The sequence below is a fragment of the Larus michahellis genome, chromosome 1 (genome assembly GCF_964199755.1).
Source record: "Larus michahellis chromosome 1, bLarMic1.1, whole genome shotgun sequence".
In the NCBI taxonomy this organism is placed as follows: Eukaryota; Metazoa; Chordata; class Aves; order Charadriiformes; family Laridae; genus Larus; species Larus michahellis.
In genome coordinates, this window is record NC_133896.1 from 190,450,238 (window position 1) to 190,594,416 (window position 144,179).

Below are 144,179 nucleotides of genomic sequence, written 5' to 3' on the forward strand. Positions count from 1 at the left end.
CTGCTCACAGATAAGAGCAAGCCCTTCCCTCTGCCCCGTCTCTCACCCAGGGTGGTGGGATGTCTCATCCCTGGGGAAAGTCTGCATGTGAGCTATATGGGCAGCTGGGGAATTGGGCGTTCCGTGAAAGCGAGTGCCCTGGGCTAACCTGGAGCTGCCAGGTGGGTTTCAGGAAAGCTGACCAAGCTGAGGACAGGGAGCTCCCAGCTGTACCTGCAATGGAGGACAGGCTGCATCATGCGTGTCCTCCCGGGGGACAGCCTGGGAAAAGGCTGTGACGATACAGAAATGTCCTGGGCTTGCAGAAATGTGCAGCTGGAGCTCGCAGTCCATCTCTTGCACAAGCCATGTGTTTAAGCTTTGGGCTGGAATGAAAAAAAAGGGGTGTAGATACTTCTGCTCCCAGTACCTACAAATCATGGAAACTCAAAGTTCTTCTGTGTAAAAAACATCCCAACTCCCCAACTTGGGCTGTGCAGAAATCCACCTGAAATGTGATGAAATTGCTCTCTCTGACCCACTTTGTTTGCTGATCACATGTGAGCAGTCTCAGGAAAAATAAAGCAACTCTTGCTTCTAGTTGTTTTCTCCTTTGTCCATTTAACATTTCATTTTCGTAAGATTAAGGAGAAAAAATTGAAGTCCCAAACAGCCTTGTGTTTCTGAACATTTTGCAGCAGCAGAAAGGAACAAAATGAAACCACCCCTTAAATTATTGCATTTTCAAAAAGAATCAACATCTTTTCGTACAGACGGCGTGCGCCAGGCCCTCATTAGCATCCTGCGCTATTTTTAGCCCCTGTTCTTGCTGCGCATGAAATTTGCCTGGATTAAAGGAAGTACCACACTGCCTTCCCCAAACATCACTTCAGTCCGCAAAAAGCACTCTGCCCCTTCCTGCCTTGGGTTTTAAGGCACAACTGCCTTCTTGGCAAACCAGCGACTGCTCTGCGACCAGTAATACACAAATACACAGCGACTAGTGTATTTGTTCACGGGGAAGCCGAGGAAAATCACCTCCAGATCTCCCTCCTCCCATCATCAGCTTTTCTTTTCTTGTCTGCCACGAAGAAACTTGTTAATCCCGCACGAGGTGGAGTCCTCCTCTTTAGACCTGGTTGAAACAGTCTAGGATTGTGCTGGCAGGTCGGAGAAAGTGAGGACAACGGAAATTAAACTCTCTTTGCTGCTGAACTGGAGACCAATGCTAACCCACAGCTCAGGATGCTCCTTTGGTAACCTTTTGTTAATGCCAGCTGATAGATGAATGAACTCCCTGGGGAATTTTAGCGTAAGGCAGGAGTGGAGGCGTAAGGCACCCTTCACTTCTGGCCTGCAGTGTCTGGGGTAGGTTTCGCTGTAGTTTTCCTGGAGATTTGAGCCCCCAACAAAGAGCAGAGGTTGCTGTGAGGAATGTAATGACTTTATTCCGTTCCTCCCAAAGTAGGTGTCTAAATAGCTGAAATGGGTCGCATCCTCAAAGTGCCCTACCTTCACCCTTTACAAGGGAAACTAGGGGTGACCTGTGCAGACGCACTTATCTTCCAGATGCCTAAAATCCGAGGGGACAACATCCATGCTTCATGTCTGAGGGGAGAAGCTGGTTCTTGTAGTGCCTTCAAGTCCATCTGCATTTGCAGGTATGGCAGGGAATTTCAGGTGCCTCCACTCTGTATCAGATACTGTTTTCTTTCACTGTGTATCTGAATTATTTAACACGAGCTCGATGTCCCTCGCAGCTAGTTTCCAGAGGAATGAGTGTTAATGAGGCAGTAATTTGTATGAGAGACAACAGGTCAGCTAAAGGTACCCTGCTCTGAGAAGAGGGTAGAGGTTGCTCCAATAAACCATGAATATTCATCTTGCACATCTGGTCAGTTTTGATCACTCAGCTCTTTTCAAGGCAATTTCTATCAAGCTCCATGAGTGCCTGAAACAGGTTTTGGCAATAAGAAAGCAAAGAAAAAGATTGACGTTAAAAGGAATTGACAGGCAATAGGGTTAGAGATCCTGCCCAATTCTGATCTTGCAAATAACCAACCTGAGACTGAAGAATTAATCTGTGAAGGTCCTTGACAATTTATGGGGTAGTACTAAAGTCTATTCCCTGTTAATTGTCCAGAAGAAAAGAAAGCAAACAAACAAAAAACAACTCCCAAAGCCTGCAAGTAATGAGGAGCAGCCTCGTGTTGTTTCCATTTGGTCAAACGACAGGAAGATTAGAAAACACCAAGAACCCCCTTCTTTGTTTCTCCACATGACCAGCTTTGGGCTAGACACAGGACCAAAGCTCTGATCCCACGTGGGTTTTCAAGCTCCCACCACCAAACGCAGGCGGTGCTGAATCCAGCTCAAGAGACCAACCGGGGACAGCCCAAGCTGGGAGTATTGGGACCTCTGTTTTGCCTTTGGTGATGGTGACGCTTTTCTTTTCAAACTGGTTGTGACTGTAGAAGATTAAAGGTAGGCAATAACGAATTGCAAGGCAAGCTTTTACAGGCAGTGCAACTGGCAATGGTTCTTTTCTCCCTAATATTTCATTTCTACTCTCTCGTGATGCACTACCCTCTTCATAAAAGTAGCCCTCCAACACAAGCTGAGAATGCCAAATAGGATTTAATGGCATTTTTCATGGCAGACATTGTGAAATGTTTTACAGATACCAATAGAAAGGTTTATTGCTGCTCTTTCATGTAATACATCATCATAAGGTTTTCCAGAAAATTATATACATTGGTTCAGATTAAGAAATTCTCTCCGAGGCACCACTACAAGTTAAAGCACAGCACTTCATGCAATGTAATATGTTGAGTTGATGTCAAATATTTGGGGGGACAGTGGAATATGAATGCTAACAAATACAAGTATATGTCAAAAAATGTATGGAAGAAAACATTGCTTAGGATTTGTACAGTAAATTTCTTTCCTATTCCTATGCCATTTTCTTCACTGAAATTCTGTGCTTATCTTCAAGCCTGTGCTTAACCCTTCCCTGTCCATTGAAATGCTTAAGCATATGCATAGATGTCCTGACTGAAGTCCTAGGAAAAATTTGCTATGCGTTTGTCCTTAAATGAAGCAGCTGCTATAGGAGGTTCGCCGTCATAAGGCTCTCAAGTGGCACAGCCACGTACTGCTCACCCCAAAAGGAACAGTTTCAGTTTCTCAAAGGATTAATTTTCTGGAGGCATTAGCAGAGTAATACTGCTTGAATTTTAAAAGAAAAAATGGGCTTTTGAAGATACTGTCATTGATGCTCACAGATGGATACACTTCAGCATCTCGGAGGTTAAACTAAACATTTGGATTAAGTGGCCTGAACTGTAACTAAATCATGGATTAGTTGCGTTCCAGAAACCCCCCCTTCTTCTCAGTAGTCCTCTCCTGGACTTCAGGGATGCCCACCTAGCCAGCCCAGCTCCAAGCACTCCATATTGCACTCCTTGATGCTTCTTTCTAACTAAATGAAAGTGGAAGCCTGTCTGTCTCACAGTCTTTTGCTGGTTTTCTGCCTGCTGTGCATTTTGCAATGCCTTGTGCTAGTTTGCCTTGGGGTTAAATGTGTCTGTCCTGGGAAATGACACTGTGTTATGACATGTGGCATCTAACACAAGGCTGAAGGGATAGCCAGGATCCCCTAACCCTTTGGGAATATGAAGTCTTGTGCAATTATGTTGACATAACGTAGAGGTGGTTTGGGTTCAGTTTTTCATCTGGAAAGTTTTCTCTTTAGAAAAATTAAAGTGAGGGCCTTTGAGCACTGCAAGGAGATAAACTGCTACTTGTGGAGGAATAAGGATAGTTTTGTGGGGTGTTTGGGCTGAAGGCAAATCTGCTTACCAGGGGAGGAGACTGCTCTGGGGTGGGATGATGAGGGGACAACCAGCTCTTCTGCTTTGGGGGTGGTGACCTGATACGCCATGATGGTGTTTCAGCTGGAGCTGCAGCCTGAAGGCTGTGGTCCAAGGACCGTTCTCAGGGTTATGTGTCACCGTGACTACAGTCAAAATCTTCCCCACATGAAGTGATTTGCATGTCATCATCACCACTGGATGAGAAGAGACCGGTAAGCCACAGGCATTTTAGTGACAATGAAAATGCTTCCCAGCATCACCAGTGTTATTTCTGCCTTTCCCTAGAGGACCTGAGACCAAACATTTGTGTAGCGGAGGAGTCAGGAGGACCTCTCCTGATCACAGTGTCACGCGAGAGCTAGCCAAAAGCAGCCTTTAACAACACAGCCCTTTTCCGACGCATTTCTGCTTGGCAACAAATAAGTCCCCAGGCCAGCCCTGTTAGTTCTTCTCTGATCAAAGATGACTGCCATTGAGTCTTTTAACATGCAATTATACTTTGAAAGGTCACTCTGTGAAAATGGTGTCGTGAGACTCCATGTTTATTGACTCCCTTCCCTAGGCAATTTGCTCAGTTTACATGTAATGAATAAATGCTGCTCTTGGCTGCTGCCCAGCCCAACGGGTCTGAAAGCCAAGCTGTGTCAGCTTTCTGCCAGGACATTACCACCAAAACTAAAGGTTGCTGTAGAAAAACCTCTTGACCTGTAGCCTAGGAGTGTCTTTTTCCTGTCACATTTGCATCTGGGCACTTTGCCATAATCCTCCTTGTCAGCATCCCCCATTTCTTCTTGTTTTCAGCTGCTGATGAACCCACCACGCCTTGTATCCAAGTTAGATTTTAGTGCCATTTTGTCCCACCGTCTAAGTAGCTCCTAACTTACTGGTGATGGTTCAGACCTGTCTCTAGAACTGGCTGTTGTGTCTGCTCAGGGCAATCAGGAGAGGAAAATGGGGTTAGACAGTGTGCCAGCCTTGTAGATGACTGCAATCTGTAGGGTTAATTTATCTCCGGGATGGGCAGCTGACCCACCATGGGCTGAGCAAGTGACTTAACCTGGTAAAATGGTGTGACTATTACGGCAGGATGGTTTCTGATGCTTGTGCTGGCTCACTTGCAGTTGGATCACGGACCTCACAGCAATGCAGCATGAATGCAACTGCTTTACAGATCTAGGGCTGGAAGGGCTCACTCTGATCTTGTCTCTGAATGGTGCAGATGGGGTTTCTGCAGCAAGCCTGCACCTGGGGAGCATCATCAAGTATGGAGAAGAGCTACACTGTGCCTACACTGAAAAGCAGTCATGTCAGTCACTGAGGATCTGAGAGGCCAAAGTGTGGCCCATTTGACCTGATGATAGCCATCGAGTCTGAATGGGAAGTACAACCACCGCTGCATAGCGAAACTTCCTAAGTCATGGTAGGGCTTTCACTTAGTTGCAATTTGAGTGAAGATGATTGTGTTTTGCAGGAAGAAATCATCTGTTTCTCTCTGAATGGGAGGATCTCTGAAGTTAAGGCTTATATTCAAATATTTCTCAGCGTTTGGGTCTGTGCTGTTTTGGAGTTTCTCTCTATGCACAGCGATGGACCCTCCAGGATGGACACCCCTTGTGTTCTTCTGTGTTGGCCTCAGTGGCCTGGACACCTGCATGGCTGGTGACTCAGCCCTGGTTCCTCCAGGTTTCTAGCTGAGAGAAGAGTGATCAGGAGGCATGGGTGAGATATGATCCAGCACAGACAGTATGATTAAGTGCTCGTCCTCAGTACACTAAGGACGTATCTCATGAAGGAATGTTTTTTCAACATGACTTCCCAGTATATACGTAAGCGCCAGTCAACATTTGTCAGTCTTGCGTAACAGGCTGTAGGACCAGTGAGTCTGCCATAACCCACGGCCTGTCTGTCAACATCAGCCAGTACAGACATACACTGCTGGAGGGCCCAGGTTTAATCTCCGCCAGTTTTCAATGCAGGAGTTATCACACGCAATCACTGTACAACAGCAACAACAATTTACAGGCTGTCAGGAATGCAGCCAGTCCTCCTCAGACCCGGGGCTGTCCCTATCTTCTGCCAATCCAGCAGAGGAGCCCTGTGGAGGCTTACCCAGAGGAGGCTGGATAAATCTTCTCGGCAGCTCTCACACCGGTCACATCGTTCAGTGGATATTTATGATCTTTTTTCGCAGTCCTGGTTAAGTATTTCTTTGCGAAAACTCTGGAAGTGACAGAGCAGGGCCTGTGACATGCCGAAGTTCAGCCCTCTCTGCCTACTGGAAATCCTTTTCCAAGGTCACATGTCACAAGAAACTGCTGCCCAGAGGCAACAGAAATATATTTCAGCTTCACTGAGGACTCTCTTAGCTAATATTTTTTCAGTTCAGCATTTCTTTGAGTAATCAGGGTAGCCCTGAGACTGTTACTCTTCTGGATATCTTCTTCCACATCTCAATAAGGCAAAAGCACAGGCATCACCCGAAGCTCATTTTGAGTAATGATCCCTTTCAGTATCAGCTGCTACTTAAAAAGATGTTATCAGCCCTAAAAGGCCTCACTGCATTATTATTTTATGTTGGTATACTATGCTGTTATTCATTCATATTGCTGTAGTTCCCAGAGACCTTTCTGGGGATCAGGACCCTATTGTGGAAGGTGCGGTAGCCTACTGTCATTGTCAGAAGCTGGAGAGGAACCCGTATCCGAAATAGGAGCCATCTGATGGAGATACGAAATGGCCTAATGTTTCTGTGCAAGATCCTGTTTTAATTCTCAAAGCTAAGGGAGGGACTCCCATTGATTTTGGCTGCTGTTGGACTCAACATCTCTAGAACTGGTGGTATCCAGTCCTGTGATCCAGTGATTTGGCACAGTTTGTTAGGAGAGACCCAAACTGATCCCTGCGGGTGTATCTAATGCTCCTGCTGTGAAAGGCAGAGGCAAAGACGTTGAGTTTGCATGCAGCCCCCCATGCATGTACACCAATGAGCCTAGCAGAGCCTCAGTGGAGCCTCGCTCCCTTGTGCCTTAAAACCATCTTGGCCCCAAAGTTGACATTAGTAGGTTTTAGAGAACAGTCCTAAAATCATCAAAGGCTTCAAGCCAGCTGGCTGACAGCGGTTATCTTCAATAGTAGAAATAGGGATTGTAACACGAAGAAAGTGTCTACGTAGGTTGTGTATCTGAGTTTCTCTTGAACTCAAGCCAATAGGACCTGACTGGCAGCGAAGCGACTCTTGCTATGCAGACATCCAGTCTGCGGCAATAAGGAAAGTGCCTTTAAGATTACGTGAAAACTCTGCCCCACATCTCATGTTTGCATTTGAATAAGTTTATTTCTTTGTCTAAAAGCTCTCATTTTTCAGCCTGCACCACATGGATGTTGAAGCAGTTCATCACTGTTGCCATGAAAGTTCAAAGCCATTTATCTTCAATAAGGTTACTTGATGCAATTTCTAACAGCAAGAACCCCTCTGTCCTGGGGCTTTCTACAAGATTAAATGATGTATTCAGATAGGCAACGTCTCATGAGGATTTTCAGTACCTGGAAGATATAAAGCTCATTCTAATCGAAGGACAGCAGGCTTTGCAATTGGTGTTTCCCATTTGCCTCCCATTAAGGTTTGTTAGACTCTTTTTTGGAGCCTGGCACCCCTTTGTGAAAGTACTGTGAGAACAGCCATCTTTGCAATGAATGTTAGTCCTCATCCTTCTCTTGAAGATGATCACTGCTTACTAATCCTTCACAGTCATGTTCTGGAGGGGCAGAGCCCAAAAGGGGTTAAAAACTATTGCCTTTGTGGAGAGGGAAAGAATGAGTGATCATAGTCCTAGCCAAGGGTATAGGTTTAATTTGATATTCTGCCAAAGATTTTTTGGGTGGTTTTCAGCAAATACTTTCCTACCTTGGTGGGAGCTATGTAGGCGAAAGACAACAAAGCTGTCGGGTGTCAGGGTTTGGAGGAACCACTAGCAGCTGCAGGTAGCTGGGTACCCACCAAAACCAGAGCAGCTGTGGGGCAGGATTGGAGCTGGGTGTCTGCACTCATTGTGCAGTGTCAGGGCCATCCGCATGCAGGACCACAGTGCCGAGGACTGGTCCTCTCATCTGCACTGCAACCAAGACAAGGCTTCCAGCAGACGAGAGAGCTTTTTGCCGGGTGGAAGGTGCTGATGTGAAGAGACACGTCTCCGCACAGAGCCTTGGCTCCCCACTGGTTTGCTACTCTCGGGGTGTGTGATCATTCTCCTGACAGCCCCTGCTGTGACCTCACTCCGAGTGGTTTCTGTTGAGTAATGTTTCTGTCCAGAGGTTGAGCTCTGCCCTCAGTTGTATGTGTACGCCTCCGGAGCTTGCAGGTGCTGCCCTGTGCTACCCTGCTGTGAAACCCCCTCGTTTTCTGCAGGGTCAGCTCCACAGAAGATGAATCATCCTTTTGTGTGAATAGTTCTGTGGATGATACATGTGGCAATCTCTGTTTTCCGCCCTTCACTCAGATGATGTGAGGATGCAGAGCTAATTGGATTAAAAAAAAAAAAAAAAAAAAGGGATTCAGAACTTACACTCGTGTCTGAACAGTTCATAAGCTGCAGCTCCTCCATGTGAGAAGGTGTTTCTGATCCATTTGGAGCAGAAGTGCATCTCTGAGTCTGTTCTGGCAGACTTTTCTCTGATTAAAGTGTTTTTCAGGTGTGGTACGGGCTAGAAAAGCAGATAAATCATGTACACTACAGTACTGTCAATCGTGTTTCATTCCTCTGATGCCCAAAAGAGAGAGCCAGGCAGCAGTATCTGGAAATTTATTGCAAACCATTCATTTTGTTATAACCCTTCCAATGTCCAGAATTTACCATCCCTCCTTTCTTCAGTAGCTTACTGGCCTGTGTTCATGGATGGTATGAAACGGAGGATGGGATATCAGAGTGCAGTGGGAAGAGCACTACTGCCCTACTTCTCAGCAAGCCCCCTGGCTGGCACTGGCACAGCGAGATCCTTTGTCATCTTCAAGATGATGAGAGTCGGGATGCTTCAGCTGATTTATAAGGAGTCATGGATATATGATGTGAGCTTAATTCATAATGGGAGTGAGCTGAAAGCACTAATGCTGTTTTACTGCAGATCTGACATTAACATTCACACTGTGTCTGATGGATAGCGCAGGAGAACCGAAGTAGGTTTTCTAGTGGGTCTAGTAGCAATCCATCTGGCTCAGCCTGATGAAATTATTGTTGCAATTTACTAATCTAGGCGCAAGAAAATCCATCCATGAACACAGATATGTAAAAACTCTAAAAAAAACCCACCATTTTTTCTTTGTAAAGAAAATTAAAACAAAACAAAGAGAGAACACTGCTCTCAGGTAGGTAGGAAAACAGAATTTTGCAACACATGCATAGCAATTTTGCAAGACCTGACTTTCTCCTGCACCAAATGAAGGGGTACTTCCTTGCTTCAAAGAGATATAAAGCTGTGCTGTTCCCATTTTTGAAGGAATTTGGAGTGACTGGGTATAATACGGTATAGAGATGCAAAATATTAGAGTATGAAATGAACTCTACAAGCCCCAATTTCAGCCCAAATTTAGGAAGCCGAGCTATGGCTGCCTTTCAATCATGAGTAGAGCTGTAAAAAGTGCTATATTATGGACACTGAAAGAGTGCATGTAAACTGAATTTCATTGTTGATCCTACTTGCCAGCTTTTTGTGATTTATGTCTCACCATGAAGAATATTTGCTTCACTTTTGCTTTATGGCAGTGAAGGGTTGCTCATAGGCTTTGAATTATGGCAGAATTAGAATGTCTTCCATGGTAGAAAATCCTTAAATATTACCTTAAACATTTGAGTTTTATGTTGAGATGCTTATGAAGGCTGGATTTAGGCACCCTTATCTCCTTTCTCCTCAAAATGTGTCCTCCTGTCCTGTACTAGGATTCTTACCAGGCAGATTTTCATCAGTTTTCCAACGTATCTGGATTTCTGAAATCCCTGCCAAAGCTGGGGCTTTGCAGCTGTGGAGAGCGCCAAGCAAGGAGGTTACTCGGTTGGCTGCAAAGAGCAGAGAGAACAATTCAAGCAACAGCACCCAAGAGGCAAAAGCAGGAGAAGGCAAGAAGCTCCATGGTCTCTGCAAGCCAGAGGGTGAAACCCAGGTTGAGAGCTTGAGAGCAGGCTGAGAAGGGTGGCCACCAAATGAGGGGGGCGGCTGGGAAAGAAATGGAAAGGCTGCACTGTTTGCATCGTCACGAGAAAGCTTTGGGAGAAGGACACACGGGAAGTGAGGAGGTCTGTGTTGGAGAGGTCACATTTCCACTGTGCCTCCTGCCCCATCAAAACCAGAAAACCGGGATGCTGGCAAGGGATGGAGATGCCCACCCCAGAGAACTGTTGCTATTACACTCATCCTACCAGGAATTCACTGGTCCTTTGGCGAGGGGCATGCCCCAAAATGCTAACAGCGCATTCTTCATTTCCGTAGATATTTCAAGAACAAAAGGTGACAACTAGCAAGAAGTAAACAGTCTCGAACAAGCAAATACCTGAAGAATATCCATCCCTGTAGAACTGGTTGTGATCAGGCAACAAAAGCAGCATGATATTAGGTTTCTACCATGGTGTAAAAAAACTCCAGAAGTTTAAGCTAAAGGAACCATTTTTATGGGGTTTTATTGCTTTTGTTTTGTTTTAATTCAGCAGCAGAATATTTGTCGGATGAGCTGGGGAAGTCAGTTTCAGTCCACAAAAACGCCAATGATTTATTTATTGCTGTCATTTAGGGAAAGGGCAGCAGTTGTTGCTTCTGAATATTTAACATTGCAGGGAAAAACGCAAGCCACTCAGAAGCCTGCGTCTTCCAGTGAAGCACTGCAAACCAGCATGCCTCCCTGGCCCCCCAAATTCAGAGGTGGGACAGCTGTGAAGGTATGCCCCAGTATACTCTTGGAGGGACTGAGACTTCTTCTTCAGACCTTAGCTTGTGTGGTCATGAGCAGCCCGTTGAAGAGACTCTAACTCTTCTCTGAGAGGTGACCTGCTATGAAAGCCCAGGTAAGGAGGTGAGGTGCATCTGCAACTCAGAAGGCATTACCTGTGTAGCTTTCATCTCAGGGAAACTGCAATTTGTTTTACTTCACGTGTCAGTTAGAATTATTCCCAGGAGAGCAGCAGGTGGGAGAGATTAGCATCAGTGTTTTTTCCTGCCCAAAGCTAGCTATAGTGAGACGACTTTTGAAATACTTGTTTGTTCTTGACTTCTTACATTCTTACCTCTCTTCCCACCCTTCCTTTGTTTTCCACGGGACTCAAGCAACGAGCCTCAGTCCCTCTAGCTACTAACTGACCCAACCCACCAGATGTTTCTCAAAAACGCGTTCAGGAGCAGCCAGGCCGCAGCCACGCATGGGAAGAAGGGAAAACAGGAAAAGACAATTTCTCATGCTTCTCATGTGTCACATTCACTGTAGAGCTCCCTCCTTCAACACATCGTCTACTGTGGTGGGATTTCGCTGCTGTTGTTGGCTATGGAGGAAACATGCCTGACTGCAGATGGGACTGAGTGTCAGGAGATGGCCAGCACCTGCCTCTGACTCTCCCCAAGGAGTCATCCAAGGGAGAAGCTCTTGGAGAAGGCTGTACCTTCTTGTGACCATCACCGTCTGTGAAACACCCTCAGCAGAAGAAAGGGACCATCACCACTCTCCAAGTGCATGGAAGATTAAAAAAACCGTTATTTTTAAAGGAGAGCATTTCAGATCTCATAGCCAATTTGCAAACAGGTATTCCAGCTGCATTGTTTTAAAACAATATTTAGCAGCACACACTGTGAGTCTAAGGGGCACAGAATTCAATAGCGAGATCAGTGCCCAATTTAGGACTTTATTTTCTGAAAATCTCTTTTTGAATGCTTAAGGAAATAGCAGCTATAAAGGTGAATGCCCCGATGGCTGGCTATAGTTATATCTATCCTGGAGCCAGACCATCTAGCAAGCCTTTCACTGCCCATCATGATATAAGAGTGAGATTTAACCACGCTCACAGCGACCATCCATTATCTGTCATCCCCAATTTAATTCAGGATGAGGGTTCCCAGACCCCAGATCAGCGGAGGTGGTGACTTTTTCTTCTGAAGGTTTCACTATCTGGGTGGTGAAGGTTGCTTTTACAGAAGCTGAAGGGAGCTCTGAAATTGCAGACTCCCTGGGGTTTGGTCGTGACCACAGCATGAGACTTAAATCACCATTGCTAGTATGGAAACCTGAGTGCTCTTGTCCCTTAGTGGAATACTTTCCCTTTTACCAGGCATAGGGGCCTCCTTAATACCATGCAATTAGGCAAACTACGAGGGAAACACATTTGCATAGCATGGTCAGACCAAAGGCTTCTGTAAGTCACCCTGGGTGGTGTTTCCAGGAGAAAGACATTGTTTCCAGTGTTGCTGAAAGGCAACAATAAATTGATTAGCCTCTTTAAAATTTCTCATAAAATTGTATTAACAAAATGGTAAATACATTACATAGAGACCGTAACCACAGAATGTTTACATAATGCCCACTGTGGATGAGTACTAAATACCATAAAAGACCTGAGACCCCCCCAAAAAGTCCACAAGTTCTGGCTCTCACAAGGCAGCTAGAGCACCATTGTATCTCCTCCTTCTGCTCTTCTTCCTCTTCCCCCTCACATTTCGTCTTCAGCGTTGTGAACTTTGCTGGTGGTTATTGCAATTCCTATCGCTAGGCTTCCGTTGTCGGAAAAGAGCTGAGCCAGGGAAGTGTTCAGCACAAGGCAATCCCCGTCAGAAATGACAGAGTCAACACACTCCAGTACCGACCTGGGGGTCGCCTCCCACTTAAGGCGCCTCTGGTTCCTGTTGAGCTCGAGCCGGTAGGTGAAGTTGTCGGCTTGGGTCGGCGTACCAATCAGCATCATCGTAGCGAAGAACTGGGGATGGCCTTCATACTTCTCCTGCTTCCTGAGGACCAGCAAAAACTGATGGCCAAGGCAAGAGTGCATGATGATCCAGTCTGTGGGGGCAGGCAGGTGCATGTCCGTGGCCAGGAAGACAATCTCTGCCCCCTGAAGGATGTTGATGCGGTGGGTCTGCCTCAGGTGGGACACCACCACCTCCAAGTGCCCTTCCCACGGGCAGGAGAAGAGCGGGCACGTGCAGGGAACCAGCTGGGGGTCATGTACTGCTTCGTGGTGATGGCAGGGAGGAAGGATGCTTTGCTCCACGGATGTCTGGGCAGCTGCACAGCGGGTCGGTGCATACTATGAGAAGAGAGAAATTACAACGTGATAGCAGGTGGACAAGGAATTGGTGCAGATACAAAAGTGCAGACCCAGCAAACAACAGCCACCTAATACCCCACCCAAAACATCAGCAGTGGGAACGCCAGGAGCACAGCACTGTTGACACCAGGTTGAGATCAGGGGCAATCCAGGCCTGGATCTGCACAGTAAAAGGTGCTGGCAGTTGCCGTGTTCTACACGAGAAGAGAGAAACCACTTGAGCCATGATAAGTCACTTCAAATGAAAGTGATGTATGTGTTTAAAGAGCGATTTCATTAGTTTTCGGGGGGGAAATCTGATTAAAAAAAAAAAAAAAGCCCAACAAAGCAAGGGCAGCATGGGGCATTTTATATAGTTAGGCTCTTGCAGCTCAGAACAAGGAAATGAAATATGTATGGCTTTATTATTCTTTAATGAAACACACTGACAAATACAGGCATTTCTCCTGAAACAATATGCTTTATAACACCCATAATTTGTGAAATGAAAGTCAGTTTTTATTGTATATGATACCTTCATTTTATTATTTTTTTTTTGTCAATGTATTTGTGTTTAATTGATGCATTTACCTCCGTAAATCTTAAATGGCTTTCAAAGGTGGATGGATGGCAAATTTAGGGCATTTTTATACTAAAATATATATACAAGTAAATTTGGATTAAGATAGGGCAGCTAGCTGAAAAGGCAGCAGCTCTTGCAGAAGGATTCCACGTGAGGACTAGGCAGCAAACCACTCTACCTAGGTCAAGCGGATGTTGCTGAAGAGAAACGAGTGAGTCTTATTCAACCAAAAGCGTATCCACACGTAATCCTATTCAGGAAGAGTAATGGTTCTCTGCAATAACTCTGTGCGTAGACAAACCCTAAGGCACAGGCCGTGATTCATCCTACCCAATTTCAAGCATTTGCTTCAGCCACCCGAGGTGGAAACCTGGTTACCTTGGACTGCCTCTGCAGTCAATAGAGGGAGGCAGCCCTTCCCAGTGGTGGATTCTGATCTTAGCTGGAGTAATTCACCTCCTAAAGGTGGCACTGGCTGCTGCCGGAGTGACTAAGGCAATCTGTCTGTGACAGATACAATCTGTCTAGTTGTATCTGAATTTTATGTGCTTAAATGTAGGAGGACAATGTCCCCCTCTGAATTCCTTTGGAGATGCTTATAAGGAGTATAAGAATTAAGAGCACACACACACACACATATATATGTGTACATTTTGCTTTAACATAGGTTTTAGGAAGATTGATGTAATTCCCCAGATACTGCCCTATGTCTGCTTTGTTTAATGTATGTATGTACTCAAAATTACTGAAACAGCAGTACGGTTCTATCATCTAACAGTTGTTCTCCTCCATGCCCCATCAAAGTCATAGCAGGTATGGGCTTTATTCAGCTATTTTTGAGCAGAGATTTGTTTTAACCAGGGACAAGTATAAACACAGAATCATAGAATCAAAGACTCATAGAATCACAGAATCATAGAATAGTTTGCGTTGGAAGGGACCTCTAAAGGTCATCTAGTCCAACCTCCCCTGCAGTAAGCAGGCACATCTTCAACTAGATCAGGTTTCTCAGAGCCCCGTCCAACCTGACCTTGAATGTTTCCAGGGATGGGGCATCTACCACCTCCCTGGGCAACCTGTGCCAGTGTTTCACCACCCTCATTGTAAAAAATTTCTTCCTTATATCTAGTCTAAATCTTCCCTCTATTAGTTTAAAGCCATTACCCCTTGTCCTATGGCAACAGGCCCTACTAAAAAGTTTGTCTCCATCTTTCCTGTAGGCCCCCTTTAAATTCAGAAAGGCTGCTACAATGTCTCCCTGGAGCCTTCTCTTCTCCAGGCTGAACAACCCCCACTCTCTCAGCCTGTCCTCATAGAAGAGGTGCTCCAGCCCTCGGATCATCTTGGTGGCCCTCTTCTGGACCTGCTCCAACAGCTCCACGTCTTTCCTGTGCTGAAGGTTCCAGTATAATAGTTGCCAGATATGTTGCAAATGGTGAGTTGTCTCATCTCTCTATGGATACCATGATGTCTTTCATTATAGCCTTGACGTGAGGGTACGTGTTCTTACTGCAAGCAGTTTTTCCCACCAGAACTTGCACTTTTGCTTTCCAGGATGTTTTGGAAGGCAGTCTCTTGGGCCAGGTCTCTCAACTCTCAGATGACCCAGGCTTCCTTGCCAACAAGGATGACAAAATCCTGGATTTCCATTCTCATTTTGTTAGCAGCTGCCAAGGGATGTGATGGGCAGTGCAGGGTTGTGACTGCTGCTGCTGCGAAATTCATAGTTCTTCCCAAGGCACTGGGTGTCAAAGGGAGCTGTTTCTTCTTCCTCTGACATTTAGTGTGAAGAATAATTGACTATTTAAGTCCCGTTATTGAACCTTGAAGCTTTTTCTTCGGAGAGTTATTACTTCCATAGTACTGTTCTACTTTTTCCTTCCTCATATTTTATTTGTTTTGCTGTACAAAATTCAAGAATATAAACTTTCCAGGAAGATAATGAATTGAGGACAGATAAATGACTACCATTGTCTGGGAAATAAAACAGGTCATTATATACTAATCGAGGTTTGTGGCTTTAGCTGCTTGCTTATCGCAGTGGGATTGCTGGTTCACACTTAATTCTACATTAATTTTTGCATCCCATTAGGATGAAAGCTATGGTTAATTTAAACTCTTTTTGGTGACGGAGGCTACTGCAATGGCAGATCATAAAAGCCTTTTAAAAAATCCCTGAAATGCTAATTGCCTCATAAAATGAATTCTAATCTCCCAATCTAATACAGTGGGTGTGAGCAATTACTTTCTCTCACCAAACTGTTAATGCAACATTAGTGATTATACTAATTAAAACTAATGAACTCATACTCACATGCTGATAAACCTCTCAACCACTCGACAAGTTCCACCCTTCTATCAGTTTTATTTAACTCCTCTTTAGGAAGATGAATCTTAAATTAACCTCTTGAATAACATTCAAAATTAGGTTTTGAAATGTGAAGCTTTATAGACTGTGTATAATTCCTCTCCAAAGACTACCAGAGTCAGAGAAACCATTTCCACTGAGGATGTAATTGAATTTAGAAATGCATTCTCCTAATTCGATAAGCATGGAGAGCGATGGTAGCTCATCCACCTAAACTGTATGCAAGGTAAGAAAATATAAGTATCTTCAAAAATCACTTTATGACAAGCATGTTTCCATGGCTCAGGAACTGGAAATGACGATGAGCCGTTTATTCAATGTATCTTTCTTTTTTCCTTCATTTGTGATTTGTTTTGTGTGTGTGCAAATAATTGAGATTTCCCTTTTACATTTCGCATTTTTGAAACTTTTCCATGAATCACTTAAGCAAAGGATTTTTGGTCTGACTTTGCTCAGTTCAGGTTTATTGAAAATTCTGGAAATCCAGCACAAACACATGATCTATTTTTATTCTCTGACTAGGTGAGAATCATGTTCAAAATCTGGTTTCTGAATTATTCAACATTCCTGTTTCTAAATTCTAAATTTTGTAATATTCTGAAGGAAATGTTTAAAAATTCTCTGTCTCTGAAAAAAAGTGTCACAGAAAACTTGGTTTACATTTACTTTTGAGGTATGAGTGTATCTACTGGGGTGCCTGTTCCCTTGTTGGTCTTTCATTTGGATGTGAATCAAACCTCTAAAACTGAAATGCAAAACGGGCATAAAATGGTCAGCTTGGGTGCATTTAAATGCTTGAATAAATATTTATGAACATTTTTTCCGTGTTCAATCTGCTCCGGTATTTACTTTCCATCATTTATTGCCCAATTACCTAATAAAATTAGGTTTATTATATTGTTGTGTCAGCCCAGTAATATTCTCAATTATCTTTTAGCCTGTTGGCCAATTTCAGTCACATTTACCTGTGTGATACAAGTCTCATAGGTTTTAATTTTAAACCACTTTTGTGAGAAGAGGCAGCAGGGTAGAGAAGTATGACCCTTTTGCGTCTCCAGGGAGGAACAGCTTGCCACGTGGGCAATATTACGTTGTCAGATAGGAGCGAACCTAAACAACAGCAGTTTGATCCCAGAGTATTATAGACACCAGAGAACTCGCATGAGACAGCGTCTTTATGAACGGGAGAAAAGGCTTCAGCCAGAGTGCTCCTCATTAGATGTGAGATAATCCCACCACGAGACACCAAACCGCAGGAAACCAGGCTCTGCCACTCACAAGAAAATTTCTTTTTAATGATGCAGCTTATTATAGTGTAATTCTTTTCAAGAACAAGTCATTTGGCAAAGATTGATTTATAAACACATGCTACTTGTAAAAATAAAAAAAAAAGAAAAAGGTTATATTTGGTGACCCGGGACACAGGGTTTCTGAGTCCTGCCCCAGCCTTTCTATAGACTTTCTGCTAAAAATGCAACAAACGGCTCTAGGTGTGACTCATCTGTTCTAACTTTGACATCTGACAAGTAGGTGGCTAACTCTGAAGAACATCAGCTCCTTTTACAGCCCATGCAGAGCCCGGGAGTGGAATTCACTTCATCTCAAGAGATGCTGCCCAGACACTGGTCTTTACATGCAGACAGGACCAAACCCATCCTCGGAGCAGACTCACAGAGGTTTTACTGGTTTCTAGACAAGGAGCAGACGGGAACCCCTATTTCTGTCACGAGAGAGTTGTACCACTGTGGGCTTCTCCTGTGTCACTGGAGACAACACAGTCCGTGGAGGGAGAAATGGATGCCTGTTCGCACGAGGGTGTAAATCCGTGGCTCCCTACCACCATTACACCTCCAGTCATCAGTGACTTGATAGAAAATCCAGGGGAAGGTTGAAGGGTAGATCCAAGAGGCAAGAGATCTCCAAGAGGGAGAGAAGACACAAGCATATCTCTGAGTGTGCAGATGGAAAGCTGAGGCGCCCACCCAGGAGAGAGGTCTTTGGTATTGCTCCTCACGCTCTGGAGGACCTTTTGTGTTTTAAGTAGCAAAGACTTTAGGTCAACTGTGGTAAAAATAATGGAAACAGAGGCAGCAACCCACACCGCACCCCTGCTGGCTGAGCTCCCAGCCCTGTGGGGCGCAGGCACTGGCTACACCATGATCCCTCAAGCCCTGCTTCTCTGCTGCACATCCGCACAGCTTCAAACCACAGAGCAAAGGCGGCTGCTGCCCTGAGCAGCCAAACCCCTTGCAATTGAAGTCCTGACTTGCAAACGGGGGATTTGCTCGCTGCAAACTCCTCAGGGTGAGGAGAAGGTTGAATGCAGTCCTCCCACCCCATGGGAGAGGACCAAGACCCCGATGATCTGGAATAAAGGGAGGGTGAGTAGTACCACCACATTGTAGAAGAAAAAATGCTGCTCACGCCTTCAGAGTGAAGGTTAAATGTCACCTTTCTGCACTTTCCCATGTTCCCAGTGTAATACTAGGAGCCTAGATACCCCATTCATACTTTTACTTACAGTGATGCACATAAATATGCGAAAAATCAGTCTTTTACGTGCCCACGAACAGTGCAGATGTGCCAAGGAGACCGTGCCAAGGAGAACATCCCAAGGAGAACATCCCAAGGAGTGAGGACAGGGACTCATTTGGTGCCCAGTCAATAAGGGTTTCTGACAGCAAAGCAGGTGCTGTGAATAATTATCCTTTTCTATACACTTCACACCTGTGCAGCTGCATTTCATCCAGTGATCACACACAATTTTGCAGACACTCGTTAATTCACCCATGGGCCAGGCTATTTGCTTGGAGAAGTCCATGGAGTAGTCTGGTGGCCATCACAGCAGAGCTTCTAAGCAGGGTCACACAAAAAATGGCAGAGATGAAAATAAAGCCATCGGACACACCAGCCAGCCTGAACTAGCAGAGAGTGCACCCTCCTTGCCCTGGTCCAGCTTTAGCACGCCCTGAGACACTGCCACCTAATTCTCCTCCCAAGAGGGAATTTGTATCTGCTCCTTCTGTGGATCCAAACTCTTTCCTCCTCAGCCACAGCTTTCTTGGCTGGGTTACGGGACACTTGGTAGGAGCCGTGCACGTTCAGAGCAGCACAACAGCTCCTTCGGCGGGAGCCAGGGGTTAAGAGGGGTTGTGCTTGCACCCCCCGTTACAAACCCACCACCTGTGCTAACGCTGCCTCCTGCTACAGCCAGCCCCACTCCAAAATCCAGTTTGCTATGGTGTACAACTTGTAAAACTTACGTGATTTGGGATAACACCTGATTCAGGCTGACTTTAAAATATATATTTAATTAAATACACAAGTGAACACACATGCACATATTTATATATAGACTCATAACACTTACAGGTTTGTTTCAAATGTTTCTAAGAATAATGTGGTGGGGAAAAACACATTGTTTTGCCCAGGTTCAACTATTCTGGTACCGTTTTTATTTAAAAAATAGTGGGACCTAGCGGGGTGGAAGCCCATGCATCTTGATGATGAACTTATTTTGCTGTCCCTGTGAAAATAGTCCCAAACTTGAGACTGCATATTTTTTAAAAAAAACTGCCTCTAAGAAGAGTTCTTTTTGTCATGTATTTTTTCTTCTATGAGGCTCATTGCTGTGGCTGTCTCTGTGCATCACAGGCATCTGTCAGCTGATAGCTATGATGTTGAGCTGAAGCGCAGCGGCAGTATTATTTCCCAGTTTAGGGTCAAGGAATTTAGGCATGGAGAGATTAAAGATCCAAGTGTGTTGACCATATTTTGTTGCCCAGCCTGTATCACACAGCTCCTGATTTTTCATAGGAGAGTTGCCTCCCAGAGCACTTGATATTTTCAAAAGCCAGCCTCCGTTAACCTCAGATGAAGCTACAAGTGACTAAATTATCCACAAATCAGGTTTAAGACTTTGAGTTGCGCAACTCGGGAGCAGAGATCGATTGACTAGAAGCCATCCATGAACAGCTTGCTGTAAATGACCCTCCAGTACCATACAGGGCTTTCCAGGCAGAGGCGTGAGTGGAGTCCGGCTCTCCAGGGCAACATCGTCTTCTTCCCAGCTACAGGACCTCCTTGCTAACCTGCCATCACTTATCTCATCTCCTCCACCACCCTATGTGTGACAAGGGACAACAAGGGATGCAGTCAGTCTGTAGGTAGGTGAGCAACCCAGAAACGTGCCATGGGAACTTGGTGAACCTTTGGCTTTGACTTAAAGATCTCTGCAGGCAAGAAGGGACGCGGGCCTGCAGCTTTGGAATGCTTTGGGTGAGAGCTCCACGGTGACTTTCAGGGTTTCTGTTGAAACAAATCGACATTTTCTTTGCCAGTGAAAAGTGCCATTTATTCAGGTTTCTTAACGTCTTCCTCCTCTTCCCTGGCTTCTCAGGGTCTTTTTGCTTCTTCTCATCTGTATGGAAACTGCCTCCAATAATTTTCTAATTTTCAGCTTCTTTCTGCTTCATAAAAGCTTTGCCACCCGCTAACATCCACCTCCACGTTACTTACACCCACCACACAGGGACAGATGCTCAAAAGAACTATAAAGGTGACATGAAGAAACCGGCGAGTCTTTTAATCCTGGTTTTCATTTAATTTCTCTTCTGCTATTTTTTAGTATGCTAATGAGATTTTGTAAATCTCTCGGATGAAAGAGAAGGATGGAAAAAAAACCCCAACCCTCAACCTATTTTGTTAAAAGCCGTACTTCTGTATCCGAAATTAGGAAGTCCAGGCCAGGACTCATGTTGGGGATTCATTTAAAATTTTAATTACACAAAATCCTATTCATTATGAATGCATCAGTTGAATTTCTTAAGTACTGAATATTAGTTGCAGCTTTGGCAGTGAAGGGATTTGTTTTCCCTACTATCAAATGGCAGCAAGAGGACAACTTCAAGCTCATTTTGCTAATCTCACTTTGCAACATAATCAGGCATGACTCGGTGACACAGTGCACAGGATGTGTTAATGGCTGTCCTCGTGCTAATTACACACCTCTGAGTATGCAGAGAAAATGCTGCTTTAGTACATGTCCACACTGCATGACCACACTTCTCTGTATCAGAGGACCCTGAATTTTAGATGAGGCCACGTATTTTTAGAGGTATTTTGGAAAAAAGAAAATTGGGTTTTTTTGTGGTAGTTGTAGCAAAAATACGTTACAGAATTTTAAATGTATCCCAGCTGGAAAGAAAGACATTATTCTCAAATTAAAATCCCTTGCTTGCTTTTCAAAAATCAGGGTTTTCAGCATAAACTGTCATGCAGTCTTGAAGAGTAAGAAAAAAATATCAAGAAGCTTGACATTCTTCAATATACTGAAAACAATTAATTATAATGAAATATAAACAGGATCCACACTAAAGCATGTCAGTCTCGTAGGTGTTTTCTGAGAGACACCCAGGAACAGACAGAGGCAGGGTGGAGCAGGGTCATGGTCTCCAGATCTCTTGCTTTAAAACCAAGTTTAATGGACCATTCCCAGCCCAGGTGGGAAGACACCGAAACTCCATGTGTTTCAGAGTGAAGGGAGACGCACCGCCAAAGCTGGTGGGTCATGGACACCCAGGCAAATGATCCCAGTTTAGTTGCTGTGTTTGCTGTATCCTACCTGAGATCCCTTTCTGTGCTTTCTTTGAGGAATAAAATACATTAAGTAGATACAAGCAAAACCATGGACATGGGCAATTCCTGTGGAGCATCTGGCACAGTATTTGCTAGCCAAAATAAATGAAAAGCATGGAGATGAAATAGACAAAATGGAAGCATCTGGGTCTGTGGAGGCATGGCAGGTTGACAAGTTGATGTAATTCATCTGCTCTGGGGTAATTTCCCTGTGCCTAATCCAAGGGTTTAACCAAGGATGAATCTTAGCTTTAAGACCAAGAAGGCACTTCGAATACTGTATTCAGTTTTGGGCCCCTCACTACAAGAAAGACATTGAGATTCTGGAGACTGTTCAGAAAAGGGCAGCGAAGCTGGTGAGGGGTCTGGAGAACAAGTCTTATGAGGAGCGGCTGAGGGAGCTGGGGGTGTTTAAGCTGGAGAAAAGGAGGCTGAGAGGAGACCTTGTTGCTCTCTACAACTACCTGAAAGGAGGGTGTAGAGAGGTGGGGGTTGGTCTCTTCTGCCAAGTAACAAGTGATAGGACAAGAGGAAATGGCTTCAAGTTGCACCAGGGGAGATTTAGGATGGATATTAGGAAATATTTATTCACTGAAAGGGTTATTAAGCACTGGAACAGGCTGCCCAGGGAAGAGGCTGAGTCATCCTCCCTGGAGGGATTTAAAAGACAGGTAGATGTGGTGCTTAGGTACATGGTATAGCGGTGGTTTTGGAAGTCTTAGGTTAATGCTTGGACTCAATGATCTTAAAGGTCCCTTCCAACCTAGATGATTCTATGATGAATCTTAGTTTTAAGATCTGTAACAACAGAAAAAAGGCATCCTGGCTTTGAATAAAGACAGTATGAGACCATGACTGTGGGAATGCATAGGACCAGATAGTGTCCAGAGCATTCTTGCTCAGTGAAGGTTTATCGTGCACCCATGCTCACTACCATAACCCACGTTGCCTTTCTGCTCTCTGTTACTTGGGTTTGGGAACTCCTGACAGAAACATTGGCTTCCTGGAAATTTTGAAGGGCTTTTATAACTAACAGGAACAATAGAAGACAATAAACTGCTCCTGTTCGTCAAAGAGAATCCCACAAGGGTGCTCTTGCCAGTACCATTTAAGCCCTTTGCAGAGGCACTGAAGGAAGGAGCTGAAATGAGGCTGTTTGGCTGTGCAGGAGCTGGTGTCCCCACCGTGACTGTGGAGGGAAAAGAGATGGACTGTGCCTCTACCGCGGGACCTTCCCTGAAATGTAGGTGGCTACTGGGGACAGATCCAGATCCCACATCCTGAGTTACAGCTGCCATCAGCAACAGAGGTGGAAAGCGTGGGTAGCTGCAGGTCAGAAACAAGGGCTTCCTCCTCTGCTGGCAGTTTAGAGATAATCTGACCGTTTTCCTTTCCATTTCGGTTCCGGGGGACCCTGAACCTCCTCCTGGAAGACAGTCCAGCCTTGCAGAGGGGCTGTAGCCACTATGGATACAGACGAAGCTAGGCTGGAGAGCGGGATGTGCCCTCAGGACCTGATTTGCTACTTGAATCCCCTTTGCTGCGTTTTAGGACTGGGCATGATGCTGTGACAAGAAACCATAGTACAGAGTATTTCATGTTACATTGCAACTGCTGAGGCACTGGGGCATGGAGAAGTTTACCTTCTTCTCCTTGGACTAGAAGAAGATTTTATACCTTGTTTAAGCAAGGGTGATGCCTCTAAACATCATCCCCTTGGCCACACAGGGAAAGTATCCAAAGCCAAGGCACATGCTGTCAGCTCTTGCTCCAGAAGGGCAGGGTGTAACCCCTGTTTATCACCAGATTGCTCATGAGGCAATGCTGGTTGTGTCTCCGGATGATGTAGTGAATGGCCTGCATATGTAAAAGGGGATAATCCAAAATGTAGAATTATCTGAAGATTCACTTCATCCTTTATCCACTTTGTACTTCGTATAAAGCCTGTTAACAAAGTGCAAAACCATTATAGGCTTTCATTAAAAGCAAAGTGATAAAGCAGTTCCAGGCTGCATCTGCTCTGTCTGATAGGAGAGGCAGAGTTCACAAGAGCCCTATATCTGACCTGTTGATTTTGTGTTTTACATTCACACTGAGGAAGAAATTAATATGGAAAAGAAAAAAGTAAAAAGAAGAAATTATTGCCCACTATGCTCATAAACTTTCCAGTTCAGACTGGCTTTAATAACTCATCATCCAATATTCATTTACAAGTTACTACAATAACAGCATGTCTCCAAGAGGAGCAGATTTGCTGCTATCATCTGAGATAATTAGACCAAATCCACCCTGAGACAACCAAAATGCTTCCCTTCCATCAGGCAACCTCCAGCTATCACAATTATATGACATTTAAATTTACTAACTGCTCTTTCAGGAATGCTCCCCGGGAGTGCCACAGGACAGCACAAACATTAATGGTCTGCTGGAAGGACAGAAGGGATGAGGTGATGATTGTTGAGCAAGCCCGCAGCCCCTCTTGGTGGGACTCATGTCTCCAATCGCATCCACACACACCTCCTGGCCAAGGATTTGCTTTATGGTCTATACGACATTGCTCTTGCAACTGGCATAGGATAAAGAGCAATTAAGCCTATGCCGGGTAGGTCACGGCTGAGGTCAGATCCTAGGCTGGGGCTATGTATGTGGAGCAGGGAGGGAGCACAAGGCACCCAATGCTACTGACATTGGCTCCCTCTCCTGTTTCATAGGCTGTGCCCACGCCTACACCTCTGTAACAATCACTGAGCAACGTATCAGCCATAAGACACCCTTCATTTTTGGTTAGTACTTTCTCCTGAGAACTGTGTTTGGAGGAATGCAAGAATGGCTTAAAATCACATCCACCTCCCTCCTGCTGAGGCACCGCTGGTACCGTTGAGCGACGGGCTTCTCAAACCCACTCACAGCGACCAAGTATGGTGGAGGTCATCCTCAGGTTTCAGGAGCATTAGGAAGTGAAGAGGGGAAAACAAATTGTGCTGGGCTCAGAGTAACTCTCCTTTCCCTCCATGTCCCTGCCCCTTCTCCATTATTGACCCAGCCTTGAGTTTTCAGCTTGCACTTGCTCTGTGTACCTGCAGTGTAAATGTGGTGGCGAATGAAAAAAGTGTCCCTGTTACAAGACAACTCAAAATTCGTCATTATTCCACTGTCAGATGAAAGTGTGGCTTGAGTTTGTGCAGTCTTAAGGAAGGGGAAAAACACAAAGCAACCCAGAAAACCAAAGTGAGCCATTAGCTTTGGGCATGAAAACCAAACTGCAAGTCTGGGGAATTTTTTTTAGTTTTTGTAAGGTATGCCGATGTTTCATTGATATATTCTTTGCAGTAAGGAAAGGGACATTTCTGTGGGAACATTTGGCTTGTGTCACAAATACTTCTTCTTTTAATTTTGTGCAAATCATAGCCTGTTCCTTCTTATTCCTCCCCCTCAAATTCTCAAAGAATAGTTCTTCTAGAAGTTTTCTTCACATGGGGAGGGTGCAGGTGGAAAGAAAGAACAGAAAGGGAGGCTCAGCTTAGCCAGAGAAGACAATGTTCCACCTACAGCAAGAAAATTATATCTATTAATAGAGTGAAAGTTTAAAGGGTTTTGTTGAAGAAAAAAGCCACAACCCAACAACCTTCTAACTTAACATTCATGTTTACGGAAAGGTGCTGTATTGACAGCCTCTGAGTTTGCAGTGCTCTGCCTGCAGAAGAAGCAGAGCACAGAGAACAACAGTGTTCGTTTTCTTTCCAGCTTATCCTGTCAAAATGCCTCAGATCTGCAACAAAATGTTCTCCCCTAGCCAGGAGAGGTTGAGTGAGTCTCCATGCTGCCCCTCCTGCAGCACTGTTTTTTTTGGGGAGGGAATCCCCTGGTATCCCCTAGCCCACTGGCACCTCCACTCTGACCTCGTGTGCCACCAGCAAGAGAGAGCACAGAATCACAGAATCACAGAATGATTGGGGTTGGAAGGGACCTTTGAAGATCATCTAGTCCTACCACCCTGGTAGGTGCCAGGGCAGGGACATCTTTCCACTAGATCAGGTTGCTCAAAGTCCCATCCAACCTGACCTCAAATGCTTCCAGGCATGGGGCATCCACAGCTTCTCTGGGCAACCTGTTCCCATGTCTTGCCACCCTCACCATAAAAAATTTCTTCCTTATGTCCAATCTAGACCTACCCTGTTTCAGTTTAAAACTGTTGCTCCTTGTCATGTTACTACAGGACCTGGTAAAAAGTGTCTGTCTTTTTTATCAGCCCCCTTTATGTATATTGAAAGGCCATAATAAGGTCTCCCCAGAGCCTTCTCTTCTCCAGGATAAACAACCCTAACTCTCTCAGCCTTTCTTCATAGGAGAGGTGTCCCAACCCTCTGACCATTTTCATGGTCCTCCTCTGGATCCGCTCCAACAGGTCCATGTCTTTACTGTGCTGTGGACCCCAGGGCTGGAAGCGGTACTTCAGATGAGGTCTCATGAGAGCAGAGTAGAGGGGGAGAATAACCTCCCTCAACCTGTTGGCCATGCTTCTTTTTATATAGCCCAGGATGTGATTGGCTTTCTGGGCTGCAAGTGCACACTGCTGAGTCACCTGATTTTTCATCCACTGGTATTACCAAGTCCACGGGACTTCTTCCCAATCCATTCACCACCCAGCCTGTATTGATACCAGGGGCTGTCCCAACCCAGGTGCGCTTGGCCTTGTTGAACTTCATGAGATTCACAAGGTTCCACTCCTCAAGCTTGCCAAGGTCCCTTTGGATGGCATCCTTTCCCTCAAACAAAACAACGGCACTGCTCAGCTTGCTGTCATCTGCAAACACACTGAGGGTTCGCTTGATTCCACTATCTGTGGAGATATTAAATAGTATTGGTACCAGTACAGACTCTTGTGGGACACCGCTCATTACTGGTTTCCACTTGGATATTGAGACATTGACTGTAACTCATTGGATGCTGCCATTCAGTCAATTCCTTATCCATCTAACAGTCCATCCATCAAACCCATCTCTCTCCAATTTAGAGGTAAGAATGTTGTGGGGAACCGTATCAAAGGCCTTACAGAAGTCCAGATAGAGGACATCCATAGTTCTTCCTTCATCCACCGATGCAGTCACTCCATTGCAGAAGGCCACAAAGATTAGTCAGGCATGATTTGTGCTTGGTGAATCCATGCTGGCTGTCTCTAGTCACAGCCCTGTCTTCCGTATGTTTTGACAGCTTTCAGGAGGATCTGCTACATCATCTTACCAGGCACTGAGGTGAGGCTGACTGATTGGAAGTCACAAGGGTATCACAGTGTTGTTCATGGGGAAACCATGAACAATCCAGAGGTGAGAGATCTGTCACCCGGCAGAGCTGCAGCTCCTGAAGTCTAGTTATTTTTAAAGTTGGAGAGGGTCTTGCAGGAAATCCATTGGTGTAGGCACCATAGGCTCTTTCTATTGGCTCTGGTCTCTCTGGCTCTCCATCCTAAAATTTCCTATTTCAGTGCAAGTGTAGCATTGAAGAAAGGCAGCAGAGGTGCTACATTTCTTATTCAAAGCTGTTCTTGCACTTTAATGTCCCCCCTCACACCCTCGCTTGTCTTGTGGGAAGTTTTTATGTTTTAATTTCAGCCAGGTCCTCCCCATGCAGGTAGCTTAATGCATGATCTTATAAACTTGCCTGGCTTTACAATATGCTGTACCTTGCACATCATAAAAGTAAATAATTGTACAACTATTCTGATACACTTCTGGGTTTTGAGGATTTGAGAGTGGGGTGGATTTTTTATTTATTTATTTTTAGCTTTCTATAGAGAGATTTTTATAGAGCCTTCTGTACAACATGTTATTGAACAAGATGACAGATCACTCATTTCTTCACATCGAAGGCATTTCAGCCTCTTTCCCAGGACAAATCTCTTTCCTTCTTCCCAAAGGGCCACCAGGGCTGGAGGGAGGAGGCTCAGGGATGGGACACTGAGGGAAGATCTGCTCCCTGTCTCTCACACTGCAGTGTTGCCTTTCTGCTCCCTGGGCCAGGGAGCATGTGTGCAAGAGAGGGCACGGCTCCACCACCCAGGGCTCAGGCTGCTCTGCTCCTGTCTGCAGTCCCTGATCCCTGTTGGGTCGTCACCTGGGGTGAACAGCATGGTGTTGCTGTAACAAACTGCACGCCCCTGTGACAACTTATTCGGGACAGCTACTACATCCCCTTCTCATTTTGTATAGGGTTAGGAGAGCTCTGGGCAGACCTCTGTGACCAAGCTCAGCAAGAAGATGGGGTTTTGTGCAATCTGTCAGGCCAAAGGCATGAATCACTTGTGTAGCTGCTTCAGGAGACAGGCCCACACTCCCAAGAGGAGCCACTCAAGTGTTTCCAAGACTTCGCCAGCAGCCACCTGCTCAATGAAGGCTGTTAGGTTACCTTCAAGTCTTCATGCTTCTATCAACATAGCTTCCAACTGTCTTTAAACCCTTCATTTGCCTCCTTTCCACTCCATGACCATGCAGCAGCGATGGCTCACCCTGCAATTTCCAAATCCACAGCAAGTCCACATTAACTGAGAATAACATCTTTTAGACACACGGAGCTTGCAAAGCCTTCAAGGAGAAGGACAGCATTACTTAGCAGAAGGAACACCTGTAACAAGCAACTGGATAAATTTTGGGTGGGACTTGTCTCACCTAAATAGTTATGTCTAAAAGATAGACATGTTCAAATCTGAGCTACTCACTTGAAGCTCCCTTAATAACGGAGATAAGGTGTACCTCCACAGAGCAATCCATCATCTCTATCTTGAACATCCCCATCTTGAGGGAAAGATGAAATTAGTGTGCAGCACCTATGGGAGATGTCCACTTCTCTTCCATGGCTAGAAGTGGAGCTGGGGTCACTGGTCCAGAATTGGACATCAGACCTGAAAAGTTCCACCATGTTCAGTGCAGCAGGAGAGTCATGACTCGGAGTAGCAAAGGATGTCAGTAGACAGCTGCTGTGACTCTTTAATGGGTGATTACGCGCTGCCTTTTTGCCTAATGCAGAAAATCCCTTGAGCTGACACATTTTCTTCCCAGCTAAGGGCTGGTCATCCTAATTTTCAGGCCTCTAGATTTAACAGTGAAATAAAGCTAATTTACAGCTCTTGCCATTAGGAGGACAAATTTTCATCTCCATCTTTCGTGTGAGAGGCACTATAACAAATGAATAATTACTGACCCATGATACCTATTAGAGATTGCAGTTGGGTCATCTCATTTGTTGTTTTAACAGAAGAAATTAAGAGCCCTAGCAGGGCTGTCACAAAAATTGAATTGATAATGAGACGAACACTGCCTTTACCAGACACTCTTTCTAGAATTACATGTGGGGAAAGCCCAGTGATGAGAGGACCTTGAGCCATGGACCTGAATCATGGAGCCCAGCAGGATTTTCAGCTTGCACTGCTTTCCTCCCACTGTTAGCTGGAAGCGTGATCGAGATGCTGCACGTCAGACTGCATACAGAGAAAGGAGCAGTTTGCCATGTACTTGCTTGGCCTTTTTCCCTCCATCACTGCCCATAGCTAAATTGCCCAGCAAAGAGTTTTGAATCAAAAAAGGGGGTCAGTGTTGGGACAGTTTGCTCCCACAGCAGCTGCTGTGGCAGGCTCCTGCGCGCTTAGCCTGGTGCTGATTGCAGACCGGTCCTTGCTGCCAGGTGACAAGGCTCGTCTCCTTCAAGCTGGGAAACAAATAGTTTGTTTCAAGTTGTAGGGGAAATACTCAAGAACGTGATGGATAACCTGACTCTGAAGGCTTTGAGTCTTTTGAAGGCAAACTTAGTCCCTAGCTGTCCTGCAGAGTCTCAAGCTCAACACATACATATTTGGCTCCTGCTCAAACCCTCCTGCCCCAAGAGCGAGGGGGCTGTACATCATGCACATCTAGCTCAGCACCACAGCGCCTGTCCCAGTCTGAAACTGTGCTCCAGCTGCACCCTGGACCCTTGTATGTGACAACGATCTCTGATCTGGCAGTGTTGCTCCTTCCTGCATGTGGTCTTGTCGAACGTCATACCACAGCCCATCCATCCAGCCTGTCCAGGTCCCTCTACCCTCAGCAAACTTACTGAGGGTGCACTTGATCCCCTCATCCAGATCATTGATAAAGATATTAAACAGAACTGTCCCCGTTACTGAGCCCTGGGGAAGGCCAATTGTGATCGGCCACCAACTGGATTTAACTCCATTCACCACCACCCTTTGGGCCCTGCCTTCCAGCCAGTATTTTACCCAGTGAAGAGTACATCCATCCAAGCCATGAGCAGCTAATTTCTCTAGGATAATGCTGAGGTAAATGGTTTTACTAAAGTCTAGGTAGACAACATACACAGCCTTTCCCTTGTCAACTAAGCAGGTCACCTTGTCATGGAAGGAGATCGGGTTTGTCAAGCAGGACCTGCCTTTCATAAACCCATGCTGACTGGGCCTGATCACCTGGTTGTCCTGTATGTGCCACATAATGGCACTCAAGATGATCTGCTCCATAACCTTCCCCGGCACCGAGGTCAAACTCACAGGGCTGTAGTTCCCCAAATCCTCCTTCTGGCCCCTCTTGTAGATGGGTGTCACATTTGCTAACTTCCAGTCAACTGTGACCTCCTCGGTTAGCCAGGACTGCTGATAAATGATGGAGAGTGGCTTGGTGAACACTTCTGCCAGCTCCCTCAGTACCCTTGCGTAGATCCCATCTGGCTCCACAGACCTGTGTGTGTCTAAGGGGTGAAGCAGGTCACTCACAATTTCCCCTTGGATTACGGGCGCTTCATTTTACTCCCCATCCCTGACTTGCAGCTCAGGGGGCTGGGTACCCTGAGAACAACTGGTCTTGCTGTTAAAGACCGAGGCAAAGAAGTCATTAAGTACCTCAGCCTTTTCCTCATCCTTGGTCATTATGTTTCCCCCTGCATCCAATAAATAATGGAGGTTCTCCTTATCCCTCCTTTTGTTGCTAATGTATTTATAGAAACATTTTTTTTAATTGTCTTTAATGGCCAGATTAAGTTCTAGTTGGGCTTTGGCACTTCTAATTTTCTCCCTGCATAACCTCACAATGTCCTTGTAGTCCTCCTGAGTTGCCTGCCCCTTATTCCAAGGATCGTAAACTTCCTTTTTTTCACCGAGTTCCAGCCAAATCTCTCTGTTCAGCCAGGCCAGATCATTAACTTCATCCCTGCCTGAGGTCTTGTCAGCACTGGTGAAAACAGCTAACTTCAGGGCAGGCAGTGGAGAACCCATTTCCACAGAAAATGCTGATGCAGTTACAATAGGAATCCTCCCACTCCCTTTCCATTGCTGCAGTCCCAACTCATTCATCAGAAATGCTCTTTCCCCAGAATTGTTTTGTCTTTCTGGTGGACCTGAGGTTGTGAGGTCAGCATTGCAAAGTTGGACCAGCAAGTCACATCTCCATTTTGCTTCCCACATGAGCTTTCTCCTCATTTATTTTTTCACACGGCCTGTTTTACACGAAGATCTGCTTTAGCTTTTGGGCTTGGTCCAGCACCCCTCGCTAAAATTATATCAAGTATTGATTGGTAACAGATATATTACAGGGGCAATGCTATTGAGGGTACATTAAGTAAATGGAGGAGCAGGCCCATGCTGCTTTCTTCCCTTCACCCTATTTCTGTTTATCAGAATGGCATTCAGTAGCAGCAGAGAGGTACAGGATCTGAATCAGCCGTGGCTTAAACTGGCCAGAGATCATCCAAATTCATATGTTATAGAAAAGAATCGGTGTTGCATTAAATGCCTGTGGGCCTGGTAATACCCATGGTTACACAGTAGTTACATGGATGATCTTGTGAAATGAGAATGGTTCAAGGAAAAAAACTTTGTGATTCAAGAACCTCAGCATTTTGGTTGTCTGCCATGCTGCTCCATGTTTCATTTTCACTTATTGTCACGCAATATTTTATTTCTTTCTGTACTTAGAAATGTGCCAAGCACTGGTGACAGTGGTGGCTGGCTACTGTTTTTCAGGCCATGCAACCTGGGTGGTGAAGTAGAAGAGACAGTAAGAGAACAGGAATGGGGAGACACAGTTGCAACTGCAGGTGATGGACATCAAGGTGACACTGGCAGAACACAAGAGGAAAGTGAAGGTTTCAGGTTGAGAAACTGAGGTGAAACATTGTTTTAAGCAGCCAATTTACACTAAGATATGGAACAAAGTAAACTACAACTCTTTTTTAACAATCAAATGTGAAAATGAGCGTCAGTGACACTGGTATCAACCTAAACTGACTTGCAAATGCCCTTTTGCTGGAGTTCCTTGCCACTGATGTTACACAGGGGACTGTAGTTAAAGGAATGCAGGCTAAAAATTAGACAAGCCTGTATATGAAATAACATCAGGAATGAGTTAAACCATCTGAAGCTGCAGAGTGGCAGTTATAAACTTTCTTTCCAGTTCAGTCCTGATTCTACCATCACTTGGCTATTTTTCTCCACTGCCTGTAAGAGGAGTTGAGGGTGAATAAGCCAAACTCAGATACAGACATCTGGTTTTCAGCTCCTACATTCAGCTGAGATGAAACTCACCCTGCTCCTGCCTTGGCTCCTGAGCTTCCGGGTCACCTTCAGCCCTTTGATTCTGTCTGTTCCTGATCCATCTGCCTGTCCCTGAACTGGCTTGTCCCCATGTTGCTTCAAACATGGCCCCCTTGTTGTCCCCATGTCCTTCTCTAGATTAGTACCTTTATGAAGTTAGGCTCTCCTAATAACATCTCTGCTCTTCCCTGAATTCTGCTCTAACTGAGTCATGAGACGGGACTGTCCAAATCTCAGTCTAACCCTAGACTGCTTTCAGGATCTCAGCCAGTCAGCTGGAGTACCTCCATGCCCTCTCTTTGCTGTGTGGAGACATAACTTGACACTGACCCTCTAACTGATAAACTCTATAACACCTGTTCCCTCATGTGAAAGACTCCTTGTGACAAAGAAAGCATCGCTGTTTTCACCATGGAGTGCAGCCTTTAAAGGACAATGATACGAAGGACAACGTGCAAGGCCTAAACTGCCAAATAAAGGAGGTCTAGGGACAGATCTCTGGTCCCAAGCTCAGGTGACACAATCTGGCTTGGAGACAGCTCTTTGTCGAAGGGAGACAGCGCAGCCTGAAGCCATGTCAAGGAATAAGCGGTGCAGATGGTCAAGGTCCAGACCTCATCTCTAATTTATCAGCCTTTACAAGGTCAATGAAACAGGCCAGGAGTCATTCCCTAGCCCTGAAGACAAGTGGCACAGCTTGTGACCAACTCGCCTCTCACACGAGGTGGCCTCTGCGTTGTGCCTGGTGGGAACAGTCCCTGTTGTCTCCAAGCCCATCACTGGCTTGAGAGCGCTGGCCATCACACAGCATGGATGATTGCAAGTTGGCGCTGTGGCCACGGCACGCTGCAGCTTTGGTAGGTACAGCCATACCTGAATTTCGTACGTCCAGAGGTGGCTCAGCTTGAGCAGACGAGAGGCAGAAATTCACTTCAGGGGAGTTCATGTGCTGCTTCCCAAGCCCTTGAAGGTTAATGGTTGCGCAGAAACTGTCAGCCTTCAGGGACATCTTTTGGCACCTTTACTAAGCACTCGGTCATTTGGAAGAGAAAATAATAAGCGCTTTCCTGTGGAAGGCTTTTTCTTTTGCCATCTTGTGTCAAGATTCAGTTACATGTCAGGTACGTGTTTGTTTTCATAAGGCACTATGTAAAAAACATCTCTTCCTTCAAATACACATTGTGTCAGCAGCTCTTTTGGACCGATTTCAACTCCTCAGCCATACCGCAGCTCTTCTATGGCTAGAAGAGGGCATTCAGGCTTTACCTTCCCTGTCAGCTGAAGAGTCACACTGCTCTGCAAACTGCCCTTGAAATCAATGTGGTTGCTATATTAGAGATACTTAGCACATAAATTGTAGGACATGGAGGCAGTGCGTGTTACAAGACGTGATAAGTGTGCAGTGAACTGCTGTACAAGCTCATTTCAAAACCTAACACAGACTCCTTGCTCTCCCGCCTGCTCGGTTCAGAGCTTTAAGGGAGGAGGGTGTGCTTGTGAGGGTGCACGGCTAACCCCATCCAAAATCCAGCCAGCCAGAAACGGGGCTGAGCTTTCTCACACATTATATTTGTTTACGCTGATATGCCCACGCTGCAGGTTTGATGGTAAAATGAGCTTTCCCACCTCATTTGTGCACTTTTGCCTGAAGCTGAGGATGTTACTGGGTGGGTAGTGGTTAAAGAACAATAAAACAGAAATGGAAGTGGCATATCCACATTTCAGTAGGTGGATCCACAGGGCTTGATTGTGTACACACTGATAAATAATTATAAATGGGCACCTTATCCTGCAACAGTGAGAGAGCAAGGGAAAGAATGGGAACTACCTGTGCAAGTTTTCATGTGCCTGGGCACTTGAAAGACAAGGAGACCACAGTAAGGATGAATCCAGAAGGTGTTTTTGTTTCCAAGCCCACCAAGGAGAGCTATATCTATGTATGTAACCATTAAAGGCATATATTCCATATTCACAAACCCGAGCCTATAAAAAGACAAGCTCATTTACCAGGGAAAGTCTTTCTCTGTGAAAAACCTAAAGGCTCTTTAGATGTGCCAAATTGATTTCTTTGTCTTAAAGCACGAATATCAATTAAGCTGAGGTTATGTCCTAGCTTAAAAGCAGGGTGAGATTTATGTGAACAATCAGTTTCAGTTACAGGGAATTAATCTTAAGTGTATAGTACGGGCACGGGAGTGCATTACTTTCCTTTTATGTCATTTGTTTCCTGATATTGGCACTCTGGAGCAAGGGTATCTCAAGTAAATTTGGCTTCTCATTATACATCCAAATCCCATCAGCACAACTACAGACACCTGGTGAAGGGTCACATTCAGTTGAACATGCTCAGCTGCGCGCAGGTGACATCGCTTTTCAGTGGAGGCACCTCAAGGTTTCAGAGATGTTGCTGGTAGAGGAGCCGTGGCTCCAGGGAGAAGAGCAGATGCTGAGCAGCCAGAACGGGTCTCATTCACGCTGGAGCGGTGCATTGCTCACTTGGATGCTTTACCATTGTGCCACCCTCATTATTTCTGCTATTGTTATTTCTCCAGCACTGAGCATAACAGGTACCTTGAAAAAGGACTGTACAGAAAGGGTGAACTGCTGTAAAGACAAATCCTTAGCTGAACAAAGCCAATAAGGCTCCACTACAGCCATTGGTCCTTCTCTACGAAGCTGCGCTGCTCGGAGCAGGGAGACATGGAGACAGCAGAGGCTTTCACAGTGCTGACGTGAGGGAAGATAAATTTAGGATCCAGTCCTAGTTTTTGTGGATTGTGTTTACCGTAAAAGAGCCAGTAGCTAAAAGAAACCAGGCTGCAGTTCACTGTTTCTACAAGAGATGTGGGTATGAAGTCATACTTCTTGTAGCCCAAGATGCTTGTGGTTTTGACTGCATGATGACCTCACTTCAACAGAAACAGCAGAGGGTGATCCTTGCCTTGGTCCCTTCCACCATTACGGCACTCCTGTGGGAAGTAGGAGTTGTGGCTCCCACCCCATGGGAGAGACTTCTTGCTTCCAGTTTGCTCTGCAAGCACTGAATGAAACATAAACTGAAAGCTGATGCCAGGGAGTTGTGTCTTCTCCTGCCCTCCATGCTGTCACTCTGTGTTGGGTACACTCACAAATTAAATACAGGCTCTAGTCCCTAGGGAGCATGGGAGTGCCTGATTTTGCACCCAGAGACGTACAAGAGGGAGACGCTGAGCTGAGCAAGGTGGTGTCCTAAGATGGCAGCCCTCTGGGGACAAGAAGCCACACTAGGCACATTAGCACATCTTCAGTACCAGCTTTGGCATACAGGGGCTTTTTCAAAGTGATCAGGCGAGTCTTTTGGAGTTAGAGACCAAAAAACATCTAACTGTATTTTAGGAGCCGGATCTTTCCCTGAGTCCCCCACGAGTTGTGTTCATGGACAGGTAAAGGAAATACCACAGTTTGCCCCTACACTGGCTAAAGCACCATCCACCATGGGAACTTACCCATCCCTTGTATACTGGAGGATCACTGAAGACCTTGGGTATCTCAGTCTATTGACTGCAGAAGAGTTACTCTGCTCTATGATACCACACTCAAACTTGCACCAGATGGGTCTCATACAACCAGCAGAGGAAAAGGAGACACCTTCAATGAAGATACTGGGAAATTACATTCAAAAGGAGGGGCCGGGTACTGGAGGTCTTTGCTCTGCCTATGGGGGCTGAGGCTGGTGGTGGTTGTGGCTGCAGAAGAGGGTGGGAAAAATGAAACTGGGCTCAACCAGACTAGAAATTCAGTCTGAAATGCTAGTATGGGGGTTCCCTTTGATGTAGGGCATGCAATACTGATGACATGCAAGCCTGGCATGGTGCCAGAACCTATCAGTTGTCATATGCATATGCATCCTCGCCAGCACTGCTGATCTTGGTGCCCAGCAAAAAATCGCTTGCGGATCTGCACATCCATAAATCGCTTATGCCCGGACACCCTTGCAACCTCTTCTCTTCCTAGAAATGTAGCTCTCTGTGATCCAGGGATCCAGCACCTGGCTCTGGTTCAGCCCAACTACATTGCCTTGGCTCAGACTGCTGAGGAAGAGCTGGGAGAAAGTCTGTAGAGCAGTGACTCAAAAGATGAGAAAGGTGAAAAGGCAAACAGAGGTAGCACAGCTGAGATGGGAATAGGGAGCAAATCAAGAATTCAAGACGAAAAGCAGCAGCATGGAAAGATATGAAGTCCTAGATGGCAACACAGAGAGCTGGAAACCGTAAACTCATCAGCACTGAGGACCGGTCACAAGTGTGGCAGAAATCTACACTTCCCCACATGATGGCTGACTGACTGGCCAGCAAGGAATCCTCAGGTGTCTTATCGGGGACATTGAGCATACTAATGCTTAGTTGGTAGCATGTTAAATCCCAGCTATCTCTTGTTTGTGTCAACCGGTAAATAACCGTGTTATACTTCAAAGTTGTGTATATCCTGCTTACAGAGTCTCTTTGTGCATAGCAAAAGGTGCCTGAACAAAGTGACCTAGAAAAGGAGGGTTACATTTTCCTCTCTCCGGCACAGAAAGCCAGCATGACCAATAGAAGAAAACCTGGTTTCTTTGTTCTTGTTCTCCCTTTTATTCTTCATCCTCCCCTCTGCTGGTGTGGGGGGTTACCACAAAAGCAAAGGGGTTAAAAAATGCATTTCCACTTATACACAGGTGGAAAGTGATGCATGTAGTATGTCATGGTATTGACTCTTTTTAAGGACAAAAATTCAGATTTTAGTAAGAGTCACAGAACAAAATACCTTTGAAGATCTGGACCATTTAGGTAGTGGAAGGTGGCAGTCTGCTGGGCTAGAGTATCTACCATCTCAAAAAGAGAAACCTGGTTAAAGTTTTATGCTCTGCGTTCCAAAGCTTTGAGATCACAGAAAGGTTTCAAAAACCAAAGAAAAAGTGTGATTCATCTTACCGAACATCACAAGTTCACAGGCACCTGCATGTGATCTAGTCAATACGGGCTCTCCTAACAAAGTAAATAGCGTAGTCCTCTGGGCTCACCTCCTGATCTGCTTTTGCATCTAACCTAAGCATGCCTATTTCCCTCCACTGGGCAAAATGGGACCCTGCATTTAGTCAGGCATCTGCTGTATTTGGCACCAGAAAGGGAGCACTGTGCACGAAGGGAGGAATCACTGAGGGCGTGGAGTGAAATTAAAATCGGGAGCCCTGGGTCTGGCTGGGGTGGAGTTAGCTTTCTTCACAGCAGCCCTTACAGTGCTGGACTTTGGATTTGTGACTAGAACAGCGTTGATAACACACAGATGTTTTAGTTATTCCTGCGAAGTGCTCGCACAGCATCAAGGTCTTTTCTGTTTCTCACTCTGCCCCTCGCAGCGAGTTGGCTGGGGGTAGGCGAGAGGTTTGGAGGGGACACACCTGAGGAAAGGCTGAGAGAGCTGGGACTCTTTAGCCTGGAGAAGAGAAGGCTGAGGGGAGACCTTATTAATGTTTACGAGTATCTGAAGGGTGGGTTTAAGGAGGATGGAGCCAGACTCTTTTCAGTGGTTCCCAGTAACAGGATGAGGGATAACGGGCACAAGCTGGGACATAGGAAGTTCCGATCAAATATGAGAAAAAACTTCTTTACGGTGAAGGTGGCAGAGCACTGGAACAGGCTGCCCAGGGAGGTTGTGGAGTCCCCTTCTCTGGAGACTTTCAAGACCCGTCTGGATGCAGTCCTGAGTGATGTGCTCTAGGCAATCCTGCTCTAGCAGGGGAGTTGGACTAGATGACCTCTAGAGGTCCCTTCCAACTCTGAAGAATTCTGTGATTCAGTGATTCCATGAACCCAACTGATCAAAGGGATATTCCATACCATATAATGCCATGTTCAGCAATAAAAACGGTGGGTAGTCTTTCCAAGGTAGTCTTTGCTTGGAGACCAGCTGGACATTGGTTTGCTGGTGGGAGGTGGCAAGTGACTGCATTTGCATCACTTGTTCTTTGTTTTCTCTCTTTCCTTCACTTAATAAACTGTTTCTATCTTGACCCATGAGTTTTTCTCTCTGTTGCTCCTCTGATTCTCTCCCCCATCCTGCTGGGGGGGAATGAGCGAGTGGCTGGTGGGTGCTTAGTTGCTGGCCAGGGTCAACGCACCACAAAGGGCAAACAGGGCAAGAAACATTAGAGAAAATCAAAAGGAAAGGAAACCTGAAAATGGACATTTGTATGAAATAAATCAAACTCTGTTGTTCCCTGGCAGCACTGCTGAAATACAAAGGAAATGGGAATGGCATTTCCAGGGCTCTGGTGCCACAGAACAGGCAAAGAGCCACAGCCTGAAAACAGCCATTTTACTAGTTTATAACATCTGGTTGCATCAGACGTGAAAAAAGCCTTCCCACTTTGTCTAAGGTCTCAGCAATACTACTATTGCAATCCTGAAAATCCTGTTTGAGCAGTGCCAGCTGCGGGGGCACCTGCACTTAATGAAAGAGCAGTTTGGCAAACAAAGCTGAAACATGACCCAAAGCTAAGACCAAAACCACAGGAAGTGAAAAAATTTGAAATCCTCAGAACAACACATTTGGAAACGAACTCCTGTTTGTACCAATGATGGAAAAGACAGTCCTGAGGGCTGAGCCATCTCTGCATGTAGCCTAGCAGTGGGGAAAGACCTTGCAATACAATGCTGATACAAGGCAGAAGTGACAAACATCAAACAAGCTGGTCCCTGGCATCCACTACTACTATATGGAGAAAATGCGGGGTGTACAATTAGCCTGAATGACAGCAGCAACCTCAGACCTGCACTAGAATCACCTGTAGGGAGAACATAGTAGGAAACACTTGCCTGCACAGTTTGGAGGGATGAAATGGAAATTCCATCTCAAGATGAGGAAAAACTTCTTCACTTTCAAGGTAACAGAGCACTGGAACAGGCTGCCCAGAGAGGTGGTGGATTCTCCATCTCTGGAGACGTTCAAAACTCACCTGGATGCGTTCCTGTCCAGCCTGCTCTAGGGGAACCTGCTTTGGGGGGGTGTTGGAGTAGATGATCTCCAAAAGTCCCTTCCAACCCCTACCATTCTGTGATTCTGTGATGCACACCACGCACTACTTGTCTGCAGTGGAGGAACCACATGAAGAGCAAGGAGTCTGGAGCACTGGCAACTGGAATTGCCAGGGTAATTTTGTGACTTGCATCAGGACAAGCAGAAAATAAGTGCATAAGAAAGAAGAGGTCAGGGCAGCACGTTGGCATGAGGCTAAGACCATCATGTTAGCTTTGTCAGAGGTGTCCCTGAAGGAAATGGACTGACCCGGTAGCAAAGACTGGATGCGTGGTCTTCAGATGAAAGTTAATTTGAACTGTGGTAGCCTGTTCACGTTCCAGGTGTGATGGTGAAGGCAATGGCTATGCAGCTGCCTACTGCTAGGGGTGAAGAAGGGGGCTGTAGGCATAGTGTAACACCATCTTTTTAAAATTAGTTCATTTGCTACCTCTGATGGAGAGGTACAGTGGAGGGAAGTGGTAATTTACACCCCGTGGCCAGACGAAAGTGCCCACACAAGAGCTTGTCAGTGTTTCTCTCCACCCAGGCCTGCTCTAGGTGAGTGTAGAAGAGAAGTGATCTTCTCTTCAACCTTTCCATACACCTTCTTGGTGTGGGGTCATCCCAAAATGCAGTGAGACGTGGCCCAGCCACAGGCACATTCAGCATCCTTTGTATCAAGTGTCTCTCCTCTGATGGGCTTCATCCTGCACCTCTGACCTTCCTTCCCTGCTGCTCCTACCCGACTCTGGTCGCATGTAGCTCTGAAACCAGCATGACCTCCACAGCCCACCCTGACCCTCCGGTCTGCAACTTGCTGACCATGATGCTTCCTGTGCTGATGGCCAAATCTTGGCCCACTGGCCAACACAGCAGCAACGTGTCTTCAGGGCTTCCTCCCTGTCTCGGATACTATTATTATTTCACAAAAGCTCCTGATGGTTTCGGAGCATCCTGGTATTTTCTGACCTTAAGCTGAACTTCTTTATGACTGCATTAACTTCTCCTTGTGTATGATATGGAATGCTTAGCAGATCTGGCAGCCAAACATATTGTGTCAACACTTTGGCAGCTTGCTGCCCAATGCAGTGGGTTTCTTGTGGTCCTCCAGCGCACTGGGGTGAAGCTGTGTAATAAATCAGATGTGACAAACACAGCCCGATCTGGTGCAACTGCAGCAACCAGGTTTGGGAGAATTTTTTTCTATGAAGCGCCCTTGTGGAAACATGGCAACCCGTTGCTTCCAGATAAGTGCAAACCAAGAAGAAATGACTGAAGTGGGTCACTCTCCCCTGCCTTTGGATATGAAGAAGGACACCGGATTAACAAGTCTCCTAGCTGCCAGGATAACATTTCTGAGCATGAAGCCAGCACTGGCACCCTCAGCATCCCCTTTCCCTACCTCCACTGAGACAAATTGACCCTGCTAAAGTAAAAAAGGACTTTCCTAATCACATTAGGATCAGCTTAGATGGCAGAAAGGGTAACAAAATTAGAGCTCTTAAACCATTATCTCTTCTTCATGAACATCTGCGTTGATATAAGCCTGTGGAGAGTTAAGGAAAGAAAGCTGAGCTATGGCTGATCTCATTATAGCTTTAAAAAACAATGTGATGGAGAGCTGGTCCATGGCTGTAAGGAAACCATCGGTCTTTTTGTAAGAGGCAAGAAAGAGCTCTGCTCAAGCCCAGAGTGGTTATATTCTGATCTTGATTTAAAAAATAAAATGATCTCCAATTCATCAAATATTTTCCTAGGCCCCGTATGCAAACTAATATATACACATATACCCAGTCAGGTAGTGTGCCTATAATTTCATATTGTATATGTCATGCCATAGTGTTTTAATCCTGTTGTCTGCATCCTGTTTGATGCAATAATTTATTGTAATATTTTGCATAACCGGAGTTGATATATTGTATGGAGAAGCCAGGGAGCGTGTCTGATCTCCTTGCTATGACAGCAATAACTGAAGTGATATGGTTATTGTACTCGGAGAGAAACATGGACTCCGCAGAAAAACTGGCCTGGATGAAATAGGGAATAGGACTGGATTTTGGCTAATGCAAAGTAGGCACCTATCTGGCAGGTGATACAGTGGTCAGGAGTTTTACTGTGCGACATGTTTTTCTTAAAAGCACCAAATAGGGTCTATTTGTATATTTCTTAACATAAATCAGGAAAAAATAGGACTTCCTATTAGAAGTATAATTTACTGTAAAAAAAAGGGTCTCCCTTTATTTATATATTTACATACATAAATAAAACTAAGAAGGTCAAAAATCAAACCAAATTATTCTGAATCTGATTACATCAGATAGATGGGCTCAAAGCACAAAGCCAGTGTCTGGAGTTGGGTACGTTCAGTGCAAAGGGATATTATGGCTATGTCCAGCGAAAGAGGACCAGGTAGTGAACCCAAGCTCTGGACTCCTGATCATCCACGTACCCAAATTATCAGCTCACTCCCTGGCTCTGTTTGCACCACCCCAGCTCCATCTCTCCCACGTGAAATTGCTGTAGTGAGAGCTAACCCTAACCAGTTGAAGAAGCCATTGGTGACTTCAGGCAAGAGGTTGCTTCCCCTCCCTCTTTCATTCAGTGGAATAGAAATAACCCACCAGTCTTGGACTTTGATACTGTACTTTCTCTGTGCAAACATCACTTCTGCAGTGCTTTTATATTGATGTGCATAAATACACAAGTGCATGCACACTCACATGTTGCTCCAGTTTGGCAGGAACCTGAGCCTAATTTTGAAATGTCACAGCTCAAATATAATCCCCCAAAAGAGTTTGAAATGCAGATCACTTCAGCAATCTGGTTCACAGCACAGCCCCCAAAATGGTACTATTGGTAACAGACTGAGATGAGAGTGCAGAAACTTTTTAAGCCAGCCTCACCACTGAGGTCTATTACGAAACTACCCCCTCCATCTACAGACATTTAATTGCTACCTGGCTTTTGGCCTCATTAAATTCCAGATAATTAATCCCCAAGTACTAGATTTTCACTCTGCCCCAAGACACTTCAACAGGTTTTCTTAGCAGTGGCCCTGAAATGATCATTTCCTGCTCTCAGTGCTGAACATGCTGTGCCAAGCAGTTTAACCCGTGTCCATTAATAGCGGACCACTCTGCTATATTAAGGGGGGGAAAAAGACAGGAGAAAAGTACAAGCCCTGCACTATCGTCAGTTTCGCTGTGAATTCGAGTGATCAGAAAAAATGCAGATTCGACCATTCGCAGGACAATTACCCTGTTGCTCTCCAAGGAGCTCGGTTTGCAGAACGGCCAAAGATCCAGGCCAAGCTTCAGACATGCTGCTGCCAGAGCGCCATCACGCGCCTCTCCTGCTCCGGGGTTGTCACTCGCCCCGCAGGCAGATGACCGTACCCATCCAAAGGGAAGGGGCCAAAACCCAGTCCCCCTTTTTGGCATTGAAACCACCTCCCACTTCCACTTTCCATCCTCCAGTTCTGGTGCAAAGGTGGGTAAAATCTCAAGGAAACGAGCGCAATGAACCCCCTTGGGGGGGGGTTCCCCTAGGGTTATGCCCTAGGGACATAAAACTCAGCTGTAATTTAGTCCTAAGTAAATTCTACCACAGATTTAATTCAATCAAAACTTCCCTCTTCCTTTTAAGTAATCAGCAGAAGGCAATCGCTGTAGGTCTACGCTCTATGGCCATCACCAGCGTATCTGAAAGGCAGCATCCCATGGGTGATGCCCAGGTGCTGCCCTCAGGGACAAACAGAAGGCATCTTGCATGAAATTTGCACTTCTGCCCCTGGAGACCCAGCAGCATCTTTGTATTTTCTATGATTTGGATAACAAGTTTAATGTAATCTTGAGACGGTGCAGCACAGACTTGAAAGTAACTTTCCTAATTTATTTTCTAGACCGTTGAGTCTGGCACAACAGACCTGTCAGGAGCTGAAATGTCCTCACAAAGCTCCCGGTTTATGTACTTTGAGGTGAGATAGGAAATAGTGTCTGTCCTTCAACAGGCACCTTTTCTGGACTATAAATGCTATCAGCTTACATATTTTATTTTATTTTTACACTGTATTTCTGTTTGTTGTATGTCACAGGTGCCTAGACTGATTATCTCTGAGAACAGCATAATTAACGGCTTTCTGTGACTTCTAAATCAAATGAATTTTGATCAACTTCAAAATCAAATGTATTTTGATCAACTTCAAAAAGAGCCCCTTCTTTCGGCTGATAGGAGGTGTGAACCTCTAAGTGCTGAGCCCCTGGGACTTTCCCTGACTTCAGAAGAGGTTTCATCTCTTGTTCCATGGAATTACTGAGAATGAACGCCTCCTTAATGAAAAGACAGGAGACTGGGGCTTTCTCCTTTCCGCATTGCAGACCTCGCTTTAACCTCAGGCAGGCCTTCTGTTTTCCACCTCTATAACACAGGTAACAGTATTTATAAGCAGACTGGGAGTTTGTACTTGAGGAACATTTTATGAAAACCTGGCTATTTGCCAAAGACAAGCATGATATTTTCCAGGCCAATGAGCCATGGCCTCTCTATGACAGGGGGGGAAAAAAAAAAAAACGTACAAGAAGAGCCAGTCCCCTGAAACAGGAGTTTCAATATTTATTTAGAACAGAAGTGGGGCATTAAGGCACTCTAACACTACCAGGCTGGTACCCCCAAGGCTGAGGGAGCAGAAAGCTTGATCTCCCTGATGTGGGATGACCAGGGCTGCTTCAGGGGCCCGCAGGAGCAGATGCGCTGCCGGGAGAGTGCTCTCTGCCCGCTCCTGCATGGGGAAGCCCAGCTGGATGGATCAGGATGTGACTAGGGGAAAAGTATAGGAGCAATCCGGCAAAATGGGGCAGGGGGAGGATGCTGCAGCTACCATGGGAAAGCAGTGGAGAGAGCCAGGACTCTGCTGCCGGGGTAAGCGTTGTGCACAGGCATCGCTGGCTTTTACAGGGTGCTGAAGCACCGGTCAGTGGTTTTGCAAGCTGGGGTGACTTTCACAAAGCCTCAGAGGGCAAGAAGTGCTGATCCAGCAGTTGAGATGAGCTGTAGACGCACCTGCGAAGGCTGGGAGAGAGAGGAGTCCTCAAAACAGGCTGACGCGGTGAGCGCCGAGGGAATGTAAAGCTATTGCAAAACTATCCCAAGGAAGGGGAGTCTCGCCGAATCGATACAAACCTCTGTTGTCAATCAGCTGTAATTGATTTTTCTGGGGTTATTTCATTGCCTTCCCCCCTGCCCCCTAGCAAACTCTCTTTGGTTTTTACAACAGACGCAGTGTTTCTGTGGGGATATCAAAGTTCTCCAGAGCAGCAGGGAGGGGATACTTAATCTCCAGGCTTTTCTGTTGGATCTCAAGTTGCTGCTATTTCATGAACATTCAGGAAAATGAAAACACTGAACAGACCCTTCCCAGCTTCCCCAAAGCCCTTCTGAAGTAATAAAACGTAGCCCTTTTTTTTCTGCTGACAGTACCATTTCTAAAAATACCCTATTTTGCCCATAGACATGCGATCTCTATCAACGAAAGTCATTGTGTCCAAGCTGGAGGTCTTTCTAAAAGACGTCAGGGAGCTGAAGTGATGGACGTAAGCTCCTGAGAAAGGATCTTGGCTTTGGATTTGTGCAGCTGACCTAGTTAGGTTATCAGAAGAGCCTCTTCTAGCTTTAAAGGATGTGAATTTCTATCTGGGGAGGCAAGCAAATGTCACTGTACCCTCATCAAACCCTGTGTTATGTCAGTGAAGCTTCAAAACAGGACCCCTTCTTTTGCCTGCCCCTGCTGACAGCTTCGCAGGCTCCCTCCAGATGCTTGTCCTCTGTGATGGATGGACGTGCTGCAAGTACACAAAGTCAGTGACAAGTAGTGGAAAATCCTCAGCCTTGTGACTCGCATTTCATTTAGACCAAAGAAGACACAAACATGATGCCCTGTGGTTCCTGGGGTTGGTGGGGTTGCAGCTCAGCAATCCCAGGGGATGATGGTATGATCTTTGTTTGAGGGACCAGCGTCGCACTTCCCAGGAGGACTATATCCCTGAGCAAGATGCAGAAACGGAGGAGCCATTAACTTGTGTGATTTCCGTCTTGTCCAGGGAGTTACAGCAGAAGGAACTCTTGGAGGACCACACTGTTACAAGGTCCTGACAGATATAGATTCCCTTACCAATTAATATTTGTTCACATGTATATATCATTTAACCCAGATCTGATGCACAGAAATATGTTGTTCATGGTAACAGTCTCCTCTCCTTTGATCACGACGGGCCAGGAATTTTATGAAAGTCTTTGTTACCTACTGTGTCTACAGAAGGGTTGATTTATGGTTCACTTAATTAACGTTGTTCTATTGCATATTGATTTTCTGTGTGGTTAATAGTTTAACTTTAAAATGATGTGAAGGCCATAACTACGTTAAGCCTGTATGAACAGCAAAATACCCCGACATAATAAAGCAAAAAATTGTTGCTGACCTGCAGCTGGTGCATCCTGTCTCAGAACCTGCTTAAGCATCATAGTTAACATATTCTCTGAAATAATTTTTCTCAGAGGTGAGCTCATAAGCAAGCTAATTAAATACCAAATTGGTTATTGCGTGTGCTTTTACTGGGCGTGAAAATGTGATGCATCTCTGACATTTCCCTCTGTAAATATGTTTTAAATAAGTCATTGGTAGTTAATTACCATACCGTAAAATTAAGGCAAATAGATGTATTTTGGATGCTATAAGGCAGCTGCTTTATGGTAATTAAATAACATCAGTGGATTACGCTTAGATAAAAATTCTGGAAAGTCAGGAGCATCGCATCATGGTATGGCGTTTACTGCCTCCCCAGGCATAGCTTCTGGATTAGAGGAGGTGCAGAGGATGCGTCCACATTAGCGACAAGGGCAGCACAGAGCGGGGAGGAGGGGGATGATTTACAGCAAGCGGTAATATTTTGAGAATGACCTTTCCACACCCCCCTGTTGCCTGGTCGTGAAGTTTGGGGCAGCTGCCAATAATGCATGTACACCACAGGTTCCTTCCCACCAGGGTAGCACCCACACGTGAGCTATGGGACACAGCTGCAGGTTTGGGACCTCAGGGGGCATGGGACTCCTGTCGCTCTCGTCTGGAGAAGGATTTACCGCCTTGAATATACGCATTTCTTCCCTTCTTCAGCTTTGGGACTGGGTTTGAGAGGCAAGCCCTCCAGAAAGGCAGGCTGCCTGCTCTTGCTCCTCTCTTTGCTTTGCAACTAAAGCAGCCGCCCAGGGTTGATGGGTTTTGAGCCTTTTTGGAGACTTGGCTGTGACACTGTATTGCCTCTGAGACGCAATTCAGCAAGTCCCATAGACTAGCCAGCCCATGAGTGGCCTCAGACTTATCTCATGCACTGGAAGTGAAGATAATACATGACAAAATATCATTTGGGACTGTGACAGCCTCAGTACTCCTTTCCTATGGTGACAGCTATCTGGAAAATGAAGTTCTCTGGCAGGACAAAGGAAGATCTTGCCTTTGACCATGCAGTACTTGTACATCTACTGTTGCCTGATAAACCCCTCCGTTCTTGTTTTACCCTGTCCAACGGCAGAAAAATGTACCCTCTTTGAATTTTCTGCCAGCTAAGAACCTGCTGAAGGACACTGAGCAGACAAGTTCTTTTATTTGTTGCTTGCCATTAGGAGATTTTCTACGAAAATTACTTCCCCCGGAATTAAAGCCCAGAGATTGGCTGGCTGTACTGCAGACACTGCGATTTCTGCCTCTGCTTCAATGATGGGAACTCATCGTGCTTGGGACGAAATGAAGCACAGTCTGATTGCTGTTGTGCAGGGGGAACCACCAAGAAAGTTCAAAGTGGTGGAGAAGATTTTTTTTTTATCAATGAAGATAAGGCAGGTGATGGAGAAGATTTTTGTTTATCAATGAAGATAAGGCAGGTGAATTCTCCCCACCATATTTTTTTGTGAAACCCAGGCGAATTACAATTGACCTCCCAGGGGTTTTGCCTTTGTTAGGGAAAAGCACAGAGGTTGCTGCACTGACACATGCCTTTCCAAAGCACTGCCTTCAGCCTTGACCCAGGTGGCTGAATTTTACTCTGGTTGGAAGCTGAAAGTAAGAGGCGCCAACTTTGTTGTCTCTCTTAAGGAAGAAGTCAAGATGTTGGTGCAGATCTGCCTCAAAACCCCAATGACGAGGGAGGTTGCACGTGCCTTGTGGTGTCTACCTCAGACCATCGTTTTCTGTCCACCTCCTCCGGCAGCCCCAGGTGGAGTGGGCATCCTCCGCTTCCCTCCTGAAGGCAGGCGGGGACAGCACGCTGCGTAATGCTGGCGCGGCATGATTGCTTCATTCCCTCTCAGTGGTGGCTGCATATTAACTGTGGATTAACGATCCCTCTAAGTATTACTTAATGCTCCTGAAATGCTTTATATTTTCTACTTACAGTATAATCATCATTAAGGGATTAAGGTAAAAAAATTATAAACATAGGTGGCTACAATTAAGCTTCAGCATCCTAATTTTGCGTCTTAGGTATTCACAGCCTGACTGTGAGATTGGAAGAGCATATCCCCCCCAGTCTCATTGACACCAAAAGGATCGGTGGCTTCACAGTATTTATGGCAGATGGGTCCCTCACACATACAGCAGCTTAACCTACGGCAGGAGATTTGGCTATTTCGGCCTCAGTCCCAAACCACCGAACTGATGTCAGGGAACATTGTCCCCCACCTCATTTACGGAGGGAGAAACCAGAGGTACAGGTGCCTGCAGAGCATCCCGGCTAGCTGATGGACCGCTGCGGCACGGGGATGTGCCCGTCAGGTTTGGAGGCCAATAAACCCCAACGCCCTCGGCAGGATGCTGCAGTGAGCAGATCCTGTCTCCTGCAGGGCTTATTAGTTCAGGCACAGCACCCGCCTAATGCAGCTCTTTAGCTGCTGGGCTCAGACTGGCTCGTATCCAGCCCCTGCTGCGTCTCTGCTCCATCCTTTCTCACCCCCCAGCTTCTGGGGCCAACGGGGCAGGAGACTGGCAGCCTGCCGGTGAGCTCAAAGGTCGTGTTTGTACATGGAGGGGAAAAGCAGTTTTGGGTACAGAAAACTCCCTGTCAACATTAGCTGCAGCCTGGGCTCAGAGCACTGGGTCAGCCATCACTGAGTGCTCTCCAGGGAGCTCAGTCGAATTTTGCCCATGAACTCAGGAACAGATGCTTGCTGGGGAAGTCTGGTGATACCCACCAAGAGGTTGTTCACCACCATGGAAACAAATCATCCCCCAAACTGGACTTAGGCTGCAGGACTTCTCGACTGCAGAGGGCTAGACTAGATTCCTGCTCGTCTTTCAACGCTCAGCTATTTGCAAACGCCAGGTGGCACAGGGTCTTACTGAGTGGCTGAGCTGTAATTATGGGTCAACCAGGACCGTATCTGGCAGCAACCCACTGTGTGACTTGCCTGTAGAGACCATCAAGGTCCTTTTTTCACAAAAAACAACTCAGAAGCTACTTGATCTGCAGGTTTCTTCCGTGTTTTAAAAGTCAAAAGGCAAAACTTACTATCACAAAAAAATGCTAAAAGGCTGCTTTTGGCATCAATTAATTTTCCCTATGAGTGAGTAAAGAAAAGGTCTTCCGTTCCCTAACATCTGCTTCATCAGACCGAGTTCTCTTGCTGTAGGCTGTTGATTGGCCTCTGGCAAATTAAAGTTGCTTTAGTTAAAGCAGCAAATAGGCAAAATACCCAGACACAGCCTGGATTTATCTGTGAACTGGGATGTTGTTTTCTAATCACTGGCTTATTATTAAAAAATCATTAAAAGCTTAAAAATTATTAAGAGGTACCTCACCAGTAAGCCCATGCTTAGCTGCAACACTAAATTATCTCCAGTTGCCTTGTGAAGCTCCCGGAGATTAAGCCAGCTTCAGATCTGTTTTCTGATAATGCCTTCATCTTTTACCAACAGCCTAAAAGAAAATTCAGTCTTTATAATCAGTTATTTACAAACCAGTGGTTATGTTTGAGCAACCTGGCGTGACCTTAACATTTTTGAGTCTCTTTTGTGAAATATTTTCTGTGGCAGAAGAAACCCAGTAAAAGTTTTGTTTTATTTTTAAAGCTGTATTATTTCCCATATGATTTAGACCCTTGAGGTTCCAGGCAGGAATTGTAATTGGACGAAAGATTCCAATTTGGCTGCAAGGGGGAAACCAGATGAAGCAATGGTGAATTACTGCAAGCACTTTTGTCTGTTTTCCTGCACACTTTAAAATCTTGATCTGGGTGTAGCCACTAATTGCCTGCAAGTAAACACACCCCTATTTGTAAGGAACATGCTCCTGCTGCATTCCTGCCTTCTTTGAATTTGCATTCTGCTGAGGTTGGCACGTGGCTGTGGAAAACATGTCTTGGCACCCACTCACAAAAGCACCCGCATGCATTTCTTGAGGGAAATATTTGTATGGGATGCTCCTTGACTCAACAGTGGTAAAGAGGTCCCCAAAAAACATTTGCCAGAGCAACTGCAGAGAGGAAACTAGATGAGCCAGACCATGCCCCTGACCACATCACATCTATTTCGTAGGAATATGAGCAGAGAAAACGAAATGCAAACATTGCCCCCAAGCCAACAAACCTTAAACACTAGCATAACACTTTTCAAGGACTGATGCCTCAGGCTCCTGTCAGATGTCTTCTGGTGACACTTGCTACAGTGGCCCAGGACATTCCTGATCCCGCTGCCTGCACGGCCACTGCTGGGAGTCGTGTTGCCGCAGCCTAGGCAGCAAGGGGGAACATGTGCCTGCCTTTCAGCTGCCTCTTCAGTCTGACACAGTAATGCAAACCCTTTTAATAAACCCACCAAGGCCTGTGAAATGGGTTGGAGGGGGCGTAAGGACCAAGCTCTAGCTCCCCCTCTGCTGCCCCTGCACCAGGGCAATGACAGCTTTTAGGGGACCAGCAAAAAAGTCATGTGTGATGGCAATATTTTAAGTTCCCCCCCAAGAATGCAGGTCACCTGCAGACTTCCATACTGCAAACCAAGAGGTGGCCTAAAAAAGTCAGGTAAATCAGCATTTCCTCACCTCTAGCAATGATATCTCATCCTAAATCACCAAAATCTGTGTAGCACCTCTGGCTTTCACTGCTCCAAGATAAACAGAAACAAAGTCCATCGAGCCTGGGATCAGACCCAGAATCCAGCCAGGGAACAGAAATGACACTACCTAAGGAGCCTCTCTGCTTTGTACCTCTTTGCACAGCTAATTAACACAGCTCACACACCAAAAAGCAGGTCTGATGCATTAGGGATCTTGCCTTAGGGGGAAAGCAATCATGAAGCAGTTAATTGAATAAACCCAGGGAAAGTTTGTTCTGCTGGCAGCCATCCCATAAGGAGAACGAAAGGCAGATTTGTCCGAGTGGATTATTTGCTCCACATGGTTTGCTCCACATTATTTGCTCCACTCAGAGCTCTTTAGGAATATGTTTACCCTTGTGCCACGGTGCAAAGTCTTTTCCTATAAATGTTGAACGATCTATTCTCTGCCCTTCAGAGTTTATTTCATATTGTTTGCAATTACCAATAAGGGGGCTTATCCCAAAGCATATTTTGAAGTATGTCTTGCTCTGTTTGTCCATCCCTCATCTGCCCCAGTGAATTCCTTTCTAATCCAGACTGATTTCACTACCTGGTAATATCCCAGGTCTTTGGACTACCATAAGGATTTGCATGGGCAGGGGGATTGGAACTAGATGATCTTTAAGGTCCCTTCCAACCCAAACCATTCTATGATTCTATGATTCTATGATTTCTGATGAGTTTAAATTACCAGATACTTGTCTAACTGGTATAGCTCCATACTTTTCCACTGGTGTCAGTCTCCTGTGCTGATCCTTGGATTCCTGAGTGTATCCCACGTGTCTGTCTGTCTGCCTGCCTTCTTCACTCTTTTCAGATATGACTTTGGCTTGGTCATTGTTGATGCAAACACTTGATGATTGCTCTTGAGACCCTTATACTGCTGCACCCCTCCTTGCTCACCAAGCTCCGTTTTTATGTAGGATTGCAGGGTCAGAACAATTCAGGAGAGAAAAGACCCTGGGCATTGCATTGCCCAACCTCTGCTCAAAGAACAGTCAACTGCAAAGGAAGGTCAGGGTGCTCAGGGTCCCATCAAGTTTTTAAAGTCTCCGAGGACGCAGATGGCAGAGCCTCTCTGGGCAGTCTGTGCTAGTGCCTCACCACTCCCATGGGAAGGACTTTTTGCCTCGTATATAGTCAAAATATCCTTTGGTTTGGCTTATGACTGGTCCTTCCTATTCTTCCAGTGTGCATCTCTGAGAAGATTCTGGGAAGAGTTCTCTCTATACAGTCCCATTAGTTAATTGTAGGCGGCAATTCCCTTCTCCAGGCTGAGGAAGCACAGCCCTCCACCTCTTCTCCTCCATCCTCTGCTCCAGCATCCTGACCAGCCCCTCACTGGGCTCACTCCTCTCTGTCAATGTCTTTCTTGTGGTGGGGAGCCCCAAATGGGACTCGGTACTCTGGATGTGGTCTCACAAGTGCCAAGCAGAGGGTAATAACCATTCACCTGGACCTGCCAGTCACAATCTGGTGAACACAGCCCAGGATGAGGTTGTCCTTTGCTGGCTCACTTTCAGCTTGTCCACCAGGACCCCCAAGGCCTCTTCTGCAAAGCTTCTTGCTGTCCACTCAGCCTCCAGCCTGCACTGTTGCATGGTGTTATTCTGTCCCTGATACATCACCCTACATTTACCTTTGTCCCTCTGTCTTGCCTGGCAATGGTGACAGCATCCATGGTCTATCAGCTTGCTTTGCCTGAGATTCTCTGTTTTCAATTAGTCCAAAAAGTTATTCCCTACTTTTTTCTTGATGGGAAGTCCCTTCTAGTACAAAAATTGCAAGCTCTCACCTTGCAGTTATGTTGCCAGACCTTATTTGTTATATCTGAATTCTCCCTCAAAACTTGCTTTTGGGGAGTGAAAAGAAGACAGTCTTACCTGAACCTGTATAAAATAGTAATGAATATAATAGCTGGTGTTACTGTGCCCAAACTTTCTGGATTTATCTTAAGGAAACAATTATCCTGATTAAGTTTTCCTTTGCATAAGTCAAAGGAACTGTAGAGTATCGCTGGGTTCATTTCATCTCACTTCAGCTAGATAAAAATGCCATATCCATCCCAAGCTAGTTTTCTGGCATCCTTGATCATCAGTGTCAAGAAAAACAGTGTTCCTTTGAGGACAATTCATCTCACTGACCCTAGACTCCAAAAGATGTTACACCTCAGAGATGCCCTCAGCTCTCAGGCAGTACAAGTAGGGAACTCACAGCACTGCCCCACAAGCAAAGCCTGGCCCCACTGGTCTGTAATGTGCCTTTTCATACCGTGGGGGTCCAACCAGCAGAGATAACACATCCCCGTGGGCAACGAAGTATCCTCCTCTGAGCAGACGTTGCAATGCATCAGCGAGACATCCAGGATCACAGATGTTGATCTACATGAGTGTAGATCAACTCTCTGATCCAGAGCGTTGATCTACATGAGGATAGGTAGGCTCTACAGAGAGACTTGGATAGATTGGACTGATGGGCCAATGCTAATGGAATGAGCTTCAACAAGGCCAAGTGCCAGGTCCTGCACTTGGGCCACAACAACCCCATGCATCGCTACAGGCTTGGGGAAGTGTGGCTGGAGAGCTGCCTGGCAGAAAAGGACCTAGGGGTTCTAATCAACAAGCGGCTGAACATGAGCCAACAGTGTGCCCAGGTGGCCAAGAAAGCCGATGGCATCCTGGCTTGTATTAGAAATAGTGTGACCAGCAGAAGGAGGGAGGTGATTGTCCCCCTGTACTCAGCACTGGTGAGGCCACACCTTGAGTATTGTATCCAGTTCTGGGCTCCTCAATATGAGAGAGATCTCGAGGTGCTGGAGTGAGTGCAGAGGAGGGCAACGAAGCTGGTGAAGGGCCTGGAGAATAAATCTTATGAGGAGCGATTGAAGGAGCTGGGACTGTTTAGTTGGAGGAAGAGGAGGCTGAGGGGAGACTCATCACTCTCTACAACTACTTGAAAGGATATTGTAGAGGTTGGTGCTGGTCTCTTCTCACAGGTAATTAGTGATAGAACAAGAGGGAATGGGTTCAAGCTGCAGCAGGGTAGGGTTAGGCTGGACATTCGGAAAAAATTCTTCACAGAAAGAGTGGTCAGACACTGGAATAGGCTGCCCAGGGAGGTGGTGGAGTCACCATCTCTGAATGTGTTTAAGAGTCGTTTAGATGTGGTGTTAAGGGATATGGTGTAAGGGAGAACTTTCTAGAGTGGAGTTGATGGTTGAACTTGATGATCCCAAGGGTCTTTTCCAACCTAAATGATTCTATGATTCTATGATAACGTCCCTATTAAAGAGGAAAATGTCTTCGATCTGCCCTGCGCTCCTCAAAAGAGATGAGTAAGTTTGCTGGACTCTAGAAGGTTTTTCGTACAGTCTTTCCTGGATCACATTTGATAGTATTTTGAATAAGTATGTCCAAATAAGTCTGTGATCCTGCAAAACATACATATTTTTGAAACTCTGCACATGGTTGACACTGAACCCCTGAGTGGTCTTGCCGAGTTCAGGGCACCACCGTGATACACGGTTGAGCGCACACGTGTTGGTGGGAGAGGGCTTGCAGAGCTGCACCCTCTGACAGCACCCGTGCTGCCATCCTGCCGTTTCCACTTCAGCCTCTCATTTCCGCAAAGCCTGAAGGTGACCTTAACCATCCCCTTACCCCAGCTGCCCTACGTAATCCCTGAGTGGTGGTGATTTACTCCATTTCCACACTTATTACTTTGCTTATTTTCCACATGGCAGTCCCTAACAGTGGAAGAACATTTTCATCCTCTGCTGATGTGGTTTTCTGCTCTGTAGCAGTCGCCTCCTTGCTCATCTATAGTGTTTGTTTTCTGCACAAGGGGATGTTACTGATTTAATCTTTTCCTGTCTCATTTATGCTTCATTTCTCTGTTTCTCTTTCTATTTCAGCTGTCACTTGATGTGAGACAGTGTGTGATTTTGTGTTTAAGATATTCACAAGGACCTGTATCTTTTCCTTACCACACATTTCCCAGGGGCTGATGGACAATAAGCCAACAACTCTGGAGCTTAATATTTCTGTGTGTAAAATACTGGTAACATCACTAAAGCTGTGCCAATGATTTATTTTTTACTGGGAAGGCCATTCTGGAAGGAAAACAATTTCAGTTTGGATCAGGTCAGAACTAAATTGCTCTAGAAGAAAAGACTAGAACCGAAAACACTACATTTGGTATGGAAATAACTGATTAATTCCTTTCCAAAGTTGTTTCATACATTTCTACCTTTTAAAAAAAGTACAAGAAAATAAACACACAAAGTACTTGGAGGTCTCTGCCGTTCTCCCCTGGTGACACTTTCAAGTTTTTGCTGAGACTAAAGAGGAGAGATAAAGATAAATCCATTAATGTTATATAAGATGCTCAGAAATGCCTCTAAATAAATAAAAGTGCTTCAAATTGTACACTGCGTGTGTGTCAGGCAATTCACCTGCAGTGCCAGGATGCTCTTCCCTCTTTGGAGGAGAACGCTGTGGGAAAGCTGAGCAGGAGTACTGCAGGTGGCTATTAGCAGCAGGTCACCCAGAGCAATTTTCAGGAGATCTCCATGCACCGCTGAAATTTTCCCATTCAGCACAGCCCTCAATAATCCCTCGGGGTAAGGGCTTCGAGGGAGGTTGTGAAAACCAGCTGAGGCCACTGCCCTGCCCAGCTGCTTGCTCCTGCAGTGTGGAAGTAGAAGGGACGTGTGCCTACTCCGGCAGCGCACACACCGGACCACCAGCTTAAATCCCTGCTGAAAGTGGATTTGCGCCGCCACACCGAAGCGGAGGGAAGATATTCACTTTTTGCAGGGCTGGTGAATGGATCGTGATTACGGCTCACTGTGCTGGGTGGACAACAGGTGGACGTGGCACCTCCAGTTGAACCTGCTCAAGGCTTGATGCGGTGCCTGATGGCAATAAAGTTTTGCAGGCATATAAGACACTTGGCTTCCTCGCCAGCTGCATCAGCAGGTGGTGCCAGCAACGTTTTGCTGCTTTTTGTAGCTCTCCTCATCTTGCTGGCAATCATTTTAAAGTGGGACTTCATCTGTCAATCAGTAAATTGGTGGCACCGAACAAGCTGAGGATGGAATGATTGTGATTTCTTCTAAAGGAGCTTAGAGGAAAATAAGAGATCCAAAGTTGCAGTGAAATTAGTGATGCTTTCCTTTCAGCGGGAGCGAAAAAAGGCCAAAATTAGGTTATTGAACGAAAGATGAGGAGAATCTTCTCCTTTAAGACTTTGGTATAGTGGGGAATGGGTACGATGAGGAGGAACAATAGCGCAGAAGAAAAGGTACTTAATGAAAAGAGACAAGCTATGGAAAGAAAGAAAAATATTGCAGTCTGATAAGGCGCTTAATGTCTCAACATCCGTGCTTTTCATTTCCAAATACAGCACGTGCATAGAGGCAGACGGGGAAGTTGCTGCCATGTTCAGCCAGAGAGTGGAGAGTTCAGGCCCAGGCCCTCCAGGCTCCAACAGAAGCTGGACCCAGATCGGCTGAACGTGGCGACCCAGCTCTGCTCACCTCTGTTGCAAAAATCACACCAAAAGCAAGACCAGCGTATTACCTAAATCTCGTTCAGCTCTCCAAAGGAATTCTTTCCTTTTTGGTGGCACGTGTTGGCACCCACCTCCAGCAGCTCCAAGGAGGATCATGGCTCTTCATCATGCTGTGCCTTGCCATGCCATGTGTACCAGTGCCAACACCACCAAGAGGTGCTGAGGCCAGCCCATCACGGTTATCGTTCTCATGGTCATGTCTCAGCAGTCCTCGCCACCCCGTCCTTGTGCAACCAGAAGAGCGTGGATGCATCCTCCCATGCTCCTCACTATCTTGCTCCGTCCCCAGTAAAGCTGGGTAAAGACTATCCTCTCCCCCCCGCCACTGTGAAATTATTGCAAGATTCACAGTTTTTCCCTCTTCTGCACCAGGCTGAGAGATGTTGGTTGCCTGTTGTGATGGGAAGGTTTTGAGGGTGCTGGGGGGGACCCAAACTCTCATCTCTGAGCCAGGCAGGACAAGGATTATGTTTTTATTACGGTGTAGGAAGTGCTGAAGGCCTGGGGAGACAGCACAGCTACAGCAGCTCCTTTCCCTCGCTTTACAGGAGCTCTCGGGATCTGCTGTGCTTCCTTTACATTTTTTTTTTGGGGGGGGGTTACTTAAGAACCTCAGATTGTCTCTGAGGAAAAAAGGAAGTTTCTAAGAAGTGCCCCCCAGCTGAGTGTGCTGGGAGGTCTTTGATACCGGGACAGCATCTTAATGATTAAACATGAATTTATGCTCTCTGCATACTCTGTAAATTCTGACTTTGAGGCAAAATTCATTATGCTTGGGAACCTGGCCTGGGTCTTTTTAACATCTGAGCCTTGCAGGGCCATATTTAGTGCTTGGCTTCTCTACTGAGGCAGCCAGCAACGTGTGCTAATTAATGCCAGTTGTGGGAATGTCCAGGGGTGACTTACATCTGCTGGGAAGCAGACTGAGACCTCACCACTCCTTTCATGTAATCAAGGCTTGTACTAAAACTCCCCTCTTTCCTCCGCACCCCGTGTGCTAGCCACAGCAATTGCTTTGGGAAAGTGTTTCGCCTGAGGGAGGTATCTGGGCTGTTTTGTCTAACCCAGGGGGCTGCACCGAGAAATTCTTGATACACTGAGCCGTATCGGAGTGGGAGGATTACAAAACGATATGCGACGGTGTCTGACGGCTACTCCTCATCCTGCTGTCAAACACCCTCTTGAGGGGAGAGGCATTTCTCTAATATTATAATAACGGCACTGTCTCCCATTATTAACATCTGACTTGAAATGTCCTGCGACCAGGTTGGGTTTATTATTGAAATTCACCCTCAAAATCAAACATGGGTAGGAAAGGACTTGATGCTTACCCACTCTATCCCATCTCTGGAGCTGTAGCATGACAGGCATCACCAGTTAACAATGATAATTAATTTTCTGCAGCGGTTTTGGGGCAGGAGAGGGGGAGAAGGAAGCCGGAGCATATTATCACAGAAACTTTTGAGACGGCGGCTCTTCCTCTCCCTCTCCCTCTGCCAAGGAGACGCTGTAATTGTTATTCTGGGAGACCACGCTGAAGCTGGGAGCTGCCCTGCTTTGCAGCACACTTGGAGCAAAGCCCGTGCCACCCTGCTCGCCCACCCCCTGGTCCCGTGGGTTGTGAAGGTGCGTGGGTCTGTGGGCTCAAGGTTAATGGATTATGGGAGAGGGGACCAGACAGCGACAGCGGCGGATGGAGAGCCCCCAGGGACAGCTGCCAGAGTGTGCTCTGCCTCCCCTCCATCATTACAGTTGCATCTGCCGGTGGCTGTGGACGCATGGGTGAAGGCTGCCAGGGTGCTCACGGTCAACTTGGTTTCCAGTTTCGCCCACTGAAACCCCTTCAAGCAGAGGCAGGGCTGAAGTGGGGGCAGCAAAGCAGCTGCCATCGGCATCCCTACAAAAGGATTTGGAAGGCTGCGGTGCCCAGTGCTCACACAGCCCTGGCCCACAGCTGGGATGGGACCCTTGGCAGGAGCCCAGGTGTGCAGGCAGCAGGGGGTTTTGCAGCCCCTCTTGCCAGGGCTGTCACGATCCTGATGGACATTGGGCCCAAACGTCACTTGGGCTCCCCCAGTCACAGCCCTGCGTGGGAGATAGATTTGAGGGTGTCTGGGCTGAGATGGGAGGCGGAGGATGTCCGTGGATTGTTAGTAGCAGGTTTCAGAGTCCCTCTCCTCCCTTGCACCAAATAAATAAATAAATCTCATGGGGGTATATGCACCGTAGCACTTAAATCCTGCTGGGGATAAAATGGATTACAACGCTATTTGGCTGGCCAGTGCGCGCAGAGCCAAGCTGATATAACAGGATTCAAATCCCTTCCCTAACTCAGAGCAGATTTGCTCCTTGCTTTAAAAAATAGCTGAAAGACAGCTTGGCCCCATAAACCATGCTACAACCCTTTTTCAATATAATGTTGAACTATTTACACTCTCCTTTAACTACACTTCTTCTCGTAATTCAACGAGTTCCTTTAAGTCCTATAGAGACAGGGAAGGGTGGTTTTTACAAGAACGTTGTAAACACACTCTTTTTGCTCTTCACAAGAGCATTTTTCACACTCTTCAAAGAGTTAAAGTTGCGTGTAAAAAGCTAGTAACTCCTTGAAGGAAGAGGATCTGCTTTACCCAGCTGCACGCAGCCCCTTGCAAAGCGTCGGCGCCTGGCTGGGCTGTGACTGCACTGCAGTCCCCTGCCACGTACGGCTGGTTTTTGGGGCAGGGACCGATGCCAGCTAAGAAGCGAGGACACAGCTGCCCACCTTCGCCTTCTCCCTGGTGTGCAATTAGCGGTGCTGGGGAGAATTGCTGTTAACGGGGGGGGAAATGCAGAGGAATTCTCTGAGCCTCATCTCCGCAGGGACCAGCAAACCCTGCTCGTTTCTTCCACACACATGGAGCGCCTTAAAACTTTCCCTGCACGCTGGGCCCTGCAGCATAAGTGGTGCTTCTTTAATTAATATGGCCTTGGAGGGAGCAGCCACTTATCCGGGGAGCTCTGTTGCCTGGCTGTGCCTCTCCAAAGGGAGAACGTCAGGGCGACCGTACACTTGAAGGAAGACAGGTTACAAGGTAATGCATATAATGCGATCGAGAATGAAGGTGACCTATAGAAGTGCAGTAAATATGTGGTTTTCTCTGCTTGGCAAGTGAATTTTGATCCCAGTGTAGCACTGCATCCTAAGGTCCTGCTGCCATGCCTGGGAAAGCTTGTGGGAGGACAAAGAGCGGAAAGTGGCAAGAAGGACAAACAGGCTTCAAAACAACCCCCCCACCACCCTATTCATACCCCTGCCAAACAGGCAAAACAGAGGGGGACGGTTGCAAAATTGTCATTCCTTGCTTACAGCTGCCTGTGTCAGCCTTGTCGTGCACAGGGAAAATAGCAGCAGATCAATAGAGGCGTCCGCGCTGACACTCTTACCGTCTTCTCCTTTAAGATACACTGAAAGGCTCATCAGCCTTCCCAGCTAATGAGCCTTGCAGTGGGAAGAAAGAAAAGGGTTTCTTTCTAAGCGTGCGCTTCTCTGCCAACCTCCGGACCTCTCCTAAAGGAAGAGGTAAGTGATGGGCTTTGGTCATGGTCAGAGGTCTGGGATGTGATTGCGGTGACAGTGTGATGACATAACTTTACTGGAGACCCTTCCCCGGTCTAGCTGTGGGTCTGTGACAACAGAAGCTGGTGCAACCTTTCCCTGGAGGGCACCAGGGCCCCCTGCCCTCTGCTGCCCGCCAAGGGCTTTATGTGATGTCAAATCTCTGACACACATACATGATCACCAACCATGGGTCCTCAGGCTGGGCTAGATCCCACCACCATCCCTGAGCACTCCCCTGGATGGAAGGAGTGAGAACAGAGGTCCTGCTGCAATTTGACTGTAATGGAGTTATGCGTGTTGGCACTGATTGAGGACCTGACCTATGTGAGGGATGTCAACGTGCATAATCACACCAGAATATGATGCCTGTCATTTATCATTTGTGCCAGTCAGCCAGGAGCCCCCTCGCCTGGGCGCTGTGGAGATACAGAATAAAATAATCCCTTTGCAAAGAGCTTACAATTTTGGAGTAAGCACAGACATTTAAGCCTTGAAGGGAAGGGAGAGAAATGACATTGCTCCCAGCCCTTGTTTCCTAGCAGGCTTGTATTCATCGACCGCGAACCTTAATACAGTTTTCACTCCACTTGTCAATGGTTAAGATAGATTTGGGGGCTGTCAACCAAATGTTACAGTTGAAATGACCCAGCCTGAAATAATAGACCATGAAACATCAAAGTAGTCACAATACTGTAAACCACAGCGGAGGAATACGTTCGACCCTTTCATTTTTAATGGTCCCTCAGATGTTGCTTTGTGTACGGGACGGTTTGGGGGGAATTTCCCTGTCCCAGCTTCATAAGTCTCTGGGCCAGATTCCTGGAGGGAGCAACCACAACCTCCCTGTGCATCCCTGCAGGAGAAACAGGCACCCCGAGAAGCAGGTTCATCTGACTTTGACACCAGTTTTTGGACAAGGTGCCTTGCCAGCTGGAGGTGACCAGCTCTCCACCGCCAGGCAAGAGCCACAGAAGCAAGGTGTCTCACTCGGAGACAACTGGTGTTGGCCCGTGGGCTCCTACAGCTCGCTGGTGCTGGAGGGTGGGCACCAGTAGTGCCATGCTGGGCACAAAGGGGTCTGACCCACACATCTCTTCTGGGTGCTGGCACAAAGTGGTGGTGCATTCCTTACAGAGCTGGTGGGAAACCAAACTGAACACCTTGAGAGCACATCAGTGCTAAAGCCTGCCGTATTTATCGTGCTGGATATGAGCTGGGTAACTCGGGAGCACCTTCAAAGTATATCTTACTTTACAGTCAGAGGGTTTTTTTCAGAGCAGAGAGGTTTCTTGTCAGCTTGTCCCATCTGCCTGCTGTCACAACAGGCCCATGTGGGATAAAACGTGCCATTGGGTTCCCACTACAACCCTGTCATGGGAGCAATTCCGCCCGAGGTCAAGACAATTCTCACTGGGGCTTCACTGACACGTCGGACCTTTTCCTAGAGGCTCCCATTTGTTTCCAAGAGAGTTTTGCATCCAGTGCCTACTTTCAAGAGCTGCCAAGACAGTACTGAGATTACTCGTCTCTCTACTGGGCTTTGGATCTAAGCAGTGAAGAGCTTGGCCATGGGAGATTTTAATACATTAAAATGCCCTATGTCTTTAACAGAAAGGAAGAGAAGCATCAATTTTTTTTGGTACATTCAAGTTAAAATGCTGCAGCTCCTACAACAGCAAATCTGCAACTCAAGAGGATCTGAACTGATAAATTCAGGTCTAGTCCTAGAAACCAGTGGAGCAGTCAGTGGACACCCCTCTGTGTGCTTATGGGGACCTCATCAGACAATGTCGCCAGCACTGAAATTGTATTGTGACCTTCAATAACCTTTTCTCTGCTCTTTTTTTCTTTTTTTAATAATTAAAATTATAGATGAAAGTAGCGGGAGACAGTCACATAAAAGGGGTCGAGCACTGAAGCATTCATTTACAAAATCTCCCCATGCACTTAGGAATGCGGCTATTTCTTTTATCCGTTTGGACAGCCTTTCAGATAATGACAAGGCTGTGGGTTTTTTAAATAGCTCGTGTTGTTGGACAAGCGTGATGTCAGGAGAAACAAGTCCGCACCCGAGCAGTCCAATCCCTGGGAGCACTTACCCTGACCAGCAATGCTCCCTGGGCTGAGCACAGCTTTGCGGGGAAAATCCTCCCGGAGCTGGTGCCCTGCTAGAAACAACCTCTCCCTGCCTGAGCGCAGCCTGAGACTGGAAATATAACTGCAGGAAATCTGGCTTTTTTTGAAGGGGATGCTGCTCTGAAGAGGGATTTACCCCACCAACAGACCTCTCAGTGGCCCGCGGCTGGGGAAAGAAGCTCCACGCAACCCCTCTGAGTTCCTCGCAGGGACCCCAGCAGAGCCAGGGATAAGTTGTCCTGGATTAATTTCATTTCTGAGCTTGTGGAGCAGCATCGTAAGTCAGGTCCACAAGGACTTTCCGCAAATCAGGAGTCACTTTGTTAAAGTTAGTCATTTGTTAACGGTGATAAAGTAATTAAAGCCTCCAAGTCGCTTTCTCCCCCCTGCTGCTCCTTCTCTAAGTACAAACATCAGGGCTCCGGCGTAGATGGAGCTGTTGACACTTTGTCAGTGAAAAACCAGAACTATGCGAGTAAGAGAAATGTTTTATGGGGGCTATAAATAGTTTTGCATTAAGGCAAATGTATTCTCCCGCCTAAAATAGATTCACCTTGCAAGCGGCTTAAGGACACTTTCAGCACCACAGCAACGCCTTCAGACTCCTCTCAGGAGACAGAAACAAGCTTTGCCCCCCCCCCAAATCAAACACGACCAGCAGCTGGAGACCCCTGTGCTGCCACCCCCCCTCTCCCCAACTCCCCACCGCCGGGCAGCAGCCGTCTGTGCTCGGGAGACCACCCAGCGTCCTTCCACCAAAAAAGGATGATAATTCATCCAACTAACTTTTCCAATCATTTTTTTCCAGAGGCTTTGCAACCCGCATGCTCATTACACGGGTGAAAGGAACGAGGAAACTTTGGGGAGGGGGAGCAGCGACTTCCCACGAACCCCTCGGAGCAGCGGCGTTGCTTCTCCTTCGCTCCGGAGAGAAGGAGCAGCCAGACAATGCGAACATCCCCTCTGCCAGGGCTGCAATGTGTTAACAGTGCTCTCCCCTCGCTGCCGGAGCACCTTTTCATTCCCTGCGGAGAAACGCTGGCAGTGGTAGTGGTGGGGGGGAAAGATGAGGAGATGCCAGAAGAGGAAAAATATTTTTTTAACTCACCTTCAGGCTGTGCGTTGGGTTGACGACGCAGACGAGTTGCCCGGCGGCTGAGAAAACCCTCTTTGCCTTGTAGTGCTGAAACCGCAGGTGAATGAGATCTAACACAGCCCCAAAGCACTGGGTGAAGAAAAGCATCACAACTTTTTGGCGTTTGCTGCGGCTGCTGCTGCTGCTGCTGGCGGTGGGCAGGGGAAGCAGCGAGGGAGCCCCTGAGTCCTTGAGCCCGGGGAGGGAGTGCAGTCGGCGAGAGCTACGCTCCGGCACGGCTTAGCGTGCCTTCATATTCATCATCAAAATAAGACGGGAAGAGGCTTGCAGCAGCGGGGACGGCCAATGGAAAGGACAGAAATGTTATCCTTGAGGTCCGGAGACAGCCAATAACGAATGCCTCCCCTCCAGAAACTCCCTGATGAATTGAGCCTGGCGGAGAATGTATTATTGAACATTACCATACATCAGCACATTGCATTTATCTTGTGATTACAGCCAGTCATACGTAAGGCTGTGGAGATATGCAGGCAAAATTGATTGCTTAACGTCTCCATTTATTAATTGCCTTAATTTAACAAAAGAGCGCTCGGATACCAAAGCGAAATATAAGGCGTAGGGAAGAAGCCCACCAGTGAAACTGTAAGAAAGTAGCAAAAATAGATTAAGTAGAGTATGTTTTACTGAGGGAGAAAAATCAAATATGCAAAGAGAGTTACAGTTCCTCACAGGGGTTAGGCAGAAGTAAAGCTCGCTATATAAATAGATTCACGTCTGTGCATTTGCGGGCTTTGATTCGGATTTTCACCGCTCTGAAGTTTTCTAAATTTGATATTTATTCTGCTACTTCAGAAGGGTCTCAGCACGCAAACAACATTTCCCCCCTCCCCCCACCTAAAAATAGGAGAGGCCGGGTCTCTGGTGTAACTTGGAATAACTCCATTTAAAGTCAGCGATGTTTTCCTGATTTACTCTTGCCAGTGGATCAGGTCCACTGGACACAAAACACGGTAATTACTGGATGCTGAAACTAGGAGAGCACAAAAAGGCACAGAGCATGCTTCTAAAAATAATGAAATCCATGATGCATGAGAGCACACACAGAGAGAAACTTGCACTGAGGGAAAAGTGGCTTCTAAATCAACAGAATAATTAAACATGCAGAAGGCTTTTGCTTGTCATTCATCTGCATATCGGTGGGCAGGAAATTACTAATTAGCCATTAGATCGTCCTAGGCATTAAAAAGGAATTAGGGAAGCGCAAGGAAAATAACATGCCTTTGCGTATTGTTGCCAGCGCGTATCTCTGCTGGTGGGCAGGGATCCTTCTCGAGCCATTGAGTCTCATTAAACTCGAGTCCCCGTAACCGGGTTTTCCGGGAGGTGACTGTGCCGAAGCAGCCGAGGGAATCAGAAAGCACATTCATTTCGTGGGACAAGCCTGTGTGATATGTTGCTTTGCTTGTTAATAAATCAAAGAGGGTTAATTTAATTAGCTCTCTGCCAGAACTTCCTATCAGGGTGCTATTTAGGCTTGCTAGCTAAGTACTCAGATGGCTTATTTAGCTTCGGTAATCCTTTTTCCCCTTCAAAGCAGAACAGATACAAGTAGCTTTTCTTTCATTTTTTTTTATACTTTTTTGCCTTTTTTTTAAACGTGAGCCCAGCGCTGGGGGTGAGGCTGCTGCTCCAGATGGAGCAGCCCCTGTGGAGCGTGGGCTTCAGCCAGGAACTGGATGGTGACAACTTGCCTCTTCCTAAATCAATACTGCAATACTGGCTCTGCCACAACTGCAGAGAGCCTGTGTGTAAAAAAAAAAAAAAAAAAAGGAGTAAAAAAGGAGTCCTAAGTAGATAAATAAGTGGGATATTTTGAATGCTGAAACAGCTGACGACACAATCGCCCCCCAAAAACATTGAAGATGGGAGGAATATGTATCTCTCAGTCCTTAATGTTTGCTTGTAAATGAGAACAGGAGATAATTTTTGCAGCGCTGAGAGACACTTGGAGAATATTTTCAGACAGACTTGAGGACAAGTGAGGGAATTGATTTGCTTAAACGTATCCTTTTCTCCGTTCCCAAAGTAACTGTGAGCATCCAGCTATTTATTATTTATTTCTTCCTGATTTGTAGTTGGTAGCTGCACAAACACTTTGTACCAGCGAATTTCAGTCTGCGAGTTGTCAGTGCAAGTATTCTGCCATCAAGGCCCCAAATGAGCAAAAGGTGCTCGTTATTTGTGTCGGGTATCACCACCCAAATCCCCTGGTGTTTTCTCTCTTTGACTGATTGACTCAACTGAACGTGTAGCTTAGGGGGCAGGACATCCTCTGTGGGCAGTACAAGTGTCACCCCTCATCCCTGCCATCCAACCAGCCTCGGGGCTCTGGCAGTGCCGTGGTCCAGCCCCCCTGAGACCCCACTGCCTTCCCAGGGGGACAGGAGAGCTGTCCTTGATCCCACAGCTGCAAGGGGATGTCTTCAACCTAAATATACATCCTGGACGCTGGGACAGTATACAAAAAGGGTTGTTGTTCTTACAAAGAAAAGATCACGTTCAAGGATGGGTGAGGGACATTTCTAGTGCTCAAACCCCCGTATGCATCTGTGCCCGTCTTGCTTTTTACAAGTGACCTTCTGAGGAGCAGCTTCCCACCAGCAATATTTGTGGAAAAGAACAAAAACCAGTGCTCAATGCATCCGAAGGTAACTCCTGCCCAGACCATGAGTTCACATTCATGGCAATGCTTTGGCAAAATTTTTAATTGCCCGTATTCTTTGTGTCCTGAGACCCACACGCAGCACCTGCTTACTACACTTCAACACAGGACTTAGCCCTGGCTCGCCATGGGACCCTACATCCTCTGAGCTGCGGCAGCCGGCCTTGTGCGCAGCTTTGCTTGCAAGCAAAAACTCAGCAGCCTGGTCTGGTGTGTGGGTGAGAATTCAGTTCTTTCTTCTGCTATTGCACATGGGGGTTCTTGACCAGCATTAATTTGAGTTCATGGTGGTCTTATCGAAGCTTGGGAATGCAAGATCTGCTGCCCTGCCCAGCCTCAAACCATGGGCGAGGTCCTCAACAGCTTTACTTAGCTGTACCAATGCAGAGAAAGGAGGAACAAGCCCACGTGCAAGGGGCGCTGGATGCATCCCATTTAACTGCTGGTTGCAAATTTCTGATAACTGTAGCCATTATTTCCAAGATAGTTAATTCTGTAACATGCAAGTAGAATGCGGCAAAAGGCCGTAGGCTAAATCATCATGAGGACCTGGATTTTGCCAAATTAGCAGCTCGAGTGGCATCACTGTAGTTCCCATGGGGTTACAATGCTCTCGCAGCTCAGCCGCTGGTGTGGCTGCATCAGGTTAGCACGATAATAGGATCAGCTAGACAAAAAAACTGGCCGCAGCAGTGCTAGCTTTCTGGTTTGACCACTTTGCTTGTGGTCGGAGCTGCCAAGGTGAGAGTGAAACACTCATGGGAAACCGTGGGTGTCCAGGCACTGTGCAACTGGGCAGGACAAAAGCCTGTGAGATGCATTGCTCAGTCCGAACCCGACATTAAATTGCAGGGCTTGGGTTTCAGTTGGATTTCTTTATCTTTCTGACCAGGCACATTTGGGGGTGACCTTCCTACATGCTGCTCTCTCTCCCTTCCTCCCCCGTCAGACACTGCAGGTTTCTTCTCACTCCCACCTGTACATCTTGATGACATCCACAAGATGATTCCCATGCAGATGGCATCAGGCTGCCCTCCATTACCGACAGCCATAGGGGAAACCTAACCTGCCTTGGACAACACCAGCAGTAGTCTATCCCAAGGACAGGAGAGGCAGATGCTGTTCAGGGCATCATGAGTATCCATGCAGGCAGCTTACCAGCCTGCCTGTTCAGACATGTTTCTGACTGCTGGTAGGATTTCTGGCAGGGCTGGCTGGCATGGGACGTACTCCGGTTCTACTGTTTATATTTCCTTGGGGAAGGAGCCAGGCCAAGCTAACCTGCAGCTGCCCTCCAGCAGGGACAGCCCATATGGGCGCCTTGAGGCAGGGAAGGACCCGTTTTACACTCTCAGCCCTGCCTTTTAGGGGTGGTAGCTGGCTATTTAAGCAGGTCACTGCCCCCATCTAGCTAAGGTTCAAGTCCATTTTCTACCTGGCCAGGGGCTGGAGGAGCAGGATCCATGCCAACTAGGCACCTCTCCTGTGAGTGTCTACCTCTGAGTGCATCAGCCTAGCTTCCTTTGTAGTTGTGGGGGGAATGGGGTGTGCTAAGGATGTGTTTCCCCTGACCTGGCTAGGACGTCAGGCAGCTTTCTGCATCCTTTAGATGCAAGCTTAATGTATGAAGCTTCATCTGCTCTCCCGGGTCTTGCGGCAGGTTCTGGCCTCTGGAGAGAGGTGTTTGCACTGTAAGTTCGCATTTTCCTTTGTTGTCCACCAGACCTGAGAAATGTCCCACTAGATCAGGGCGCTTGTCCCTCCAACCCCACAGTGACTACAGGAGATGGTATTTCAAATTGGCTCATAGGCAGGGGCTACCACCTGCTGTCCGTTCTCCTGGTATTCCCTCAGCACCTGGAGCTGTCATATTGGGGCACTGGAGGGCACATCCCTAGGGAAGCAGAGCCAGCAATTTTTAAAACTGAGAGGAGAGTTGTAGCCCTCCAACCTGCCCCCTGTAAAGCATGTATCACTTCATACCGACTGCTTTGTGCTTTGGTTGGAGCCCATCCTTTCCAAAAAGCCTGGGTTTGAGCTTTCCCATGAAGGACACCAACGGGACCGCCTGGTAAGTTCTTCGAAAGGTTATTTATCTTCACTGCTAGCATTTTTTATTTTACCTCCACTCTGAATTATTTTCCTGCAGAATCTTCTGTCTGCAGAAAGTCATTGTGCTTTCTCTTGCTGGGGAAGCCTCTGCCATCACAGACCTTCTCCACCTGAAGACACGGTTTTTGCCTAAAATCTCCTTCAGTGAACTTAATAGACAGACAATGTTTCCCTTGCAAAGCACCTTTCTTCCCCAAGATCAGGTCACTCTTGCAGCTTCTCTATGCATTTTCTTTACCTCCTCGTCATCTCTTCTTGAGCCTGACCTGGTCCTCACCACTGATGAGTACAGAAGCAGAAGGACCCATTTGGCTCACAGCTTCATGGTGCATTGCTTACAGGCGCGACACCTCCACTCCTTGGGAACTGCAAACCTCCCTGGAAAATGCTTGGAGGTACTCCCTCCTCACGTCTTCTCTGGTGTCTACGGTGATGAGAGGCGAGAGCATCAGCAAATCTTTCCCCCTCTTTTAAAAAAATGATCTGTTCTTTCAAAAGCCAAGTTAAAAGTTCTTGGCTTTACCAAAGTATTTTATTAGTGGTGGATTATTTTGACAAATACATTTTCAAAAATCCATTTTGACTCCACGGAAAGATATAAGCAGCAGCTGCACTATAATTGTATGCATGCTGTAAGCAGAATCTAATCTTAAATGTCTCAACAGTTTTCATTTTCTCAAAAGGACAGCTTTTATCAGGCAAAAACTATCAAAAGCAGTCTTTAAAGCAGTTAAATAACATGCCAATTAAGATATCGGTGATAAATGCCACAAGATAATCTTGCAAAACTATGAAGAAAATGGAATTTGCTGAACTGGAACCAATTCACAGTTCTGAGGTTCTTCCCGACATTTCCTCAGTCCTGCCTTCCTCCTCCCTGGGGCCGGCTCGCACTCATGCTCATCGCCCTCAGAGCTCCTTTGCAATGCTGCACATCCAACACCACCGCCGGAATAACCGGGGATGCATGTGGCCGTCGTTTGCACGCTTGGGCCACGTCTACACCATCTGTCACAGGTCAAAAGCCATTTCTGCACCCCATGGCCGCCTGCAGAGCATCGTCAATGCACAGCTGCTGAGCTCGGCTTTTCCTGCTAATCTCCCTTCGGCAGAAACTTACATTTCCCTCTGGTATTGAAGGACACTAGTATGGCAAGAGGTGTTTTTCTTTTATTCCTTTCAAAGCCATACTTCCTACATTATTATTAGCAGTACATGAGTTTTCTAGTCGCTGGGTCAAGAGGGGAACTCTTCATTTCTCCCTGGGGGACATTTGCTGCCTAGGGAAAAAGGTTGCTGTCTCCACCTTCTTAATTTTGTCCCTTCACACGGCTGCGTTTGGTATGCTCTCCCTTCCTCCGCTCGCTTATTAATGGGAGAGTTTATGGCAATATCTCATGCCACTTCTCTCTGCAAATGTTATACCCGAGAGAGCATCTCCTTTAACTCTCACCAGCAAGCCAGCAGCTCAATAAAGACACTTTACATTTTCATGCTGTTATTAGATAAAGTAACTGCCATCATTTCCTATTCATAGTGGCTGCCTGGTGCCCACATTACCATAAGGACATACTGCTTTCTGTTGCGAGCCTCACGCAATGCCCAGGAGAGAGTCCTGCTGCCCCGGGCCATATCGGCATGAGGCTGGGGGTGGATGAACCGTAGCTACCTCGGTTGCCTTGTGTCGGAGAGAAAAAGCACCAGGAGCCAGTAGTGATCGATGGTGGAAGCTCCTTTTCCTGCTGACAGCCCGGAAGTGGCTTATTCAAAGGAGGTCTCTAAGTATAAGCAGGTTTTAAGGGCTGGAGGGTTTCTCGTTTGCCGGGGAGCCCGTCGGAGAGGCTGTCTCTGGTCACGCTCTGCAGGCTGGCGTTTCACTCCCGGAGCTGCTCCCCGCCGGGGGAAGTGTCAGTCAGCAACGCAGACCGGTGGCAGTGCCGGTGTCACCCTCTAATCTCCTTAGTGTGCTCTCAGCTCTAGCACTGGATCGCAATCAGGATGCTGGGGGCCTCCCAAGGACCATGCCAGAGTCACAACAGGCTTTATTTTAGTCCGGCTGCTTTAAAACAGACAGAGAGATGCATGCACCGAGGCGTGCGAAGGAGAGACGGGTAACAGGAAGGAGACAGACTTGCTGCGCTCACATCAAAGTGTGAGCAGCATCCGGGCCTGCAGACGAGCCTTGCGGAACCAGGTCATGCTGCTCCTGCGTCCCCCGCAGAGGAGGAGGATCTGGGCAATGAAGAGGCGGAGGACTGTATCCAAACGACCCAGCAAGACAGACTGAAGTCCCTGCTCTTCTGGGTCACGAGAATGATAAATAATTCAGTCTTGCTTCAGAGCTTTGCATCCTACATCCACGTTTTCCTGGTCTTGAACTTTTCTGTCTTCAATATCTGGTGGAGGAAGATTTAGAAGACATTCATCAAGGATATTACAGCTTTTGGAGGTGGCACGACTCTTCCTCTAGTGGATGCCTATGCCTGAGTTAGCCAGCCGTGCCTCCTGAGACAGTGGGAAGAAGCAGGTCTGGGGCATCTTAGGTTAAAAGAGGTACCTAAAATGGGTTAGATGACTCACCACCTGAAAATACCAAATCGCCTCCACTGATTGTACACCTACATCTCTCACAGATGTAGCACCATGCTCCTCCGTAACCAGGTGAGATGAATCCCAAGCCCAGCAAGCTGGGCATTGCTGCATAAGCAGCAGCTCCAGCACGTGTCATCCTGCAGCCCCACAGGACACCTGGACAGTGGGTGTCACGGCAGGGGCTGCTTCAGTGAGGACCTGCTTGTCACCGACACTGCTTGGCCAGCACTGCAGGAAGGCCAGCCCTGGGCATGACCAGGCAAGTAGTCTCTGCAAGGGGTCCTGCCTGCTGCAGGGGTACGTGCACAGCCCACGCTGCTCTCCCTGGCCACAGCATCCCCCTGGCCTGGCCCTAGTGAAGGTCCCAGAGCTCAGGTGACCCCAAATTAGTCTGGATACAACACAGCACAAAAGCATCTGTGTCCCCTCTGCTCCTCATCCTGCTTTGGGTAATGGAGCTCCCCATTGCCAGCCATACCCCTTGCCAACACGGATCTGGGCTGGGGATGACTGGACAAGCACCAACCAAGGTCTAAATTTCTAAACCCTTTTAGTGAGAGCCTCTGGGAGAACCTCTGGGAGAGGGCCCAGCAGTGGCATCCCATGTGGTCCTGGTGAGCTCAGGGGCCACCACCACTATCTGAAGTTCTCACCATCTCCTGCCATCTAAAGGCTCCCAGATCCCACTGATGACCACCAGCCAGGTGGACGTGTAGCCTTTCTAAATCTGTATTTGCTCATTTGAAAAACGTGCCTGCCAACGCTAGTGTTGCTGAGGTATTGCTGCAAAGCTCAATTAGCTAATGGCACAGAGATTCAGAAAGCGACGTGGATGGGAGGCAGTACTCAGTGCCAAGTGCTGTTAAGACGATTACCATGTCCCAGAGTACCACCAGAGGCATGCATCCCTCATGACCTGCACCCTGTAACAGCTTGCCTGGACCTTGTCCTTTCACATCTGTACATGCACCAAAGGCATCCTGGCAGCCGGTGGCATTTTGTGAGACCAAAAATAGCTAAGGTTGAGCCCACCTAAGTCAAAGATGGTGCAGGAACTCATCTGTCCAGAAAGGATGCTGAACAAGAAGGGCCTCACCTGGAGCACTAAGTCCTCTTCCCATGTTCACATGTGGTGCTCCCATGACACCGACGGCACTTGTAGACAGGTATCTGATGGCAGAATTTCACTCTTAGACCATTTATTTCACCTTCAGGATCTTCTCAGGAGGAAAAAACAGAGGTGGCTAGTCCTCCCTGAATTGAATTAAACTGTCCTTCAGCTTAATATACCCTTGCAATTATGCTGGTGTCAGCAGAGATGAAGCAGACCGATGCCTGCCATCACTAGCTGGTCATAGCGGTGAAAGCCACTCAGCTCCCTCCGGGCTACATCGTGCAGCGACCGTTTCTTTCTCTGCATCTGGACTAGCATCTCATGAGCTGGAGACAGGCTGTGGTGTCCAGGACCCACATCACATCTGTCTTGCCCTGACTGACATGGCAAATAACAAGTTAAGAAACGCTGGGGAAGGTTGTCAAAGTATGACATTTTTTTACCCCCTTCTTGCATGGCAGGTGGAAAAGTGATGCTGTGCCCTGCTTCAGATGTGGCCGGAGTCAGGGATGGGGCAGAGGACGTTGGTAGAGCAGTGGAGAGGGGCAGGAGGTGAGAGTTAGGAGGCCGGAACATGTGCCTATAAATAATCCCTAAATCTATAAATAATGATAGAAGGAGATACAGCTGGAGTTATTAACCCTGGTTATAAAAGCTTAACTCACTATTTCCTTGGAGCAAGACGGCACAACTCCCCTTCATGCTGGTGGGCATATCACCCCACCGGGTCCCTCCGGGCAGGTGGTTTCTCACCCGGATTGGTTTTCAACAGTGCTTGAAATAAATTTAAGATATGTAGCATTGGAAATGACAACAACCAAATAAATACTTGCAGGGACATAGCACTCTTGGTTTCCCTGGGGAACGCAGTTTTAATACTGGCAGTGTTGCCTCTGTTTTGGGGCACAGCCACAGGACAGGCCTTATTGCTTTTCTTCCTGCCTTTGTAAATTTAACTAAATTAATTTGATTTATATAGCCAATAAACAGGCGCTTCTGTCCCCTGCTCTCAGACTCAACTGTCAAATGCACTGTTCCTGCAGCCACGTCTCCCCCAACAAGAACAACATCTTTCAGTCAAAAATAATCATTTAAAGGGGCACCTGTCCTAATTGCCTAACGTCTTAATTTCGTGTCTGTTTTCCAGCGAATAACTAATGCTTTTCGTAACGAGATCAGTTGTCACCTCTGGGGATACAACCGCCTTCTTCCTGGAATGCTTTTCACGCCGGAGGAACGCGCATGGAAACCGAGAGCAATATTGTCGGGGAAAATCCCAGCTGACGCTACGTGTCTCTGGCTGTGATAGAGCCGAGTCCCGAGAGGGGAGCAGAGCCTGACCTCCGCGCAGCCAGCGGGGATCGAGGCTGCGAGGTCCCATCCTGGGCTTTAGCTCTGCTACTTTACGCTGAAGGGAAAACTCCCGGAGCCTGCTCACCAAGATTTTTCCAGCAAAAAGTGACTATTTTGAGTTAAACGTCTCCGTGTGAATACGTCCCTCTGCTGGCAGTAACAGCAGAGGGAGAGTTCCCAGTGTGATTTGTGTGTAATAGCGCCGGGACTAAAACTGCACGCGTTGCTAATCACGGCACATCAAAGAGTCTGGCAGTAATTTAAGGCTTGATTTCTTTTTTTTTTTTGGGGGGGGGAGGCAGGGGGTGGTGCGGCTCAGCGTTTCAATTTCTATTTGGCATTTCTTACGAAAAAATATCTGAGCCTTCAGCAAAACCTAAAAGCAGGTCAGCAAGACCATCCTGACTATATCTTGACTCATTATTAGAAAATAAACAACTCCTGAGGATCTTTTGCCGGCAATTAGCTAGCGGGCAGCACATGGCTCCTCCCCAAGCCCTTCCACCACTGCCACTGACCCACCGAGCTACTGCCCTCAATCAAGGAAAGCCCCACAGAGCAGATGAGTCCTGACCCATGGTCCTGAGGCCATCGTGCTCCGGCTTGGGGAGGTCTCGAGAGGCTTCCTTCCGGAACACGTGCTGGTTTACATTTTAAATGGCAATTTATAAAACCGTGATACAACTAACACTGAAAATCCAACTTGTTTGAAAGCAATCCCTGTCACGCAGCGTGACAATGGCATGCCTCAGGGTTTGCCTTTTCTTTTTTTTAATGTAAAGATATCAGATGATCAGCTGACTATCCCGGTGTTATTTCACCTCTCTGTATGAAGCAAGACTATCAGAGGCACTTTTCTTAATTACTCAGCAATCCCACCGAGATTCATTTATCTCCAGGATTAAACTATGCCAGGCATTTAAAGTGCAAACCAAATGATTGTATTAAAAGTTTGCCAGAAGGACTATCAGCATTTTATGTGTGTAACATGCCTGTTCGAATGATTTGGAAAGGTGGCTGTGATATATTCCATTTAATTATTTCTTTCGATGGTTTTATAAATGTGCTCACTGCTATCTACAAGCAGTGTACATCTCGGTTATATATGACATGTTTGTTTTTAACTAAAAGCGAATCAATAAAGAGACTCCACTTTTTATTTAATGTTGCTATTGGATGGCTGCTCACAATGAAAAACCCACAAATATTAGTTGAATCGTAAAAATCCAAACAGGTTACTTAACAAAGCATAAAGAATAGATGCCAGCCTTTGTTTTGGAATTAGATTATAAACCATGTCCCTGCATCTGAAATGCAAAGCAGCAGAGACGGAGCTTAAGGCATGAAGCAGCATCTTCGCCCCTCTGCCTGCCAGCAGAGACGGAGCTTAAGGCATGAAGCAGCATCTTCGCCCCTCTGCCTGCCAGCAGAGCGAATCAGAGGAGCCGTCCTGCCCCAGAGAGCACCTACCACCCGCCCTGGCCCCACAGCCCGGCACAAGAAAGGAGGAGCTGTGACAAACGGCAGTCCCAAAGTCCAGACTTGGAGTTTTCTTGCATTTTTCTGGATGCAACGTGCCTGCCCCTGATCGGACCGTGGTCTGGTGTGCAGCCCAGGCGCTGACACCTCGCCTGCGTTTCTGCCGTGCCTGCTGAGGGTGAGATGCTCCAAAGCACAAGAACAACTGGGATATAGTCATGATGGAGGACCTGTCCCCTCTGGTGATCTTGGGTGACAAACTAATTTCCCTCTAATAAGAAAAAAAAGAAAAGCATATTTTTGTTCCTCTGAAACACTGCTGGAGGAGGGTTGGGCACCCTGTGTCTCTTGGCCCTTTGCTCCCTGGCTGACCTGGAGCCCCTCAGTAGGAGGACAAAGGTGTGGACCTGGGGACAGCAGCAATCAGGACACAAAGGGATCAGGCACAGAGAAGGTCTGGGCGTTCCAGGGTGCAGGGCGCCCATGACACCGGAAGCTCAGCTGTAGGGGCACGCACAGCCCGCATGGGTGTCCTCAAACTCCTTGGGAAGTCCAGCCTTTCCTAGTCCATGAATTTTCCTGACTTGGTTTTCACTCTTGCAACCCCACTCACCTTCCACCGACAGTCCTGGAGCGGTGATCTCTTGCCCTCTGTGGTGTGTCTGGAAATGGCCACATCAATAGATGAGATGGACTTCTCCACCTTGAAGGTCAGGGGAAGGAGAGTGGTGGAAGAGGAAAACAGCACCCAGATGAATTCACACTTAGCAGTTATTGCTAATATCACTGGTTTTCATCATGAGAAAGCCTGAGCAAAGGAGAGGACTTAAAGAGCTTTTGCTTCTTGTACATCTGCCTTTTCCACCATTTGCAGATCCCTTCAATTGACTTCTCCTGGAAAAGAGAAAGCCCTTCTAGATCATTTTCCAAGGCTTTGTAAATAATGTAAGTGGAGCCCTGAGGGGTGTTCGATTTGTGTTAGAGTGTCAGTCTCATTTACGGTTAATTTGGGATGGAACCACTCCACTTTCCTTTGCTGGACCCTAGCATGGAGTCAGATCTGTTTATGAGATGCACTTTATTACCAGCAGAGGTACCCTCAGGGCACTACATCAATTTACAAGTACTTAGTCGCTGCTTTCTCTTAACCCTCTGACTGCCAGCATATTTGCATTTGGTAAGTTAAATAAACAGTAGTCCCTGGCTGACTGGGGTAAATGGCAATTTCTTTAGCTAGTGGTTCCTGACTAGAAAGGAGCAAGGCATCCATCCATATCCTACTAATACTGTCGTTGCAACATGATATTTCAGCTGGGGATCCCTGGGATCTTTATGTCACAGTGCAAGGGACAGAAAGGGCATGGGGGTGGGTCAATAGTAAGTACCTGAGCCTCCCTCTGCAGATGGACATGGGGGTTGAGTGACCCATCACTACCTGCACAAAAGGTCTGGGCAGTGGCTGGAAGAGCACCTGGAAGAAAGCCCACATGTCCCAAATTTCAGAGCTCTGCTCCCCTCTCCAGCTCCGGCCTCCTCCTGCTTCCTGAAGTCAGAAGTCAATGGGGAATCATCCGAGTGGTTTCACTCCAACCCAAAACCACCATGAAATCTCACTGGTCTCCTGGACATTTAAAGGATGCTGTGAGCCCTCCGCGGGGGCTGAGCTGGGGAGAGCTAACCCTTCCACCATGGCACCATCCCCACTGGTAGCAGAGAGGGAGAGGGGCGTTTGGGGGGAAGAAGGCAAAGTAAATAGAAATGAAACACTGTAAAAAAGGAGCTCAGGCTCAGGTGTGACTCGATCTGCTAGAGTGGAGAAAATTGTCCCTGATGTTTTCCAGTGAAAAACAGCTTTTTCACTCAATAAACATTTTCAAGAACAAGATACTTTCAATGATTTTTCATGATCTGAAAAGTTCTCATTGCCGAGAAACTCACAAATATTTCCATTTCTCAAGCTCTGGGTTTCTGATGGAGAAAGTTGAAAAAACACCAGCAGGGACAAAAAAAGTCCCTAAATCCGTGGGGGCAAAAAAAAAAAAAAATCCCTATCAGCTCTGGCTGCAGTATAGAAACAACCTTGCAGATAGGACCCAGGAACAATTTCCATCCTATTTGCTCACTTCATGGGCAAGGAAAACTTTCCCTTTTGTTAGGTCTGCAGAGCAGGCTTCCTCCAACAACCTCATGAGAGGCAGCAATGGTTACACCTCATAGCGCAAGGCAGAGGTGGTCACTCCGTGTCCTACGTCAAGAACAGCCTTCTTCTAGACTCTTAACAGAAAATAATGTGAGAGGAGAGAAATGGACCCCTGCTGTACCAGCTTTTGGGCCATTTTTCTGCTCCAGTCAGACTTCGATGAAAGTTGGGGCAGAAGAGAGGGGCAGTAAAAACAGGGATCTGTAGGAAATGATAACAGAGAGTGTGTCAAGAGGGTTTAAATGAACAGCTTACATCGGATGGAGAAGTAAACGTGGTTAACACAAAGCATTTTAAAGCCAATGGTAAATGACAACTATGTTCCTTTGCTCCTTATTATTAAATCGTGTTGGATTAATCTGGCTTTAAGTGGTATTTCTGTCTCTCTCCTCTGTCACACAGATGCATCATTCCTGTGAAGAGCTGGCTGTGATACCTTTCACGTGAGCTTCAACCAGCAGCGTGGGATCAGCCTCTGTTTGCAGAGGTTTCTCTACCCTACTGCTCTCACAGATTGTGTTTCTAGATATTACATGGGAAAAAGACGTTTGCGAAACTGGGGCATTGACTGTTCAGATTCAGCTTGGATGATTCTGTTCCTCCTAATCAAAATCTGACTATCTTGGAGAAATGTTCTCCTGGTGAAAACTGCAGCGTACCATCACCAGGCAAAATTGTGTTGGTCGACCTTGGAGAAGACAGTAACGAAGAGGTGACTTTAAGAAAGTCCACTTTTATTATGGCCACCCTGAAGAATGAAAGGAACAGCCCAGAGACCTGTATTGCTTTTGTGGAAGTCGCTCTAAAACTGTAAATGAAAAGTCATTTTCCACTGATCTCTCAGGTCATTTGGACAACGTTCAGTTATTCTCTTCTGGACCTCAAAGATGAACTAAAAAAAAAAAAGGAGGACGTTAAAATAACAGCAATTCCTGGAAATTCTCCTGAGCTTCCTGGCATGGTCCTAGTAACAGAAGCAGAATGCCTGCATTCAGCATTTGGCATCGATTGAATATATGGATTGGTGATGTCTCAGCTTCTGTTTTAATCTTTCCATTACCTATGGTATTTTTTACAGGGAAAGCCTTATTATTTAGAAAACAATTTCTATCAGCCTTCAAATAGAAGAGAAGCTGCAGCGTCTTAATGGAAGGTAAATTACTGGTGCTTTCACAGCCAGAGCCTCTCCCTGGTCGGATGGAAAGGTTAACCATTTAGCACCTCCCCAGCCTGAACACCGTTTTCCAAGTCAATGAGGATTTGTCAAAATTTGTCACCGTAGATTCAACAGTGGGACAAGCTTCTCCATGTCTGCTGTGAGGGATGGTTACTCCAGGCCAAAGGGAGCTAAATTTTTAGCAGTGGGGAAATCCCGTATGGAGAGAGCACCTGGCAGGGGAATGACTTGCAGGGACACATGTGTTGGCCCGCCAACTTATCTACCAGCACCAATGGCCCCAGTCCTGGTGACGGCCACCCCTTGGCTACCAGATGGGGGCTGTTGGCCACGAGGGTAACTCGGGTGATCTGTCTCCATTTCCCTCCCCCAAAGCAAATGAACAATTTCACTTGAGCACTGAAATCAGATTCCAGCCGAGGTGTCTAGGTGGGGAAGGCAATTGCTTTAATCCATTAAGCTACTTTAGCTCCCCGCCTTTATCTGAAACTCACAGACAGAAAGTGTCACTGGGAACTTGACGGACTTAACCGCTTAGTGCAATCAGCGTTCCCATGTGCAAATTGGGGTTTCTTGGTTACATTGCCTAAAAGGGAAAACGGGCAAAAAGAAAAGGCTATATTACAACCTTGGATGCACCATTTTGGAACCAAATCCTCATCAGAAAACCTGTGCCAGCCAAAAAGCGTCTCAAAAGATGATGGGGACAGGAGTGGTGTGGAGTGTTTGATCTGAAAATGGCTGCAAGCCTGAGAGCCTGTCTGTTTTTAAAAGCCAAGAAAATCCACGACAAATGCTAAAAAGCGTGGAGTCAGTTAAATCAGTGGGAGTGCCAGCAGACGCTGGGGTGACATGTTGATTTTCCTATCTCTCCCTGTTATTTGGTAAACCAGAGGCATCCCACACCTCCAGCTGTCACAGATCCATAATTTAAGGTGTGCACTGGCATCACAGCATTTGGATGACTGCGAATGGTGCATAATGAAAGTCACTTTTGGCATCAGGCTTTTGAAGCCCCCCCCCCCCCCCGCCACCCCCAGCTATTATTGTGCTTAGATTTTTGACAAGAGGGAAGGATAAAACCCACCTCCAGCTCTGCCTGTGGGTGGGCAGCAGACACGAGGCTCAGACAACCCCTCTCCATCCTGCATCCTTGTACTGCCTCAGCCCCAAATTTCCACACAAAAGCCACAGAGGGACAGGGAAGAATTTGGGAAAGGACACAGAGCTGGCACCGAAGGTGGTGGCAGCTCCCCAGGCTCTCAGGTGAAACTGCTCCAGCAGCGGGACCCCCTCCCCAAGGGCTGAGCCTTGGGATGCCTTATCCCCACCCCAGGCCCCTTCTCAAAAGCATCTTGAAACCTTGGCCAGACGTCCCAAAGCCCTCATGTCCCACCCCCACCACACCAGCCAGCTTGACACAAAACCTAAAATGCTTCGTTACCCTTCAAGAGGTTATTAAAGGCAATGAAGTGGGGGACTCTGGAGGCATGAAGGCTACGTCCAGTGTCACTAAATCAGGGAGTGGTGTAACATCTCAACAACATGCCTCCTTAAACATGCCTTCTTACAAGGCCTTGAAAGTCAAAGGCAGAGGCGCCGGGAAGATTTCTTGTTGTACTGACCTTTATAATCCACTTAGGCATTTTCTTCCATAAGGAGTCCCTTCTACGTTTTGCTCTGACGCCCTGACTAGCTGCCAGGGTGCCCAGTTTGCTCCCTTCATTCCCTGGATGAGGAGATGACTGATCTTTGGTAGCTTCACCCTCGCCTGTGTTTTACTGGGGAACAGTGTTCTGCCCCTGTGGCCACCGAGACTATCTCAAAACAGTGGTCATTACCCGGAGTCTCCCTTCATCCACCCCTCCTGACTTCTTTTTCCTTACACACTCAATCCTAGGGCTCTTTTTTGTTACTATTTTTTTTCCCTTCTCATTCTTTTTCCCTGCAAGTTGCCAAAGGCTGGCATTTCTGGCCCTTCTCTCACTTTAGAGTCAGGGCTTTGTTCTTTCCTTGGGTGACAGTCACCAGCCTAGGACTTAGCAGGCTGGCAGAAGAGACAGAGCAGCAGTGCCCTGGGGGAGAGACCACAGCCGCTTTGCAGAACAATGGATTACTGGCGCTGGAGTACTGTGCCCAGCTCTGGAGCCCTCAGCACAAGAAGGACATGGACGTGTTGGAGCGGGTCCAGACGAGGGCCACGAAGATGACATGAGGGCTGGAGCACCTCTCTTATGAGGACAGGCTGAGAGAGTTGGGGTTGTTCAGCCTGGAGAAGAGAAGGCTCCAGGGAGACCTTATAGCAGCCTTCCAGTACCTGAAGGGGGCTACAGGAGAGATGGGGAGGGGCTGTTTGCAAGGGCATGTAGCAATAGGACGAGGGGCAATGGTTTTAAACTAGAGCAGGGTAGGTTTAGGTTAGACATTAGAAGTTCTTTACTGTGAGGGTGGTGAGACACTGGCACAGGTTGCCCAGAGAGGTGGTGGAGGCCCCATCCCTGGAGACATTCAAGGCCAGGCTTGATGAGGCTCTGAGCAACCTGATCTAGTTGAAGATGTCCCTGCTTGCTGCAGGGGGGTTGGCCTAGATGACCTTTAAAGGTCCCTTCCAACCCAACACATTCTATGATTCTATGATTCTAATTTCCTCGTTTATATAGCCCTGAGTCCAGCTCCAGGCCTGAGGACAGCACAGCTTTCCTTGTGTTTCTCTCATCACCCGCAAAGAAAGTCTCCAACTGTTTCCTAACCCCATGACTGTTACAATTGTCACCCCAAAACTGAGATGTACCATGATTTGTAGGGTTTTTATTCCACAACACAGCCTCTGTTCCCCAGACCCAGGGCACTGCTGGCTGATGGTTAATGGTAATAGCCGCGTGGATGAGAACCAGGAGTAAATTGAAGGCCCCCTTGAAAACAGGGGAAACAGATGTTCAGAAGGCTCACACTCCTCATCGTTAACTTCAGAATGTAAATGCCTGTTAATTCCTCGTTTTATTGCCCAGCCTTACGCTCAATGTCAGAGAGAACAATCCTGCAGGGATGCTCCATACATCAGCTCTGAAGGTCACAGCAGTGGTGGAAACGTACCTAAAGAAGAGAGGGGAAAAGGGGTGGGGGGGCAGCTGTTGCAGCCAGTGGCCTGTGGTTGGAAACAAACGGGTCTCCAGAGGAATTTTGAGACAAAATGAAGGATCAGGGTCTGACAGCAGAGAGGGGAATGGGGAGCCCTGACCTGGACAAACAGAATTACTGGAGTTGAAGGTTATCATTAGCTGGATTCCTGACTGCTTTTGGCATCCAGATTTTTCTCGGAAAAAAGCCAGGATAATTTTTTGCTTGGGATGAACTTGTAAAAGACAGCTCCCTGAATCCAGCATGACTTTGTTGGGAGCTGAGTGTGTCCTGGAGAGCAAAGGATTTTTCTCTGTGTAGAGTGGAGTTTTACTACCTGATGAACAGAGATTTAACAATATCTGTTCTGTCATTTTCTCACTCTCTTGCTTCTTTTTTCAGACTTCTATTCCAACTCTTTCCCCCTGCTTTTCCATTTCAGCTTTCCTTCCCTCTCTTCCCAAGCACGGTCACTGTTCAGTGCCAGCTGACAGTGCTCAGGACCACAGACGTGGTGGTGAGCAGGGTGGGGATGGAGTTGTCACTTGGACCTCCGTACTGAAGCTCACGCTCCCTCGGGATCCAACTCCTTCTGCACAGAAAGGATCCTACAAGAAGAGCACTCATAAGGAGATTTTCTTATGAGTGAATGAGATGACCAGAGGGCTGGAGCACCTATGCTATGAGGACAGGCTGAGAGAGTTGGGGTTGTTCAGCCTGGAGAGGAGAAGGCTCCGGGGAGACCTTATAGCAGCCTTCCAGTACCTGAAGGGGGCCTACAGGAAGGATGGGGAGGGACTCTTTATCAGGGAGTGTAATGATAGGACAAGGCGTAACTGCTTCAAACTGAAAAAGGGGAGATTTAGACTGGATATTAGGAAGAAATTCTTTACTGTGAAGGTGGTGAGACACTGGAACAGGTTGCCCAGGGAAGCTGTGGATGCCCCATCCCTGGAAGTGTTCAAGGCCAGGCTGGATGGGGCTTTGAGCAGCCTGGTCTAGTGGGAGGTGTCCCTGCCCATGGCAGGGGGGTTGGAACTAGATGATCTTTAAGGTCCCTTCCAACCCAAACCATTCTGTGATTCTGTGATTTTACTCAGGACAACACATGAACAAGTTAGTGGTGTTGCGCCTAGGAGGTCCCTGCACTTACTGCAGCAGCTCAGCTGGCCCCCGCTGTGGCAAGAGGGACCTGGCGTTGCTCGTGGAAGAAGGTGTAATGGAAAGCAAGAGCCTAAAAGACACAGGACGTGTAATGGGTCCCCTAACCCCCAGCATGGAGGAGTGGTTTACTGGACCTGGATGTACAGCAGGGAGCACTGCTGATAATATTAAAGCCAGATTTACAATGCAAAGGCTTAACTAGTGAGCTGTATTTCCATGCAAATGGATTTCTGTGAATGCATGTATGGAAAAACAGCAGCATGGATGAGTGGAGCAGAGCTGAGGCGGGCAGGTGCATCCAGCGTGAGCAATTTACTGTGTTGTGAGATCAGTGGAAACTCTCTTATGAGGACAGACTGAGAGAGTTGGGGTTGTTCAGTCTGGAGAAAAGAAGGCTCCGAGGAGACCTTATAGTGGCCTACCAGTATCTTAAGGGGGCCTACGAGAAAGCTGGTGAGGGACTTTTTAGGATGTCAGGTAATGGTAGGACTAGAGGGAATGGATTAAAACTAGAGATGGGTTGATTTAGATTGGACGTTAGGAAGAAGATCTTCACCGTGAGGGTGGTGAGACCCTGGAACAGGTTGCCCGGAGAGGTGGTGGAAGCCCCATCCCTGGAAGTGTTCAAGGCCAGGCTGGATGGGGCTCTGAGCAATCTGATCTAGTGGGAGGTGTCCCTGCCCATGGCAGGGGGCTTGGAACTAGATGATCTTTAAGGTCCCTTCCAACCCTAACAATTCTATGACTCTATGATTCTATGTTCTCTTGATGTCTAGAGTTTCGCTTAATAAGCAGAGAAAACATGCATATTTATCCTAACCCTTAACTGCACGTATGAAGTATAGGCCAAACATATATTTGATGACAGCATGACCACAGCGGTATTCCTTGGGGATCTGAGTAATAAAAAGGCACCTAGAAGTTTTCCACTTAACAGGCCTCTGTATATCATCATGGACACTTGTCCGCACTTGAAATGTGACAGTTAATAACTATGAAGCAACTGGAAATAATAATTGAGGAGATGGTTGACTAGAGCAGTATTAATTATCTGTAACAAATACATCGAGCCAATATGCTGTTGTACACATAAGATTAGCTTTGGCTAGTACATTAAAAGGTCAGCATGAAACGAGGGGTGGGAGAACAGCATCTCTGATTTGTGGACATACGCTGTAGACAGTCAGGAGTGAGGTATTCCAGCCCTCATCCTGGTGTTTATAAAAGCACAGGGGTATGTTGTCCTAATCAATCACTTTCCATTTATGAATTCCAGCTCATACTTGCCAAACACAAATTGCATGCATGCGTACAAAGATTATTTTTGATTAGCAGCTAAGACCCGTTCCTGAAAAGGCCACAGGCGCAGAGGGACTCCGCAGCTGTGCCTACAACCACCATAACATCTTGGCTCGGAACAAACCTCCATTATCCTTGAGGAATAAAAAATGCACAGTAATCAGGCAAGGGAGATGTCCAAAGTACAGTTAATTTTGGTGAGGCATATTGATCATTTTGCAGTAGCAATGAAGTGAGGCAATATTTAGAGGTCTCCGAGGGTATGCTAAGCAAGAAGGTTTTGCCTTGGGGCTTCAATGTGATGCATTAGAGACAACGCGGACAACATAGAGAAACCGGTCAACAGACCACTCAGCGACGATCTGGAGTATGACCACATCCCCTAAGTGCAAGACTCTTATCAATATTCAAGTGTGCGTAGCAAAAGACCATAAAATAAACCTGTAAGATGTCAAAGGCTGGTCACAGAGGAGTCAGGCAAACAAGGACTTCACCTCGCCTAGGCACGCCCAAGCTTTTGGTGAGACAGGGGATGGGGGTGTGCAGTATATTAAGCCTGAAGCCAGCAAGAATTCAGACAAGATAAAATCCTGACATCAAAAATATGGGTATGCATGAATGCATTTTTGTCATATTGCTACTTTCATGTCATAAATACTTTGCTTAGTCTTTTTTGAGATCGTTTCGTACAAAATAAATGTAATCTGCATTGCGTATAATATTCGGATCATGGGATGCGGGCATACATCGAGTCAACACCTCCGAGCTGGGTGTAAGGATGGAATTTGGTCTCATGAGGGACAAGGACTGGTGTGGAAGTGACTGTAGTGACAGACTAATATCCCTTCTGAATTACTAACACGAGACATTCAAGGGCAAATTATTCCTTTCCAACCTTTCTATCTATGGAATCTTTCTCTTCTCCCAAAAGATGTAACATGTATGTTAAAAGGGAGTTGAAGACAGTAGGCAACTTCTCGTGCAGGGAATTATAATGCCTTTCAAAACGAAGATTTATGTTAAGTATAGGCACCTTGCTTCATGGCTAAGACCTGAGCGCTCACTACTAAAAATGCTGTGAAGCACAAGGGCAATCTGGTCACTGCCTTTTACTGATGGCATCAAATTGTATCAAGCAGAAGGTTTATTCAACTCATTAATATGAAGAGACTTTTGATCTTGTTTGTCTTTTTAGGGTAAGCAGATGACATTAGAGTTTGCTTCAGATTCTGCCTTCCCGATCAGCGTAACCTGCTTACTACAGATAAGTGTGACAAGTTTAATTTATGCCGCCACAGAACAGTGATGAAAACCGCTGAATCTAAATAAGATTTTTGATATAGCTTTCTTACCAGAAGAGGAAAGAGCACAGTAATTCATACACGCACATACACTCACTCATACACACACAGCCACTGAATCTTATGACATTATTAATGAAGAGGTTTGGCTTTGTTATTTTTAATGCCTAAAATATCTTCTTTGTTGGATGGCTAACTTTAATGTCATATTGGTCTCAGATTTCTCCCTGAGGGAACTTGCAATCCGTATTAACAACCCAATTCAACAGAGAGGCCCATTTAACACTCTTATTAGCTCAGTACAAAGATTAATTAAGCAATAACCTCTTCCAAACAGCTCCTCATCAGTGGTTAATAACATGTTTGTTAGTTAACTTCCTAAGGCTAGATCTGCGATGGGGAATGTTCTAGTGAGCTGGTTAACTGTTTTAGCAATTGTTAAAGGTTTTATCACCGGTATAAATTGTACTTCATGATTTGTAACAGGGGCAGCGTTCATACAGAGTTATCTGCAGAAAAGCAGATTTAACCATGTAGATAGGAATCCAGTCACTTAACCAGTGGGGGTCTAAGACTCAATTAGAGAGAAGGCCATGCTGAAGATAACTGTATCTCTACAATGGTCTTTACAATATTCTTTACAATGTATTTTTAAATAAACCTCGGACTCCTGTTGGCTTTTTGGATGTTTTTATTTACAACATTTTTCTATTGCCATGTAATAACCCTCCCACGATTCCTCTTCCAGCAAGCCCACATGGATCTGCCAGCCCACAAGCAGCAACACACGCCAGCAGTGGAGGGACGGAGCGGGCTGTGGGCCACAGCGAAGAAATAATTGGCATCTGGCTACGTATTTCCCTGCCCACCAATAATCCAGGCCAAAAGCTGCGTAAAATTTAATTTTTGTAAGGCCGGAAAGAAACTTTCCCAGCTCTTGATCAGTAGCGTGTGATGAATCGCAAAGTTACCGAAGTCTTGCAGAAGGCAGAGGAAAAAAACCCAACAATTCAATTTAATTTAGGGTTACATTGATTTCTCCTCCATCCCTTTATGGGACAGTGTCAGCATTTATCAGATTAAAGCAGGCTACAATGTCTGCAGATAAAATATTTCTTTTGGAGCTGCGGACCTTGTGCTTTTACGCCCTGCTTAAAAACAGTGACATCATGTAAATCCTCCTAAAGACGCAGACTGCAAACATCTAGAACACGCCTGCCCATGGGCTGGGAACAGCTCGCCGAGCCCACGGGCCCCTCCGTGGCACCGAGGCCACCAAAGAGGCACCCGACACACTTCTGCATGACGTTAAAGCAAGCCTAAGGCAGGTGGTTGCCCACATTCTGCTCTGTCCTGTGGCCAGACCAGACAAATCACCCCCTGGAAACTGTAGCGAAAACATATGTATGTATTTCAGTAACAATCAGGGCCAAAAGCCAGGGAAACTCCTGCTCTTTACCTAATATTCCTTTCTGTTGTTACACAGATCAATACAACAGTGATTAGGTACTTTTAGAGCAACATAAAATATTTCTAAAGAAAAAAAAAAACAAACAACCACCTGATAAATCCTCCTCTGCTGTTCTCGTGTGAAGAGCTGAAAACCAATTTCTACGGTTCAGAAGCAAGGAGGGAAGGAAAACATCTTTCCAGATATTGGATTTATCACTCTGGTAGTGTATCAATTTAATCATGTCATTCTCTTCACAGTTCACATTGGTTTATACAGGTGAAAATTAGAGTTGAATCTCCCATACATAAACGCAATCTTTCCTTTCTACCCAGATGTGCTCGGCTGAGCTGAGGCTGGAACTGATAGATGCCTGTTGCCAGGAAAAAAAAAAAAGTCTGACTCTAAAATTCTCTACCCGCTTGCCTTATTTATTAACTACCCAGTACATTTTATTACAGGCTCCAGCAATTTAATGCAAAATCAGGCCATTTTATGCTCCTATGGCATTTGAGCAGTATTAAATTGCTTTTCCTAAAACAGTGCTGAAGTGGGACCCTAAATTGAGCATTTCGCTATGAACGAACCTTGTGGTTATGCAGCACTCCTCTGATGACATTTCCGCATCGATGGCGATGCCATCGGTCCTGCGTTCCAGGAAACGGCTCATGTGCCCATTCAAACACCTACAACGAACGCAACGGTTCTGTTTTTCACAGGTTTAGAAACGCTCTAAAAGCAGTGTTTATCAGTCTTTTTTTTTTTTTTTTTTTAAGCTTCAGATCTGCTAAGATTCCTTGCTTCCACCTGGGTCAGAGGATGTCGTGATTTACGCTACGCTGTCATCAGACAGCACTCCCCATTTTTTATGTATCGTTATGAATGCGGCGTTAACTAGATCAAACAACAAGATAGAATCGTGCATCACACACCGCACGCGCTTTAGAGTCTCCTGATGAATAGGCGAGGCCATCTTTATAATTTGTGCACCAAGAAAGGCAAAAAAAAAAAAAAAAAAAAAAGTGGTTTAGATTATAGCAATAAAAATGGAAATTAAAGGGATGAATACAGCAAATAGATTATGCTATCATTCCAGAGCAGACAGCGGAGAAGTCACAGTTGCCCATTTGTGTTTTGACAGTTCATGCATCAGATGAGATTTGCAAAGAGGGGTACCACGGCTTACGGAAAGTGGAGAGCAGAATAGTTGCTGCTAAGTGTGAATTTTACAGCGCATTTATTATTTGGGCAACTTGCTGTTGGATACGCTGGCAAGAAAGTCTTTTGCATGAAGAAAAAATATTTTAAAAATTCACATCCTGCAGGAAAAATGCCGCAGTCAGGCGCGTTATCTGTCAATTTATCTCTCTCTTACAGTGGTCGTAACCAGAATCCTCAAAGGATAAATCAAGAGCCATCAAATAGGGTCTCCTAATTTCTACCAGCGTTAGACGCAGGCTGATGTAGCCTTCTCAGCCAGTCTTACTGTCCCCAAGAGGTGAGCAGTTTAAACCCGCACATACAACACCCTGCAAGATTCAAACATGCCCAGGATGATTCCTGAGCACAGGGACGTGATTGTCTGAGTCTGAACAATTGGGTGACTGATCCTGGCCCGTCCCAACCCGAATTCTCTCCACACAAATCCCCCACATGATTTGGCAGCTGGGTCAGGGGCTTTTCCCACCTGGCAGCCATCCCATTTCAGCAGCCAGGACAGCTTGCTCACACAGAAACAAGCTGCTGGGTACCACGCGCTCACGATGCCTGAGAGCTTTCCCCATTGTCTATAAATTTATATAATATAAGCTGTTATAGATGCAGTCTTGGTTTACCTCCCAGGATCAACTGTATATGCTCATAGCATGCTCAATCCTTTCGGAAATCTTGCTAAGTTTCAACTTCTGCAATGTCCTACAGCTTGAAGTCTAAGCCTAATTAGGCACTGCGAGTAAAACGAGAATTTCACTTTTATTATTCAATTTTGCCACTCTTTAATTTTACTGAATTACGACTGAGCTCTGTCATAAGGAGCAGGAAAAAAGTGTCTTCAGTCCTCCTTTCTCTGGACCACTGTTTCATATATGTTCATCATAACTACTATTACTCCTTTCCTTTCTAAGGACACAGTCCCAAAAATATTAATGACTTTGATATGAGATCTTACGTGCCTTATCACAGAATCATAGAATGGTTTGGGTTGGAAGGGACCTTAAAGATCATCCAGTTCCAACCCCCCTGCCATGGGCAGGGACACCTCCCACTAGACCAGGCTGCTCAAAGCCCCATCCAGCCTGGCCTTGAACACTTCCAGGGATGGGGCATCCACAGCTTCTCTGGGCAACTTGCTCCAGTGCCTCACCACCCTCATAGTGAAGAATTTCTTCCTAATATCTAGCCTAAATCTCCCCTCTTTCAGTCTAAAACTGTTACCCCTCATCCTCTCGCTCCACTCCCTGATAAAGGTTCCCTCCCCATCTCTCCTGTAGGTGTCCCTTAGATACTGGAAGGCTCCTATAAGGTCTCCCAGGAGGGAAACCCAAGTTCTCACTTGCTTGGGAATAAGCTTTCTTGCATTAGGAGCCTACGCATAGCGCAGTATCTACCTTTGCATACATCATCTTTTCTATATATATTCTTCTATTTTTGGCTTTATGCACATCTCTTTACATCAGATGTAAAGTTTTCCGTGAACTTCTGGCACTGATATTGCTAACCTATAAGGTGTAGAAGTTGATTAAATTTCCCCCTTCAGTGATGTGTCAATTTGCACATCTTGATGCTAACTCACAGGAGGACTTGAAATGAGCTAAATGAATGGGCCACAGGGCAGCAAACACATCTCTGTGGGCTTTTTTTCAGTTTTAACTGTGATTTGCAAATTTTCCCATCCTCCTTCTCAGTCAACTCCTTTCCAAATCACAAACGTAGAGGGAGGTCACCCACTGTGAGCTGCTTGTGATGAGACGTGATCATTCAATCCTCTGTTTCGCCTTCTGTTTCCCAGCTAATTTTTAATTCACGCCACTTCTTCATCCTTCACTTGCTACAGCTTAATTTTTTCGAGTAACCTTGTGCGAGACATTTCAGAAGTCCCGTGAAAGCTCTCGCTAACACGTTTTCTGGGAGCATGCAAGAGACAGACACAGGAATGATGTTTGAGACAGAGGCAACCGCAGGTTTCATGCTGACACAAAGCACCTTGGCAACTCGGAGAGAAGGTAAATCTCGTGTGCACCTATTCAGGTCCCTAGGGCGTTTCAGTATCCATCTTAAAGGTAAGATGAAGCTTGGGCTCACCTGTTCTTTTGCTGACCTTCAGGTTTTTTTGACACTTTTCTCATTTTCCCAGTTTTTTTCAGGAGACAGCACTCGTACTCCATGCTTCTCTTCACTTTCAGGGCTCCCCGTGCCTGTAGGTTGAATCCAACTTCCACAAGCGTAGGGAAGCAGCCTGGGACAGACCAGGTGAGAATTCACAGGTACTAGAAAGAGTAGTAAACCCTCTCCCTGCTGGAAACACCCGCCTGGAGCCACATTAGGGCTTCACTCCCTGTTTCCAGAGCTCTTCCCCTCTTCCAGTGCATCATGTGCTCACTTAGCACACCTAAGACCTTTCTGTCTCCATCATTCTGATGAGCGAGCTCCTGGCTCATAGACGTCTGAAGTCTCACTCCCAGGCTGACAACTACAACTTAAACTACTCCATTCTGTCCCATTTCTACTACTCGCTTCCCCAAGAACTTTCCACACAGTGCCCCAAGCACCCCTCACACGCATAATATATTCAAACAGAAAATTTAATCATGAAGTGGATGGAAAAGAGCATTTTCTGTTGCACCCGAAAGCTGCAAGCTTTCTTCAAATCCCCATCCACTACCTGTTACTGGAATCATCCCCCTTGTTTAGGAACCGCGCGTTTGCAACCAACACCAACCCTTTCAAACGTGAACACGCACTTCGAGTCTGGCAGCCCATTGCTTTGTAACTCAGCAGTTTGTTCTAGCTCATCTTCTGACACTTCAGTCTTTAAAGATAATACCTCGACTTCATTACTAAGGAAAAAGCAAGCCGGTGGTAGGTGCATCGCTGACAGTGAAAGCTGATATCAAGAAATTAAACTTCCCCAGAACGCACAAATCTTCCCTCTTTCACCTATTGATCCCTATGGATGGGCCAGAGGCGATGAAACTGGCTGTTCGTTATAGAATGACTGTCTTCTTCCAAAAAAACTTAAAACTATTTGGGTTTTTTAAAGCTATTTTAGCATTTCTTTCCCTGCACATTTGGACTCCTTTATTGATTATGATGGGACAAAATTCCAAATCCTCAGAAGATCAGCTTGGTTTAAGAAACCCCTCGCATCTTGATGCTTGGTCACATTGTTTTACTTCTGGGTTCAGGGCTTTGTTTAGAGCTTTTTTTATTATTATTTTAACAGCACATTTACCATTCTCAATCTGCCTCCTGAGATTGCATCCAAAAAACATTGGATGCCCACAAAACCTTACCTACTATACAATGTGAGTACCAAGACCAAGCATTTGCTACCATCTCCTTGGGCTTTCCCTTAGCATTAAGGTGCAGACCTGTACAGTAGAAACAGCTGTTTTGTACAAAGACCCTTTGAAAAGCAGACTTTCATAGAATTGCCTAGGTTGGAAGGGACCTTTCAGATTGTCTAGTCTCCAACTATCAACCTAACGCTGACAAAACCCATCACTAAACCATATCTCTAAGCACCACGTCTATCCGTCTTTTAAATACCTCCAGGGATGGTGACTCAACCATTCCCCTGGGCAGCCTGTGCCAATGCTTGATAACCCTTTCAGTGTAAAAATGTTTCCTAATATCCAATCTAAACCTCACCTGGTGCAACTTGAGGCCGTTTCCTGTTGTCCTATTGCTTGTTACTTGGGAGAAGAGACCGACCCCCACCTCTCTACACCCTCCTTTCAGGTAGTTGCAGAGAGCGATAAGGTCTCCCCTCAACCTCCTTTTCTCCAGGCTGAACAACCCCAGTTCCCTCAGCTGCTCCTCTTAAGACTTGTGCTCCAGCACCAGCTTCATTGCCTTTGGCCATTACTGCAAAACAAAGGAGGTTCCTGAACTCCTTAAGCTGGTAGCAACCATCCAAATTGAACACACGACCCCTGCCCTGCCTCATACAGGCAGAGCAGCTCCATGCAGCCTGCTCTCTGCTGAACAGCATCCCTACAACGGAAAAGGGAGAACACAACTGCCTCAAGACAATCCAAACAAAAGCCTTAATTTAGTAAAATTGTCTAAACTCTGTCTTTTGAGTACAGAGTGCAGATGGCCCACCGTCAAAATCTGTATCTCTCTCCGCTAGCTGAAGCGGTAATAGCCTGAAAGTACTGTTTGAGATAATGAACGTGACAATATCCCAAAATACAGGTCGTAACCCCATTTGTGTCTCGAGGCTCTAAAAATCTGCTCTGCCCGTGAATCCGTTACAGCTGCAAGAGCTGGGCACAGTGTTTTACCTGTGTGAAAGCCTGCCTCATCCCACCAGCACAGGCGGCAGCTTGTTCTCCTGCAGCTCCACGTTCCATACTGCACCCCGGGGATGCTTAAAACAAATTTATCATCCAAGTAGGCACAGCGTGGGACAGCAGCAGAAGGGGCTGACGTCTCTGCTTTGGTGCAGGGACTGCTTTAAAGGAGAAACTGAGCAGCGAGAGAGGCTTCCCCACATTTTCAAACTTGGAGCTGGAGCGCACAAGGGCATCTGAGGCACACATTCAGCTCTGAAAGATTACAGGCTCCCACATACCATTGCTGGAGACTTGCAAGACGAGAACTGGACCAAAATTCTTCCATCTACTCTTTTTTTCCACACAAAAACAAGCTAAGGAGAGAAACGGAGAGGAACGGGTCCAGCAGAGGACCACGAAGATGATCAGAGGGCTGGAGCACCTCTGCTATAAGGACGGGCTGAGAGAGTTGGGGTTGGTCAGCCTGCAAAGGAGAAGGCTCCAGGGAGACCTTATAGCAGCCTTCCAGTACCTAAAGGGGGCCTGCAGGAAGGATGGGGAGGGACTCTTTATCAGGGAGTGTAGTGATAGGACGAGGGGTAATGGTTTCAAACTGAAAGAGGGTAGGTTTAGATTAGGTACTAGGAAAAAATTCTTCACCATGAGGGTGGTGAGACACTGGAACAGGTTGCTCAGGGAAGCTGTGGACGCCCCATCCCTGGAAGTGTTCAAGGCCAGGCTGGATGGGGCCTTGAGCAGCCTGGTCTAGTGGGAGGTGTCCCTGCCCATGGCAGGGGGTTTGGAACTAGGTGATCTTTAAGGTCCCTTCCAACCCAAACCATTCTGTGATTCTGCGTAAGGAAGAGATAGGTTAAAGGAGCTGGCAGACCACATCAGAAAAAGTGATGACCAACACAGGGAAGGGGGTGGAAGGTCCTAAAGCAAGCTCTCCGATTCAGAGAAGTTTCATGTCTTTTTTTGAAATCAGTATGTAGGCAGATCTCCTTTTCCTGAAGTTATTGTAAAATTACCTGTCAGAGAGAACACCTGCGAACTAAACGCTATTTGATGTTGAAGTGATGGAGACCAAAAATATTCATATGCAGCAACTTCACGCTTGCTGGGCTCTACCTGCGCAGTAACTCCTGCCAGGCAAGAGAATAATTGCTCGAAAAAATCTCAGTGCTTCCCTCAGAAAGAGACATGTTTTCTGCCAGTACCACAAAGTACTTCTGCGCTCATAAGCGCTGCAAATCAAATCAAACCAAATGATGGTGCAGGTCAACACTGGCTTTGACCTTCAATGGGACACTAGCACTTCAACAAGGTACTCACAGTAGCCCATCAAGCCTATTTTATTTGGCATTTTCTAGGGTAACGTGAAATATTCTTCTGCAAACTAAGTGCATATATACACCTTGACTGTTTTACAGGAAGAATGTTTAAAGTAAGCACAATGTAATTAAACGCCACACAGTGAATCTATTTTGTGTACTGCCGTCTTAGACAAGGCTGTTCCCAGCTATCAAACATTTTTATGTCTTTTAGAGACGGACATTAAAATAGGTTTTAACATAATTGGAAGCAATGATCTAATACTTTCAGCTTAAAGGCAGCATTATTGGAGCTATAAAATAGGTGAGAACGCATTTAAATGCTGAATAGAACAGGTTTGTTAACTCATGCTCAGGTTAAAGTACTAGTGTGTTTAAAACACTTTTTTTGTTTTTATAAGTCCATATAAAATCACCAATGACGTTAAAAATAATAGTCACCAATTGCCTTAAAAATGTTCAACAGTGAAAAACTTAGCAAGATAAAGTTTTGCCTACGTTGGGCGAGTTTAGTAAGAATCCAACAAATGGTAGAAATTTCTCATGTATTTATACTTGATACAAGTACATATATACTAGCGGGTGGGCACTTACAAAAATATAAATAAAATTTCCTCACGTTGTCTTTAAACGTAGTATAAGAACATCTTACTGAATGCTTAGGTCCTAGGCATTACAGGAAAGCATTACAGTAAGGAAAGCTTTGTATTTTAATTGAATTGCTATTCATGTTTAGGCCTTTGCTTGAAGCCAATACAACTGTCAGTAACCACAAGAGGTGTGAGACAGGCTTGTTGTCAAAGTGCACAGTCAACATCCCACCTCCCGCGTGCCAGTTCCAAGCAGAAAAAACAGGTAAAAAACTAATACAAACCAACTGTTAAAAGATTCAGAGGTTCATAACTCGTTTTCGAGCTGAATGAGACCAGTGAGAACAAGCTGCTTTGCAGCAACCCAGTGTCGAGGTTAAACTATGGATTTCTTTCCCACCCTCTATGAGAAGAATTCAAAGGAACAGTTCAGGTTTAAACCCAGGGGAAGAAGAGAGGTGTACACAGAGACTTAGTCTGGAGTTTTGGAAGTCTCAGTTTCACATGGAAGCCCTCTACAGACAACCCAAACACACCTGACTGGTATAATCCAAAACCACAAGCTATCGACTTCTCAAACTGAGAACAATTCTTACAGAATTGAGCCCAGGCTTGACAAGTTTCTACTCCAGCCCCTGAAATCCCTAACACCCAGCAAAACATCATTGCTCACTGCTTTACTGCTAACATCCGAAAACTCCCGAAACTCATCATGTGTGAAATACCCTCAGGTTGCTGCGTGGGATTGATCTGCCCTGATAGTTAACAGAATGTAAAAGTATATGCACTAGTCCTCACTTGTAAGCAGCAGGCATTTCCAAAATGCTGTTTGTTTCGTAAATATAGGCATCTAAAATTGGTCATAAATCACCTCCTGGTTTTCCATCAACAAGACGGGGAGCCTTAAGTGACTAGACTAGATTTTTGTGTCCAGAAATTACCAGCTAAAACCTACGCTAAAGATGGAAAAGACCTACAGTTTTGTTCAGATCCAGATCCACACCAGAGGCTGCTGTGATAAGAAAGGGATTTGGAAAGTGAGGTAGACAGACTCCCAGGAAACAAACTATTTAAGAATTTCCAGACACGTATTGAGGGATGAGGGTGGTGGTGGGGAAAAAACCCATTCATAATGAGGAAAAAGATACATAGACTTTTTTCTAAAGTTTAATATCAGATGATATTATAAACTGCTAAAACCAGACATCTTCACATTATTACACTCGATGCACCATAAAACAGGTTTATGTTACAGTGTAAGATTCAATATTATAAAACTTGCAGAGAACTTCACACAAAAGACTTTATTTTTTACCCCTTTTATTCACATCCAAACCCAGTAATTCTTATCTGTGTACAAATGGAGTATTTTCTTCCATCTTCCACAGAACCAACCAGTTCTAAACATCAATACCAACGTTGGTAGTGGGAAATCAACTAGAAAGTGCCGTCGCTGTCATTCGCTCAAGACACACACACTTCTTGCTGGAGAGCTGGTTGTGGAATTTTATTATCCTCTGTCTTTTCCTGCCCAGGAACTTGGCACACAGTCTTTCGTTTGAATAACCGTAGACTCAACCGTAACAAGTCACTGTCCATTGCTGCAGAATTTGTGTAAGTTTGTTTTGTTGCACCCTGTTGAAATTAAAAAAAAAAAGTTAACACAGTGGCTTTTAACATGCAAGCTAAGAAATTAACCTCAAGCACTATCAATAATTAGAGGTTTAGTCATATGCTCTCACTGGAAAAGACTCTGAGAATTAATGATTTTTCTATTAGCATGCAAGATCATAAAATCCTAAAACCTACTGTAGTGCAAGAAATGGCAAAAGTATTTTTCCTTTTAATTTTGAAAAGAAAATTATCTAGATACTTTTAACTTGGAAGAACAGAATTTTATAATTCTTATAAAAGTACACGAAATCTCAAGCAAGAGAATTATTCAACAATTGTCTTTGAAATTGTACTTTAATCAATTCTTTTTATCATGTATTCTCTAAATGTAGAGTGTACCTCCAGAATTTAAACCCCCAAAAGAGAAACAACACCTACGTCCAGTATCAATCTTTAATTAATCGCTCATCTTAAGTAAAAAAATAAACAACCCACAACCTCTTTAACTTAAAGTCTGTTCTCCATTATTTAAAGGACTAGGTGTACTCCAGACCAACAAACACAAAAATTATCTCCCTAGAGAAATGCTTTGCATAGTGGAATCTGCGCTTCCACATTTTGACCAAGCACTGTAAATGAACCACTTGCCTTTTCATTCTTCATTAGCTGCTTACGAATTGCAGAATCCCTTCGAAAGCACAGCGCTTTACAGCAAGGACCCAGATCGCTGAGAAGACCTGCTCTTTCTTCTTTTCGTAGAAGTGCAGCCATGTTCAAGGCCCCCAGTTCATGTTCAAAAAGGTTTTCTGCATCTAGAACGAATTGGAGTTTGCAGAGATCAACATATACATGGTATTTTTGAACCGCGATGTAGAGCAATATGAAATTCCTTAAGGTTTTACTATTTGTATTACTGCCTTCTAAACAATATCAAGGTTTGGAAAAAAAGGATACTGCAGTTTATAAAAAAACCAAAAAAACAAACCACCCCCCACAAACAAATCCTTCACCATTTAAAGGGAAGGACACATATCCTCATACGTAGCTTCATCACTGGAAAGCAATATTGAGACAGCAATCACTGAGAGGTCTAAAAATCAAGTGACAGCTCTGGGACAGAGGGGATATCATTGATGGTCAGACATGGGTGATGAAAGGTGTTCACTACTAGCGTTAATTAGAAAGCGGTCTAAGTTTCACTTCTCTGCAAGACATCACATAACTGTTGCATTGTCAACACTGGGTTTATCTGGTTTATGCGGAAGTGAGATATGACTATGCGGACTCATTCTTTTATCCAAGGTGGATGTCGTGGTTTAGCCTCAGATGGCAACAAAGAACCACGTGCCGCTCGCACGTGCCTTCCTAACACAGGAAGGATCGTAAGAAAAGGCAAGACTCTTGGGTTGGGACAAAGGCAGTTTAACAGAACAGCAAAGGGAACAGGCAAACAACAACAACACGGATAGGGGAATATACAAACGCGATTACGGAACCGCCGCTCCCCGCCCGGCCGACCCGGGACGCCCCAGCCCGCTTTTAAGCAGCAACTTCCTGCCCCCTCCCCCGGCAGCTCAGGGTGGGCGTGGCTCACATGGCATGGAATACCAGGAAAAGTTAACCCTATCCCCACCGGAACCAGGACATTATCCACCCCTTATTCCATACCATCTATGCCATGCCCAGCAGGTTCCAATGAATTGCCACCACTTTCCCCTGTTATATATATATATACACACATATAATGCCCTTAGTTTATGGGTCATCCCTCCAAAGTGTCCGTTGAGTTCTTTTAATCCACGGCTTTGGGCTCCATCTGTTGGAACAGTCTCTCAGGGCAGGTGAGATGCTGGGTGGTGCTGGTCTGTTGCATGCTGTATTTTTCGGAGCTTGTGACTGGTGCACCTGGTGTGGCTCATGCACGCAGTCCGTGGGCTGAAGATGTAGATCTTGAGGAAACTGCTGGGCGCCAGCTGCTGAGATCAGTTCTTATCCCATCATCCCTGTGCCTTACTTGTAGTACAACTGATATCAATTATAGCAATGAGGACATACAGTGACAGTGTTACTTATCAATTAACAGCACACAATCTGATTCATTGGCTATTCTCACCCAAAATCAGATCCCCATGAGGTACACATCGGACTTCCCCATCCTGCCGCATCACCCACCAAGTGCACCCAGGTCCTTGGGCAAAAGCAATCCCACGGATGGGTTTGCCTTTGCCTGAGGCAGGACTAACCCAGACTGTCTTCCCTAGCATATTCTTCATATGCACTACGGGGACTTTATCCCCTTCTACAGTACGTGGAAGTTTTAATTGGGCAGGGCCAGCCCGATTGTTAGATCCCCTGGTGTTAACTAGCCAGGTAGCTTTTGCTAAATGAGTATCCCAGTGTTTGAAAGTCCCACCACCCATTGCTCTCAGTGTAGTTTTTAACAGTCCATTGTATCGTTCTATCTTCCCAGAGGCTGGTGCGTGATAGGGGATGTGATACACCCACTCGATACCATGCTCTTTGGCCCAGGCGTCTATGAGGCTGTTTCGGAAATGAGTCCCGTTGTCCGACTCAATTCTCTCTGGGGTACCATGTCGCCACAGGACTTGCTTTTCAAGGCCCAGGATAGTGTTCCGGGCAGTGGCATGGGGCACAGGGTATGTTTCCAGCCATCCAGTGGTTGCTTCCACCATTGTGAGCACATAGCGCTTGCCTTGACGGGTTTGTGGCAGTGTGATATAATCAATCTGCCAGGCCTCCCCATATTTGTATTTCAGCCATCGCCCTCCATACCAAAGAGGCTTCAAACGCTTGGCTTGTTTGATCGCAGCGCATGTCTCACATTCATGGATGACCTGTGCAATAGTGTCCATGGTCAAGTCCACCCCTCGGTCACGAGCCCATCTATATGTCGCATCTCTCCCTTGATGGCCTGAGGAGTCATGGGCCCACCGAGCTATGAATAGTTCACCCTTACGTTGCCAGTCCAGATCCACTTGAGCCACTTCAATCCTGGCGGCCCGATCCACCTGCTGGTTGTTCTGATGTTCCTCCGTGGCCCGATTCTTCGGTACATGGGCGTCTACATGGCGTACTTTCACAACCAGATTCTCTATCCGGGCAGCAATATCTTTCCACAGTTCAGCAGCCCAGATGGGTTTGCCTCTGCGCTGCCAGTTGCCCTGCTTCCACTGCTGTAACCACCCCCACAGAGCATTTGCCACCATCCATGAGTCAGTGTAGAGATAAAGTACTGGCCATTTTTCTCGCTCAGCAATGTCCAAAGCCAGCTGAATAGCCTTCACCTCTGCAAACTGGCTCGATTCACCCTGTCCCTCACTGGCTTCTGCAACCCGTCGTGTAGGACTCCACACAGCAGCCTTCCACTTTCGATGCTTTCCCACAATACGGCAGGACCCATCAGTGAACAGGGCATATTTCTTCTCATTTTCTGGCAGTTTATTATATGGTGGGGCCTCTTCTGCACGCGTCACCTCCTCCTCTGGTGACATTCCGAAATCCTTGCCTTCTGGCCAGTCCATGATCACTTCCAGAATTCCTGGGCGACTGGGGTTTCCCATTCGAGTTCGCTGCGTGATCAGTGCAATCCACTTACTCCATGTAGCATCGGTTGCATGATGTGTGGTGGGGACCCTTTCTTTGAACATCCAACCCAGCACCGGCAGTCGAGGTGCTAAGAGGAGCTGTGCTTCTGTACCAACTACTTCCGAAGCAGCTCGAACCCCTTCATATGCTGCCAATATCTCTTTTTCTGTTGGAGTGTAGCGGGCTTCGGATCCTCTGTATCCACGACTCCAAAACCCTAGGGGTCGACCTCGAGTCTCCCCTGGTGCTTTCTGCCAGAGGCTCCAGGTAGGGCCGTTCTCCCCGGCTGCGGTATAGAGCACATTTTTAACATCTTGTCCTGCCCGGACTGGCCCCAGGGCCACTGCATGGACTATTTCCTGTTTGATTTGTTCAAAAGCTTGTCGTTGCTCAGGACCCCATTTAAAATCATTCTTCTTCCGGGTTACTTGATACAGAGGGCTTACAATTTGACTGTAATCTGGGATATGCATTCTCCAAAAACCCACAATACCTAAGAAAGCCTGTGTTTCCTTTTTACTAGTTGGTGGAGACATAGCTGCTATTTTGTTGATCACATCCATTGGAATCTGACGGCGTCCATCTTGCCATTTTATTCCTAAAAACTGGATCTCCTGCGCAGGTCCCTTGACCTTACTTCGCTTTATAGCAAAACCAGCATTCAGAAGGATTTGGACTATTTTACTCCCTTTCTCAAAAACTTCTTCTGCTGTGTTTCCCCATACAATGATGTCATCAATGTACTGCAGATGTTCTGGAGCTTCACCCTGTTCCAGTGCAGTCTGGATCAGTCCATGGCAAATGGTGGGGCTGTGTTTCCACCCCTGGGGCAGTCGATTCCAGGTGTATTGGACGCCCCTCCAAGTGAAAGCAAACTGTGGCCGGCACTCTGCTGCCAAAGGGATTGAGAAGAATGCATTCGCTATATCAATCGTGGCATACCACTTGGCTGCCTTGGACTCCAGTTCGTACTGGAGTTCTAGCATGTCCGGCACGGCAGCACTCAGCGGTGGCGTGACTTCATTCAGACCACGATAGTCTACAGTTAACCTCCACTCTCCATTAGATTTTCGCACCGGCCATATGGGACTGTTAAAGGGTGAGCGAGTCTTGCTGATCACTCCTTGAACCTCTAGTTGACGAATCAGCTCATGGATGGGAATCAGAGAGTCTCGGTTAGTGCGATACTGCCGCCGATGCACCGTTGTGGTAGCAATCGGCACCTGTTGTTCTTTGACCCTCAACAACCCCACAACAGAAGAATCCTCCGAGAGACCAGGCAAGGCAGACAACTGTTTAACTTCCTCTGCCTCCAAAGCAGCTATGCCAAAGGCCCAGCGGTACCCTTTTGGGTCCTTAAAATACCCTCTCCTGAGGTAATCTATACCAAGGATGCATGGAGCCTCTGGGCCAGTCACAATGGGATGCTTTTGCCACTCATTCCCAGTTAGGCTCACTTCTGCCTCCAGTACAGTCAACTCTTGGGATCCCCCTGTCACCCCAGAAATACAAATGGGTTCTGCCCCTCTATAGCTTGATGGTATTAAAGTACACTGCGCACCCGTGTCCACTAGAGCCTTATACTCCTGTGGGTCTGATGTGCCAGGCCATCGAATCCACACCGTCCAATAAACCCGGTTGTCCCTTTCCTCCACCTGGCCGGAGGCAGGGCCCCCCTAATACTCGTCATAGTATCCATTACTCACTTCTTGCATAAATGACTTGGAAGTTCCTTCAAGAGGATCAGAAGCAAGATCAGGCCTTCTGCTTTGTCTGGGGAACGGCCCACTGGAAACTGGGGCGGCACTTTTCCTGGAGGGATCCCCTTTTGTGGTTGTCCTTCCTTGCAACTCCTGTACCCGTGTCCGCAGGATTGAAGTAGGTCGTCCATCCCACTTCCTCATGTCCTCTCCGTGGTCCCGCAGGTAGAACCACAGGGTGCCTCGTGGTGTGTACCCTCTGTACTCTCTCTCTTGAGTGGGGAAATGCCTGCTTCTAATAGCTGAGATACTGGCCCGTGCAGGTGGGGAGTAGAACATATTCTCTTCAAGTTGCTGGACCTTCCGCGACAGTTTCTCCACAGCTGAGACAAGGGGGGAAGAGAGACTTTCTTCATATCGCCGGAGCCGGCCAGCTACCTCATCCACCGTTGGTCCCTCTTCACCTTTCCATTCCATTACTGCCAGGGAGTTGGCATATGACGATGGTGCGCTCCGTACAAACTTCCGCCACATGGGCCTTGTGCATCGCACCTCATCAGGGTCTGTGGGTAAGTCGGCATTGTCCAAGTCATAATAAATCATCTCCCGCACGGCTAATTCTCTCAGGTACTGGATACCTCTTTCCATGGTAGTCCACTTGCTTGGCTGACATACAACATCCTCACTGAAGGGGTACCTCTCCCTCACGCCTAACAGGAGTCGTTTCCAGAGGCTGAGGGCTTGGGTCTTTTTCCCAATCGCCTTGTCAATGCCGCCTTCCCTAGACAGGGATCCCAGCTGCCTGGCCTCCCTACCCTCTAATTCCAGGCTACTGGCCCCATTATCCCAGCACCGGAGCAGCCAGGTGACAATGTGCTCGCCTGAAAGTCGGCTGAAATCTTTTCGCATATCCCGCAGCTCACTCAAGGATAGGGATCGAGTAATTATCTCTGGTTCTGCCTCTTCCTCCTGCTCTCGTGATGGCCCTGGTTCATCATCATCTCTTACTAAGCGAACTGATTTCTTTGTGTACTTCTTCTTCTGGATGGGGGCAACTGATACCGGCACGGGTTGGTTCTCTGGTTCAGTGGCAGTGGCTACCACGGGGGTTGCAGTAGCCGCAGTGTCTGTCGCAGGGGTTGCAGTAGCCGCAGTGTCCGTCGCAGGGGCCGCAGCAGCGGCAGGGGCCGCCGCAGGGGCCGCAGCAGGGGCCGCAGCAGCCGCAGGGGCTGCCGCAGGGGCTGCAGCAGGGGCCGCAGCAGCCGCAGGGGCCGCCGGTCTGGTTTCCATCTCTTCCCCTTGAGGGTGCTGCATAATTCTGAGCAGTGCCTGGTAGATACTGGCCAGGGCCCAGCACAGCGCGGTGAGTTGTGCCTCTCTAGAATAGCCACAACATTTTCCCTTCAAATATTCTACCACTTTATCAGGGTCCTGTAATTGTTCAGGGGTGAAGTCCCAGACCATTGGAGGTGAGTAGTTCTCTAGGTACCTGCCCATGCTCTCCCACATGCCATGCCACCCCTGACTATCCAGCCTCGGAGCAGATCTCCGGGTGGTAGTCTTAAATAGTTGCTTAACCCTAAACAAGACCTGGAACGTATTCAGGAGACATAACACTAGGAACACACTAGTTTGAGTATCCCAAGGATATTCAAGATTCTCAAAAGCTGTCATACCTGACCCGAAGGAGAAAAGGGAGGCAAAAGGGCTGGGGAAACTATTAACAAATTCTGAGAGACGGTGTCCAATGTACGGACAGGACAACAAAACCACATAAACACCCCAAAATAACCGTCTGAACAGTGATGTTATCATATCATAAACAGATATCGCACAGGACAGCAGAATGATAATCCTCATCCCTCTTCCAGACATGGTAAACAGCATCGCAGGGAGTACATAAGCCATATAGGAATTTATGTAACACAGCCATGAGAACAAACCAAGCAACATGATGACCAGTGACTACTTACCTAATAAAATAAATGCATACAAGAGAAAAAAAAAAAAACCAAAACCGTTTTTTCCACGTTCTAGTTGGATTCTGTCGTTATGTCAACCCTTCAAGCCCCACGTTGGGCGCCAAAAAGGACTGTCGTGGTTTAGCCTCAGATGGCAACAAAGAACCACGTGCCGCTCGCACGTGCCTTCCTAACACAGGAAGGATCGTAAGAAAAGGCAAGACTCTTGGGTTGGGACAAAGGCAGTTTAACAGAACAGCAAAGGGAACAGGCAAACAACAACAACACGGATAGGGGAATATACAAACGCGATTACGGAACCGCCGCTCCCCGCCCGGCCGACCCGGGACGCCCCAGCCCGCTTTTAAGCAGCAACTTCCTGCCCCCTCCCCCGGCAGCTCAGGGTGGGCGTGGCTCACATGGCATGGAATACCAGGAAAAGTTAACCCTATCCCCACCGGAACCAGGACAGTGGATGAAACTGGAGAACAAGTCAACAGATGGCAATGAACTACTCCCCTCCTACCAGCTCATCTAAAGCATTTGATAATAGTACTTAAAGCGGTAGGACTAGTCCTTTAATAGATTTATCGGAAGAAAGAGTGTGCAGCTAGCACAGTCTAACCACTTTAACAAAAGACGAGTCCTGATGTGAGTCTTGTTCTGCAAAAAGTCTGTTCCTATGAAATGCAGACAAAGACAAAAAGAGGGCACAGGTCTGGACCACAGCTCAATGATTTATAACCCTTTTACAATAAATAGGAAGATTATGATATAATTGGGGGGGGGGAGGTAAGGTCCAATCCAACCACCTCTTTATAGAAAATCATTTGGTGTTTAGCAGAGACTCTACTAGAGACACCAGGAAACCTGGAGAAAATTTAGCAGCTAAAAGCAAAGACTGCCACAGCAGTTCTCTCACAGAAGAGAACAAAGATGCATTTTTAAACCACTCGGAAAACTTGGATGAAGACGAGTAAGACTAGTTTTTAAACAAGGTGAAAAGAAACAAAAAAAATTACATTAAATCAAGAGCACGTTAAATATAACTGCATTGAAGTCAAAACAATCTCAATGAACAATCAACACCACAAATAAGCGACAAGACACAAAAAGCGCACATCAAAGGCAACACTGGTAGCTTGTGCCAGATGCCGTGCACATCTGGTGATGTCCATATCCTTAGAGCAAACAATTGCATATAATAGATAGAGAGTAAGTCATCCACAAATCTCATTTACATCACATGCTACAGATTTTTGTTTCCAAAGAAAATGAGGTTTTTTTAAAAAAAATCGCTGAAACAAGATATCATTTCCTTTTTTTCCTGCATTTCAGTGTATTAGCAGGAACTTTTCATCCACAATGAGAACAAAGGGAACACCGAACTCAGGAATAAAGCAGGGAAACAAATTATACCACCATTAAGAAGTCGAAAGCGAAAACACTAAGTTTTCACTGTAACACACATTGAATACCTAGCTCAAATTCATTCACTTTTCAGGGCACGACATCCCTGCCTTAGTTTAGAATACACGTGCTGTGGCTGTGGAATCGCAATACGAGGAACCTTCACCCGGCGGATTACAGAGGAAACGCATACACTCGAAAGCCTACTGGCAGTTCCACACATAGCACCTTTGAAGTGTGAGAGACTGCACACACCAAAGGGAAATCAGTGGAGGATCTTTGATCCCGCAACCTCTCCAGAGCAAAGTTCTGCTGAATCCGAGTACACTTAAGACAGTCCAGAGGCAGTGCTGGAGAGCCTCCTATTATCACTATGGACTTTCTGCTTATTTCTAGAGAAGCACACAAGGGCTGCTGAGGTTATCTCGGGTATCTTTTTAAGTAGCCAGTTGGAGCGATTCTGCACGGCAGTTCCTGTTGCAAGGAATCCCTGGTAAGAGGCGTTGAAGTATACAGCAAAATTAAAGCTTACAGGGAGAGAGACACAGCTCATATCTTTACTGTATCAGACAGTTTGCAAACTCAGGAAGACTCGATATTATATCAATTAAGTCAGTTATATGCATTCTTAAGCATAAGAGCTAAGATTCATTTTTTTTTTTTTTAAACTAGAAGAAAGCTAATACTACATAGAAAGCTGCAAATATTGCAGTGGAACATTTACAGTACTTATTACTACCAAGTACACACCTCAAATTATACTATCTATGATGCATCAAAAATGTTAGCATTTAATTTGACTTTAAAAAAATAAGTAGAAGCAGTAGCAACAGCCCATGATTAACAGTTACACAATTTAAATGGCTCAAGCAAGCAGTGACATTCATAGAGATTAACAAGGCAACTGCGTATAGAATAACATTGCAAAGAATTAAGAAGTATTGTTTAAAATTAAGAACTATAATTTACAGAGTAAAAAAAAAAAATCAGAAAAATCTGCTATTCCCTAAAAACAGAGGCTCCACAGATACTGTTATTTATAAACCATAATCTTCTCAGATTTAGATCCTGGAATAATTTCCATACAGATTTTACAGAAAGCAAATGTTTCATAGTCCTAAAACACCAATTCTACTATGTAAGTTGTTACAAGCAGCACAACTGGTTCCTGGGATGCCAAAGAGAAAAATCAGTATTCTCTCTCACGCAAAAAGCCCTGCTTACACTACAGAATTCTAGTAAACAGCGCTGGTATAAATTCATGCCCATCCCATCTATTATGCATCTCTTATGCCACATACTTCATCCAAACCCTAGACCTGTGTATTATTTAATTTCCCACTTCTAGCAGAGACATAATATACAAATTTCACTTAGCTCCTTCACTTGACCGAAAAACTCCTATTTACACTCAGGGGTAAAACTACTCTCCAGGGAGACCTTATAGCGGCCTTCCAGTACCTAAAAGGGGCCTACAGGAAAGATGGGGAGGGAACCTTTATCAGGGAGTGTAATGATAGGATGAGGGGTAACAGTTTCAAACTGAAAGAGGGGAGATTCAGATTGGGTATTAGGAAGAAATGCTTTACTGTGCGGGCGGTGGGGCACTGGAACAGGTTGCCCAGAGAAGCTGTGGATGCCCCATCCCTGGAAGTGTTCAAGGCCAGGCTGGATGGGGCTTTGAGCAGCCTGGTCTAGTGGGAGGTGTCCCTGCCCAGGGCAGGGGGGTTGGAACTACATGATCTTTAAGGTCCCTTCCACCCGAACCATTCTGTGATCTATACATTCTTAAGATGATCCTCAGAAGAAAAGTAAGAGGACCTTCAAAGAAAATAAGAAAACTTATTTCTTTCTTGCAATATTACTAGTAATTCATTGCAGAAGATATATAGCTCCCCAAAAAACTGCTGACGCACTTTAGGTCAGGAAAGTATGAATGGTCTCACAAACAAAATACTCCACTAGGATGAAAAATTTTGTTTAGGCTATTATTCAAGACCTCCTCACCACTGCCAGAATTAAAACACTAATTTGACTAACATGCAACTGTATTACATTCCTGAAATTTTCCCACAATACTCACTGTATACTTTCTATGGCCTTGAAGTCTAAAATAATGAACTAATGCGCATTTCATAAGGATTTTCATAAAGTACAGAAGACAGTTTAATGCCTGCAGAAACAATTACCTTTTGGTTTTTCTAACACTCTCTGGCAAGTCTCTTTAATTTTGGTGAAGAGTTCCGGTCCTGCCAATCGCTTGGAAATGCCAACTCTCAACATAACGGCACCTGGCGTGAATTTTAAGAGCGCAGCCCCAGGCTCCCGTGGTTCTTTTGGCTGCTTTGGCATAAGACTGGACCAATCCACATCTATAACATCCACAGGATCTGCAAAAAACATTGACAGAGAATGAGTTATCACATCATCATCCCTTACCACAGTTGATTAATTTCACATGCTGTGTACATCCCTGTCTCCTAAAAGCAATATCTATTAGATGAATAGTGTTCTGCAGTTCTCAAAGCCAGATCCTTGGATGCTTCAGGTAAGAACATCAAAACTCACTTAGATTGGTGGAAAAAAGGAGCATACAAACATAGAGCTTCTTGCATTAAAAAAACAAAACAAAACAGTATTCCTCTTCATTTTTATTGCAACCCCTTTGTGAAAGGCTGCATTCACAAAAGTCACAGTACAACTAAACATGTTATGACAGATCCAAATGAAATGCTTAAAATGCTAGTATTTCAGCTCTGGATACTGATTTATTTGGGGTTTTTTCCCCCCAAAGGACAGATATGCTATTTATTGAATAACCATACAACTGTGTTTGTCTAGTATGTTTAGCACAGAAAATACAAACACTGATCATATAGCCCTAATGACCCAACAGAACTTATGACAAGTAGAAGGTTCCATGCTTCCCAGTGCATTTGGGAAGCGTTCAAGCACGGATCAAATCTGTTCATAAAAATATCAGTTCCAAATAATGACCAAAACCAAATGGCATAAATGAAAATACGTTTCTAAAACCAAAAAGCTTACCCCTCTAGCCATATAAAACAAGGTAAATATTACTTCAAGATACAGCTCACAGCTCTCTACTTACCTCTATATTTCTCAGGCTTACCTATTACAGAACAAACGAGAAATACTTAAGAGCATACAAACTGCATTCCTAATTCAGAAATACTGTCAACATCACAACAGCATTATATGCAAAATGATCCAGCGTTTATAGTTAAATAATTATAAAGGGGTTTTGCTATACTTTTACCAGGCATCTTCTCATCCTCCTGTTGATCCTCCCGCTTTTCAGCATCACCTGCCAGAATTTCATCCAGTTCATCATCACTGATTGGCTCGTATTCTCCAGCACCAGACCCCAGTGACTGTACATCGTCAATCTTTGCTTCATCTTCTCCTACAGAGACAGATACATACTGTAGCTTTAAAGCAACCATTCTTGTTTTCTAAACATGCTTTAAGCAGCCTGAAAACAGGAAGGTTCAGAAACTAAACTGTTAGTTTTTGGGGACAAGTATATTCAACATGAAAACAGGTATTAACTCAGAAAGAGACGTTTTTTCTCCCATACACAATGCAGCAGTTTGAATCTTACATATATCGGTCATTTTTTTGGTGCAGTATTAGTCGGACTGCACATAGAAGGCCATATTCAGAAGAAACATATGCCGATTATCTGGTATATAGTTAATATTACACATCTAAGTTGGCACCACAAAGTCTTTCAGATGCTTTTGCACATGAATCCAAACTCAGGATTCAGTCCAAAAGCTTTAAAAGAGAAAGAAGTAACAAAACTCAAAAAACCAAGATGCAAGATATTCTGAATGAGGCAATTACTTGCAGAGTTTTAGACTCCCTGTGGAAGTCACAAGAAGAGCTTTTAGAAAGCCATGCCAATCTTCTTTAGTTGTTGTTAAGACTCCTATCCATTCACCTACCATATGCATATACAAATACCTATGCTCTATGTGTAAACTTGTTCCTTAAAATCTGTAAACAAAGACACTCAAAAGTTGCATTTTACAGTTCATGAAAGCAACATCTGAAGGTATTCTCACCCCTCCAAGACTGAAAGATCTGATTCAAGCATTCAGAAAACCCACTGCTCAAAACTCAGGCTTTCTTAGGGTTGTCTGACACAGTACTTGCAATGACTTATGCCAGGCAAACTAGACAGAATTTACAGGGGTCCTCCCCTGTGGCTGACTATTCTAATATCTTCCATCTCCCTTATCCAGAAGGGAAATTGCCTCCCTTTTAAGGTGTCCCCAATTTTTATTTTTTTTTTTTTGCTTGCCTTTGTAAAAGCTACAGACAGGGAAGAAAAAAAAAAGTAAATCACCTCAACTAACTTAAAAATCAGCATGGAAAAAGCAAGTAAGAGACATGCCAGCAGAGCATAAATTAACTACTCAACTAAATCAACTAAATTAACTACTACACGGACCACCTGGCCGTGCTTTGGAGGAAGCATATAGCAACTTTGGCATTATTTGACCCTGCTCCTAGAGCAAACACATTAAGGTTCAAGACATCATAATAATTTAGTAATTATATCCTTACACATTTTATTAGACAATATACTACAGTAATTTGTCTGACTAAATAGCAGATACCTCCTTAACATCATCAGATTCGGAAACTGTATTTAGTTTTCAAAAAAGTTTTTCCTTTTTAAAAGGAAAATAAGGCAATCTGTACTAGATTTCCTTTTGTCTTATGATTTTAACTATTCACTGCCTGTATGATCCATCTTCTGCCTCCACACTCATCTACCAGATACACTAGCTCACCATAACTACGTGCTTGGACAGCGCAAATGAACCATTAAAAAAATTACGGTATGAAGCAATTAAAAATAACAGTCCATAGTTCTGAATACATGATTAAAAAAAGATTACTTAACGTTGAATTTCAAATCAAAGTTTGATAATTTCTAGATTATAATCCTATCACCACCTTTACTGCTTTTTTGAAGAAATACACTTTTATATTAATTCTGAATTAAAAACACAACACACTAAGCAGCTAAAAAGAAACAATGTAAACAGGACTAATAAAATAATGAAAGACAATAAAGTACACTAAACCTCAGAAAATCATAAACATGCCGTATATAGTATGCTTTAATCAAATGGAATGCATTTTACAAAAGACGTTTCTTTTCGTAAAAAAACAATCCTAAATATACAGTAACCTTCCTACAGACGATAATTTTCAGAGAATTTAGAACACAACCTTTGAAAAATGCACAAAAGAATACACATTAAAACACTTACAAGAAGTCTGCTGAAAGGCTAGACCTAAGAACACGTTTAACATCTACAGTCTGTTTAGTTATAGGTGCCCTCTTGGAAACAGATAACGTACCTAGGAAGAGGCTTTCACCACTCTTTCCTGAAGTCACCACACTGTACTGTCAGTTTTATTCCACCATTCCCTCCTCTAGCTTAAAAATAACTGAATTCTGTCCATTGCAGGCAAGACAGACTTCCCCATGCTCACTCCAAACACTATCTTTGACAAGGGCTTCCACTCCAGATAACCTCCGTAAACGGAATTTTCTCGTTCGTACCAGTCAACCTTAATGACCACTTTGTAAGGAATGAGGTAGGAGATATAGTAAGTAATAAATATTCCTCATCGTCCTCTCCAGACAACATTCGATTTAACTGCTCAAATTAACAATGTAACATCTACTGATGTTCTTATTAAGCATACAAATACGATAAGACAATGCCCTGTTATCTTGTGTAAAACTACAAGACCTTAATTAATTTGTTTCTCTTTCTGAAGACTACGGAATTCAGGCCTTACCGTCCCAAACATACAAAAATTCCAAATCTTACAATGCCTTTTTTTCCCTCTCAACAGATTTTAGAGACGACAACTCCTGCAATCACCAAAAAAAGCCAACCTACTGAGCATAACCATAACGTACACCAATTACTCTGAATTTACTCTTGCTTCTTGTACCTTGTTGATATAGGTTAAAAAGTACTTTGCAAATTCCCCATCCATGCAAAGCTCAAGCTATCTAATCCACGTGACAAATTCTTAAGAGTTTGTCAGTTTTTGCCCGTTCCTTACTTTATTTATTAATCCTAAGTACGTTTTCCCAGGTACCATAAAGGCCAGCAAATTAAAGCCACATTTAATAAGACTACCTCAGAAAAGCCATTTTTGGACTGTTGTGCCAAACCATACGTATGTTTCACCTACTAATCAGACAATCATTTCTGTGGTAATTGGGTTCTGCAGGAAAAACCCCAAAGAACAGTTCCAAATCAACAGTCTTCCCCCCCGCCCCTCCCACTCATTACCTGTCACTTCCAAACTAAGAAATAGAACTTACAACAAAGCAATCAAATGTTGGTGCTATTCCTTAGCAATCTGCCTATTCAGAAATGTTACACCTTGGTGAAACTGTACCTTAAATCATTTACATTTCTTTGCCTCAAGAGTTCTTTAGAAATTAACAAATAACACTAACACAATTAACACTAAAGAAGATGCTCAGCAGATTTCTCTTTTACTGCGTCTGCTTCCGCAGTAGAGAAGCTGGAGCAAATAAGCTTTTCAGTAGAAAATTATTCGAATACAGCTCAGTTTAGGACTATGCTAAAAGGGAAAGAATAAAACACCTGTCAGACCAGGTTCTTTCACAGAATATCTCACCTTCTAAACTCTCTACCTTTTCGGCCTCATTTCCATCTTCAAAACCTTGTGAAGGTCCTAAATCTTTGTCTGTTCTTTCCTTCTCTGAAGCCGCTGAATCCCGACAAACACCATCAAATTCCTTTTCGTGATCTCTGTCCAGTTTCGTTTCACTGTGTTTCGCTGATTCTTTTTGAGAGGAGATGTCAAGAGTTCTGTCTCTCTCTCTTTCAGCAGTATCGGGTAGTTGTCTGTCTCTCTCTCTGTCCAGCTCCCGTCTTTTTTCCCTCTCCCTCTCTCGTTCTCTGAGTCTCTCCCGTTCCCTGCTCCTCGGCCAGTCTTTGTCAACATCTCGGTCCCAGTCTCTCTGTCTTCCCTCTCTCCTCTCTCTCTCTCGTTCTCGATCATGTTCGTGTCGATCTCGCTCCTGAAGCCTTTCCCTGCTATCAAAGGACCCAGATCTGGAATGGACCTGACGATCTGATTCAGGAGAACTTCTTCTTGAACTGTGGCTTCTTGAATCTTGACGATCTGAATAAAATATTTTAAATATAAACGTGACTGCAGCACTTAAATGTAATACCATTTTACTAGACCAAAGTATTTTAAAGATTCAAGTATGAAAATGTACTTCTCAAAAGCATCACCTCCAAATTAATGCCTTCAGATTGCCTACTGATTTAACCATACTCAAGAACATAAGGCATGTCTCCCACTCCCAAAAATGATTTTTAGTGGCTACTTCCTACAATGACAGAAGCTAAACTGAAGGCCCATCATTTTAACTCAGAAATTTAGGGAATCATTTAGAAGTTCAAAATTTTCAAACTATGTCTTCTAAAATCTAGGAATGCCTTGGCTAGCAAATGATAAATTCAGGAAAAAACAATTTCAGGTATGTAACTGCAAGGAGAACAGAGACAAAGTGCTTTAGGAGGAAGATATTTTCCTATTGATGCTGTTTAAATTTTAAAACATTTTAACTTTTTTTTTTTTTTTTTTTTTTTTTTTTTTTTTTTTTTTTTACAGGAACTACACAAACAAGTAAGCTATGATTATTTTGATTTGCGTTAAAAGTATGCCTAACAGGAACCACGACAGATTTACCTCAGTGAAAACAGCCCCTGAGATGACAATGGATCTCCCTCCGAGAGCAAAAAGACATTTTCATTTTGCACAGATTTCAGAATTTCCGTATCAAAATACGGGAAATATCAACAAACGTTAATAATGAATTTAAGAACAATATTTGGTGATAAAACTACCTCAGTGTTCTGTTAGCACAAACATTTTCCCTTTCTACAATTTTTTTTTTGTCCTACAAATTACTGTATTCCCCAGACAGCATGAACGGAATCTGACTGAATGTTTTGGAGCAAACAAATGGTAATCCTGCCCACTGAGGATCAGCTTTTCAAATACAGTAATAGCTGCAGGAATCTTAACTCACTCTAGTTTTATGAATATTAGAGAGTACCTCCCTCTCCCTTCACATTAATTACAAATGAAAAGAGTATAGAGCCACACAAGAATGATTTAGGATTCATACCTTCACACTTTTATATAGAACGATAGGCCAGTCTCACTAAAACGTGTCTTATTACCTGAAGATGTGCTGCGACTCGGTTCGCCTCGTTTCAACTGATCAATTCTGGACTTCCGTTCCCCAGTGATTTCTAGGCTTTTCTTCTCTCTGTCCCTGTCCCTATCCCTGTCTCTAGAGCTACTGTGCAGGATCCTCTTCCGTGCAGTCTGGTCATCTCCACTGCGATGAGCTGACTCATTGGAAGGGGATCTAAGCCTGCTGGAGGCATGGCTCCGATTGCTACCAAGGCTGCTGCTGCGTTTCTGGTCCACAGGTTTACGGTGTGGTCCATCGTCTATAGTAACATGAGGGGCTTCCACCTTTTCACCCCTCGTCCTGTGACTTTTTCTATGGGAGTCCTCAGTGCTTCTTTCTGGAACAACAATATCGCCACGTTCAGGAACATCTTCATCTGACCAGTCACTAAACGTTGTATCTTCTCTTTTTTGGGTGACTTCTGCTACAGCTTTCTCAGGTGGTGCTTCAACCAATTCTTCTTTTGTTACAGGGGGAGTTCTTGGTCCCTTCTTCTTTTTATGATGTGGAACAATTTCTTCATCAGAAACTTCAGAATCACCCTTGGATCTCTTCCTCTTTTTCTCTACATTTTTCTTTTTTTGACCTTTCTTGGGTGAAAAGACCTGGCTTTCCTCAGTCGTTGATTCATTAGCGTACCGTTCCACCCCACTGTCATCATCTTTCTTCTTCTTTGTGGCCTTTTTCTGTATCTTAGACTTCCTCTTGCTGTCATCATGCATTCTATCAGAAGCATCTCTCTCTTCAGAGGGACGGTGTCCAAGATTTTCCTGAACCCTGGACCGGGAGCCTTCTGAAGCATCTGGTTGCTCTCTCTGCTTATCTGCTGAAGAAACTCTCTCTTTAAACTCTGGTTCGTCGTAACGCCGGGAACTTTCCTTTCTGTCCGATTTTCGCTCTTCTTCTTTCCAGCGACTCTGCCGCTCTTCTGCAACATGAGAGGGGCTCAGTGACCGGGATTCCTGTGGCCGCACAACCTGGCTCAGAAGTCTGTGCTTTTCATCTACAAAATGGGAAAAAGGATGTACTTCTATTGTTTAGGAAGGAGAACAGGTGAACATTTGGTATCTTGTGCATGCCAAAAAGTGTCAATCAAAACAAATAATCCATTATTTCCGTTACATTTCTTAAGTTTTCCTACCGCTGCAGCAGCAACAGGCTATTTCCATTTTTGTAAACACGCATCTTAAACAACAGATGTGGAAGGCACTGTCACTTGGCAGATGTAACATATAGTGACAAAATGAAGACAAAAAGACAAACATAGATTAAGAAAAATGGTGTTGCTCATAAAAATAAGGGGAGGAGGACACTTATAAAAGGTTGCCGTATGTTTTTTCTATTTAAGATTGCAAGTTATTTTCCACAGGCACATGGTAAGCTGGATCCTGCTACAGAGAGAGCCAACTCTTACTCACTTTTATCATCTCCACTGTTGTAAGCATCACTATCAGGAGAGTGCTCACGGCGACGTTTGGGTGACTGACGAGGACTTGGACTGCTTTCATTTCTGTGACGCTTCCTGCAGAACAAACATGTACAGTCAAATTTCTTCATGAGTCTTTAAAGAACACATTCAATAATTGAGTTTATGACCAACACAATCCCTGAAGTCTGAGCACTTCATAGAGAAGACAACACATCTAAGGATACCAGGAAATTCTGTAGTTTTCTAAGTTGTTATTCCAAAACTGATCATACTGTAAAATACCATAAACTAAAACTCTAACACTCAAGACAACTATCTTTTTAGCAAGAAGTTATGAAAGACTATTAAGATAATTTTTTTCCTGTGGCAATGATCCTTGCAGTGGGCTGACCCCAGCTGGCAGCTAAGCCCCCACCTAGACGCTTGCCCACTTCTCCTCCAGTGGGATGGGTAGAGCCCGTACTAGATGATTTACAGGAATCCACAATACTCTCATACACAAGATACTAATTACTTCCAAGCAAAGCAGCCATTCAGGGCAACACTGGTTTGCTTATTATTGATGGAATAATGAGAATTTTTTCATATTAAATGAAAAAAAAAGACAATCAGTGCTACATACTTAAAGGAAGCACCACACACTTATTCGGGATACTGTTCACATCTTCACTGGTAGTCTTCCACTATTGGAAATTTAGTAGTGCAAAGGGTAATTTACGTACCGCAGAAGTTTAACAAACAAAGCCATGAACCCTGACCTAGTTAGCTGCTATCTGACCTGCCAGGCTTCAAAAGTTACCACAGTCTGCTATCATGCTTCCAAGAACACCTGCGTTATTAAAGACAAGGCCATGCAAGGATACTTAAAAGGGAAAATTACATGGTCCGACTCAATTGTTAGTTCCTGAGTAGTTCCACGATTCTGCACTAACAAAGCATCAGATTAACTTTACTACCATAGTGCTGATTTTGGGGCCACCCATACGTGCCACACAGATGCAGGGGAGATATGGCTCAAGACCAGGCGGCCTCTGCATAAACGGGATATCTTCTTCCTTATGATACTCCCCGGCTTACTAACTTACTGAAATCAACAGTAAAAGAATGCTTTTGGGTTTTTTTGTTCATTGTTTGTTTTTTTGACTGAAGTAACATTCAGATCCACTCACTTGGATTTTCTTTCCTCATGGACATCTCTTGAACTTCTTTCTTCTCGGATATCTTCTCTCTTATCCCTGCGGTCTTCCCTTCCTTTTTCTTTGTCATCCCAGTCTCTCTGACGATCTCTTTCTTTATCCCTGTCCCGACCTCTCTCCCTTTCTCGTTCCCGCTCTCGATCTCTTTCGCGCTCTCGCTCCCTTTCTCGTTCCTCCCGCTCTCGCTCTCGTTCCTTCTCCCTCTCCCTTTCTCGTTCCCTTTCCCTGTCATGGTCCCTGTCTCGGTCACGCTCGCGGTCCCTGTCTTTGTCCCGCTCTCTCTCCCTCTCCCGCTCCCGAGCACGATCTCGTTCCAACTCTCTTTCCTTCTCCCTTTCTCTTTCCCGGTCTCTTTCTCTTTCCCTCTCTCGGTCTCTCTCCCTTTCGCGCTCTCTCTCCCGGGCCCTTTCATCTCTCCTGTCATCAGACCGATCTACCCTTCGGTCTTCTCTTCTTTCATCCCGCTCGAGGTCATCACTTCGTCCTTGATGCCGTACCGGTGAGCTTGCTCTCTGATCTGTGAAGAGAGGCAGGTTTGATTACCAAGCGCTGAAGGGACACACATCGCTTCCACTACACTGATAAAACCCAAGAGCTCTTGTTTTGACAATCTAGATATTGGTTTGCATTAAATGAAAAGTGACTCCCCACAGGAATCTGGGGATTCCTTCTGGGGATGAAAAAAAGACAAAAAACAGTACTATTTTTGACAGACTTTTTCAATATTCAGGGATTGAGCGTTCCTTATTTTAGCCAAAAGCTATTAGAAAAAAATTATTTTCTACCAGATTTTTCTGAATGGCTTCAAAAGGGAATTATACATCTCACAGCCCAGCTATTATTATTGCATTACTCAGTGATCCAAAATGTGGTGTAAAATTTTGAAAAGGTCTGAATGACATACACATGAAGTGTTAAGAGTTCTGTATGAAAATTTTACTTCCAAAAACCATTAAGAGTCACAGGCTTTACAAGAACTCACGCTATTTAGATAAACATACTAATAGTTACTGCAAAATAAGAAATACTAGCCTGTTTTGTCACAGAAAAAGATCCCTGCACAGAAATACACAACCAAATCCATGAGAAAGGGAGAGGGAAGGATGCAATACAGGAAGCAGAACTGCTGGCAGTTTCCATATGTATTCACTGCAGAGCCTTACAGTTCTAGAAGCTGAGTTTTTCAGTATTTGGACAGTGGATTAGAGTCACAGAGCAAACTAAATTTACGTAGAAAATGACTGATCCAGAAGGGCAGTGAAACTGGATTTATCTAATGGTATGTACTCTCCACAGACTTAGCTGCATTTCATTAGTTAAATTTTTAATATTTTAAAAAATATTTCTATAAATTTTGACCACTTCATAACAACTGCTATGCTGATGTTAGCAGTGTTTGAATCATAAAAAAGCCCAATAAAACTATTTTTCCACAATATATATTAAAAGCACTACACAAAAGAGCAAAAACTGGCATGAGCGGAGGTTGGTATTTTTCAGTCCATTACTCTGAGGCTGAGAGTGCATTTCACTGTAAATTGAGACAATGTCCACCAGGGGCAAGCAGGTAGGGTTTGAACAGGACTAAATCAATAAAACATGCATTTCCATCAGTTTAATCAATTTTCATCTCCGAGTGAATTAACAATGACTTAATGCTCCCCTGTTACCAGGTAAAATTAAAAGCAAACTTGAGTGACATTTCTGCCACGGATGTAACACTTCTTTCTTTAAAGAAGCAAATCATCAGTCCATGCAATTAGTTCCATGAAAAGGTTTCACATTCTTTTAATGGTGCCTATAACATTACAATATGATTTATTGTGTATACTAAATATTAGATTTTATACACAAGTTCTGTAACTCCTGCTTGTTACGTCAGTGTTGGTGATAAAACTTCTACATGAAACTCCTACATAAATCAAGATACTGGAAGTCTATTAGACAATTAAACCTGGAGAGTCAGCCCTTCTTACGCGATTTCATTACTTGAAGCGCTGTTCCAGTGGCTGTTTGGAAAACCTACATATTTGCCTCATCTGAACAAAGACAGACCAAATTTGGAAGCTTACATCTTAAAATCATACTAAAAAGATTCCTTACGTACCGTAGAACTAAGTACCAACCAAAATTTATCTCCATTTTCTCTGAACAACAAATTTTAAAACTGTGGTCTAATTATGGAAGCTACGTCTTAAATTGTAACTCTGAGGAGGATTTACTATTACAAAAAGCGATCTAAATTTTTAAGGAAGAATACAACAAATCTTGTTTCCATTCAAGCTCTTAAAATTTTTCCCCACCAAAGCAAAACATAACCCATTCAAAGCGACTTCCCTTCTAGAAACCTATTTTGTTATGATGACACATTTTTACTTCTAAGGGCTTTTTCCCCCTGTTTTTTTTCAAATGTTTTTCATATTAAATTAAGAACTCCGTATGATATGAAAAGCACTAATTACGTTATAATATATCTAGGACTTATTGGGAGTGGGGAGGTGGAACAGATGAAAGCCAACCCCTAGGACACATTCATACTGAAGGATTTTTCAGCTGACAAGAAAAAGGAAGCCTGGAGATTAGGCTTGTTGAAATCCTGCCTTGAAGATGAGACAGAATCTAAAGCAGAACCCATCACAAGAACAAGCAATAATAGATACATTTCAATGGACGAAAAATCCCCTTCGCAAAGTAACATACAAACCATCTCTTTGAAAAACTGAAGTTAAACAACACTTAGAACACATACGTCGCTTCCAAATACAAACTCAAGATAGAGAAAAAAAACCACCGTAATTTTATATTTATTCTTCACAGCTCTTCATTTCATTTCCATGCTATTTTCCTTTGCCTGACTCCTCCTGATCTCTTAATTGGTGAGCAATACAAATATTTTCCAAAGTTAAGGTTGGTACTAAGTTGCTTAGAGACAACACAGTACTCTTTCAGGTGCAGAAGCGTGACATCTTGCATACTGTGTCTAAAAGAACAGTCTTGCACACTCTTTCTATAATCACTGGTATCTGTACTAACACTTACTAGCCAATTATTATTGACCACAACAAAGCATTCATCAATACTGAAAATTCCCCAGTCAATTGAATTAATCATAAATTTAAACTGTCACTTATTTTAGTAGTAAGTCAGTCAGCCAGTCTAGTAGTCAGGCTGTCCCCGAAACACACACAAATAATTCACAGTGCAAAAGTACTGTTTCTATACAGACAAACAGAAACAGTAATGAAATGGAGCCGTAACTGTGAGCTTACATGAAGTGGAGGAGAAGGCGAAGAGAAGGAAAAAACATTTTACATTGAAGCTGTACAATGAAATCTCTTGAAGAAGTTTAGTTTGTTTAAAGACTTCTTAGATGAATAAAACCAGAGGGTGCAAAAATCTAGCCACAGGAAAGGAGAAAGGGCATAGCATTCATGCATACACTGCCAATGAGAGATCTAACTACAGAAGTCAACTTACATCAAGGATAGGACTAGTGTCAGTGTGCAACGTCAAATGAGTTGCTTATCAATTAGCGTTATGAGGGCAGAACAAGTTAAAAAATAGAAGGGAGAACCATCCACACACACATACACACACACACATTTAACACATACGTATATAGTGAAAATATACATTAAAATACCTCTTTCTCTGTTATCACGCCTGTCCCGTTCACCATGTCTTCTTTCAAAGGAGGAATCCCTTGCTTGTTCTCGACTGTCATAGCGATCCCGATCAGGGTAGCTACTCCTTGATTCCCAGCTGTCATGGTAGTTTCCACTACTGCTGTGACCATCAACCTGGGATCCTCTAGTCCCCCGACTTCCTGATAGAGATGTACCAATATAAAAGATGAGTTTCCACATGTAAGGAAATCCAATGATATTTTATACCAAAGTAATAATTTTTAGTAAACTTGAATTAACTGTTCACGGGAATAGAAATTGTAGCATCAAGCTCTACTTAACCACCAACTCTCAAACTTCACCTTTTAATTGTAAAGTTATTATTTTCAAACTGCAAACTCAAGACTTTCTAGATCACCGTCCCCTGGTCAGAGCATGAGGTCTCTTGACTATAATATAACAGTCCAAAAGTCAGTTCCCATCTATTCTGAGGAGGATGTAAACCTACACACTGTGCAGCAGGAATAAGCAGAGAAAGCAGAGGTAATTTTTCCTGTAAAAACTGTATGTCATTTTCCTAATGAAAACATCACAATAAGCCTGAGAAAGCTAAAATATATTTACTGTAAGTGATTTAAAGGTGGTAAGTGAAGCTGTTCTACAAAGTGCATCAGACTTTCAAAAATACTGCCAAAGGTTAAAAATCTCATTTTTCTTGGTCAATCAAGAAGAGTGGGGTGGGGAGGTGAAAGACAGTTTTCAGGCAGTAAGACATGCAGTTGCTTTTGAGAGAAAACAAAAAAACCTGGTGCCCAGTACTTTAAGACACACTGCCCCATACGAATCTTCCATTATGCGTCAGCCTCTTGTGTTTGTAGCCCATGGGAGAACCTAGGGCTGCAGAAACATTAGAGTGGTGCAAGGGTTAGGGTTTGTTTTAAAATGGTATGGCAGAATACCAATGTTCTGCCACTTTAACGAATGGGGAACACGGAAGTGCCATAAATTTAAGCGACTGTTCTAATTTAATGACAATAGAATTGAAAATAGCTTTAAAAGCATGAACTATTTGGCAGCACTTCCATATCAAATATCATGATAATATGAACATCAATATTCAATCTCCAACGATAGGGACACATTATTTTTTTAAATCATGCAATACCCTTGTCAGACAATTCTGGACCTCTGCCTCGACTTCTGCCAGTTCTATCACTTCTGCTCTCATTTCTGGAGTCACTTCTGGAGTCATTCCTTGTTTCAGCACGAGAACTCTCCTCTCTGCCATGGGATCTTCCATAGCTGCGCGAGTCATCCTGGTACTGGTCATCCTTTTTATGGGCATCACGACTGTCTCTGTCTCTGTAGTCATGGGAATCCCGTGTGGAACGCGAGTCTCTCTGATCACGACTATCTTTGGTATCTCGGCTATAATCCCTCGTATCTCTGGAGTCTCGAGCGTCTCTGGATTCCCTTGGCTCCCTCCGATCTCTGTTGTCTCTTGCGTCCCTCCGATCTCGTCCATCACGAGATTCTCTGTCATCTCTATGATCCCTGGAAGTACTCTGCTCCTGGTCATAATCACGATCATCTCTCGTTTCTCTTTCTTTTTCTCTTTTCCCTCTAGTTTCTGTAAAATGTTTAGAAGAATGTTATATACCTAGCTTATCAGAGCAAGCAAAAATTTAGAAGACAAATAACATTAAAATAACACAGTTACAATATTATTGACATTGACACAGAAAATCAAAATTAATACGCAGGCAGAAGATTGTGTTGGGTATCTGCCAGTAAGCTTTAGTAAGCTTTAAAGATATTTTTGCGAATTTGAAACTGTACTTTGCAAATATTTACCTGTTCAAAAGAGAATAAGTATAATAAAAATAAATTTCAAATCTATTAGAAAGCAAGTACACTGCAATAATTTTAAGGTAGGATCATTTGTCCTCCAATCAGATTCTTTTTTTTTTTTTTTCTCTCCACACATATATTTTCAGGAAATTTGTGCTATATTTAGACCACTTGCTTTTAAGACCTCAATGCCCTGCTAAAATAATTTTCATTTTGGTTTGAGGTTTTTTTTTACCTTTTTTTTTTAAAAAGGTTACATTTACAGCCAGTCTAAAAAAAAAGCTGACATATGAAATCTTTGTAATCTCTCTCAAGAGAAATGACATGTTTGCCCATCACAAGCTGCTCAGCCAGCTTTACAGATTTCCAGAGGGAATGACTGTTTCTTTCCACATACCTACTTAATGTCAATTAAAAAGACAATGGACAGAGCAATCAGTGAGGACTGGATTAGCATTTGGGCACCTCGCAGAAAAGAGTAATAAGTCTACACGTATCCTCCTGTTACTCAGCTGTTCCACTCGTATATGCCTGATACCAAGAGAAGATCACTTACCTACTGATGCCACCACTGCATTACACAAGAAACACCTGACAGATGCCTACAGGATCTCTACAGTCAGCTGAGCCTACATAAGCAGTCAGATCAGGAATACACCATTGCATAGTCCCTGAAAACAGCTCCACCAACACAGGAACGATAATACAGATGTCTGTCAATATTTTCTTCACCCCATAGCCATTGGGATAGGTGCAGACAATGCCACAATTTGAAAATCAAGTTTCAAAATGCAATTTGCAAACAAATAAAAATTAATCTTAAGTGCTGTTTTTATTCATACCATCCCGCCTCTCATGGCGTCTATCATGAGACTGTGAAGTCCGATCACGATCATGTCTTCCCTTTTCTCTTCCCGGAGATCGGTGTCTTGAAGGGCTTCGCTTCCTCTGAGGAGAGGAGGAAGAGTGTGGGGGATAGGGAGAAGACGATCGCCTTGCAGGTGGGGAAGCTGTCCTTTGATAGGATGGAGAAGGAGTTCTTTTCCGGTGTGGGGAAGGAGAATGTCTTTGAACAGAGGAGCCTGACTGTGATGAAGAGGAGTGATGTCTGGAGGATATGGGAGAATGATGCTGACCTGATGGGGAAGCAGACCTGCGAGGAAGAGTCAGAATAGGCACACATGTAATAACTTTATTTGAAAGGTTGTTACCATATCCAAAAAAACCCAATTAAAATAATTTGTGCATTCTCTACCCTCTGTCTGCCAAAAATAAGTGTTGTTTCTATGAAACATCACACTAATCTTCACTCAAGGGTACCAAGGATATCCTTTCAAAGCACACTTACTAAATAAACTGTAACAGTTTAAAGATATCCAACAAGTTGTCCAATCAAAACTATATTATACAGCTAACAGAATGCTTTCCTGGATGAAGGGAGGGAGGAGCAGAAAAAAAACCCCATGACCATCTTCCCCACCTCCACACCGAGAACAATTGTTTTCTTCAATTAAGATGTTTTTTGGAGTTCATGGTAAAATCAGGCAGATAACTTTTACACAGTGTAACTCAAGGGAATTTTTATTTTCTTTTGTTTCCAACAGCATTCATTTTTTTAGAAAATAACAGTGTCTCCTTCTTTTACATTTTTAACTTCTTTCTTTTATTATAATCATTAAGCATTGATCTGTAAACAGTTTAGGCCTGGATGCCCAAAACCCATATGGCTATCTACTTAAAAGTTTAGCAAACATGAACGTTTACATAAGGAGGGAAAACTCGTATCTAATAGAATAAGAAAAAAGTATAGAAAGTGTCTCTCATCTTGGAAGTCCCATCACTTAACCAAAGATCATTTATACAACAGTAAACAAATTTCCTCATGAAGTTATCTCATGTACAATCTAACACTTAAAATCTTTAAGTTTCGTAGTGGTTTTTTTTTCCCTTTATCAGCATCAAAGCAACTTGGAAGTATCTTTTTACAGGAAACGTGCTTGGAGGAAACGTGCATTGCCCTTAACTCCCAACTCCTTTCCACTTCACAAAACTCCAGAGACTCCAAAGAAAAGAGCAGGAGTCAGGAAAACCACACGTGGACAATAAATTTTAAAAAGAAAAAAATCCCACTTGGTTTTAAGTAATTTAGTTCATGCTTTTGAATCTTCATATACATCGTTGGTGACTTAAAAAAACCCCGATTTCAAGATCATACAGATGAATCTGTAACACAGCTTTTGCTGAGTATTTTGCAAAGATCACAAGAAATTCTTCTCAGTGACACGGCTGATGTTAGTTGGGCTCTGTAGAGAATGAGCTCTGGACTAATTCCGGTTAGCAGGCTTACAGCATGTCATTACTACATCTAAGAGGCAAATGTTGCCCAGCCAATGCTACTCAGCAGTAGACCTCCTGGCTAAGGCTTCTTAAAGTCCCAGACTCTACAGATAAAAATATTCTCCTTATGTCAAGAAATTAAAGCAATGATTCATCTTTCAGGGAGCAAAGCTTTGTGAATGGAATGCTAAGTGAAATCTCTGGCAACCTGAGGTAGGAACTCAAGTCTGTTAAGGAAGTCCTTTTTGGGTAAAAGACAACATGGTGGAAATCTATTAATATCAACATTTTATCCTTTCTTCCAGCCAATGTCAGTGACTCAAGATAACTGCCTTCAGAGCCCCATGAAGTAGTGTGCTGATTAACAGAGGCCCAATCTCACAAAGACTGTGGTTTTACAGCCAGATTCCGTTACAGAACCAGAAATATTCACTAAAGAAAGGATCTGGACTTGGTTGTTGAGGCACTTCAGAATTGTCAATTGAGAGGAGTCAAATAAAATTTTTGCAGGACAGGCTGAAACAATACTTGAATGGAATCATTTAATCTCTCCTAGAAAATATACCACGAAAAATAGCAGAAAGAAAGGGGTGAGAGAAAAATAAACAAAACGAGCCTTTGGAACATGCTTAAGTGGGACACTCTGAAGAACAGGCTGCATCTGGTTTTTTGATCTAATTCATACTGTGTCTGTAAGCTCGTAAGCTCAGATATTGCCAGGCCTGGAGACTGTATCACTGAGATGTGTTTATGACGGTCAGGGCCAGAGAATATTTGGACACCTCAACAACAGGCTAATATTCTGCATCTCCTTGTCTGAAGACCTAAAACTGCGTGGGATCCAGCTGATGCACTCCTGATGTGCCTTAGGGATGCCTGGAACTTTTACACACAGTCTGACCTCCAGGATGCTTATGCATAGCTTCTTTTGTCTGGAAAATTAAAAAGCCTCAAGGTGCTCTTGTTCATGCTCCCAGTAAACAATCTTCAGGAATGGCAGGAAAGAGGAAACTCAGTTTCTCCATGGATATATACTCGTGTTGGCTGCAGCTCTCCATCACAAGAGGGAAGGTCTGACCAATGACTATTCCTGAGGAAACAAGTAGCCTGCATGCCTCTAAAATGACAATTTGTACACATTGTCACATACTAATGAAACAGATAGCCTTGAATTAGTAGTAAAATTTCCAAACCACTCAAAAATCTGTCAGAATCAGAAATAACTGATAATCTAATATAATTTCATGACTTACTGTCATGGCTAAGACTACATTTACTTTTCACCTTTAAACCCTTATTAGGAAACACAGAGTTACCAAAACTGGCTCACATGGAAGGCTATCAATGGTCTGGAGACAAACAAAACATTTCAAATATGCTTCCCTGCTTCTAGCAGAAGGCCCATTTATCTTCCCTGCTTAACATTCCCTTGCACAACACTTGATACGTCTGCATAGAACCCCCAGGCAGGTAGTGACAAGCAAAATACTGGAGTAGGTTAGAAAAAAAAAATAATGGGGAAAACAGTACTGCAAAGGTATTTTTCAGTCTCCTTATTTGTGCCAGCTGCAGGGGGAACGGGCTGCTCTACTCCCTTCCGTATAAAAAAAAAAAAATCTGCTCTAGAGCAAATATCCATCACTGACATCTAGCTTAATAAAATACAATGTTGTTCCAGCTGAACTGAGTGACCACAGTAGCAAAAGAACCTGTTTATGACAGGATTGCTGAATGGATGGGCTTTTCTTGTTTTATCATCATGCAGACATATGTGACACCTGCTGTCTTCTCCCCACCCTTCAACAGAGGTACAGAAAATAAGTGTGCCTCCCTCTCCACCATACAAACATAGGACTGCGGTAGTATTTAGCACTGCCATTCTAAACCTAAGCTTACAGACTCCTTCAGACCAAAGTAAGAAGCCTCCTCCTTTCTTTTTAATGGGTAGTAACAGATTTTTTTCCTAAGGCCTCTAGAACTAGCAGGATGATATCTTCCCTGAAACTTACTGCAAGAAGGGTCTCTGAAATTGTCCTTGTATCGTACTCTTTAGCCAGTTGTGCTTGCTTTTCAGGAAAGATACAGGACCTGTGTATCACCTTACCTATTTTAGAACAAAAAACTCAGCTCCTTCCCCATCTCCCGAGATAGAAGACTTCTCACTTTTTTTACTTTTTAAGAAGGGGAAGGTGAGGAAAAACAAAAGTTCCCAAAGAATCACAGACTATGTCTCATAACAGAGTTCTGAAGTTTCACCTGAAGCCAGAATATTTGAGAGGAACTGATAAATGTAAGCCTGCATCATAACTTGTGTTCCTGGCATGACAGGTACTCTTAATGTAGTAACCTGGCAGAAAACCCAAAAGTCTCAGAGCTCAACTGTTTGGGGCACACACATACCCACAAGTAGTCAAACCAACAGAGGAAGTTGATAAACTGGAACTATTCATGGAAATAAAATCCATGCAATTGACGTCCCACCTGCGAGACGGTGAGAAGTTATGTTTGTGACTGGTTGACTTGGCTGGAACTCGGGAGGTTTGTCTTCGCCTTGCAGCAGGTGGTGAATACTCCCTGGAAGGGGAAGAATTACTCCCAGAATGATCTGCAGGACTAGGAGAACGCTTCTGTCTATGGGAGCTTTCAGAAGTATCCCTGGGAAACATAAACAGCAGCTTATTTAACAGGTGTAATATGGCATTAGTACATTTCTAAAAAATTACAAACAACTCAAGACAGAACTTGTGCTTACAAGATCAAGAAATATCTTATAGAATCATCTGTTCCATCTACAATTTCATATATGAAATTACCTTAAGCTAGCAAAACTCAAGAATGCAATATATGCACTAAATTTCTTGCTAATCACTGGACTGTAAAATTCAAAACTAAGAAGGGAATTTTCATCAAGGGAATACAGGACTTAAAAAATGCAGATGATGTATTTTTCAACTTAAATGGACACCTATGCTTCAGAAAATAATGGGACTAGTCGTATTAGTCCACCGTTTGAGAGAGCTATATAAGCAAAAGTGAAGAAATTCTAAAATTGCAGTGGGCTTTATCTACTTCAGAAATACTTTAACCTACTGAAAATTACGGAGAGTTTAAATGTGCCACTGCCAATTTAGAAAGATATTAGTCCTCTAAGATTTCAGGAGAGTAGGCAAGTGGACAAGTGAATGGCTTTGATAAAGATTTTGGCAAATTAATTGCTCCACTGGTGAAGGTCCAACTTCTTGAAAAGTAATGAATCTTTCAAAAGGGCATCTTACAAACTTACTAAGTTATGTAATTAAAACCTACCAATCTGCTAGTTATAGTCTATCAATCCATCTATATAACGCACTTAAAGTATTTCATGATCACTGAAAAGGTTGTTGGCAGAGGAGGTATAAATCCTTTATTATTCAGTGTTCTATAAAATATAACTTTAAAAGCAAGGTTACATTAATGTTAAGAGCTAATAATGCAACGTAACTTACCTCTGCTTCTCTTTTTTCTCCTTGTGCCTTTCAAAATCACGCCCTCTCTCTTTCACCTCCCTTGTCTTTTCTTCTGAACGTTCTTTTGCTTTATGTTTTTCTTTGTGTTTTTTCCCCAGGGGAGTTTCCTCTTGTACTGGAGGAGGAGGACTAGGGGTACGAGGACCTTTCTTTTTACTCTGGTTACTTTTAGAACTCCTAGAGATAAATTAATAGGAGGGAGGGAGGAAAATGAAGAACTACCAACTATTTCAAACAATGATTTCTCAGATGTTGGCAAGAAAGTTATAATGTAAAGGGCCTTGAAGCTTTTAGGATAGGATTCACCACTCCATTAGCAAGCAGTGTTCAACAGCTGTACTTGACTGAAGGGCGAATGCAGATGGTAAAAACTCACACTGAGCTCTTCCATTTATAAACTTTATTTCTGAAGCAAGCGAACAAAAATAGGAATTGTTCCCGTTCAAACAGAACCAGTTTTCAAAGTTAAAATGCCCTTGCATGAACTGCACACACCAGAGGACCAGAACTCTATAGAGTATCTTGTCTGTTTAGATTCCCATTTCTGCAATGCAATACCCCAATCACATACATAAAATTACTTGAGCAACTCATGTCTTTGATTTAATGTTAACTACCTGACACAGGACAAAACACCCAAATATTTCTGAATACGCATCTCACAATATGAAACAGTATATGTTTTTCCATATAAACTACTACTAACATAAACACTATAAACTAAATACACCTGCATACTGAATGTCAGCAGCACACTAGCCCATGCTGTACATTCTCATAGCAGAAACAACATTGTTTCGTCCCTATTTTAAAAAGGATTTTTGCTTAGCAAATACAAATGTATCTATTTACACGGCTGCAGCAATTTCTTTCCTATCTAAAAGTTGCAAACAGTGATTCAAAACGAATCAGCCAGTAAGACCTTAGAAACAGGTTTTGGACATTGACTTTTTGTGGCAAGGTATCTAGTTTGAACTCCTGTGATTTTCACATACCTTGTCCTTACTTTTTTCCCTACTCCCCACCCCCCACTTCTTTTCCCCTCATGAATTCTGAGAAATTCCCTGCCTTGAAAGTCATTATTCCCTGAACAGCAATATGCAATACCAACAGAACGTGCAGCTGGTCAAATTTTTAAATATTTCACTTCAGTCTAGAGGAGCTACTTCACAGACCACAGTACCCCAAATAAAACTGCTTCTCACTTTTTAATGGTTTGTATTTCCTCGTCACTTCCCAGAGACCCTGGACATTCAAAGAGAAAAGACCTGCTTGTATACCATGAAATTAATCAACTGACAACTACATGCATAGAACAATTTTCTGCAGAAGATGATTCAAAATACACAATTTAGAGACCTTCCCCTAAAGTTATATCATCAAAAGTCCTGAAAGCAGTGAAAATAAGGAAAATGAAAACCTATTATTAATTATGAAAACGCCAGTAATAAAAATCAGCATGGTTCTCTGTTCTCACTTTCTCACAACACGCATCTACATACTGACCTCTGCTGATCCAAAAGTGGGGAAGATACAGTAGATGCTTTCTTCTCTTTCTTACTAGCCGAAGAAGATGATTTGGGACTGGATCTTCGTTTTGGAGATTTGCTAGACTTCCTTGGTGATGGCGATGGTGATAATTTAGACCTAACCACCTCTGGAGAAATCTTGAGGAAAAGAATATATTAACCAATAAGATATTGATGCTCAAAAGCTTACCTGTATGCTGATATATGTACCAAATACGTAAATTCAGTAACAGCATACATCTGAGATCTTAGCCACGTACACAGCTACCTCAAATAAACTAACCATATCATTAAATAGGAAGAAGACAGGGAAAGGGTGGGGGAAGAGAAGATGATGCACTCTGTAACACATTAGGAAAACAAACTTAAAGTTTAAAATCAGTACATTCCCAGTTAGCACTCGTTTGTCTGAAATAGACCAACCTCCTTTCAGGCTTTTTTTGTTTGTTTGTTTTTAAATCTCCCCCAAAATTTTAGGTTTTCTAACACTTACAGCTTTGCCTCTGTCACTCTTCTTTACTCTGTTACTACAAGACATGTTGGAAAGGAGCTTGGCAAACGACTTGTGTTTTCTTCTACATGTCTTCTCTGTTAAAGATCTCATTAGTTTTATATCATTAAAATGCACTAAATCCTACTCATTTAATAGCTGACTTCACAAAGCGGAAAACTTGAGGTTAGAGTGCTGGATGATTGACCCGATACTCACAACCAATATCCAAGTCACACACAAAGTTATACACATACCAGTTATTTACTGCTATGTAACAAGACAGTGCAGTTGTAGCCCAGGAAGCTCAAGTCTTCCAGGACACAATTAGGAGACTATGAAGTGGCCAATAACTTATTTTTTTAATTTCACATTTATGTAATACAAACCTCTTTTTTAATGACTATTTCCTCTCGTTTCTCCATGTTTTCCTGTTCCAACTTCATGAGTTCTCTCTGAATCTTTTGGCGCTTCATTTCCAAAGACAGCTCATGATCGTAATCATAATTAACATCTCCATTATCAGAGTCTTTGTTTTAAAAAAAGTAAATAGATTAGTAAACAATTACATATGAAATAAGTAATAATATTTAGCATACTGGATGCCAAGCATAAATATTTCCCTGACTTTTAAGCACTCTTGAATGGATCAACAAAACTAAGTCAAATCTCTTCTCCAATTATGCATGTGAACCTGAAATAACTCCAGTTATTTCTATAAAATCTGCAGTTTAATTCTTAAACTTCATTAAAAAAACCCAACACCTTAACTTATTTCAGAGACTTACATCAATTATTAAGCTGAGGTAGCAAGGCAAACCCAGTAAATCACTTATTTATGGTTAAATAACAACAAAAAAATAAGAGCGTGTCTTCACAAAAACCAAAAATACGTAGAGTACTACTAAATTGGGAAGTCTCACAAGAAATGGATTTAAATAGTGATGCATGATACTAGAGGATCTTTAACAGAGTATCCCACAAATCAATTGATACACTTATTACATCTACAAATTGATATTAAAAGAGGCCTGTATGACCTCTTTCACTGGATAAATGCACACTTCAAGAGTTTACTTCTGTTTTAAAAACACTATTACTGTTTGGTTTTCACATCAGAAAAGGTGCTATTTGTGTCACTTTTTCATTAAGTCATGGTTACTTAATATTATATGCTTCAAGTCTTGCAACTGAAATCTTACGGAAAATTAAAGCAGTTTTACTCACTCTGTTTACATTTATTTTGTTTATGGCTATTTAAGACTAATGCTCAAAAAGCACTTTGGCAAAATAACTGTCAGAGAAAAGATGACTTCATTAAAAAGTCGTTAGCTTTCACTCCCCCTCCTACACACAGGAACTATATAAAAGGTTTTGCAATAACTAAACTCAGCCTACAAATTCCCTTCATGTGTCATGAATGCATGGGAATAGCTTATAAAGAGGTGCAGCTCCTAACAGCACAGGTTCTTTCCCAGTCTGCCTGCTTATACAGCACTCACTAGAATCTAACAGACAATAATTCTACTTCATCCACATTAACTATGATCAACGCTATTTTGAAAAAATCATAATTCTCAAGCTGAAAGCCTCAGTGTCTAAGACTTCAGACATTCACGCTATATATTTATATAGAATCACAGAATAGTTTGGGTTGGAAAGGACCTTTAAAGGTCATCTAGTCCAACACCTCCTGCAATGAGAAGGACTGTATTTATATAGAACTTGAGGTTTTTATGTTCCAAAGTTTTTTGACTTAGATTCTATTTCCATGCATACATGTCATAGGTCAATGTTTCTTAAATCACACCAAAACCAAAATTTAGGAAGGAGTGAAAATACATTACGGCTACTTTGCTATTTGTATATTGTGCTTAAGACACAGCAAAACAATATTTGCAACACTTATACCACATATTATAGAAAAGCTACCTACTGAATGAAATTTACAGAGGAGCTCCATCCCACAAACAACTTGTAGTATACTTTATTAAAAATACATTCATTATATCTGAATTCGCTCAGAATGGATCACGATTCCCAGACTCTCTTGCAATACTGTAACTACTTCTGAAACACTGACACAAAACTACATAAACAGTTCATTAGGAGCTGCCATCATTTCACTGTCAGGTGAACTTGGTCTCTAACAAAAGTGAAACTCGGGAGACAGAGGAAAGAACGCAGACAGTCTTCTCCTCAACTGTCTGCGTATTAAATCATAGAATCACAGAATGGTTTGGGTTGGAAGGGACCTTAAAGATCACCTAGTTCCAACCCCCCTGCCATGGGCAGGGACACCTCCCACTAGACCAGGCTCCTCAAAGCCCCATCCAGCCTGGCCTTGAACACTTCCAGGGATGGGGCATCCACAGCTTCTCTGGGCAACTTGTTCCAGTACCTTACTAGTGGACAAGTATTATCTGCAAGGACAGTGAAATCACCTTTTAACCATTAAACAAACAACTAAAAACAACTACAGACTCTTACCACTCTGAGTGTTTTCAGAATGTAACTAGTTCACCAACTGCTACCTTCAGCTATTTTTATACTCATTTTAATGGAGCCCTTGTTAATGAGACAGTTCACACCAGTACAAATTATGCAACAAAAACCTGCTGACTTTTGAATTCAAAGGAGTTATGGTCTCTTCTCAAACCAACCAGTTTCAAAATTGCTTTCGATGTAACTTGGATTCAACTAGTGACCTAAATATGAAAAGTTCAGCCATGGAGTAGCCTATGGCAAGTTCCTTGTTGTCTGAGGAGTCAAAAAAAAAAAACCAAACAAAAAAACACGCATGTGTTTTTAAGGTGGTTTTACCATTGTAGGTTCCTTCTTTGCTCTCCTCCAAAAATAAACATTAATGGCTACTGCATACTCCTTAGAGACCAAATCTTTAACCATTCTGCTTTACATACAGCCCAGTAATCTCGCAATTCTTTGAGCTGTAGGGGGACCGTTAGTTTAATTATACTTACCTTCTCTATTTGTTTCCCAATCCCCATTTTCCTCTTCACTTTCCGGTGTTCTCTCCTTTGTAATTTTGATATCCTCCTTTTCTCTATGTCTTCCTCGTGAAGACTCTTTCTATAAAGTGAAAAATGCTGCATTAGAGTAAACAACTTTATTTTAAAAGAAGCCTGAAGAAGCAGGTATATTTTACACGGTATTTTGGTTGTTTCTTTTTTATAGTACAAAAAGCATTTCCCCCTTTAGCCTGTTGAACAAATACCTTCTTAAATAAGCAGACTCCCCAGGCAACATGTTCTAATGCAATTTCATATAATCAGTATGCAAATAGCAGATGGGGAAAAAGAGAAGAAAGAATTCATAAAATAAGAAGGTTTAACGGCAAGGCAAGAATCGAGCACATATCAGAGAATAAAATTTAAAACAGGAACCAAAAGAACAGATCAGGTTCTTAAGGCCAGAAGTTTAATGAACATTTAAAAGAGTATAATTTTAACAGCTTGAGTAAGACTTCTCAGCTGTAAATAAGAATATTTATATGCAAGGCAGATGAGCCTCAGTAGCTGAGCCATTTAACTGTCCAGAGGATAAAGAACGGAGGGGGATAATAAAATAAAAAAGAAGAGACCCTTGGCTGGCAGAAGGAAGGAAAAAAGGTCTAAAGCACAGTGGAGTCAAGTTTTGTTGATAGCTTTATATTTGAACTTTCCCTGGCCCCAAGTTATTAGACAAGTCTAACTATTGCAGTAGCACCCATTTTGAATGTGGCAGATGGTCCTGTGGATACCTAAGGAAGCCAAAGACTATTCTTCAGGAAAGATGATAATTTCAAAAGGCCACCGAACCTGTGCCGCTCTTCTTGCCCTGCTAAGTTCCAGTAGTGAAGCTGCATAGTTGCATCATTGCCTCTGCTGATTGACATTCTCTAAATAATCTACCTGGGCTCGAGTGTAGTACAGGACAACATTTTTTCACTATTTGCCAAAAAAGAACATTCAAGCTTAGAAGTATCTCAGGTTAATCTATTTAGTAGGAAACCAGAAAGAGCAAATAATGAAAGTCTGTCCCATATCCCTTTTGTTCTCACCTCCCATAATGCCTTCTTTTGTCTTTTGGGGATTCTTCAGTGTTGGTATGTAGGAACCTTTGTTCATATGGCAAGAAAAGGATATGCCTGAGAATTTCACTAGCTATTGCTTATTGGGACTTAGACCTTGACTTAATTTAAATCCTTAACATCACTTTAGAAACACAGTACGGAAATAACATAACACTGTGGGTAGTCACTCCCAAGTGAGTAAAATTCAACTATTCCTTTTTATTCACTAACAATGTTAAAAACTTTTCTCTAGTTTAATGACGTAAACCATGACAGAACAAGTACTGCATTTATTTTACCTAGTGAACTAAAACAGATGCTTCAATGCACAGTTATCTTCAAGCCTCTCACCTCGACGCATTCAGCATATCATATTCAAAGCCTTAGAAGGTTTGGAAAAAACTGACCGGTTGCTACATAACACAAAGGAACTTCACATTAAAGAACTAATTTGTATCATGTTTAACTTAAAGCAGCTTGTAGAATAAGGAAAACAACTATTTTTTCCTCCATTTCATGACAAGATCTCTAAAATGATGCACAAGATCCTCACCTATCAAGTCGTGTTTTTACCTGCATCAACTGCAGACAAATCAACATCAACTAAATCACCATCACAACATGCACTAAAGGCATTTCAATCTAAGAGCAAGAACTGTACTACGGTCCAAAGCAAGTTACTTTAAAAGAAAATTACACTGATGAGATCCGCAAATCTGTAACTTTATCAACAAGCCTCTCCTGCAAACATTCTTTTCTTTCTTAAGAGTATCTTAATTTTTCTAGACTGCCCTCCTTGAAGGCTGCACCTGTTCTATTAAACTGCGTACTTCTGCTATATTCGCCAACTAATCCCTACAACAAAAACAAACAAGAAACAAAATTTCTTAAATACAAATACTAGTTTCTATTAATTCAACACTATTTGTTACTAGCAAGCTGAAATACGCATATTAGGATATCCTCTATATAGTGACTAAACTGTGTACTTCTGCTACATACTCCAACTAATTTCTACAATACAAACAAGAAAAAGTTTCTTACATACAAATACTAGCTTCTATTAATTCAACACTATTTGTTACTAGCAAACTGAAATACGCATGTTAGGACATCCTCTAAATACTGATTTCAAAAAACTTCTCAAAGCAAATTCCACAAATAATTTGTCAGCAGACAATGTGCAGGTAACTCAGAATGCTTCAAGGCCAACTTAATATCCCATGTTAAAAATACTACACAACTTGTATGTATCTCGCCTACATCTCCAAACTTGCAACCAAACACAAGCATCTTGAAACAGCCTGTATTTTCTCCTTGCAGTGGGGAGATTCAGTAGCAGCACAATCACACTTCTACAGAAGAACTGAGAACAAGAACTTCTATGAAAGGAATTTTATTGAATTACTGAATATAGGGGAAGGGAACAGACAACTTTTATGCAAGCATGCTATTGTACAGGTCAGAACAAGTTGATCCGACTCCGTTCATACACTAAATGACTTCAGCTTAGTTGTCAGGCAAAAAGGTTCTGGTAACATTGCATCTTAAAAAAAAAACAAACCTCAATTAAGAAATTGAGTATATTTTCCTGGGGCACACAAATCAAGAATTTAAGTTATGATCGTGTAGAACACATACTTGAATTTTCTCATGGAAAAGTCTTCAATAAATTCCTTTTATTGTACTTGTTTCACTTAGAATATATTTAATTCTCTCATACTACGGGGAATAAATATTTCCTTCATATCTTTATAGACCTTCTTGTACTTCACACAGATTTTTTTTCATCTTAATAAGTCAAGAATAAAATAAGTCAATCTCCTAAAGGCCAATAGCATGTCTTTTACTTGTACTTGAAGATGCCGTATCCACTTCAGCCACGCTTGTAAACTATTTCTCTGCAGACTCTGAAAAAATGCCATTTACTAGATGAGAAACAATAAACTTTCATAATAACATAACTCTTTACTAAAAAAATACTGTAGATTGTCCTACGAGTAAACAACAACTTAGTAGACTTTGTTTATGCTGTTCCCAGGTATGTGCTCACAGTTAAAACTATTTACATGTGTTGGGTAGATGATTATAGTTTAATGTTGATGTTCAGGAGAAATGCTACTTAAGAAAGGAAAAACAAATACAACATTACGGTTGAATTCTATGAGATCTTATTTAATTTAATGTCTACTTAAGTTGAAGTGCCACACCCCATAAGATACGATCAACACTCTACAGCATAAGACTTGATGTCTACTTGAATGAATTTCCCACTACAGCCCCAAGGTTTGGCCAAACACAAAAGGACTCATCCAGTTTGCAAAATATGCTTCTAGCCAAGAACTGTTGTTATTTTGCCAACACCAATGAAGAGAATACTTATAAACTCTTACAACCTACAATTCTTACAGGCTGAAGCTTCAGTTTCAGCCTCATGAGCACACGTACATCCAGCAACAATATAAACTAATTCAAAAGCACAGACACCTTTAAATCTAAAATAAGCTATCATGTATTACAGCTAGAATCTTTTGGACAAGCACAGTACTATTTTCTCTGTGTCTAATACCTTTATAGTGTAAACTACTACCACACTACACCAACATACAAGAAAATGAATCTGAAGTTTCCCTGAAATGAACAGGTATTGTTTCCATTTCAGAGATGGAAGACAATGCTGTCTTCCATTTCCAGTGGAGATATTCAAAAGCCACAGCAACAAAAAGCACAGATATGAAACAAGAGATACACATTCTGTACAAAAACCTTTCCTAAATGTACATTCAGTTCTTCCCACTATTTCTCCCAGATCACACACCTCCCAGGTAATATTTTAGGTAATACTTCACATACTGCAATGTAACTGCCTTATAGTATGGAGAAAAATTCAACATAAAAATTTCCAACTAAATACAGTAACAGCAGAAATCTTATCTAATTATTTGTATAATAATTGATACACTAACATACAGTGCTGGAATAATTCCGAACACAAATCTGAGAAACACAGAAACAACTGAGTTCAATGTAGTTGTCCACGTAACGCAGCATATTTTCTCTGAAAATAATAGCACACGATATGAAGAAATAATAAGGGATATATTCTATAAGTTATCCATATAGGAATTTTCTTCCTAAATACATACAGATTGTACTAGTTATCTTATGTCTCCAAAGAACACGAAATCTCTTCTAAAAAAATTCTATACTGCCTCAATTTTTTTGTGGAACCTATTCAGGTTTTTGACTGTATCTTCTGGCAATCAGGTAGAATTGTCACGTGTAATGTAAACAGCATTTCCCCTTGTCATTTTTGAATTCGCCACTCTTTCTACTGGGATAAAGCATAAGTATGACGCATCTAATTTACATTCTCTCAACATACATCATATGCATTCACCACGTGTCCTTTCTTCCCTCCAGTCTTTCTCCCCCCCTTGCCCACTTCAAAAAGACCTTTGACTGTATTTTCTTGCATACAGGTGATGACAACCAAACAGCATTTCAAATACAACTGGACCATGAATTTCTACAGCATAATATTGATCATTTTCTATTCCATTTTTATATACCTGAGTGTTTGCTTCTGCAACTGTGACTGCACTTTGATTGGATGATTTCATTGAGCTGTCCACAATAACTTCTTTTTCTACGGGATGGTTTCAGTTACTTTTAAAATATTCATTCATGATTTTTTGTTTTAAATAGTTCTTCATTGTGCATTACCTTGCACTTGCCAACACCAAGTTTCATCTGCCATTGTACTGCCAAAAACTATCTTCCCCAATCCCCGTAGCATTCCTCAGACTTTAGTCATCTCAACTACTGTTTTCATATCTTCTGCAAAGTTTGACATTTGGAATGTCCAACATTTTTTCCACTTCCTTAAAAAGTTATAGTTCTTTGTATGAAGCACCGCAGCATTCTCTGTAACTTCATCATTTGAAATTAATCTAAAATTCTGCCCTTAGCTGGCTTCCAAACCTGATAATATTATACCTGCTATTCTTTGACTATCTCTACGCCTCAAAAGCCTTGTTTCAAAAGGAGCTATTTAAGGGTTAACCTGTATCAGACAATTCTCTCTCAGTCACTACTCTCTGTTAAAGTTTCAGGCTAGTAGACTGGTGAAGCCCAAATTTTGTCTGTAAGAACAGTGCTGCTCTTTTTTTTTTTAAAAAAAAAACAACCAACCAAAAAAACCAAAAAACACACTTAGAAACTTTTAATGGAACAAGCTACTTCTTGTTATTTCAAAACAAAGTTAAGATTTCTTGTCCAGCTCTTCTGTTATTCCAACAGCTTTAATAAGAGATGGAAACATCAGATATTAGAGCTCCACCGTAACAGTAGCTCTAATGGTGGAGCAAGATTTTTGTTAGCAGTTCAGTCACTTCAGTCTTCTGTTCTTTTAGATATCCCGGTTCTTTGCAATGAAACTCTTGATGACTGTCTGTTCCAGAATATTTTCTTTGGATAGCCCATATTTTGAGAGTTGCCTCCAAGCAACTAACATAAAAGCTCAGTGGTTTCCTCAGCCTTCTGTTTTATGAGACTGAAGCAGAATATTTTTTTCTCTGCAGCATGCTTATCCTGTAAATACTTCTTTGGTACTTTAACAGATCCACTAATTCTCCGATACCTTCTTCCAGTTCACCTTTACTTGGGGTTTAGTTGTTTAAGAGTATCTTATTATTACATTAATAGAACACTATAAAAAATAATGTTAACTAACCGAAAGAATTACATCAAAATTAGAGTTGTACCAGGAGAGAAGTTACAGTAAAATTTTTGATAGCGGTTGGAAAAAAACTTTTCTCACCAACCATGTACTCAATAACTGAACAGTTTATTCAAACTATTAGAAAATAAAAGTAACACATTCAAGTAAAAGTAAAAAGATTGAAAGTTTACGCAAATTTAACAGCAACTGAAAACATGATTGAAAGGTAAGCCAAGGTTAATTTAATGATAGCAGCTGCTGTTGATTTCTTTACACCTGACATAAAAATTCATTTTACACAGCAAGCAGGAACAGACCGAGAGGAAAAAAAAAAAAAAAAAAGAATGCTGTTAATACCTGCAGAAGCAAAACTGATTTTTTTTTTTTTTTTTTTTTTTTTTTTTACAAATAAAAGTTTTTTCTCATTATTCACATGAAGATGGTCTTAAAAAACATGACGAAGGAATACACTGGTGTTATTGTTACATAGTTGCGGGGTCACACTACCAACTTTGCCCCTATTTGTTTTTCACAACAGTGCAGGAACAGATAACACAAATTAAAATTAAGTAAATTCTGATATTTGAGGGGTATAGGGTTGCAGAAAGATGATTAGAAAATGAGAACAATAATGAACGAATTTTTTGCAAAACCCAAATGTGAGCAGTTGGGATGGCTGATGAGTATGTAAGGAGGAAAGCAAAATCAACCAGCACAGCAGTAACTGCATGGCCTCATCAAAAGCAAATTCGGGATGAGCAACTGGAGTCAGGATGCATGTAAACAATGGATATGAGTAAGTGTTGGGGGCAAAATAGTGGATGATTGGAACAACAGTTAATACACTTTCTTGGTGATAATCAAAGAATCTGCACTGTTATTAAATACCTGTTTATCAGTATTTATAACATATTTTACTTTGTGGGATTTATAAAAACTTTGGGAACCAAAAGACCAGAAAATACTATAAAATTGCAAAATAATACAACTTTTAAGACACTTCATAATAAAATATGCCATATGCTATGTACAAAATGATCAGTCCATTAAAACATTTTAAATATTACAAGTCAACATGATCAGGTTTCTAGGACACACGGCCCAATTGCTACTGAGGGATTCTGGAGTTCTACAAACTCCATTCTTACCCTAACAGGAGAGGATGATTCCTCTGTACTTCGTTTCTGTGGCTCTGCCTCAACGTCTTGACGTTTGTTCTTCATTCTTTCCCGAAGATCTCCAGTGGGTCTTTCTGGTGACCTGTATAATACAGAAACATAATATAACCAGTTCTATGGCATTATTTAAAGGAATACAAACTGTCTTTTAACTATTTTTATTAGTATATACAGAAAGATCTAAACCTCCCACCCAGAAGCAAAGTGGATGAATAAAAAAATATTCAGTTCTAATAAGGTTACGCATTCTAAACAAAAACAGAACATCAAGGAAGACGTGATTCTAAGAAGAAAAATTACTTGTATGTATATATGGCATGACTTCGTTACTGCTCTAGATTAGCTTTAGGTTATACTATCCAGATCTTTTTCGGACCATGATGCACATCTGTTTCACAATCACTCCTACCAAGTCATTCAAGATATCTTTAGCTTTCTCCATATTCTAAGCTGTACTGATTTTAATATATTATACATATAATTGTATATATACTTTTAAAAAAAATTAATGGAGAGTCAAACTACTGTCAACTGGCAATGACAGTCACATTGAAGGAGATCTGGATATGGATGAAGTCTGCAAGTGGAGACGGCCTGACCTAGGTGCTGTCCTCCATGACCTTGGTGAGACTGCCATACAAAAAAACCGCTGTTACAAGACCATGCACCAGAAATTCGCTCTTGGAGGCCTCCTCCATTTTCGATTTTGCAGTAACATAATTATTTAATTACAAAATATTGTATGAACTCCACTAGTCATGCAAACGTAAGGTATATTTTCTGTAAAAGGTATTACTGTGATGTGAAAAGGGAGGGGGAACATCCTACACAACTACGAGACATCTATATAATTTTCTCACCTCTTAGTATGGATTCAAAAGTTCATTTATCCCTTACGGGCTAAAAGAGAACAACCCTTGCATTTAAAGAAGTTCTTAAGCAAAGGGGATGTAGGAGCTGCTTCAAATGATCTTTCAGCTCAAGAAAACAAATTTTCTCTTCATATAAATCTGGCCTGATACTGAGTTTGGTCGTTTTGTGATGGCTGTTAGCTGTAATTACAGATTCTTCTGTAAAATAGTTGTACGAAAGTACTGGATCTGTACCTATCTGTTTACACTAAAGAATCATAAGGAGATACTGATGCTGCCTTAGCTGATTAGATGAGTTTTATATAATATTTGAATAATGAAATTTGCATTTGCTTTGTTTTTCAGTCTGAATTAGGGTTTCCATTTAGAAAGTACTATTTCTCCCATCCTTCCTCTGTCACGTAATACACAAAGGCTAAACAAATTATGCATATAAAAATCTAAATTGATATGATTTCAACATGTGCATACTTGAAAAACAGTAATTGGTTTCCACTTCCTCTTTTGCAATGTTATATATATTTAATTCTTTAAACTGCATCATAAGGTTAAGTGTCTTACGATCTAAGAATAAAAAGACCAATGACTGCTCTCATTTTTAAATGCATTTAATTATTCATGAAGTTGTAAATACAGGTCACACTAGATCAGAGGAAAGGTACAAAACAGTAGCATGCTGCTTCTTTTAGCACTAAGAAGGATCAAATAATACCCAGCATACAAACATAAACAAATTATCTCTTCTACATGCATTATTATACCATCTTTAAAGTGTCTGGCTTTAGCAAAGTTTATGATTCAAGGTATCTTTTTCTTTTCCCTCCCCTCATCTTAGAAAGATAATTCCTTTGCATTACCAAAACACTCTGAAGCATTCCAACCATCATCTACCTTAACAAATAAACTGTCTTTCAACATTAAAGGGGCAATTCAATGCCTTAATTTTTAATACATCAGCCATGGTACAAAGGATTTGGATTTGTGAAACTGAAAATTAATTTAAAAGGCAAAAAGGTTGTAGATAACTTACTAGCAACATTGTTTCTCAAGGGAAGTAATTTAAAAAAAACCCTGGTAGTTGGAGAGAGCAAGAGAACTTGCACTGAATGCAGCTCATGTACTTTCTAGAGAGACATTTGATGTTTTAACACTTTTTTTTTTTTCTTAAGTTATATGCTGGAGTGAAAAAAAAAAATATCCGAACCATTTCACCCTCAACAGGTGCCTTTTTCAGTATGGGAGGGAAGAAAAAACTTACTTTGTTAAAAGATTATTCAAATCTACTTAAAAGATTACAAAATTTATCAAGAAACCACAGGAATGAAAAAAGCTATAGCTCCAGGGTTGGGGCTTGTTGGTGGGTTTTTGTTTGGTTTGGCGTTTGTTTTTTTCAGCTTTAGGAGAACACTGGAGCGAAGTCATGGTAACCATCCAACCCCTCCCCAAAAAACACCGTAACCATCCAAAAAATCTAATAAAAATCAGGTTGAAAAATCTGTCAAATTTTAAGAAATAGCAACTCAGGAAGCTGTGACTGTTTTCAGATACTTTGGCTTAATGCACAGAAAAACAAGCTGGCATCCTAGCTGATTTATCTTGCAGGTGTACCACAATTTTCGTTTTTATACAACGGTTTCTTTTCTACCTAACGTTTTTTTTTCCCCTGCCCCTCCTCCAAAAGGGACCTTTGGTTATTCCAGGTAATGCACACTGCTGAATTGTAACAGATATAATTTTACCTCTACAGTTTAAGATGATGCGGCTAGACTGCAACTTTCACCCAAAAGGCTCCACAGCATTATCCCTGTACACTGAAAGAAGAAAACTACCCAATGAAAAATTTCTCTTTAATGACTTAATATTTTGTGCTAGGCCCATCTTTTAAATAAGGCCTAAAATTCAGAATTTCATCATTTCAAATTTTAAGCAGTGCAGTTAAGTGATTTTAAACAGCATTACTTCCTGCAACAGTTCAGTTCTCCATATTCAGCGGCTTAGTTAGGAAATCCATGTTCATAACAGTGCCTCCATTTGCTTCCATACCTCCTACAGTGTCAGGAACACCTCCCACAGGCACACATTACAACACATCTGAGAATATCTGTGTGTCTATGTATGTGTGCATGTGTATAGGCAGATGACAACTATTAGTGTATAATGTACATATTATAATTGAAGTTTCCCATACAACAACATTTGAACCCTGCAAAATCCGTACGTTCTTACCTAGTATTACTGCTGGTTTGGTTTGGTTTTTATATCCAGAATGAAGAGGATCAGACAAGCTAGAAGGACGCCACAATGGCACAGATCCTGACAATAGTTTAAGAGAACCAGCAGGAAGCTGCCAGGCAACTAATCAACAATCTGTAGGCGGAGCAAGAGAGCAAAATTCCTTGTGGGACAGCGTGTTTACACACAGTTCTTTCCTTGTTAGCTTCTCCTTACTTCAGACGCCTGGAAGACTGGCAGGTCCACAACTGAATTCTTAATATCCTCATCAGGAAAGCTTTATATGTAAAAACATGCTAGGTTTTCTTTTTATAACAGCAAAATTAAAATTTGTGCTGCGAGAGGCAACATTAATGATGGAGTTCTAACAAAACTAGACTTAGTGTCTTTTCCACACCTTACAGTCACATTTTCCTACTGTCTGGTGATGTGCTGAACAATGGGAAGCAGTACGGTCAGATAAAACCATTAATAATGAGATTTATTTAAGACAGGTATGAAATTGGAGGGCAAGACAGAAAGGCAGTAGGACATGCTTTGTCCTACCAAACTGCTTGCAAAGCAGACAAAAGACTTCTCCAGCAGGCCTGGCCCAACACACGTAGACATGCCGCCATTACATTATCCTAGACACTTTAGCAAAAGTACTGCTTGAACTGAACTGATGTGGAAGCAATATAAGCTTGGCTTGCAAGAAGCCAATAAAATTGCATCCGAAACACCTGGATAACATTTGTAAAAATGTCTGTAATGATACATGGCATGAAAATGCCAACATTTTACTATGTACACAAACCAGTTTTTTCTGTGCCTGGCCAAGAGCAATCAGTAGAAAGTTCTGAAAACAGGAATGCTTTTTTCATTTGTCTGTTTTGGTGTATGTGTGTGGGTGGATAAGAAGGGGCTTCCACCCCCATTTTATGTTTAAGAACACCTTTATTAAATGTTGAATTTATCAAACAAATAAACAGTAAGATCTGTCCTTTGACTTTTTCATATAGCCTTAGTAAAAAGAAAAAAGTTAGCAATAAGTAAATCAACATTATTCTTAAGTGTCAGGGGTGACAGTGAAGCAGAAACAAAGTTTTAATCATTAAAAGAAATGTGGCTTTTCTTCAAATCACCAGGCAGAACTACATACTGAGTGTTCCAAACACTGAAGTCAAGGAGAAAATGACATGCTAACAGTTTTTAAATTTAACTTCTACCAGTAAATCACTCCTTTTTCCCCATTTGGAACATTCAGTACAGAACAGAGTGAAGTCTTTTACACACTGAAAGAAACATTAAACTCAGTGATATAATTTGTATCCCAGCTGCTACCACCTTAGAAGCAATGGAAGATCAAACAAGCAAAGTCAAGATCATCCTGAGAGTATGCCACAGGAACAGGAAAACAGAACCCTAAACTCATGCCAACCTTCCTGTTGTTGTTTTACATGTTGATGCTTCAGTGTGCCCATCCGTAATCTAGAGGTAATATTGACATTACTGCAGCACTATGAAGCACGGTTGTTTGCAAAAAACTTACTGCCACATTCACTTTCAGTTCAGTAAGATGTTATGCCACACAAAGGACAGTTGAAAAAAAATTTTAAATTACAGTAACATATGAAGAGGCAGATAATAAAAAATATTCTCTTCTGAAAATTGAAGTAACTTTTTGGATCTCTTCCTACGACACAGGATATTTGTTCTATATCTGACAAATAAAGTCACAAAACTACATTTTGAAGAGAAATGTTTTCTCCCAACAGGAGAGAAAGGACAGACACTTTATTCATGAAACAACATAATGAAGGCAGGAGAGATGCAAATATGTGAGTACTGCTATAAGTAGTTGCAAAACGGCATTTTAGTACAGGAGAGAAAGGCATATGAGAAGCTGCAGTGACACTACGCCCAAAAAAAAGAAGTATTAAGGTACTTGAACTTCCCATTTCAAGTAATAAAAGAAGTTAATCTGCATCCAGTGGACTCCATTCATTTTTTAAAGCTACATACACACAAAAAAAAAGGGAAAACCCACTGTAAGTTGCCAAATTAATTGTTTTGAGCAGCTTTACAATGCAATTGGTTATCAATAAAACATACCATTAGGCACACCACAGCATTTCACTTTTTTAAAAAAAAACAAAACAAAAAACAGAAGACATAGTTGCAAAAGCTATTTTCCTACAGCATGTGAAGAATTCAAAGTGAGTTCTTGATTTACCTTCTATAACTGCTGCTATAGCCTTTACCTCGTGGTGAAGGGCCATGTACGAATCTACATGTGTTCCCATAGAGGCAGTTGCCAGTCTTCAGCCAGTTACGGCACTGTGTCTAAGAGACAGACATTACTGGGTGAATTTCACACTCATTTCTGGAAATACCATTGGTGTGAGTGTGGCAGAACAAACAAATGACTCCACATTAACTCCCATTTATCTGTAATTTCTGTCCACCAGTAATATAAGTAACTAAAAAAAATAATCAACAATGAGCATCAGGTCTGGCAGAGAAAAATTTAAGTTGGTGGAAATACTATTAATATGTACAGAACTACTGCTCTTCTCCAGAAGCTGGGACAACACACGTTATTTGAAAATTCTAGTAATAGTATGTTCAACATCCAAGCGTTAAGGAGTTCTTTTCACCTTTACTAACATCAGTGACATATGAGTATTTGGTACTTGTGAGCTACTCTTTCCCACCACCTAAATCCTGAAAAAGAAGATGCTGGGGTGGGGAGGAAAAGAAGAACACTTTTACAACTCACCTCTGCAGTACTTCCAGTGCTGGGTCCAAGCCTTTCAAACACACTGGGTCTTCGGGATGTGCTATCGGATATGGTCTTGGTATTTTCCACTGTGACCTTCCTTCTAATTTTTGACATTTTGTACTACTTCAACCAAAAAAAAAAGCAAAACTGTAAAATCCTTCAGTTTGGGGCTATTGACACTGAACTCATATGAATAAAATAGTATGATACACGTTGTAAGAGTTGCTGCAGAGGTGATGAAGAAAGAAAAAGAAGTCATAAATGAGTGAAATGTATCTAATAACGAGGAATGCCTCTGATTTGAACTAGTCAGCTGAACACCAGTAATGATAATTGTTCATTTTATTTTATGGCCTGCTTTGGATTCTTCAGCTTCCCTTTGGGAAAGATCATATGATATGTTATTCATCTAG

At 43.9% G+C, this 144,179-nt stretch overlaps 2 protein-coding genes across 12 annotated transcripts in view; both read right to left on the reverse strand.

Moving 5' to 3' along the window:
- Window positions 1-11,970: 11,970 nt before the first annotated feature.
- On the reverse strand, window positions 11,971-63,655 carry SIAH3 (siah E3 ubiquitin protein ligase family member 3). 2 transcript variants are annotated; one of them, XM_074572937.1, is made up of 2 exons: window positions 62,870-63,655; window positions 11,971-13,123 (listed from the first exon to the last, which is right to left on the reverse strand). In XM_074572937.1, exons 1-2 carry the CDS (start codon window positions 63,002-63,004, stop codon window positions 12,530-12,532), a joined length of 729 nt encoding a protein of 242 aa, XP_074429038.1. In that variant the 5' UTR covers window positions 63,005-63,655; the 3' UTR covers window positions 11,971-12,529. The 2 variants fall into 2 exon arrangements, with proteins under 2 accessions (XP_074429038.1, XP_074429039.1); XM_074572938.1 differs by lacking the exon at window positions 62,870-63,655 and adding an exon at window positions 18,596-18,685.
- A 30,987-nt stretch (window positions 63,656-94,642) lies between these two features.
- Window positions 94,643-144,179, reverse strand: part of ZC3H13 (zinc finger CCCH-type containing 13) — a 55,586-nt gene continuing 6,049 nt past the window's right edge. For 2 of the 10 annotated variants that reach the window (XM_074565330.1, XM_074565277.1), the window contains 19 exons: window positions 143,764-143,886; window positions 143,218-143,327; window positions 137,869-137,980; window positions 130,907-131,015; window positions 128,315-128,454; window positions 127,413-127,573; window positions 125,886-126,083; window positions 124,882-125,055; window positions 120,906-121,216; window positions 119,378-119,842; window positions 118,230-118,412; window positions 114,560-115,103; window positions 113,380-113,483; window positions 111,945-112,964; window positions 110,362-110,871; window positions 106,925-107,077; window positions 105,840-106,040; window positions 95,622-95,785; window positions 94,643-94,994 (listed from right to left, as the gene is read on the reverse strand). In XM_074565330.1, coding sequence (XP_074421431.1) covers window positions 94,824-94,994; window positions 95,622-95,785; window positions 105,840-106,040; window positions 106,925-107,077; window positions 110,362-110,871; window positions 111,945-112,964; window positions 113,380-113,483; window positions 114,560-115,103; window positions 118,230-118,412; window positions 119,378-119,842; window positions 120,906-121,216; window positions 124,882-125,055; window positions 125,886-126,083; window positions 127,413-127,573; window positions 128,315-128,454; window positions 130,907-131,015; window positions 137,869-137,980; window positions 143,218-143,327; window positions 143,764-143,880 — 4,947 coding nt within the window. In that variant the 5' untranslated portion in view covers window positions 143,881-143,886 and the 3' untranslated portion in view covers window positions 94,643-94,823. Of the gene's footprint in view, window positions 94,995-95,621; window positions 95,786-103,239; window positions 104,141-105,839; window positions 106,041-106,924; window positions 107,078-110,361; window positions 110,872-111,944; window positions 112,965-113,379; window positions 113,484-114,559; window positions 115,104-118,229; window positions 118,413-119,377; window positions 119,843-120,905; window positions 121,217-124,881; window positions 125,056-125,885; window positions 126,084-127,412; window positions 127,574-128,314; window positions 128,455-130,906; window positions 131,016-137,868; window positions 137,981-143,217; window positions 143,328-143,763; window positions 143,890-144,179 lie in introns of those variants that run through there. The other 8 variants (XM_074565258.1, XM_074565267.1, XM_074565288.1 and 5 more) reach the window with 7 other exon arrangements.

Excerpts from the sequence above, each read along its gene's own strand:
- SIAH3 (XM_074572937.1), bottom strand. The coding sequence starts at position 63,004 with ATGCTTTTCTTCACCCAGTGCTTTGGGGCTGTGTTAGATCTCATTCAC. Across the intron at positions 13,124-62,869 it reads ACCCAACGCACAGCCTGAAG|TATGCACCGACCCGCTGTGC; the intron begins GTGAGTTAAAAA and ends CTCTTCTCATAG.